Source organism: Pantherophis guttatus, chromosome 2 (genome assembly GCF_059756535.1).
Source record: "Pantherophis guttatus breed Tessera chromosome 2, ASM5975653v1, whole genome shotgun sequence".
Classification (NCBI taxonomy): domain Eukaryota; kingdom Metazoa; phylum Chordata; class Lepidosauria; order Squamata; family Colubridae; genus Pantherophis; species Pantherophis guttatus.
Genome location: NC_142064.1, coordinates 91361071 through 91469124, shown reverse-complemented (window position 1 = coordinate 91469124; position 108054 = coordinate 91361071). Strand labels below are relative to the sequence as shown.

The following is a 108054-nucleotide window of genomic DNA, read 5'->3' as shown; positions in this document are numbered from 1 at the left end:
TTCCAGCATCGATAAAATGCTGCATAGGGACTGGCTCAGCCAGCAATCAGGAGAGAATTCATCAGTCCCCGCAATAGCTCTCTGGGGACGTGACCTGTCCCCTCCAACTGTCCTTGACAAGATCTGCTTGCTTATCAGGCATGTGCTTTGAGTCAACAAGCCCCAAGACATTGCTCCTCTTCCCAGGGGGCATATCAAAATCACAGCCTGACCCCTGTAGGTTGTATGGGAGAACCAAGCCCTTTCTAGGACAGCCAGGTTCTCCTCCTGCCCCACTGCCCGTGCTGGAAAGTGCCAATCCCCAAATTCGAGACCAGCTGATTCTGTTCTCTGCCAAGAGTTCTGGCCTCTTCTTTTCAATTCACAGAATGATTCCCACGGCTGTGTTAAGTGGCACAGCTTCCTGGTGCTCTTAAAGAGACTTTTCCTTCTCTTGGACTAACTGCTCTTAAAACTCTTTATGTTCCAGTATTGGGGTGCAAATCCGCCCTTCTTTTTCAATCCCTGGCCAAAACTAGGCAGAAGGCATCTGTGTCATTTATTATGGGAGAAAAGGGGTTCCTTCCTGTACTGGCTAAATTCCACTTTTTAAGTTTAGCATGAGGCTTGAGTTCTGTGGGTGAGCAAATATAGAAGGTGGTTTTTGCCGGTCGTGTTTCTTAAGGGACTAGTCGTCAATGAGTATGTTCAACATTAGTTATAGAATATGTTTTTAGTGGAACACTAATATGACACGTTGAATACAAATATAACCAAAGTTCACCTTGTGCAAATTGACCAAATTACCTTCCATGGCAGAACCCTTAGATAAAATCTTTCTCTGTCGAGCATGAACTTTCTCCATTTTTCCCTTCAGCAATCTTCATCTACTCTCCCATCCAACCAATGGTCCAAATTGCTAACTCTCATAAGATGTTTCACCATTGTATTTTCCCCTCACTTCCAGCCAGCCAGTGAATGTTCAAATGGTTTTCTTACTGGTTAAGACAAGAACACAAGCAATGCATATTAAATCTCAGTATCCACAAATTTGGAAGCTTTGCCAAAGGCCATCTAACTCATCCCTTGCCAATGCAAAGCATTAATGGGTAGCAGTATAGCTCATTTCTGTTGATTTTTGAAGGAATTTATATTGTTCATGCCCTGTATATCATGACTGGGAGTCACCAGAGAATTAGATACCTGCTCACCAGTGTTAGAAATTGGTACTATGAGACTTTTACAGTTTACAGCTCCCCCATAAACAGAAAGGTCCAGTAGAAAAATCCCGTAGCACCCTCTACTGGTTATGTAATCAGAGAGTAGCAAAACAATTCTATAGGCCTCCAACTAATATTGTGCTCTATCTCTCCTAATGCTGGGAAAGATTGCGGGCAAAAAGAGGGGGAAAACAGAGAACGAGGTGGCTGGATGGAGTCACTGAAGCAGTAGGCGTGAGCTTAAATGGACTCCAGAGGATGGTAGAGGACAGGAAAGCCTGGAGGAACGTTGTCCATGAGGTCGCGATGGGTCAGACACGACTTTGCAACTAACAACAACAACAAAATCTCATATATATCTACAATATGGTTGTAAAGTACCCACACTATTTACAATAAACAAGTTATGAATTTAGCTAGCTAACCATTCCCCATGGCAGACTTTGGGAAAAGAAATTCACCTGGAAATTCTAGTTATATAGCTCTGTACCATAGCAGGCAATTGATCGTTTAACTGGGGATCAAACAGGGTTTGAACTTGGGTTGTTAATTATCCCAAATAAGAACAGACTTGGTCCTTTTTATTTATTTATTTTTACTTCTGAAGATGCTACTAGTGGCATCTATAGGGTGTGGGGGAATTAAAATCCACAAGATGGCAGCATAGAGTCAAAATTAAAAGCCCAGGGTTTTCTCCGTAAGAAAACACCCCCCCCCACACTCCCCGTGGTGAGATCCTGCAAGCAGACACCATTTTCCAAGTGGCCAAAATTCATTGCTGGAAGAAAGTAAGAAAGCATTCTCTCTAATTCTTCAAGTTTCTCTCCTACAAAGGAGCCTGGAGCATGGAAAAATTAACGTCAGGAGCAGGAAACCAAGATGACATAAGAAATTGCTCAAGCAGTTTCTTTATTGCAGTTCACCCATAGACAGGAATCTTGCCAGACTAAAGCACACTTTGCATAACTAATCTGATAAATGCTGTGAAGAATTAGGGAAGATTCTTTCTTAGCCTCTTCCTGCATGCAAATCATTAATCCATCTCACAGGGTATAGGTATGACTCCTATAAGTCAATGCCAGATTCCATCACAGTATCAATATTTAGAACAAGAAAAAAGAAACTTAACAGAGGAAGATGCAGCACCTCTACTAAAAATAACAGAATATGGTATATAAAATGTGTTATCTATTAATTAAATTTGTATCCTGACTGCCTGTTTATACAATGCTCCAGGTGTCTTAATAATATAAGAACAAGAACAATATCATTAAAATCAAGATATAATCTTTAAGCAATCATTTCTAATTAGCTCTGAGAAAATGAAATTTACAATGTCCTGATTCAGCTAATTCCCTCAAGAAGCCTCAATGTGGCTAACCATGATTTTTCTCTGTTGGCCACACTTGGCTAGATTCACACAAATATATGAGGCCGTGAAGCAGGAGAGCAAGTGAATTTGTGGAGAGTTACCCTTGCTTCTTTCTGTCTCAATATAAGTGGCCTTCATGAAGCTACAGCAGTGCATCAGGCCATGCATGAGAGGCAAGCACGAGGGTTCTCCTCCGAAGGTGTTGCAATGGCCGCAGTCCCTGCCAGAACCCAACTCACTCCTTAATCCTGACAAGCAGGCCTGGTTCAAGATGACCTTGCCTAGTGCTATTTTCCTCCTCTTCAAGCGCTTCTTCATTGGGAGCATCACCCTTCTGCAGGATGCAGAAGAGAAGCAGCAGCCTTTCAGCTGCTGAGAGTAACGATGTCGACTCAGCACTGGAATCCAGGAAGAAACCTAGGAAAGTAAGACTGGGCACTTCTACCCCTGGCAGGAAGGTGATACCTTGTGAGAAGGAAGCTGCTGCAGCCAGTGAAGGAGCACCCTTTACTGGGGTAGCTACCAATCTGCTAGAGAGCTAAATTCAGGGTATTTATTGCAAAATAAAAGCCATATGGTTCTGGAACCTGAATATTAATTAGTACATCTAAAAATCAACCAACTCTGATGGAGACGTGCTTCTGTCAAATCTCTATTTGGATTTACCCTGTTGATGATGTTCTTCCCTGTTCTGACAGCAATCCACCTTTGAATGTTTTGTTTTTATTTTTATTTATACACACACACAGAGAGACACATACACACTTATATGGCACCTATCTCACAGTCAAGTGACTCTGGGCAGCTTGCAAATGCTATAAAAACGACGATACAAACATGAAAACTGTAAATATTAAATAAACAGAAATTTAATTAATAACCAGGATATGCAAATCTGTCTGCTACATTATTGCTGCCAAACTAACAATGTTGTCCAAACATTGCCTGATTTTTTTTATTGGTGACTGGGGAAGGGTGGGAGGGGTTGTTACACAAATGCATTCATCCATCGCCTCTGGATACCACACAGTTTGAGTAACCTGCCATAAACCATTTCTGGTTAACTGCAGTAGCTAAGCTTGAAATAAGCAAGCCACATTATAATTTAATGTCATGTACTAAATCAACCACTGACTGTAATTAGCCAAGAAGTAAGCTACCGCTTGCCAATATAGACACAACCCTTCCCCCTGCTCTTTGAGGTCTGTTACTTTGAAATACTGGGAGGGCTAAGCAGCTTTATCTTACCAATGTTGAAGGATAAGTCTCTTAGCAATAAGTTCAGTGTAGAGAATCAATTTCCATTGTCCAAGTATCAATTTCATGAAACAGATATCAGGAGGAGTCTGGTAGTACCTTTTCCCATTACAGGAACACATTTTACCTGAAGGCAAAAGCTTTCATCAGATACAATTCACTACAATATCAGATCCTTCTGGCTTTTTACCACCCATACACTAACATCATTCTCCTTCTACCATGTAATAAATATATAGTTCAAAAGAACACAGACATTGAAAAGAGAAAGTCCTTCCGTTTCTTATTAAGTTACAAAGTAGCAGAATAAATGCTCCTGGCTACATTTGAAGGGATATGAGCTGGACCTGTGACCCTGAATTGCAAATATCTCATTTATTTTATAACAATTATTGAAGAAGGAAAAGGAAAAGGAAAAAAGAATCTTTAAAAAGGGCGATTGCCGAGGCTTGAGAAGGGGCTGAAAGGGAGAGTCCTTCCGTTTCCTATTGAGATACAAAGTAACTGAATAAATATTTTTGGCTACACTTGAAAATAAAGCTCTACTTTTGTGTTTTTTCTCTTCCTGGAGATTTGATATTGATCTTGGTTGGAAAGAAGTTTTTTTTTTCTCTGCTGCCTCTCTTTTCTTTTTTTTTAAAAAAATAGTTTGTCTGTGTTGAAATATGGCATTAAAGCCAGGCAAACAAGCAATGGGGGGGGGGATTCCCCCATTAACAAATTACGTGACCAAGTTTTAAAGCTCCAGTCTCAGAAAACTGATTTTAATATAATTGAATTTCTTTTGGAGGAGATTGTAAGAAGGGATGAGATTGTGAATCAGAACTTTGAAAAATTTAAGCAGGAAATTAAAGAATTAGTGCAATTAAAGTTTGATATTCTGGATCGAAAGATTATAAAAATGGCTAATGGCTTTGCAGAATTTATGATTAAGTTGGATGAAAATACTAACTTATTAGAGTCTAAAGTGGAAGAAATTGAGGACAATTTGGATAATAAAATACAAAAAATTGAAAATGATTTGACAAACATTCAAGACAATAGCTCAGAAGAAAAACCTAAAATGGAGGTTGAACAAAAGTCTTATAATGCAGAAAATTTACAACAACGGATTGAAAGAGAGGTCCTAATGGTGCATTACAATTTTACAGAATATGCGATCAGACTCAGAGGTTTGCAGGAAAATAACAGAGATGATTTAAGGAAAATATCTTCTGAAATTCTGGCTGGGATTTTAAAGGTTCAACCTGAGGAAGTGTTTTGTAGGATTGACAGAGTGTACAGAATAAACTCCTGGATTGCAAAGCAAAGGCAATTGCCTAGAGATGTGGTGATTTATTTTACAGATAAAGAAATTAGGGGGCTTCCTGTCTGGTTTCCGGTGCCGCCAGACGGTCCTCTGCGACCGCCGCCCCGTTGCCTGTAAAAGAGCCGCCTTTACATCTGAAAGGCGGCTCGAAAAACTCCATTTCCTGATGGAAATGTGAGTCTGAGCGGGTGGGGGTGGGTAGAGCCCTCTGCGAAGTCCGCAGAGTCTTTTTAAACTCTTGGGGACGAGCAGGTTGGCGCTCCCCCTTTTTCCCTCGCCGCCGCTCCAGGCATCGGGTGCACTATGCACTTTTGCATAGCCAGGTGCTGGAACCGGACTAATCAATGAACTTAACAGATGGATCTACTAAAAAAAAATATGAGATTTGGATTTGGATTTGGGACCCTAAACCGCAAGTATTCTTAATGAATTTACAAGCATTTTAAAGTGAAGAGAAGGAAAAAAAAAAAGTTTTAAAATGGCCGTGGAGGCTTGGGAAGTAGAAGAAAGAAGAGTCTTTTTATAACAGATACAAAGTTGCGGAATATACAGCGCTGGCTACAATTTGAAACAACAATAGTTATTTTAGGTTCCTCTCTTCCTGGTGATTACTTGATCTTGTTTGGGGGGTAAAAGAGAAAAGTCTGCTGGAAGGATGGCGTTAATAAAAGCTGACAGACAAGAAAGGGGGGGGTGCTCCCCCACTCTCTGAGCCTACAGACTCTGCAGAATGGTTGTAATTTAAAAGAATTTATTCAGGAGGAAATGGCAAAATATTATGAAACTGTGAATCAGAAATTTGAAAATTTAAGGCAGGAAATTAAAGAAATGATACAACTAAAGTATGATAATTTGCAACAAAAGATTGTAACAGTGACTAATAGTTTTTCAGAAATTGCGATAAAGTTGGATACAAATATTAAATTGCTAGAGTCTAAAATGGAGAAAATTGATAACTTGGACAATAAAATATTAAGAATTGAAAAGGACTTAGCAAATATTCGAGATAATAGCTTAGAAGTAAAGTCTAAAGAAGAAGCTGGTCACGAGACTTATAATCTAGAAGATATAAAGCAAGGAATTGAAAGAGAGGCTGTAATGTTGCAATACAGGATCACAGAATTTGCGATCAGAATTAGAGGCTTACAGGAAAATAATAGTGATGACTTAAGAAAAACATCTGCTCAAGTTTTGGCTGGGATCTTAAAGGTTCATCACGGGGACGTAATCAGTAAAATTGATAAGGCTTACAGAGTGGATTCCTGGATTGCCAAGCAAAGGCAATTGCCTAGAGACGTGGTAATTTACTTTACAGAAAAAGAGATAAGAAATGATATTCTGCAAAAATCCTTTAACTCTACTTTACAACTGAATGGGAGAAAAATTTGGATATATAAGGAATTGCCGCCTAAGATCTTAAGAGATAGAAAGAAATTTGGGCCCTTGGTGACTGAGTTAAGAAGACAGAATATCTTATACAGGTGGGATGTCCCAGTGGGTATAATATTGAGATATCAAGGAGTAAGATATCAGTTAAATACTCTTGAAAAAGCGGAAGAATTCTATTATAAGGTACTTAAAAAGCAAAATCAACAAGAGATAGAAACCCAAGAAAAGCAGAAGGAGATGGAAATAACGAAGAAACAACAAATTAAAGAGGTCTCCATAGATGAGCCGCTTTTGGATCCTCTTTCAGAGGCCTCAGCTGGATTATCTAATATAAGAGAGGCGGTTCCGGACCCTAATGCAATGATTTGTCAAGCCACAAACAAGCATGTAAGTCAATCAGCTGATATACAATTTACAGAACCAGAAAGATCTCAGCCACAGATGCAAACCCAACAGGATCAAGCTACTCTTCAGCAAAACCAAATAGTTGATACACAATCTACAGAAAGGAGTTTAGGATGGAGATCCAACCCACAAGAAGTTAAGAAAAGAAGAAGTAGGTCTCACAAACATAAAAACTTTTAAATTAAACAACAGTGTAATGCCAGTTACTTATGAGAGGACTGAATATATAAAAAGATAATGGGCAAAATATTGGCTTATTTTATCCTGAGGAGAGTGGCAGATCTCTGCAGTGCTGAATTATTGGGTGTGAAAAAGGCCTTAAACCAAATGGTTGGAAATATCTTGTTTGTTTTTTGGAGTTCCGGATAAATACGTGTATGCTGAGCTATATGGCAAGAGACTTATTGGATTGGGGCACGCAGAAGATCTGGTTGTTACCCTATTATGATGGTTGGAACCAATTATCTGGATCAAAGACACCTCCATAAACATTATATGGAATATAATTATAAAGTCACTCGGGTGGTTGTCGGGGTTTTTTCTTTTCCAATATGAAGATATTTGTTGCTGATGGGGGCAGATGGTAACTGAAGATATCGAAAATACTGTTGGAATAAGGATGCGATGTTACCCTAACATGGGTGGAGTTCATCATCCAGTTGAAAGATATTCCAGAAGATGCTATATGGATCATAAGTTTAAAGTTTTTTTTTTTTTTTAGGATCTTATTTACATAAGGGAATATTTTTCTAGGGGATTGGGTAGAAGAATAAAGATATTAAGAATAATTATGGTAATTCTGTAGGAAAGTGGGTGGAGAAAGGTTAGGTTATGGATTGTCTATTTTAAAGAAATGTTTAGATGTGAATATTTGTAATGAAGGGGGGAAACGAAATGGCTACTGGAACTGAATAAGTGTTAAATTAGGACTTTTTGAATACTTAGAATAGAAGTATGTTTTGAAATGTTATATTGTCTGAGGGGTAGTAAAAGGGTAGACTACGAGTAGAAATTGTTAAATTGGGAGATATAATAATATTATTATTTTAAATCAGGAGTTATTAGATAATGTTATAATAGAATGTCACTTTGAAATGCTTATTATAGCATAGTATACGGGGGGTATGATAATTTTATTAAAATGAAAGGGTCAGTATATGGAGATTGAGTATGTGGATAGTAAAGTATGATATAATCTGTTATGAATTTGGGTTTTACTATGAGGAAGTCAAGGGGAGGGGGGGAGGGGGGAAGGAGGGGGGGAAAAGGGGGAAAAATCTGTATTTGAAAAACTTTTTCAATTAAAAAAAAAAAAAGAAATTAGGAATAATGTTGTGCAAAATTCCTTCAATTCTACTTTGCAATTGTATGGAAGAAAGATATGGATCTACAAAGAGCTCCCCCCCAAGATGTTAACGGAAAGGAAGAAATTTGGTTTTCTGGTGACTGAATTAAAATACAGAAATATTCCATTTAGATGGGATGCCCCAGTTGGCATAATATTGAGATATCAAGGAGAAAGATACCAATTAGATACTGTTGAAAAAGCGGAAGAATTTTATCAAAAAATTTTGAAAATGAACTTAACATCTATAGGCACAATACAGGATAAGCAGAAGGAGTTGGAAATAAAGGGAAAACATCGAATTACAGAGGTTGCGGTAGACAAATTGCCTTTGGATTCTCTCGATACCCCAGCTGGATTATCTACAAATATGAGAGAAGCGGCATCTGATTTCAACGTGATGATTCACCAAGTTAAAGACAAGTATGGAAATCAATTAGCTGATATACAATTGGCAAAAAAGAAATATGAGATACAAAAACAAAACCAACAAGATCAACTTATAAAGCAGAATGAAAACCGATCAGTTGATATACAACTTGTAGAAAGGAAAACAGGATGGAAATTAAACCCACAAAAAGAAAAGAAAAAAAGAAATAGGTCTCATAAAAACAGAAATTTCTAAATTAAGCAACGGTGAAGCCAGTGATTTTAAAAAAATGAATGAATATGTGAAAAGATAGTGGAGGCGAAGTATTGGTTAATATCATCCTGAGGACAGTGACAGACCTCTGCAATGCCGTAATTTTGGGATGTGAAAAGAGCCTTAAACTGTTGGATTTGAATTATCTATTTTGGATTTCTTTCTTGTATTGATAAATATATTATAACTATTCTGAGCTACAAGGCAAGAGAGCTACGTTGGGGCATGCAGAAGATCTGGTTGTTACCCATTAGGATGACGGGAATTAATAATCCTGATGAAAGCCACAATTACAACTATATGGAATATAATCATAATGTCACTCGGGTGGTTGTTTTTACTTTTATATATATATGAGGATATTCATTACTGATGGGGGCAGATGATGACCGAAGACTTTGAACAAACTGTTGCACCAGGATGCTACGTTACCCAATTATGGATGAGGGACTCAACAATCCAGTGGAAAGACATCAAAGAAGATATTATATGGATTATAAATTTAAAGTTATTGTCTTTTCTTTTTTTTAAATAACGGAATATATACATACATACATATATATATATATATATATATATATATATATATATATATATATATATTAGCAGAGTGGGCAGTGGATTAAAGATATTAAGAATTGTTGTGCATGGTAATTTTGTAGGAAAGTGGGTGGAAATATGTTAGTCTACTGATGGATTAGTTTAAGAAAAGGGATGTTTAAGTGATATATTTAGGGCAGTGGAGGAAATGGATAGAGTTGAATAAATGTTAAATTAGGATTTATGGGGAAGGCTGCTTTGAAATGTTATATTAATATACACAAAGAATAAATGTTAAAGTAGGATCTATTATACAGTCTTAAAGTGGAAGGTTGCTTTGAAATGTTGTAATAATATATAGATATAAGTTTTGAGGAGGACAAAAAGGGCAGATTATTGCTAAATTGGGAGTTATAATAATATTATGCTAAACTAGAAGTTATCATATGTTATAGCAGACTGCTTTTTTTTTTTTTGAAATGTATGATAAAAGGGGAAAGTAACAATATTAATAATATTTTTAGTAAGTAAGGGTCAGTATATAGAGGAGGGAGTAAGGCGATGTTAAAATATTATGTAATCTGTTATGAATTAGGTTTTTGGTGTGAAGAAGTCACGGGGGGATGGGTGGCGAGGGGGGGTTAGGGAGGAGGGGGGGAAGGAAAAAAGGGGGAAAAATTTGTATTTGAAAACTTTTTCAATAAAAAAAAAAAAAAGAACACAGATACCTTGAATAATAAACCCTAGTTCAAAATCAAATTAATAGGTCTAAGAACTTTTCCCCAGAACATTAACAATTTAGAATAGTGTGAAAACCTATGCTTCAATGAAGCACTATTGCATCTCCAACAGCCTGATGACAATTCCTTTTCTATACAAGTACCATGGCACCAATAAGACTGAAATAATATTTTTGCATTGAACAAACTTTACTCAGAAATGTTTGATGGAAATATCAAGAGTTTAAATGAAATGAGAATCTCTTGTTCCTTATTCCAGTCTTAAAATTGATTAGATTATATTCTTTTTATATTATACATTTATAGCATTTTTAAATACCTTTCATAATACATTTATTAAAGTCTAATCAATGGCTTCTTTGTCTCATCAGATTTAGCAATCACTTCTAATAACCTTCTGTCAAGCAAAGTCAATGGGGAACCTGATTCACTTAACAACCACATTACTAACTTAACAAATGCAATGATTCACTTAACAGCTGTGGCAAGAAAAGTAAAATGGGGGAAAACTCATTTAACAAAAGTTTCACTTAGCAACATAAATTTTGGGCACAATTGTAGTCGTAATTTGAGGATTACCTGTATTTATTATTTAGCTCACGGTGATATTATGAAATGATAAGAACTAATTGTTATCACTGAAGAATTGATTTCAAGTGAACATTACCTACGTGGACATAGCTTAACATTTAGACAAGTTGGATATTGAGGGATGAGATTTCCAGGCCAAATGGCTCTGGGGAAAAGCATCACCAGGAGATGAGATAATCAAACTAAAACTGCAATAAAATCTAATCATTGGTAGCACCAAGACTGACAATATTTACAAGGACATTAAGAACATAAAGCACAAGAAGTAGAAGCTGAGAAAAATTTGAAACTGTCAAAAAACAGAAATGCCCACCAAAGTGAACGCTTTAATAAGTGAGCATAAGTAGGCCAGAATGGTCTCCTGTGATTCAGAGTTATGTGATATATTATTACTACAATATTTCACATATACTATGAGACCATTGGAAGAATAAAGTAGCAATGAGGTAAGAGTCGCTGACCAGTATATGTTCTGCTATAACCCAACACATTTATTTGGAAGGTACTGGGGAGGCTGGTTGTTTGTTACTGAACTAAATTCTGAGTATTTGATTGTAATATAAAAGCTTACAGATAGTCATCAATTTATGACAATTCATTTGACAACTGTTTGAAATTACAGTGGCCTTAGAAAAACTAAATTACAACCTATTCTTGGAACTGCAACTATCACACCACCCTCACAATCGCACGATTGTAATTCAGGCACTTGGCAACCAGCTCCCATTTATGATGGCTGCAGTGTCTTGTGGTCACGTGATTGTGACTTGTGACCTTCTCAGACAGCTTCTGACAAGTCAGTTGGGGAAACTGGATTTGCTTAACCACCATATGGTTCTCTTAATGACCGTGTGATAAACATTTAATGGTGATAAAGCTCTAGTCATGTGATAACTTAGTTAATGATTGCATCACTCAGCAATCAACATTCTAGTCCCAATAATGGTTGTAGAACAAGGATTACCTATATATGGTTCTAGAACCTGGATATTTCTTAGTACCCCTGCCCATCAACTCAGAGCTATGGTGATGTGCACCTATCAGAGATTGGACGTTGGTCTTACCTGATACGTCCGTTCTCAACATGAGGAAAAATGTCAGTCATACTGGGGATACGTCCTGTCCAGCCAATGACCGAGACCTTTGAAAGCCAAGGCACCGCCCCTTTGAGGCCGCCCCAGTTCTTCGTTGAGGCGAAGCAAAGGACTCGAAGGACGTGTCCTCCTGAAACGACAAAAAATTAATAACACCCCCCCCTACCACCGCCGGAACGTACCCAGGGTGGGGATGACTGACGTTTTTCCTCATGTCGAGAACGGACGTATCAGGTAAGACCAACGTCCATTCTCCAACGAGAGGGAAAAACGTCAGTCATACTGGGGACATACCAAAGCTCGATGTCGCCCCGGGGGGAAGGTACGGGTCCGGAATCCGTCAAGCGAGGTGCACCAACTGGAGAACCCGTCTGCCGAATGCAGCATCCGAGGAGGCGAAGGAATCAACCTTGTAATGCCTTATGAAGGGGCTGATAGTCGTCCATGTGGCCGCTCGACACACTTCCTCGAGGGAAGCCTGAGTTGCCCAGGCGGCTGAGGTAGAGGCGCTCCGCGTTGAGTGCGCAGTGATGGAAGGAGGAATCGGAGAATCAGATTGACAGTAGGCTAGGGCTATCACTGCCCGTATCCAGCGCCCTAAAGTCGTACTTGAGACGCGGGTCCCAAGTGAGGAAGGATGGAAAGCCACAAAAAGAGCTTCTGTCTTACGATGACCAGCAGTCCGTGCTATATAAATCTTCAGTGCCCGGCGGACATCCAGTGTGTGCCAAGACCTCTCTAGCCGATGAGAAGGGCGAGGACAAAAATCCGGAAGGACGAGTTCCTGCGCTCTGTGAAAGGGCGAGTTTACTTTGGGCACAAACGAGGGGTCCAACCGGAGCACCACCCTATTGGTATGGAAGATACATAAATCCGACCGCACGGAAAGGGCTGCCAGCTCTGAAATCCTACGGGAGGACGTGATTGCTACTAAAAAGATAACTTTCAAGGAGAAAAAACGCAAGGAAATAGAACGGAGAGGCTCGAAAGGAGGGGACATGAGAGCCGAAAGAACTTTATTTAGGTTCCATGTAGGAAAACGATGTACTGTCGGAGGTCGCAAATTAGTAGCTCCGCGAAGGAAGGCAGTGATAACAGGATGATGGGAGATGGAATCCTTCGAGCCGCAAGGCAAAATTGAGGCAATGGCTGCAACTTGACGACGTAAGGTATTGGGTCGCAGTCCCTTACGAAAACCAGCCTGAAGAAATCTCAAAACATGGAGGATTGAGGCTGACGTGGGCAACACCGGAACGGTCGAACACCAAGAAGCAAAGGACCTCCACGTAGCTTCATAAATTCGGAGCGTAGAAGGACGGTGAGCTGCCTGCATAGTAGAAACAATGTCCAACGGAACTTTAGCCCCCGTTAGGAGGAGCCGCTCAACCGCCAGACGGTCAAGCGAAGCCAGCCCGGGTCCGGATGGAAGAGAGGACCCTGGGATAGGACGACCTTGGAGGCAGGGATCTTCCAGGGAGGGGCCACAGAGAGGTTCATCAAGTCCGCAAACCAAGGTCTCATTGGCCAGAAGGGAGCCACCAGAAGAAGTTGGGCTCTTTCCTCCAGTAACTTCCTTATAACCTTGGGAATCACAGGAAGCGGAGGAAAGGTATATAGCAGGCCGGCCGGCCAAGGGCTGCGGAGGGCATCTGTAGCTTCCGCCTGAAGGTCCAGGAACCTGGAAAAATAACGGGGCAGACGATGATTTGCATGAGAAGCGAATAAGTCTAGGACCGGGCAACCAAATTTAGAGACGATGTCCTGGAAAAGGTCCTGGGAAATCGACCACTCGCCCTGATCCACTTGCGACCTGCTGAGAGAATCGGCCTGGGTGTTTGCAGAGCCAGAGATGAAATCAGCTCTGATGGACGCCAGGTGCTCCTCAGCCCACATGCCTAGCCTACGAGCCTCCTCCATTAAGGAGCGAGACCTAGTACCCCCCAGTTTGTTAACGTGGGCTTTGGCCGTTGTATTATCAGTAAGAACTAAGATATGGTTACCTTCCACAAGATCCTGGAAATGCAACAGGGCGAGACGAATGGCCCGCAATTCCAACAAATTGATATTGAGTAGGGCCTCCGAAGGAGTCCACCGACCTTGAGCCATACGATGAAGAATATGAGCCCCCCAGCCAGACAGGCTAGCATCAGTAGTAAGCCGGAGCCTCAGAGGCTTCCTGAAGAGTGAACCCTTGGACAAGGACGGAGAAATCCACCAGCGAAGGGAACGGAGCACCGAATCTGGCAGCCGAATAAGTCGGGAAGACGCCTCCAGGTTGGCCCGCTGATAAGGTAGCAAGAGCCATTGAAGCTCTCTACTATGCAGGCGAGACCAGGGAGTGATGCCGAAGGAGGAGACCATCATGCCCAACAGACGGGAAAGAGCCAAAACCGTCGCTGTGCCCGTAGATAAACATTTAAGAACCAGAGCACGCAGATTGGATTGACGGTCAGGAGACAAACAAACTGTGGAAGAAACTGTGTTGATCAAAGCCCCTAAATGAAGGATTCTAGAAGAGGGGGACAACTGGCTCTTGGACCAATTTATCGAAAAACCATGGTCTTGAAGAGAAGCGAGAACCAGAGACAAGTCCGCTAAAGCTGCTTGATGGGAAGAGGACATAATTAAAATGTCATCCAAATAAAACTGGAGTCGGACCGGGTGAGAACGAATATGTCCTATCAAGGAGGCCATAATCTTGGTAAATACCCTAGGGGCCGAAGACAGCCCAAAGGGCAAGGCCCTATATTGGTAGTGTGTTCCTTTAAAGGCAAACCGGAGGAATTGACGATGAGAGGGCAAAATAGGGACATGGAGATAAGCTTCCTGCAAATCAATAGAAGAAAGAAAATCGGAGGGACAGATAGATTCAAGGATAGATGTGAGGGATTGCATTTTGAACCGGCGGTATTTAATGTGCCGGTTCAGGGACTTCAAATCCAAAATGGGCCGCCATCCACCTGAGGCCTTCTGGACCAGGAAGAGACGGGAGTAAAAACCATGGCCTTGTTGGGAAGGAGGAACCCGTTCGATGGCAGCAATCTGTAAAAGATGGTTAATAGCTTCTGAAAGTAGACCCGATTTCACAGGGTCCCGAGACACGGGACAAGGAAGAAAATGAGAGGGAGGGGAAGAAGAAAACTCTAAGGCTAAACCGAGGGAAATGGTGTCAAGAACCCAAGTGTCAGAAATGGAGGCCACCCAACGCTCCCGAAACAAGGAGAGACGGCCTCCAATTGGTGATTGAAAAACCTGTTCATCAAGCTCTACGAGCCCAACGACCTCCCCTACCTCCCCGATACGCCCTCCGAGAGGGGGGCCTAGCTCCCTGTCTAACCTGGAAATCCGGAGGGGATCTGGAAGGAAAGGATCGCTGGGTCCGAGGTTGGAAGGAAGAGGAACCAAAGGCACGAAAGGATTGAAATCTGGAGGACAGAAACCGAGAATCAGCTCGACGAGAGGCAGGAGGGAGAATCTTGCGCCGATCTTTGGTCTCAACAAGCAAGGGCTCCAAGGCAGAACCAAAGAGAGGACCACTAGAATATGGGGCAGAGGCGAGTTGCCATTTACTGCGCATATCGGCCTGCCAATTCCTGAGCCACAAAAGACGGCGGGAGGTAACATTGGAACCTAAGGCCCTGGCCGAGAAACGAGTAGAGTTCAGGGTGGCATCAGCTGAATATTCAAGTGCAGCTGCGATCTTATTTAGGTCCTGGTGTGATCTTGCGTCGGAAAGAGGAAGTCTGGCCTGTAATTGTTTAAGCCACAGCAAGGCCGCCCTGTTAAAGAAAGATGCTGATGTGGAAGCTCGAATGGACCAAGCCGTGGCTTGGTGTCCTTTCAGGAGTGTCTTTTCTGCTCTCTTGTCTTCGGGTCGAAGAGAATCCTCAGGAGGGCCTGCGGGATGAGAAGAATCTGTTAAGGCCACAATGGGGGGATCCACCGCCGGAGCTTGCAGAATATCTGACAGAGGAGGAGCCGAATTATAGAGGCGTTTATCCAAACCATTAGGGCTAGGACCAGCCCCTGGCAAAGCCCACTGATGCTGGAGCACGTCGAGAAACAATTTAGGAGCCGGAATGGTCTCGGGCTCACTGATAGGTTCGGCAAACATGGCAGCGGCTGGATCCGTAGAAGATGAAGGAGCAACAGCTGTAGAAGAAGATCCCAAACGAGTGACCGCAATAGCTTTAAACAGCAGAGAACGAAAAAGATGTGGTTTGAAAAGTCCAATAAAGGCAGGCTGGTCAGGCCCCAACCCTTCATCATCCGACCAGGCTTGGTCTTGAAAATCCTCCCCTTTGGAAACCGAGGCCTGATCAGGAAAAACCTGTATGTCAGAGCACTCCTGATCTAGAAGGGTACTCTGTTGAGCCTCTGACAAAGGTTGAGAAGGGGTAGGAACTGTAGGAGCAACTGGGGCCTGGTTAAGGCACTCAGATATAGTCTTGCGGATGGCTCTAGAAATCATAGCCTCCAATGAATCCGCCATAGGAGTGGGAGGCGGAGGAGGAGGTGGAGGAGGAGGAGGGGCCGCTGGAAGACCTGGATCAGGTATAGTCTGAAAAAGCCTCTGAGGTTCAGAGGGAGAAACAGTTTGGGGATCTCCTAGAATATCTGGAGATAAATCTCTGACAGAGCGAGGAGAGTGTGATCCAGCAGGAGGGAGGGAGGAGGGTCGCTCAGAATGCCCGGCCTGAGATTGGGCCTTCAAAAATGCCTTCTCCATAGCTCTGTGTCTGCGCTGTTCCTCACGAGAAGCCCCGGATGTTGCCTTTTGAGAGTTATTTTTCTTAGATCGTGCTTTCTTGCTTGGGGGGGGGCATTGAGGAAGAAGATCCCTCGAGGGGATCGCTGGGGTGGCGCCTGCGAGCTGATGATGAATGTCCCTCCGAACTTCGCACTGCGGCCGCCATCTTGAATTAATTAGGGCGAGCGAATTTGGCGCCAACACAAATGGAGGCCAGGAACTCCTTTAACGGCCAAGGAACTCGCTCTGCAGGCGATTTACCAGGTCGCAAGCCCTCCGGCTAAAAAGCGACAATGGGGAAGCGGCTGGCCTCCGCTCCAGCCGAAACGCCGAAAAAACGCCCCCGCTGCGCCGTCTGAGAGAGAAAGGGAGGCAGAAATCCGTCGCTAACCTTCCGGCTACAAGCGCGACTTAGGCACAGGCGGGAAGCCTCCGACGGCGGGAAAAAAGGCTGCTTGGCAATTGCCGTTTAAACGCAGCCGCAACAGAAGCGAAAGGAGAGTCCAGCTGACAGGCGCTAAGCCTGCAGCTCAATTTACTTGCCGGTAGAAGGAGATCGCTGAAATTGCTAAATTGAGGGAAAAAACGTTCTTCAGAGGAGGATCACGTCCTGTCAGGCGAAGACCGAGACGAAGAACTGGGGCGGCCTCAAAGGGGCGGTGCCTTGGCTTTCAAAGGTCTCGGTCATTGGCTGGACGGGACGTATCCCCAGTATGACTGACGTTTTTCCCTCTCGTTGGAGAAGTGGAGAGCTTTTTGATTCAAGTATTCTGACTCCCTGTTCAGTTACAGTGCTAAATTGTGTTAAGTCTTAGAAGCTTTAGTGCCAGCTTAAAATGTATTCCTCCCCCCACTCTTCTGGTCTTCCAGAAAGGAATTACAAAATAACTCTGTGGCCTCATATGGGGAGTCCAGAGTGGGACTGGTTGGTGCCTTCAGAAGTTTCCCCTCTGCCTTTTAATCCATTTTTAATATCCCTTACTTCTTTAAAATTGTACATATTGTTTTTTATGCTTTTAATATTTTATTGTATACCACCCAGAGTCTTTCTGTGAGAGTGATGGGTGGTTCTTAAAAATGACAAATAAAATAAATAAAGAAGTAATTAGTTTTTGCCTACATGTCCAGACAAGTCATTCTACTTTTCATCTGTCAGTATACTAAATTTACCCACCTATGTCACCAGTCTACAATTTTAAGGAAGGAAAAGAAGAAGACAGAAGAGAACTTGGAAAAAAATGGGAGCTTTGTAATGAACTTGGAAAAAAAGTTGGAACTTTTTTGTTATACGTGTAAGGTAGCAAGAATGTTTTATGTGCAAAAATGGAAAGATAGAAGAATGGTTGAAGAAACTAATGGAACTAGCGGAGATGACCAAATTAACTGCTTAAATTGAAGAGAAGAACTTTGATTAAATTTTGATTATCTAGCCTGAACCTAACCTGAAAATTCAGGTTCGTGGATTTTGTGCTTGAGATAGAAACATAATGAAATTGACTTTGGGATTTACTGATTAGGCAAGGATATATATTTTTTGTTATAGAAATGGCTAATATATATTGAGTATGCAAAGTAAAAAGTTGAGGCTGTAATGTTATGTTTATTCTACTGCACTGAAGAGTTGAAAATTAATGCTTTTTTTCTTTTTTCCCTTTATCCTTCACTTCTCTTTCCCCCACTTTCCCACTATTTCAGTTTCATTTGTATTTTATACTCTAATAAGTTTAATAAAATTATCTTATAAAAAGATAGAGAGATGGATAGAGAGATAGACAGGCAGGCATGCAGGTAGATCACTCATTTTTTTAACCTATTGAGGAACTAGCCTATAGAACAAAATTAAAGTGGCTTAAGCTGGTTAATAGAACAAGGCAATAATCCATATTGGATAAGAGCTTTAGAAAATCCAGGATTTTAATTGGTTTAAACAGTTGAGTCTATAGCATGACAATGCAGCATTAACAGGAGCCTGTTTATTTATTGAGACAAGCTGCAAATAATAGAAATGACCTTCCAGTAATGCTGGGATTTGGGCATGTGTAATGTCTGTGATGACGCTTGGTGCTTTGCCCTGAAGTAGAATGGCAATGGATGTGAAGAAATGCAATTATATTTGATGTTAGCAAGTCTTCATTACTGTAACCCACACAAGTGACAACACAACTACTTTCATCTCCACTCTTCTGAAGAGGAAAGCAACATCTCCCATATGCTTCACATTACCTCTCTCTCAAATTCTTTTCTTTTTCCTAGCAGGATTGCTGTGCATGTATTCAAGCAATTCCACTCACAGTTAGGCGTGCATTCACAAGCCACCTACTTCATAGTGTTATTGTGAAGATTACTGAATTCACACATTGCAGCAAGCCAGGATTTGTTGCATAAATCTCACCTGGCTGGGCTTATACAACATGCTACACTGTAAACACAATGGCTGGATTCACATGATGCACTAACTAAAAGTAAATCATGTACAGTATGGCTTTGAGCAACATCCAAACTCAGCCTATGTGGATGGAGCACTTTGCATTATTAGGAAAAAGGCATATCAGCTTTCTTCAATATGATGCTCCCCATTCCGACAATGTTGTGTATTGAGGGAGGATACTAGATTTTGTAAAAATGGAGTAAGTCTCCAGTCCTTTTTTAAACAATAAACGTAGAATTACTTTTCCTAGAAATTCTTCATACAACAAACAAGCTTTGTTTGGACCTTGGTTATCTTTTGAGTGTTCTGGGTTGTTACATGAACTTGTTATATTTAATTTATGATTCAATATATTATGCAAACCCAGAAAATATTTGCAGTGTTTCATCTTTTCCTAACTATTAATGACACTCCCTCTTTCCTGATATAACCCGTGATAAATTTAGCCATACTTTTGCCTTTACAGGGCTTTTCGCTTCAGATTTAGGCTCCCCCCAAAAAATGTTATTTGTAAGTTGGAACTCAGCATCCTTTAAATTTAAATGTATGGACACTAGAATGGTATAAAATGTGTGGTGTATATGTTCATATGCTGCATACGCACCATCCATACAAGAAATCCTTGGTTAACCATAGTAACTGGGACCAGGATTTCCCTCATAAAACAATGTCATGTAAAAGGTGAAATCACATGATCACATAACTTAATAATGGGAATCCACGTTGCCCTCATTAACTGAATACGAGCAGTTGTTAGGAGAGCCAGTTTGGTATAGTAGTCAAGGTGCCAGCCTACAAACCAGGAGACTGTGATTTCTAGTCCCACCTTAGGTATGAAAACCAGCTGGGTGACTTTGGGCCGGTCAGTCTCTCCCAGCCCAACTCACCTGAGAGATTTATTGTGGGGAAAATAGGAGGAGGAAGGGGTATTAGGTATGTTTGCCACCTTGAATTACATATAAAATAATAAAGGGGGGAACATAACATAAAACATAATATTACAATAGGACTTACCCTGATCCAAGTGACTTCCAGCCTCAAGCCTTTGTAAAGAACTGTCTCTTCAGCACTCCCCACACTAAATTATCTCCCCACATCTCTGCTCTTTTGGCTGCCCTGCCTAGTGGTATTACTTAAAGGCCCTTCAGGAGTCTCAGCCAGCTGCCATAATATCTCTATTTCAGTTCCAGCACCACTGGGACCACCCACTGCCAAGGAGTGCTGTCTCATACCCCACATTGTAGCCAGCCATTCCAGTGTCCCAGAAAAAAGTCCCAGTTGCCTGTATTCTGCCGGCCTTGTCACACTCAGCTGACCTTTTGCCATCTTCTTCTTCCTCTCACACTCGGCCTGGCTTGCTTATTTATTTATTTATTTATTTATTTATTTATTTATTTGTTTGTTTATTTATTTATTTATTTATTTAATTTGTATACCGCCCTACTCCCGAAGGACAGCCAGATAAAATACATATAATACAAAAGTTAAAAAAGCATTAAAATACAATTAAATAATTGGCTCGGAAAACGAAATTTAAAACACCCCAAATTCTTAAAACAAATTTAAAATTAAAGAATTTTAAAAGTTTAAAAATTTAAAAGATAGGTTAGGCCAGGCCGGCCTGCTGGAAAAGAAATGTTTTGATGGCACGGCGAAAAGCGTACAGGTCCGGGATCCTCCGTATCTCTGGGGGGAGCTCGTTCCAGATGGCTCTCCCCCTGGGGGCCGCCAGTCGACAATTGTTTGGCTGACAGCACCCTGAGGAGCCCCTCTCTATGGGAGCGTACTGGTCGGTGAGAGGCTACTGGTGGCAGAAGGCGGTCTCGTAAATACCCCGGTCATAAGCCATGGAGCGCTCTAAAGGTGGTTACCAAAACCTTGAAGCGCACCCGGAAGACCACCGGGAGCCAGTGCAGTTCGTGCAGGAGGGGGGGTCACATGGGAGCGCCCCGTCGCTCCCATAACCACCCGCGCGGCCGCATTCTGGACCAGCTGGAGCCTCCGGGTGCTCCTCAAGGGGAGCCCCATGTAGAGAGCATTGCACGGCTAGCATGCAAAGCAGATGCTAGCCATGCCGGGTCTTTTTCCAATACTCTGCATGCCGTTCTCCAAATTGCACACATCCTTCTTGTGATGCTTCAGAAAGCTTCTGAGGCCTTCTGAAACTCTGCAAGAAGGCTGCACACGATTTCTGGAATGGCACATATGACCTCAGGAAGAAAACCTGGTACAGCTAGCAGCTGCCTCATAAAGGTACCAGGCCCAGAATGCCTAGTCAGCAGTGGGAGAAAGAAGACAGCAAAGATCATTTTGAGTGCAGCAGGACTGGTGGATTGCAGGACAGTGGGAGCTTTGCACCGAGGTGGCTGACTATGATACTCAAGGTAGTACTCCTCGGAAGCAGTGGCTGTATGGAGCTGAAGAAAGAGTGTCAGGGGCAGCCAGTTCTGAGATTGCTGAAGGCAGTTCCAGTGCCACCACTACTGTACCGTGCAGAGCAGCCAAAAGGGCACAGATGGAGGGGGGGGAGATAGACAGGTGTGAGGATTGAAGTGCCCCCCTGGGTTGTAAATATGGGCAGACTGCCAGTTAACCAAATTTTGATCATGTGACCAACAGGCATGCAACAGTTGTAATTTTAGGGACTGAGCATAAGCACTACCTGTTCAATGCCTCTGTAACTTCAAACAATTGCTGAAGGAATAGTCACTAAGATACAATTACTTGTATTAGGAATTCAATCTCCTAATAGGTCAACATTCTTCAAGTACAATACTGCGAACCCCAGGTGTGCAAATATTTTACACTACACTTTGTTTCCTTGAAGTAAAATCCCATGCTAATATTGGTTTTTGGGAGCTCCTTTATTACACATAACGTGCATAAAAAGCTGGGTTGGACTATGAGAAAAAAACTGTCTACAGTATTATTGGGCAACACCATTATAAAAAAGTTAAAGGTTGAAATTTAACTCCTGGTCACTATAGCAACATGGAAGTGATTTCCCATTGTGTTCTTCTGAAATATCTTTGTCAGGATCAACAGAAAGGGCCCCTGAGAGTGGGGTTCAGTTTTTCCAGAACTGCAAGTACTCCTTAACTTACGACCACAATTGAGCCCAAAATTTTTGTTGTTAAGTGAGACATTTGTAAATGAGTTTTGCTCCATTTTATGACCTTTCTCGCTACATTTGTTAAGGGAATACTGCAGTTGATAAATTAGTAACATGGTTGTTAAGTGAATCTTACTTCCCTATTGATTTTGCTTGTTAAGTTTGCAAAAAGCGATCACATAACTTTGGGACACAGCAATAGTCGTAAGTATGAATCAACTGCCAAGCATCTGAATTTTGATCATATGATCATAGGGATGCTACGAAGGTCTTAAGTGTGAAAAATGGTCATGTCACTTTTTTCAGTGCCCTTGTAACTTTGAACGGTCTAAATCAGTGGTTCTCAACCTGTGGGTCGGGACCCCTTTGGGGGTCGAACGACCCTTTCACAGGGGTCGCCTAAGATCATCGGAAAACACCTATTTTTGATGGTCTTAAGAATAATTTTATGGTTGGGGGTCACCACAACATGAGGAACTGTATTAAAGGGTCACGGCATTAGGAAGGTTGAGAACTACTGGTCTAAATGAACTGTTATAAGTCGAGGACTACCTGTATTTATCAGGAAAGATTTTTTTAAAAGTATATTTAAGAAGCATAGAGACCCACATTATTCTTCTCTGCTGCCATTTACTTATTAAAGAAATGTTAGCAGCAGTTGCATTCTGCAGGTTCATCTGCAGGCTAAAACATATGAAGAACGGTTGCAAGAACTGGGCATGGCTAGTCTAGTGAAGAGAAGGACCAAGGGAGACATGATAGCAGTTCTCCAATATCTGAGGGGCTACCATAGAGAGGAGGGGGGTCAAGCTATTTTCCAAGGCACCCAAAGGCCAGACAAGGAATAATGGATGGAAACTGATCAAGGAGAGATTCAACCTAGAAATAAGGATAAATTTTCTGACAGTGAGAACAATCAACCAATGGAACACAAGTTGCCTTCAGAAGCTGTGGGTGCTTCATCACTCTTCAAGTAGAGCCCGGACTGCCATCTGTCAGAAATGGTGCAGTCTCCTGCTTGGGTGGGGGGTTGGACTAGATGACCTACAAGGTCCCTTTCAACTCTGTTATTCTATTCTAAGATCCTGCAAGTCCCGTTCAATAATAGGGGAAAATGGGTCCCATATCCCGTTCAGCCTTGGGCAAGCAGGACCAATGCCTAGCTTGGCTCTGAAAACATTTCCACGCAAGGCTGCAAACAACCGCCTTGCAATTTTTTTCTGCAAGCACCCTGGTACTACAGGCCCTTTGGCCAGAGGCAAAGAGACACGCCTGCGAGCGCGCATCGGGTGTGTCCCCCTTTTGCACCGCCACTCAGGTGAAGCCGACCCCATCTCTCTTCGCCTGTCTGGAGCCCGCCCTCGCAGCAAAAAAAAAGGAGGCGAAGTCCACGGGCGGCGCTCGACCGACTCAATCACGCAGGCTCACTAGAGCCCCCGGGGGGAAAATCAGCCAGACTCAGCGCGCATGCTCACACCAGAACCAGGCAAAGCGGGGTGGGGTGGGGGGTGGAAGGAGGCGGGGCTTGCCTGGTACTGCTGCTGCTGCGGCTGCTGCTGCTGCTGCTGCTTCGGTGAGAACGGCGGCCGTTTGATTGGTGGGAGGGTCTGCGCGGCGACGTTTCTCCCTCAGCCGTCGCTCCTTCCCTTTCTCCTCCCTCCCTCCCTCATTCACCTGTCTGGAACCGGCCTCGCCATGGAGGTGCAGAAAGTAAGTGAGGGGGAGGCGAGGAGGGGAATAGGGGGGGGGGGGCTGAGGGAGCGCTCAGGGTCCGGCTTCAGCCTCCCGGAGGAGGAAAAAGAGCGGGGCCCGAGAAGAGGAGGAGGAGGAGGCCGAGAGGTGGCTCGCGAGTCGGGTGGGCCTCTCCTCTGCGAAAGAAAGTCGTTACCTTCCGAGCGTCTCGAGCCGTCTCGCGGCTGCTCCCTCCCAGCCCCCCCCCCCGCGTTATTCGTTGGCTGGCGCGAGGCGACTCGTCGTGGGTGGTCCCTACCTGGCGAGCCAAGTGATGCCTTGTAGCGGACGAGGCCTGTTCACGGGCACACACACACACACACACACCCCTCTCAGGCGCCTTAATGGAGGGCTTAATGCAATAAGACCTCGCCCTCTGAATGTCTTTTTTTTGGGGGGGGGGTGAATTAGGAACCCCGAACCAGCCGCTTTTCTTGAGGGGGCTTAGACCTGCAACTCCTATTATCCGAAAAGCAGCGAGCATGACACTGCTTTCTCTGGTCTGGGATTGCAAGGCTGCTTTCTGGGCGTGGGCCGCTCCAGTTTCCCTGGTGACAAGGGCTGATGGTGGACGTTGGATCCAACTGCTTAATAGGAAGGGGTCCTGTTGGAAAAGGGAGCCTGGGAGCTGCTGGTTCTTGTTTTTATTTAAAAAATAAGTTCCTCCAAACAGTGTGATTACTATGTCAACTGCCAATCTTTTTCCTCGCCTTTCTTTGTTTCCCAAATAGGTCAGTGGGAGTTGAGTAAGATGAAAAGAGCTTTTGTTAAGTACAGTTTGGGGGGACGGGACACAAATAATTATTTATATTTGAGATATTCCAATAAAAGCTGAATGTGATTACTATGTGAACTGCCAATCTTTTTCTCGCCTTTCTTCATTTTCCAAATAGGCTTAGTGGGAGATGGGAAAGATGAAAAGAGCTTTCCTTAAGTACAGTTGAGGGGGGGAAATAAAAATTATTTATATTCGAGATATTCCTATAAAAGCTGGGTGTGATCACTATGTGAACTGCCAATCTTTTTCTCGCCTTTCTTTGTTTTCCAAATAGGTCAGTGGGAGATGGGTAAGATGAAAAGAGCTTTCCTTAAGAACACAGGCGGGCGGGGGTGGGGAAGCAAATAAAAATTATATTTGAGATATTCCAATAAAACCTGAATGGATTTCTCCAATTCTACATTGCCTGGTGGCAGCACTGCTAATAGGATGTACAAGAGGTTTATAAAGCTTACTAGCATACAGTTAAGTCCTAAAGGCATTTATTTACACATAAATCACAATACAATTAAAAGAACTTTATTTATTGCACTTGTATTCTCCCTGTAGGAATTCCATTTGCATCCTTCAATTTCATAAAAGGTGATGAGGTAATTTAGGTTGGGAATGGTCCTAATTAATATTAACCATCTTGAATACTTAAAATATTGCCTAGTCATAATTCGACACTGTGAAACTGGAGACACATGGACTAAAACAGAAGAAAACATTTTGCATTCAAATTCTGTCAAGTGCATTTTTAATATAAGCATATTGCTGGGGAATATTCTAGTTTGCAGTTTCAAACAAGACTAAGGTGAAACCGAAATGGAACTTTAATGTTTTAAAAGTTGTGAACTTTTAGATAAATTTTTAAAACACTTAGTGAAATGTTGTTTTAATTTTGAAGAAAGGAAAATAAACAACTATTTTTCTATTTGTTCTTCTTTTACAATACAACATTTTTTGTGTGTATTAAATTCATTAGAATGGATGGGGCCTTCCATGAATAAGAGAAGGGAACCCTTGAAAATCCAGGTGCTTAGCTATGAATTTGTCATTCTGCATTCATTTTTAGTGCATGAGTGTCTTAGAACTTATTAATAGTATTAAATATAAATTACTTTGCTAATCTTGTCTCTCACTACTTGAAATGAGTTAAGAATAGGAATAGATTTCATTATGTTAGACACTACCTATATTGAGGCTATTCATTTGAAGTATCAAGTTGTAGATGCTTTGTATCGAAATAGCATAATGTAAGAAAATAGCATACCATTTTTTTCTTGATGACTAGATTCCTACAGTATAAACGTGTGTGTAAAAAAAGATTAAAAATTGTAAATCACCTTTTGTGACTACAGGGGTCATTGACTTAACAATTATTCATTTGACTATTCAAAGTTATAATGGCATTGAAAAAAGTGAAAAAATATTTTTCACACTTATGACCATTGCAACATCCCCATGGTCACCTGATCAAAATTTGGATGCTTGGCAACTGGTTCATATTTATGATGGTTGTAGTGTTGTCCCAGGGTCATGTGATCAATCACCTTTTATGATCTTCTGACAAGCAAAATCAATGGGGAAGCCAGATACACCTAACAACTGTTACTAATTTAACAACTCAACAAGTATGGCAAGAAACGTCATAAAATGGGTCAAAACTCACTTAACAATTGTCTCACTTAGCAACAGAAATTTTGGGCATGATTATGGTTGTAAATTGAGGACTACCTGGATTATCTTCAGTGGCAGCAGAGAATATAATTCCTATAACATTATGCATTTGATGGCATTTATTTGCTTTTAACAATTAAAAAAAATGCCATTTGCATACCTGTTAATTTAAAGAAAGTCTTAACAGCTACTATATACAGAAATCATTTCCTTTAGTTCATAACAATATGCAAATTTTGCTTTTAAAAGTAATATTTTTGTTAATTAGCTTGAAATTTTTCCAAGTAGGTTTTTTTTTAAAAGTCTTGATTAAGATTTTTGTCGTAATGTATGCCTGGAAATTTTTCAGGGTTTTCATTAATGGAACTATACATAATTATCGCTCATCATGACTAGGAATCTGGGCAGAATGATAATTTTGATTTGTCCATTAATTGCAGAGCTTTTTTTTTTAATACCTCCAACTATTCAAACTTTTGTGGGTTTCACCTTAATATCTTTTAAATTAATTAAAACAATACTGATCCAATTAGCAAAATACTGCTGGATTAACTGGATAACTGAGGTCATTGCGAGGTATCTGAGTTTAGGTTCACACTATGGATTTTGCTTTGTAACCAATATAATGGATAATTTGGGAGTTACATCTGTGACTCTGTCTTCATTTGATAACCTCCACTTTCTAGTCTAAAGAATAGTTTTTAAACTTACATAGTGAGATAATTGATAAATGAAAATAGCACAACATGCTCATAATTTAAGAAAGACAATGGATATTTTTGGCATCTTTCAATAGAAACTTTTATTTTCAAATTAGATTCTGCCTTTCTACCAGGAGAGTGTGAGTTCTTAGCCATGCACCTTAGCCATGCAAGCAGCTGGGTGACCTTGGGCCAGTCACTCTCTCAACCCAACTGACTTCACAGGGTTGTTGTGGGGGAAAAAAAGGAGGCAGAAGGTATGTTAGATATGTTTGGCACCTTGAGTTATTTGTAAAGTAATAAAAGTGGGATATAAATAAATATGAAATTATTTCTATGTTGTAAGGACTGCAATCAAAATGAAAATCTGTAAATGTTTATTGGATCTAAAGTATAACCAAAGATGATTAGCTGTACTATTCACCTGGAATCTGATTGGTAATAAAAGCAGCATGTCAGCCCAAATTGCGACAACGTGATCTCTAGGACATAAGCAGTATACGTTATATAACGTTTGGAACTGAACAGAATGTAAAAGTGTAGTACACTCTAAATCCAGGGTTAATTAAATGTAGCAAAGAATAAAAGTATGGCACTTTAAAGAACGTACCATTACTCTGTATATTAGAATGCTATGCCTATAGTTAATTTTTAAACAATAGTGTTTCAAATAGGGATGCTATAGCAAACTCACAGGGTTACCATAGGATATTTGGTTACTTTATAAGCAGAACTGTTACTGAATTTGCTGCAGTTCCCCAGAGCACTACCATGCACGGTAGGGAACTGCTAGTGGTGCCATAACCCTAGAAAATTTTGGAATCTCTGCAAACTGTAAAAATCTCTTCATCCTTTGCAAACTATTTTAAGTTATGATAGCAGTACAGCAAACATAATGATTTGGCAGAATCCTTCTCCTGCCAGAGATGATAATGTACTGTATATACCTTAATATGAATAAGTGGAGTGCTAGCATGTAGTGCTGATGTATCGCTGTCTCCTCCTGAGTCCATATTAGAGAAATCTCCTTCTAGACTATGGGCTTCAAGGAGATCATTTTAAGAGGTGGACATGGACATTTTTGCATGTTTTTTTTCTGCCCTTAACTAAGCCATCATCATAGTTTTCAAATGCATTTATTAGTATAATTTACTAATTAAAGAAAGAAAACTTACTGGGATGATAATATAGTGACTATCTTACAATTTTTATATCAGAACAGTTTGGTCTGAGTTAATAATATCTGCCTCCATTCAGTGTTAATTCCACTAGTACCCATCATGGTTCCATATATAATACCATAGAGCAGAAAGTCATATTATCTTTTCTTTGTGACATTTCTGTCAATTGGGATCAAAGGACCTTCTCCATTTCAGTTTCTCTCTCATAAGGCTGGTATTATCATCTTGCATTTCCTTTGTTGAAGATAAACCTTACTGACAGTTCTCAACTTACAACCAGTTGCTTAGTGACTGTTCAGAGTTACAGTGAACACATACACACCCAAATGGTACTTAAAACCCAATTTCGAAGTTACAATGGCTACAAACACACACACACACACATGAGATATTTTGGCTGTTTGGCAACTGGCTCACTTTATGGCCCTTTGCAGTGTCCTGCAGTTTGTGACCATAATTTTTGACATTTTTTGTTGGTTTCTAGGATTTATTTCCAGTTTCCAGCAAAAAAAAAAAAACCAGGGCATGGGATAAAATTTATGTGCTTAATCACCACAGCATTCACTTAATGACTCTTGCAAAAACAACTGCAATGATTTACGACTGTAATTCTGGGCTCAGTTATGGTTGAACAAGGACTACTTCTTTTTCTTTAACACTTTCCCCATTATACAAGTAATTCCATTCTTCATGTTCAGATATCCTATGTCTACTGAGAGGCAGTCTTTTAGTATCATAACCAGTTTGTCAAAGGAGGCAAATAAATCACTGTGGACCATTTACTAGATTTGCCTTTAGGGGTTTCTGCTCTGAAATGTTCAACATCCTAATTGTAGCACCTTTTAAGATCTCCAGTCCACTTTAATTAAATTGTTTGTGTCTAATGTCAAATTAGTTTGGACCAACTGAGCATTATTTGAAGTTTTAATAATGCAAATTGTCTTAAATGAAAATGTTAAAGTAATATTCTAGATTTGGTATAATGTGCCAAAGCCGCTTTCATGTTTTTGCTTAACAGGCATTCTTGCAGCTGAGTAAGATAAAATTCTTTGTCATATAATAAAGCTGGCTTGTAGATGTGTTTTAGGACATAATCTGCATCTGAATAAGATCGGCACAGGGCATGAACAAATCAGTATTACAGTTGCTGATAATTATCATAGTATCCTGTAGAGCAGCTTTCCCCAATGTAACACCTCCATTTCTATTAGGATAGGAGTTCTAAGTGCCATGGCCAAAGGCAGTTCTAACATTGGAAAAGAAAACTACTGTATAACTGTCAGAATTAATACATGTTTAGAGTCTGCTTGAACTTGCAGGTCTCATACATAATGCAGTAATGAGAAAAAGAGCAGAATTTTTCTGACTGTTTAATTTTTCAGTAATGAAGAATTTATAGGACATATTTACAAAGATAATTTGAAAAAAAACATTGAATTAGATTGGAGGCGCAGGCAGCCTGAAAACCCAAAAATTGCATATAGTTGCTATAAATTGAATAGAATTTGAGATTCACTCCATTTTGCTTCTTTCAAGTGTCTCTTGGAGGTTTTTTCCCCCCACCTTTGACAACAAAGTAAATATTATTTTAGTGAATAAATATTGAGAAATAACTTTCTAAAGTTGACCTGAATTTATAAATAAATTTGTCTTTAGTAAATTTGAGTGGAGTGAAATTTTAGATTGTTGCCATATTTCGCAAAAGAAAATGTTATTAATGTGGACTACATTTCATAATGATGAATGCATAATAAAGAACACATTGTATACCTATTGGGTGTTATGTAGATTATAAAAAAAAAACATTTCTTCCCTGTTGCCTTGTACTGACAATTTGAGAACTTGCCTGTTTTATATGGATTACTTGGACTCTGCCAATTATATTTGTTATTATTGTGTGCTTCTTTTTACATACAGAGATACTTTTATCATTTTCTTCATGCCTCACACTCACACTGAGCACAATTCGATGCCCTGCTCTCCTTATCACTAGTGTAGAAACCACAATATTTCTTATCAGGATCATCTTTGCATATGCTCAGACCACAAAGTTAAGTTGGTAGTACATTATTGCTAGACTGCCTCTTATCTCTTACTTGACATTGCGGACTTATTGAACCACTGATTTGCGAGTATCATGATCAGCAGCTGCAAGATCACTGGACTGAAATATCCCAAAAAGTCACACAATTCCTAATTATAGCTATGACAATTAGACACTAGTGGGTATTGTCCCAGGCTATATATCTTTTCATATCTGTCTTCAGAAGTCTGTGGGCTGCCTTTTTGCAAGCCTTCCCATGTATCTGTATACAGAATCTTGTTATATTTTACAACATTTTATCCCTTGTCAGGTTTGACTTATGTAGACTTCTGTTGTGCTACAAATGTTACTGCTTGTGTGTTTTTAAATCTTTTTTAATTAATTGTACACCTCATCTTTGTTTTCTTCCTTCCTTTGATCTATGTCCCCTTACATAAATATGAAATTATTGTCGACTGCTGAATTTGTTCTTCTGATTCTAAGAAAATGAATGTACATGTTTTGATGAATGAATTCTGTTTTTAGGAAGCGTTACAAAGAATTATCTCCACATTGGCACATAAAAATGATGAAATTCAGAACTTTATTGAAACTTTAAATCACATTTTGGAAGGAGTACAGGTATGTTGGATCCTTGTAAACTGATTGATGTTTCTTTAACAGTAATCTGAAATAATATAAGTGAATGTCTAATCTTTCTGACCATTCCAGCAAGGAAAAAGCAGTGGGAGTTCTAATTAGAAAATATAGGTGATACTAAATCACCCCTTCTTCTTCTAGGCAAGGCTAGACTAAGATGGAAGAAAGTTGTTTGGAAAACTTAGAGTTAAAGAGTGGAGGCATTAATTCCTAACACCCATGTGTCTTTAAAAAAATATGTACATTTATACATTTTATGTAAATAACACTTATACAAGAAAAATACTTTGTCCATGGATGTTTATGAAATCAAGAAGCAATATCCCCAAGAGCATGTTCAAATGCTTTATAAAACATTATTACTTGGTTTTTTGCCACTTTCCTCATTCCCAAAGGGATTATGGTGAAATTGAAATTGCTAGTATAAGTGAAGTGATATTCAGCCTTGTCCTTCAGCAACTGTTACTTTGCTACTCTGGACATTGAAAGAATGCAATACCATTAAGCAAAGGAAGTTTCTAGTACAAAGAATGTGTTATTTTTTTTCCTACTAATTTAATTTAATTTAATTCACCACATTTTCATATTGGACATGAGATATAAGGTTCCTCTTTAAATATATGGCATAGCAGGTTAATAGGGATAATGAAGTTTCATCTTTGTAAGGCTAGCCAGCTTATTTCTGTGGTTGATAAAGTGCAAGCAAATATATACCTCATACATCTTGCAAAAGAACAATGGTCTTGTGGAGACAAGGTTGAGGCCGGTACCTTTGCTGCTAGTCCACTGATTTATCTGCTGGGAATGTAACTAAATCTAGTTGTATGTGTTTAGCATAGAAAGCCAGTAGCCTTAACAGAGAGGCCAGAGAACATTCTGTTAATTCTTTAGTGTATGTTATAAATAAAAACTAAAGTTAATTGCAGGAGTTGATTTATGAATCTGATATGACTAACTGACCTCTGTGTCATGAAGCCAAAATTTCCACTGTTCCATAGCTATTAACTACTGTTTGATCTCTGATGCTGAAATAATGATTTTAGATGGAAAGAGTGTAGAATAACCACCTCCACACATACACACCTGTATTATCTGACAGAACCTCTGCTGCTGAATTGATGGTTCTCCCTCCTTCCACAGTTTTCAACATATTGGTAGCAGTTATCTTGGCTAGCACTCCAGTGCCAAGTCATAACAAGTCTATACAGATATCAATTGTTCATATACTGAGACTTAGTTATGTAGGGAGAGCAAATCTTGTGATACTTTGCCACAGGCATAGCAAAACCTTGCAAAAGTTGGGATACTTTATTGCTCAAGTTGAGTAGTAGCTGCCTGGTAATGCAAATAATAGTAGCAGCAAAACTAGTCCTCTGCTTGAAGCACGGATTTTAGTGAAGATGAATTTAGTGAAGATGAATTTAGTGAATTGCATTAGAACCATATTACCTGAGTAATTTTTGCAAATATTGTTGGGGAATCTTACTTGATACACATTTTTCCTATTTGATATAAAAATGATGAGATCTGTTCAATACTACAGTTCTGTGTATTAACACAAAGTTTGTAAACTGGGATGAAGTGACTTTTTGTGGCCTATCCTAATACTTGAAGATCAAGATTTATAAATTAGATTTGTAAATGATGTATTTAAAATATTCTTAACTTAATTAGGTTCTTAAATTTGTTAGATACTTATAACACTTGAACTATGCCTGTATTTTCTGTAGTTATAACCTCATAATAAGTAAATACAAGTACAAAATGTAGCAGTAGCATTTACTAATGTCTTTTAAAGTGGGTGCTAAACAATTAATTTGCTAAATTGAATGTTGGCTTGTATAGGAAATTCATGTCTTACATTTGATAAAGATTATTAAAGTAGTAGGTCAAGTCTTATATGTATGGCTAGACATGTGAATGTTAATATATAATAACTTTACTATTATGTTTAGTAAATGCAGTGTATTATTAAACTATATTACTTTTATTTACAATTTCTGTTGAAGTATTTAAAATACCAGAGATGTTTATAAAGCACTAAAATCATTTTACAGACTAATTCTTCTAGTGTTATTTCTGAGTTGGAAGAGGAATTTGATGGCTTATACTCAATACTTGATGAAATGAAGGATATCATGACAACTAATATCAAGCAAGAACAAGCACATAAAATCCAGGAACTTCAGGTAATTATATAATAAGTTCATAGAACATTTTCTTAAATTCCTCTAGGAGAATTTTACCGATTAAAGAAAATAGTTCATTACTTAAATATTTTTATGTATGGGTACATCCCTAATTCTTTGCCACCTAATCTCTGAGGGTTAAATTATATTGCTTGGGAAAATAAAATTTTAATTAGGCTTTGCGTACAAAAAGCATAACGATGGATTGGATAGTTTCTCTTTTAGAAATGTTTAATGATATAATAGACTAATATTGTGTAATATTTAGGTCTCTATTTTTGGATATCTTAAGTTTTTTTTAAATGTTTAATAGTTTTGATTTTTGTTGTAATATTTAAGAAAGGGATGAGAGGGATTTATATTAAATGGAAAGGGAAATTATAATAATATGCTGCTAGGTATATATATGTGTGTGTGTGTGTGTGTTAATTTTTATTGAGCTTGTTGATTAATAAGGGGAGTTGAAGACCTTGAGATGGATTTATAGAAAATGGGGTGAGGTATGGAATGAAAAGGTAGGTTGTACTTTAAGAGACTGATAATTGTTAATGTTGACTATGCTTGCTGGGGATGAAGGGAAAGTTTCTTTTTCTTAATATTTGGAGGGGATTTTTTTTTCTTTTTTTCACATTTAATTGTGTATGTTTGTATATGTGGTATAGGTGAGAGAGTGTATTAGCTTTCTTTCATAGTTTTATCTGTTCAGTATAGTTCTTAATAAAATGATTGAAAATAAAAGATGAAGCATTTGTCTTGGGTAAATCTTCAGTGAATCTATTGTTCCTTTTAAAGATATCTTTGTCAATCCACAAAATAATTTGAGTATTACTAAAAATGTTTGCTCTTTGTGTGTTCTGACACTATATGCAAGTCAGTTTGTGAGACCTTTCAACCAAATTGTAAGAGTTTCTAAGTAAATGTTTCTAAAGGCAACATGTACAGGTTATCCTTGCTTAACGACTGTAATTGAGGCTAGAATTTCCATTGCTAAGTGATATGGTTGTAAAGCACGGTATTATGTGACCACATTGCTTAGCAGTGCCAGTCCCTGCAGTCCTCATTGCTATCCTTAAGAGTAAGGACCATCTTGCAACTTCTTGCTGGCTTCCAAAAAGCAAAGCCAATTGGGAAGCCAGCCAGAAGTCACAAGTTCTGGGCTACTTACAAGCAGACTGGCAGGCAGGTAAGTGGCTGCTGCAGGTAGGGATTGGCTGCTGTCGGGTGAAAGGCAGTGTACTGGTGCTACTTGTTCAGCATAATCATAATTTTGAATGGTTGCTGAATTTGTGTTCATTAATTGAGAACCACCTATTTCTACAATATTTCCACTTATTGTTGAACTCACAATGAAAATTGAAAACAGCTGATATTCTGGATTTGCCTTCCTGCAAGTAATACCATAGCAAAATCAATTGTTTTGTAAGCCACCTCCATCATTTGTCACACGTCAAACTTTTAGTATGTTCAATTATATAAGGCAGTAAAAAGATTGAAATAATAGATTTATAACACAACAGAAGTCTTAAGGATACAGTATTGGAAACATGTTTTATTGAAGCTATATTGAGCACTGAACTCTTTAATATTGCATGGCTAAAGTGTCATTTAGCAGATGATATCCTCCAAAGCTTAACAGTAGTATACAGCCAATGCATGCAGGACAAAATAAGGGAGTGGAAACATCAACACAATAAAACTCAAGAAACTTAAGAAGATATGTTATAAACATTGCAAAGGTATATCTAGTTTATATTTGGAATGATTTTATTAATTAGTCAGTTAAAGCCAATGAATAGTTGTCTGCGACTTAATGTCTTAAATGCTAGAAGGGATGATAATGCTCATCAGCATTTCTAGGCTAGACTAAATTGTTTATTCAAAAATGGAAAATATTCCCTCCCCCCTGTCCCTCCAAAGAACCCCCATCAATTCTATATGCTGCCTTGCTAAGTGATTTATCAATAATGCTTTCATACATATCATTCTGTTGTGAGGTTTGGAGAGTAGGTTGTATAGAATATCAACAATAGAAAAGTTTGAGATTGTTCCCTTAGGATAGGGGAAATTATTATAAAAAATTATCATTTTGCAAGACAGTTCAAGTATCAAACTGTCTTGGAAAAAGATGACAAATATAATTTCCCCCGTTTTCAGGCTGCAGACTGAACTATAAACAGGAGAATTCCTGTCAATGGTTGAATAAACTTGTTACTTTATATTTATGTATTTATTTGTTAAATTTATCTGCTGCCTATCTCACCGTAGGGCTGTTCTAGGCAGCTTACAATAATAAAAAGGTACAAAAATGAAAGGAGTGTAAACAACAGAAATAGAATAATAGAACAATAAAATAAACAATGACGAACACAATGAGAATAATATATCAATATGATAAACAAAAAGATGGAGGGGGGGCGAGCTGGAGTCCGCAATCAATCTAGCAGCCACCTCCAATGTGGAACTTCCCCATTTGGTCCCCAAGCCAACCAGCACAGCCAGGTGTTCATGTTATATATCTGTCATAAAGCTTTCTTATAGTCCTTAGAAATCACTGTTTTAAATAGTTAATTATTTGATCACATTTATTTAACATAAGGAAACAAAAATCAGTGATTAAATTTAAGATTAGGCAAGTACAGTTTCCATATTAAGAAAGTTGTCTGCTGGGTGCAGTTACAGTTACAGTTGGATTACCTATAAATACAAGAAAGGCGGCTTTGGATTCTAATGTGATGACTTATCAAGCTATAGACCAGCATGGAAACCAAACAGTTGATACACAACTCATAGAAAAGAAACCAGAATGGAGATTTAAGTCACAAAAAGTTAAGAAAAGAAGAAGCAGGTCCTACAAAAATAAATTTTTTTAGACCAAACAACAGTGTAATGCCAGTTACTTAAGAGCTGATTGAATATATAGAAATATAATTGAGGCAAAGTATTGGTTTATATTATCTTGAGGAGAGTGACAGATCTCTGCAGTGCTGTACTCCTGGGATGTGGAAGATGCCCTTAAATTGAGTGGATTGGAACTTTCTATTTTGGATTCTTTGACAAATGGATTACGTTTATGCTGAGCTATAAGGCAAGAGAACTATGGGATTGGGGCATGCAGAAGATCTGGCTATTACCCTAACATGGTGGTTGGAATTAATAATCTTGATAGAAGACATTATAGAAGACACTATATGGAATATAAATATAAAGTCACTCAGGTGGTTTTTTATATATGAAAACACTTATTATTGATGGGGGCAGATGGTAATTGAAGATACCGAATATACTGTTGGAATTAGGATGTGATGTTACCCTAACATGGGTAATGGAATTCACAATCCAGTTGAGAGACATTACAGAAGATATCATATGGATTACAAATTTAAAGCCAATTGAGGATTTTATATATATATGTAAATAATTTTTTTTTTAGTGGAATGGGCAGAAGAATAAAGATATTGAAAATATTATGTATGTAGACCTGTAGGAAAGTGGGTCGAGATAGGTTAGCTTACTGATTGTTTAGTTTAGGAAAAGGGATGTTATGTTATATCAATATACGTAAAAGATTTGAATTAAGAGATATATGTATGGGGGAAGAGGAAATGGATAGATTATGAGTTGAAGTTGCTAAATTAGGATTTATTATATAGTTTTACAGCTGAATGTTGTTTTGAATGTTGCTTTGAAATGTATAGTATAAGGGGGATATAATGATATTGTTAGAAGGGTGGAAATAGGTAAATTTAAGAGATATATGCAGGGGGGAGGTGGAAATGGATAGATTATGAGTTGAATAGATGAAATTGCTAAATTAGAATTTATTATATAATTTTACAGTTGAATGTTGTTTTGAAATGTATAGTATAAGGGAGATATAATAATATTGTTAGAAAGAAAGGGTCAGTATATGGGGGGTGGAATAAAAGGATGGTAAAGTATTATATAATCTGTTATTAACTTGGGTTTTATTTTGGAGAAGCCACGGGGAGGGGAGGGTGAGGGGGGGTTAGGGAGGAGGGGGGAAAAAAGGGGGAAAAATTTGTATTTGAAAAACTTTTTCAATAATAAAAAAAATAATAAAAAAAAGGTTGTCTGCTGGGAATTTGGAATAGCCATATGGAATCAAATCAAAAGCTGCTAGCTTTGTCGTAATCTTCTGAATGATTTTTATGTTAGAGCAGAAGATAAATCTTTACCTAAGTTCTGGACTAAATTGTTATTTGGTAAGTTAAATTAAATTTACAAGGGCAGTCCCATAGGATTGAGTGATAGTAAACAGTATTTTCTATATGTTGCCTTGATTATTTGAATTTCAAATATTTGATTATTTGAAATAAATTGCTAACATAAAATAATATAAATAAGGCTGGTATATTACAGGAGGGTTTATTTTTAGTATTTTTTTAGTGTTTGGACAAATACAGTGAAAAAAGAGATGGTAAATGTGATAAAGGAAATTTACCTATACAGTATTTGATATTTGCAAATATATGCTTTTCCATCTGGGCTAGTTTTGTTTTTTGTTGATAACAAGTCCCCATAAACTTGTTACATGACAAAGCTGCTTAAACTTTTACATCAACTACTAAGATTTTACAACTCCCTGAGCTTTTTTTTATATAAAATAATCAACCTTGGAACATTTTAAATAAAAAAAACCCCTATGCTTTTATCACTGGACTGAAGAACCCTTTATTCTTCTGAATAAACAAATTTGGAAAAAGGAGTGAAATAGATATGAATAGGCTGGCATATTAAACTCATTCATATTCTTTCCCTAGAATCAGCTTAGTCAATGTAGTAATGCCCTGGAAAACTCTGAAGAATTGCTGGAGTTTGCTGCACGATCGTTGGATATAAAAGAGTCCGAAGAATTTTCTAAGGTATAAAACTTGCCAGACATGAACAAAAAATAGATAAAAACTATATAATATCATTTGTCTGCAGTTAATTCAGTAGTGTATAATAAAACTTTGTGGACAAACTAGCATCTCTTAAAACATTTCATTCTTATGTATTTCAAGGGAACATATTTAAACTTACTCATGAGAACAGAATTCATAAAATGACGAGATTTGAAACCCAAAATATATTTCATATATGTAATAAAATAATATGATTTTAAATCTTAAAAAGGTGAATTAGTTTGTTTTGCTTTAGTCAAAATGCCTTACAGTTTAGAAAGTTTAGAATACATATATCTGCATAATTGTATACATTTTTTAACCCAAAGGAATAAGGTTAGCAGTATTATTCATTTATGAAATCATATATTTATAGCTCAATGGGCAAATCTGCAAACTAGGAGTAAAATGCAAAGAATAATTTATTTTTGGAGAATCAATTTATCTTAGCAATATAGGAGGCTGCCACATTTAATTTTTTTAATTTCTCTTATTAGCTTTTCAGTGCTTTTGTGTTTTCATCTTATTTATATTTAACAATGCTGAATCGGCTCTGAATCCTGTTAGTTGTACTTTTTTTATCATTTCTTTGTATATATTGAATGTTCTCAACTAAGGCAAACAAGAATGTATTAAAATGAATAATTGAAATAATTCTGAATCAATCAAAATACCAACCTTGGTATCTGACTTTCTTTTGTTATGTGAAAAGAGAGCTATAAGTCTGAGTTGCTTTCCTGTAAATTAATGAAAAGCAAAGACGTAAATAGTAAAACTTACTCTTTGCTTTCTCAAGTTTCATTTGTTATCTTTCTGCTCTCCATAATAACTCATCCTTTCTTTATTTAAAATTCCACATAACTCATATTTTTTTTCCCATATTGTAACATGTTTCTGGCTGCCTGATTACAGTATTTCCCCATTCCTACTCATGCTTGTCAACAAAACATGGTTTTTACATTCCGTTATCCCATCCTTTTATAATTGCTAAACAGCTTTAGATCCAAAGAATATAGACTGAATTTATGAATGTGTGTTGAAATGTTGCTACTTCAGCAATTTCTTTATTGATGAACCTTTTGCTGAGCTTAACCCAGTGATGCCTGTCTGTTAATAGGCACTTTGTTTGGCTTCCAAAATACGTGAAATCTTTTTGGAGAAGCAGGATCTTTATCCTTGTTGCTTTTGTAGTTAATATCTGGCAAGAAACTTAGTTTCATAGTTCTATTGTGTTTACTTTATTGCTAGTCTTTAGCTTTGACTACCAGAAATGATTGATCTTTATGACATTACCATGAAATACATGGCCATTGTACATAGTTACCTGCTGAAGTAGTAGTATATGTATTGCATATCATTTTTCTTCTAGCTAAAGACATTAAGTCAACCACTTTTTAGATCTATCTTCCATTAAATATTTATTCAATAAGGAAGCTTAAATTGGGGGGTAATGGTGTAGTCATAACAAATAAAAACTTCATAAAATAATTATTTTAGCTGGAAACATAAGAAGAAAATAGTTCACAAGCATTTACAAATCAGGCAATGGTGCCACTGACAGCACTGACTCTAACAGAGAAAGTATTTACATTGCTAAGAAGTGGAGTTCATTGAAATATATCGCATTTCTTAGTGCACTTGTGGGTGGCAGGTACAGGTAGTCCTTGACTTACAACAGTTCATTTAGAGACCATTGAAACTTACAACAGTCTGAAAAAAGTGACTTACAACCGTTTTCACATTTGTACCTAGCATCTTCATGGTCACGTAATCAGAATTCAGATGTTTGACAATTGACTCATATTTATGACAGTTGCAGCGTCCCGGGGTCATGTAATCACCTTTTGCAAGCTTCAGACAAGCAAAGTCAATGGGGAAGGCAGATTCACTTAACAACCTTGTTACTAAATTAACAACTACAGTGATTCACTTAACAACTGTGGCAAGAAAGGTTATAAAATGGGGCAAAATTCAGTTAACAACTCCTTTACTTAGCAATAGACATTTGAGGGTAAATTGTGGTTTTAAGTCAAGAGCTACCTGTGCAGGAAAATTAAGATGTGCGTATGAGATCCATAGTAACTAGCATTTTTAAATCCAAACTATTTCAGATTACCAGCTTTTGAGTATGTGCAAGTTCTCCATATTTGTTTTCCATATTAATTGTCCAGTGAACTCCATATTAATTGTTCAGTGAATGTTCTATCAAATATTCAGAGAGGAAATTACTAATTGTAGCAATTTCTTTTTTTCCCTTATATTAAATGGTTCTATAAAAATATGCATTTGTGCAAAATCTATATTGAATTATAATCTGAGAATTTTTCCACATGCTTCTAAGGAGAATTACAGGTTAACAAAAAAAGAATCAGTAATTCTTTACATGTTAAATTCAACTTCAAATTTTATCGGGCTGAGTTTTAACATTTTTACTCCAATTTTTTGTTCCACTTTCTGTTCCACTATTTCAAAAGATAATAATTACTTCACAACCAGAATATGTTAATATATTATTTTCTGTCCAAAACTAAGTAATAATATTTTTTGAATTGCAGAATATATTTTGATTGTACAGATAAAAAAATAAAGTTTATATGTAACTATATAAGTGGTATTCACTCAATTCTCTAGCAAGATAATTTGCATTCATTTGGAATGCACAGATTCTGCAAAAGATACTTTAGCATGTAAGAGGTACCTCTTTCCAAATAGCTGAAGCAGCCCCATTGTTTTTCAAGCTTACACAGGTGCTTCAGAAACTGCTGCAGTATATCTTTTGCTGTGATGCACAGACCCATGGAGTTGGTTGGGGCAGTTTCCAAAAAGCTACACAAGCCTGAAAAGAATATGGAGTTGTTTTATTCAAAATGGAGTGCTTAATACATGTTCCTGCATGTTACCTCTTTTGAAATATTTGCATTGCTCTAACATCAGTTGATAACTATTGTGCCCAAGAAATCAGCAAGAATCTCTTGGATGTTCCTGAGTTGGGTGATTCCTTAATATCCCAGACATTTGATGGCATATTATGTACAATTGTTTTTGCCTACTGGCTTTGTTGCTTATTACTGAATGTCTAATTTGAATTAACAATGGCTTATGATACAAAATCTTCAATTATAACCTTCTGATTGACCTTGTGAATCATTCACTAACTCTTTCTTGCATGTTACTGCAGATGAAACTTGCATGAAACCATTAACTACCTTTTCTCTCTTCTTCCTGATGCACCTCAAGGCTGCCAGACAGATCAAGGATAGGTACAGTACAAACTCATTTGATTCTGTTTGCAATTATTCTTAATTAGAGTTGAGAATTCTAGAATCAGATCATTTTTCTGATGTGATTTAAGCAACCAAAAGTTTATGCTTTGCATGGTGACACAATGCACTGTTCTGTTTGGCCTTATGTTTCCCTATGCCTGTAGTGTGTGTTAACTTTCCCTTGTAAAAAGGACCATTTAAACAGAAATGTGATTAGGATAATAATCATTTTTTTTCTATGTTAGCCTGTTATCTAGAGGAGAAATTTAAAATTTATTTGGAGGTTCTATAGATGATCTCAAGATGTTTGTTTCCATGATGCTAGATATAAATATTGCAATTTGTTTGGGTTCTTTGGTGTGATCTGGAAAGCTGAAATTTGATATAAAACAATTAGATTGCTAGAAAAGGTTTCAGGTAGGACTTTTCTACATCTGCTCTTTATATTTGTACTTCATATAGGTGATGAGATTATTTTTTATATATATAATATTTGGAATTTTAAATTGATTCAGGTCATGGAATACTGAGGATAAAAATGAACAATGTCTACATCTACACAAACCAAGATGTGTTTACTTCTTAATAAGTTAGCATAGAGCAAATCTAATGGCCCATAAAATGGATGTTGGTCTATTTTATGTTTTCCTGTTAGATAGCAAAAATCTGGATAACTAGAAGTACCATCTTCCCATTATTTTTTATATTTGTGTGTTTAAACTTTGTTCACATACAGCTTTCTTTTTAAAATGTCTTATGGAACATCCTTAAAAAAAGGAACAAGACTTTAAAATTAAGAATATTACGCAAAAAGGAAATGTAACGAACCTAAAGAAACATAAGATAAATATCTGTTAAGTGCCTAGTCTGTCAACCTGTCTTAGTCCAATTGGAATCAATCATGAAGATGCTTGCTCGTGCAATAAATTTCCCTTCTGAGACATTTTTGCATATTTGTGTGCAGACATATGTATGAATATATATTAATGATATATACAGTTGCATAGCACTTCTGCAGTACTAATTAAAACATTCATGTTCCCTTTCATGTGTCTATACACAAGCCTTAGGAAAGAACTTTAAGGAATTATTAAAGGGATTCAGATAATAGTGGCATTCTTTTCTCAATTATGTGCAGAATAGTACACAATTGCTATAATTGTGCAAGTTCCAAATCCTTTTTCTATCCAGAAAAAAATATTCTAGCTTTTAATTCATCTACAATCAAAGTACAGTATAATAATTTGCCCTTTCTTAAAGCTCCTTTCTTTATAGCTTTATAGTTTCAATACTCATCATACTTTCCTGTTCTATATTTTTAAACCTGTGATCTAATTTTCTAAAATAGATTTAGCATGCCCTGAATAAGACTTAAGTAGTAACTGAGGTCTCATACCATAATTGCCCAGCCATGTATTAGTCCAAAATAGATTCTACAAACCTAATGTCATTTAGATATTCCACAGTGCCTGTATTACATCTTTAAAAGTCACACTGTAATGTTTGTTAATTATTTTGATCTACTGTGTTTTTTTTTATAATAAAAACTCAATGGAGCTTGCAAAGCTCTCACCCAGAATGAGAGAGGATGATTTTAATATTTTTATTTTGATTGGTTTCTCAGCCCCTTGCATCACATCCTAGACTTTCCCTGATGGTTAAGGATTGGCAGTAAAAACTCCCCTTCGACTGATTAACTTTATGTGAACGGAACCATGCCTATATGTTTTAAGGCTTTCTTGTTACTACATTTGTAAAGACAAGGGATATATATATATATACACCAACCAATTGATCCTTAATATACAACACAGATATTGTAGTTAAATGTAATGTACTTAAGTCACTGTTCATTACAAATAAACTATTTAGAATGAGAATGATTTGGCTATAAGCCTTAAACATTTCCCAAGTGACCAAATCATTAATACCACTTTTGCCATCTAGACAAGTTTGTTGATAATACATTAGGCAGTTTGTGGATTATTTATTTATTTATTAAAGAAATTGATATAGTTGGCCAACTCACGCATAGCTGACTAAGGGCTGTTCACAACATTAAAAAAATTTAAACGAACCACCATATAATAAAACTATTAACACATACACACCCAGCCCCCATAGCAGCAACAATACAATTAAATCAGCCACTTGATCGGCTACATTTCCATTTGTGGTCTCCAGGCCCGCTGACAAATCCACGTTATTAGGGCCTTTTAGTAGGGTGGGAGACAACTTTTCCTCAGAGGGAATGATGTTCCACAAAGAATCCTTAAATAGGATATGCAATTAACATTGAAAAACCTGAATTTTATACTTTTAGTAAATCATTTATGAAACAACTGCTCTTATTCCAATTACTCAGTATACAGTATATGGAAAAGCAATTTACTTGTCAATTAAGTTTTATTTATTGCTTGCACTAGGTACAGGATTGCTAAGGTTGCCAAAACAATTCTACTAACTTGTTACTGTCTCTTGTCTGCCTTTAAAACTGTTCAGTAAGAGTGACTCATAGAGAATGTGCTACTACATGTAGTTTAGCACGTTTCTAGATTTCAGTATGTTATTTAAAATACTTTCCAAGTAGTTTGCATATTATACTGTAGAACATTAAGTATTATCAGAAGTTTAAAGACCTGTCTTTATAATTCCTAACTTTAGAGTCACAATGGCTCCAGCATTCCGCTTGTCTTTGAAACCTAAAGTGAGCGACAACATGACACACTTGATGGTGGATTTTTCTCAGGAGAGACAAATGCTTCAGGCACTGAAATTCTTGCCAGGTAAAAAACAGAATGTGGCTTTCAGGAATGAGTTAAAATATAATACACCTGTAAATAAATAAATTTCCTTTTTCCATAGTTTGTTTTGGAATTATCTTTGAAGTGAGGGGAATAGAGAAGTAATGAGGTTCATAACTGTGTATATTGCAGTGTAGGTTGTGTTTTATATTTTTAAAAATGCCTATTGATACAATATCAGAATTTAGCTGCAGTAGCTAGCAAAGAGTAAATGGCAGTGGAGACTAAATAGTCTATTATCCATTCTAGGAGATGGAAGTATTACCAAATAGACACATGAAGAATCACAACTTTATCTTATTACCTTATGCCGGCTATTCCTAATTATTACTCTTCAGTAAGCTTTGCTTTAAAAGTTTTTTTTTTCCAGTTTTGCAAAGCCAGTTTTCCAAGTAACATTTTTGTGGCATCTGTTTGTTCACAAAAAGTTGGTTGAAAATTATCAGGATATTAAACCTGATACTATTTTGTGGGTGAAACTTTTAGCCTGGTAGTATAAAGCACCCAAATACTTAGTCAATTCTAAATATTCAGAAAACTGTAATTTTAATTCAGCATGGTAAACAGTGGAATGTAAATGAACTGAGAGACAGGTGACTGCAATTTTGAAAGTTATACTGTGTGACTCACTGGTATTTCAGTACAGAATTGTCCAAAGGTTACTGGCATGTACATTTAATTGCCATTAATTGCTGCTGCTTCTCATATTTCTTTCCACTCTATCATACACAAATAATGCCAGAACTAGATGACTACTTTCTATTTGTGACACAAAAGTACAAAACTTCAGCCACTATTAATGCTGCCTATTTTTCTAAAAGCATTCACGGTATTCACTTTGCTTGGAATGTCTTTCATCTTTCTCAAGCAATCAGAGATGATGCTTGGCACTGGCATTCAAAAACATCTACAGTTGAGAGAATCTACAAGTACTTGCTCTTGTTTCTCCAACAAAATGTAGAAGCACTTGAATCAAATTGAAGTTCCTTTCTGATTCAAGTGAGAAGAGAGCATTGCAGTCTGAGGACTGGTTCATATTCAAATTTGCTAAGTAAACATGAGTGGTTTATGGCTGGATTCACCTGCAGAAGCCATAATTTATAAACCAAACCATAAACCATGATTTACAGTCTGTGGTTCATAAAACATAATAAACCAGAAGTAGGAAATCTACTTCGTAGCTTTGTTTCATGTTGGAAGGCAGTCACATTGTCTAAATATCACTAGCTGTGTTAATGATCAAGTCTATATTCCTCCAGCTGAATTTTCCTATAGCATAGTTTAGAACTCTACTTTATCAATGTTTTCTTTGCTTATATTATTTAACAGTTCCCAGAGCTCCAGAGATTATTTTAACAGACTGTCTGGTAGCTGACAATGCTGTAACAGTAGTATGGCAAATGGCCGAAGAAGACAACAAAATTGATCACTATATACTTGAATTTAGAAAAACCAATTTTGATGGGCTTCCTCGCATAAAAGATGAGAGATGTTGGGAAACTATAGACTACATTAAGGGTACTGAATATACATTGTCAGGTAATTATCTTTTTGTTTTCAAATTATCTTGAGTTTTAGTAGTGCTCGACTTATGAGTACAATCTAACCAAAAATTTCTGTTGCTAAGTGAGACATTTGTTAAGTAAATTTTGCCCCATTTTACAACCTTTCTTGCTAGAGTTGTTAAGTGAATTACTGCAGTTGTTAAGATAGTAATATGGTTGTTAAGTGAATCTAGCTTTCCCATTGACTTTGTCAGAAAGCCCCAAAAGGTGATTATATGGCCCTGGGATACGGCAACTCACAATCATAAATGTGAGTCACTTGCCAAACATCTGAATTTTGATCAGATGAACATGGGGAAGCTGCAACAGTCTTAAATGTGAAAAATGTTTGTAAGTCACTTTTTTCAGTATCATCGCAATTTTGAGCAGTCACTAAACGAACTGTTGTAAGTCAAGGACTACCTGTAGTTTCTAATTATAAAATACATTTCTGGTGGAATCTAGTACAGTATAATGATTTGATTTGATTGATTTTTATAACTGTACTAGAACAGTAATAGTGTAGCTCACTACTGACAAATTGCCAATTTAGAGCTAAGTAGAACTATTACAATATCACGTCGCCAAACACCTTTTCTTAACATTTACTGACAGTCTTAATAATGTTAAGTTTTTATAAAATTTGTTTAACAAAACCTGACCATTTATATTCTCCAAGTCTTTCTGGATTATGTAATCAGTTGAAAAGGTGCTGCAATTTCTATATGCTTTTCAGTTTTTATCTTGTTTTTAACTAAGTTAACAGTAGTCTAATTGAAATGAATAGAGAAATGAAAGTCAGAAATACCCATCTCAACTGAGTCTAGGACAACACACCACAGAACAATGAGTGGTGGCCAACATGCTGCTGAACAATTCAGTGCTTTATTAATCATTTCATTCAGGTACTTTTATTATTGGGCCACATGTTCATTGAAATTATTGTAACACTTATATTTCTGGGCTGAATTTATTTTATTATTATTGGCCACAGTTCCATCAAAATTAATTAAACTTTTGTATTTGTTGAATTGCCTTGCAGCAAGTTGGCCACAGTGAGTTGTCCCGTGGCAAGTTGGCCATGGCATGTTGTTCCATTCCATCCCAAACTTGCCCCCATTTTGTCCCTAACAACTTTAGAGAGTTAAAGAGAATAAGTATTGCAGGAAATCTCTTAGGTTTCAGGAATAAAACTTGAAGTAAAGAAAAGGGAGTGGGATTGGTTAAGCACACTTTATTTTATATAGGAAATAACTCTGTTCTGCAAACTTGCAATTAAAAAATAAAAATAAAATAAAATTATGTGGCATTGTTCCGATAAAAGTTTTTCCAATTTATGCATTATCATTTATCTCATAATTAAGCCTGATTCTTTGCTTTTTAGTATCTAAAAGATCCATTCTTAATTTTATGTTATGTATCTTAATATGTTTAATTCATTCCCCATATTTTACTATTAGTAGAAATTTATTTATTTATTTATTTATTTATTTATTTATTTATTTATTTATTTATTTATTTATTTATTATATTTCTATACCGCCTTTCTCCCGTAGGACTCAAGGCGGTGTACAGTCAAGAAAAATATAGACACACAAACATCATAAAATTGCTAATTAAAATTATTACTTAGTTTGGTCAATTAAATAAAACCCAGAATTAGATAACATTTAAAAAATCATTCACATGTTCGTATGTTTAGCCCCGCCTTTTGGAACATCAGGGTCTTGAGGGCACAGCGGAAAGCACGGAGATCAGGGATATTCCGTATCTCCGGGGGCAGTTCATTCCAAAGGGTTGGAGCCCCCACAGAGAAGGCCCTCCCCCTGGGAGTCGCCAGTCGACATAATTTGACTGACGGTACCCTGAGAAGTCCCTCCCTGTGAGAACGAACTGGTCGGTGGGAGGCTATTGGTGGCAAAAGACAGTCTCGTAGGTACCCAGGTCCTAAGCCATGGAGCGCTTTAAAGGTGATAACTAACACCTTGAATCGCACCCGGAAGACCACCGGGAGCCAGTGCAGCTCGCGTAGGAGAGGTGTTACATGGGCGTAACGAGCTGCGCCCATAATCACCTGCGCGGCTACGTTCTGGACCAGTTGGAGCCTCCAGGTGCTTTTCAAGGGGAGCCCCATGTAGAGAGCATTACAGTAGTCCATATGGGAGATAACTAGGGCATGAGTGACCGTGCGCAAGGCGTCCCGATCCAGAAAGGGATGCAACTGGCGGATCAGGCGAACCTGATAAAAGGCACCCCTGGCCACGGCCGTCAAATGATCTTCCAAAGATAACCGTGAATCCAGGAGGACACCCAAGTTGCGGGCCCTCTCTGTGGGGAGCAAGATCTCATCCCCTATTGTCAGTGATGGTACCAGCTGACTATAACGGGACTCTGGAAGCCACAGCCACTCGGTCTTGGAGGGGTTGAGTCTGAGCTTGTTTCTCCCCATCCAGATCCGCACGGCCTCCAGGCAACGGGACATCACAGCAAGGGCATCATTGGGGTGGTCTGGGGTGGAGATGTATAGCTGTGTGTCATCAGCATACTGATGAACACTCACCCCAAAACCACGGATGATCTCGCCTAGCGGTTTTACATAAATGTTGAACAGAAGGGGTGAGAGGACTGACCCTTGCGGCACCCCACAAATAAGGTGCCTCGAGGTCGACTTCTGCCCCCCTGCCAACACAAACTGCGAACGGTCAGAGAGGAAGAAGGAGAACCACCGAAGCACGGTGCCCCCTATTCCTAACCCCTCCAGCCGGTGCAGTAAGATACCATGGTCGATGGTATCAAAAGCCGCTGAGAGATCAACTAGGACCAGGATAGAGGAGCAACCTCTGTCCCGAGCCCTCCAGAGATCATCCACCAATGCGACCAATGCCGTTTCCGTGCTGTATCGTGACCTGAAGCCCGACTGGAACAGATCCAGATAGACAACTTCATCCAGGTATCGGGGTAGTTGTCGCGCCACCACACTCTCAACAACCTTCGCAACAAAGCGAAGATTGGAGACTGGACGATAATTGATAATATAGCCGGGTCCAGGGAAGGCTTCTTGAGGAGGGGCTTCACAACCACCTCTTTCAAGGCGGCGGAAAAGACACCCTCACTCAGAGAAGCATTTATAATCCCCTGGCGCCAGGCTCGTGTAACCTCCCGGGAGGCCAGTACCAACCAGGAGGGACACGGGTCCAATAAACATGTGGCAGCGTTAAGCTTGCCCAGAATCCTGTCCACGTCCTCAGGAGCCACAGAGTCAAACTCTTCCCAGATAACGCTCTCAAGACCTGCCCCCGTCTCCTCCCCTGGATCTACCCAATCGGAGTCCAGGCCTTCCCGAATCTGAGCGACTTTATCATGCAGGAATTGTACAAAATCCTCAGCTCGACCCTTTAAGGGATCTTCCCGTACCCCCACCTGAAGTAGGGAGCGGGTCACCCTAAACAGCGCAGCTGGGCGGTTCTCTGCAGATGCAATAAGAGCGGAGAAGTAGCTAGACTTCGCTGCTCTTATCGCCACTAGGTAGGTCTTAATATAAGATCTCACCTGTGTTCGGTCAGATTCAGATCGGCTTGTCCTCCAATCGCTCTCCAGGCGTCTTTTCCGACGCTTCATCTCTCTCAGCTCCTCGGAAAACCAAGGAGCTAGACGAGATCGGCATCGGGTCAGAGGCCGCAAAGGCATGACGCGATCCAAGGCTGCAGTAGCCGCCCTGTCCCAGGCGATCACCAGGTCCTCAGTCGAGTCGTGAGCCAGAGTCTCAGGAAATGGCCCAAGCTCCATCAGGAACATTTCGGGGTCCATCAGGCGCCTGGGACGGAACCATTTGGTTGGTTCCGTCCCCCTGCGGTGGGTGGAAGTGACTTGAAAGTCCATGTGAAGGAGAGAATGATCAGACCATGACAAGGGCTTGATGTCTATATCCCCTATTCTTAGATCATTCAGCCACTGATCAGAGACAAAAATCAAGTCCAGAGTGTGATTCCCCAAGTGGGTGGGGCCTTGAACTACCTGGGTCAGGTCCATGGCCGTCATGGAAGCCATGAACTCCTGAGCCGTCTCCGACATCTCACCAGCGGATGGCAGGTTAAAATCCCCCATAACAATAAGAAATGAATACTTAAATTGAATTTTGGGTGTGTTTGTGTACAATCTTTTTTATGCTGCTAACTCTTTTTTGTTTATCGTAAAATCTTTGTGTCTCTAAAGGTTTTTTCCCTACTTCTTCTTCCAGGACTAAGGTTTGATTCAAAATATATGAATTTTCGTGTCCGAGCTTGCAACAAGGCAGTGGCTGGGGAGTATTCAGATCCTGTAACTTTAGAGACGAAAGGTAAAATTGCCCACCTAAAATTAGCTTCATGTATTCTCTTAAATATGGGTAGGCTTATCAGATATGAACTTAACTATAAAGGAAATATCTTTGGGCAGTACCTATATCTCCATTTGATGTAACTTAGTGTTTGAGTTATATTCTTGATGCTGGACAATATGCTTCATCAAAATTTGCAGTTTCCATATACACAAAAAGATCTACACATAGGAGCAAATCTGTATCAGCTAGCTTTGACATTTATTTTAGTTTAAGGCAAAGCTTGCAAATATGGCGAAAGTGAAAATACTAAGAATGTCATTTGAACCCTTTTGCTAATATCAGTTTACTGTAAGATATTATCAATTAACTAATACAGTATTGGCCAAAATTGTGGAAACCTTTTAGGAAAAGTTTATTTTCTAAAACTAGCTAATAACCACTTTTTTTTTTTGAATAGTACCATAAAATTATATATCAATGGAAAGATAATTTAATCAATGTAAAAGAAAGAAATAGGTGGCATAAAAATAGAAATTTCTAAATCAGGCAACAGTGAAGCCAGTGACTTTAAAATATGAATTATTATGTGTAAACACAGAAGAGGCGACATATTGGTTAATATCATCCTGAAGATTGTGGCAGATCTCTGCATGGCCGTAATTTGGGGACGTGAAATGAGCCTTAAACTGATGGATTTGAATTATCCATTTTGGAATTTTTTTTTTGTGTTGATAAATATATTATATTATCTCGAATTACAAGGCAAGAGAATTATGCTGGGGCATGTAGAAGATCGGGTTGTTACCCACTACGATGACGGGAATTAATAATCCTGATGAAACCCATAATTATTACTATATGGAATATAATTATAATGTCACTCGGGTGGTTGTTTTTACTTTTATATATATAAGAAGATATTTACTACTGATGGGGGCAGATATGATTGAAGATTTTGAATAAACTGTTGCACCAGCAAGTTATGTTACCCGATTATGGATGTTGGTTCTACCAATCCAGTGGAAAGATTTTAAAGAAGATACTATATGGATTATAAATTTAAAGTTATTGTCTTTTCTTTTTTTTTTTTTATTTTATTTAGATATAATGGAAAATATAGACATAGATTTTTAAGAAGGGTGGGCAGTGAATCAATGATATTAAGAAATGTTGTGTATGGTAATTTTGCTTGATAGTGGGTGAATAAGCTAGTCAGTAGATTGATTAGTCTAAGAAAAGGGATTTTTAAGTGATATATTTAGGGGAGTGGAGGAAATGGATACAGTGGAATAAATGTTAAACTAGATTTGATGGGGAAGGCTGCTTTGAAATGTCATAGTAATATACATAGAAGATTAAATGTTAAAGTAGGACTTATTGTATAGTTTTAAAGTGGAGAAGTTATAATGTCATAGTATAATGTCTTTTTTTTTCTTTTTCCTTTTTTTCCCTTTCTTTTCTCTTTTCTCTTTTCTGAAATGTATGGATAAAGGGGGATGTTATAATATTAATAATATTTTTAGTAAGTAAAGGTCAATATCTAGAGGAGGGAGTAAGTAATCTGTTATGAATTAGTTTTTTTTTTTGTTATGAAGAAGTCACGGGGGGGATGGGTGGGGTGGGGAGGGGGGGTTAGGGAGGGGGAGGGAGAGGGGGGGAAAAAAAAGGGGGAAAAATCTGTATTTGAAAACTTTTTCAATAAAAAAAAAAAGAATGTAATGCAATAACTTTTATGAAGGATTTACTATTAGAATAGCAGTTACAGTATAAAGAAGAAAAGTGAAACATGTAGAAAAAACGAGATATACAAAAATCACCATAGAAAAAATGAGATGTACAAAAATTATTACGTCAGTTAATACTTAGTTGGGTAACCTTTAGCATGAATTACGGCCTTACAATGGCTTCCCATGGAGTGAACCAAGTCTTTTAGTTCTGCAGTAGTTATAATATGAAACCAAGATTGAATGATTGCTTCTATTAACTGGGTTTTATTGCTGGGTCGCTTCTGACTAAGATTCTTTAGTTGGCTCCATAGATTTTCAGTTGGGTTAAGATCTGGGCTATTCCAAGGCCATTCCAGCAGTGGAATATGATTATCTTGAAAACTCCAAAAAAAAAAGGTAGTGTTATTAGCCATCAAACTTCAAAAATACACTTTTCCCAAAAGGTTTCTGCAATTTTGGTCACTGCTGTATATAAGAGCCTTGGTGGTGCAGTGGTTAGAATGCAGTATTGCAGGCTAATTCTGCTGACTGCCGACTGCCAGCAGTTTGGCAGTTCGAGTCTCACTGGTTCAAGGTTGACTCAGCTTTCAGTCCTTCCAAGGTTGGTAAAATGAGGACCCAGATTGTTGGGGGCAATATGCTGATTCTGTAAATCGCTTAAAGAGGTCTGTGAAGTGGTATATAAGTTTAAGTGCTATTGCTATATATACTTTGTATAAGAAAAAATATGTGAAGCTTTTAATAGCAATTATCACTGCCACAGCATGTGCAAAAATGTTCTGAATATTATTTCTGGGATTGAAAGCCCAAGATTATTTAAGGATAACTGATCTTAAGTATTGCTTTAAAAAGAATTTGGCTGGGGTATGTGCATGTGTTCATACACACATACAGTATAATTCATTGCAGTTAGATTAGAATTGCTACAAAGTGCTTTGGAGTGCTGTGTTTTTCAGCTACATCTGTTAACTTTGAGTTATGGAAGATGCATTATAATATTTTATTTATGCTACTTTTAATGGAGTAAATTGTCACTTAGACTACTTTTCAAGTTTAGCATTATACAAATGGCTCAGTTTTCTAGAGAATGTTCAAAGTTTTATATTAAAATAAGATATACCTGCATAATGCATTCTAATGTAATATTATATTACATAGTTTCTAACAATGGAGACAAGTGCAACAACATAGACACATTTAAGTGATAAAAATGAACTTTAAATTTCCATAAAGCATTTTCCATGAGAAATGTGATTCAGTTCTGATAGCTAGGTTATTTTAACACTTCTGGCCTCTGGGAATACTAGCCATCATTTCATGGACACTGTTTTTGTTGCAGTAAAAATTGGAAATATGTTTCTGAGTTTTATCATTTAAATACTAAGCTTTCTCCATTTAATACATTTATTTAACCACTGAAAGATCAAATGATAATAACCTAGTGCTCTATCAATTAGATTAGCATGTTTGTTGTCCTTATATCAGTTAACATTGAAAAGAAGTACACTGTTTTATTTATAACTGTTACCAGAACTCCCTTAATATCAAATTGGCATGGTTGTCTTCCATTGTGTATATATCTTATTCCTTAATTAAAATTGAGAAATGTGATCGTTTATTCTTTCACATTTTAAAACTGAGGACTAAACTGTACATGTAATTGACATTTTAAAACTGTGATCAAATGTCCAGGCTTTGAGGGTGAAAATTAAGGATATTCTCATGTTTTGCTTGTTGCCGAAAAATAACTCATTTTATGCTTATTTATTTTTGAAGGTACTGGTAGTATGATTTTTTTTTATCAAAAAACACTTTAAGGGGCTAAGAGTTAAAAGATTGAGGCAATTTTTGGGAAAAAAACCAATGATTCTGAGAAGGGACTTGGCATTAAATAAAGATATTTATTTTAATATCTATTTAAATAAAATTCTATTTTAATCTTTGTTTAGCTCTTATATTCAATCTTGATGGCTCATCATCTCATCTTAACTTAAAAGTTGAAGATACCTATGTTGAGTGGGACTCTACTGGAGGGAAAAGCCAAGAAAGCAAAACAAAAGGAAAAGAAAACAAAGGCAGGTGAGAAAACAGAACCACTCTAAGTAATATTGCAGAGGGGAAGTTGGATATGCATAAGGGATTAAAATTATATTTATTTTCTTCAGTTTTAGAAACCCTGCCATGCTATTGATTCTTATTGTTCATATTACTAGCAATCTGAGATAGTCTTGAAATGTTCCATCTCTGGAAGAAATGAGAATTCTCATTTTCTGCAAAAAGTGGTAATGCAATAACCTTACAAGATAATACATTTCACATTCTCTGCTTAGGTGTATGGCTATAAATCTTACTGTGCTAAATATACTGGACTATATTACTTACTTATTTAGGATCAATAATTTATTGCGTTTTGTGTCCACTCATGGATTTTACATGTAAATGATCCTTTATTAAAAACAGATTTTTGCATAAACTAAAAATATGAAAAATAATATGAAGGTTATGTCACAATAATGGGGAATTTTTCTTTAAATGTACAATAGAAAATCTTAACTTAGTGAACAATTTTGTAAACTAAAGATTAAGATTTTCTTACCAAAGAAAAATGTGGAACTTTGGGTTTTTTTAAGATCTTCCTTATTAAAACAAAAGAAAGTCACTTTGTATCTTTTTTTAACCATTTAAAAAAAACATCCTAAAAATGGAGCCCAGGGTGCTAGAATGAATTCAAACCAAAGGTACTTGAATACATTTTTAAATGACAATTAGCAAACAACATAACACCCATTACAGATATATGAGGCATATATTATCCTTTGTCAAAGGAATGACATTGCCTTTGATATCATCAGAAATCTTAGTGCTCATCCAAATAACTGGAAGAAATAATACTTCATGGATTTTCAGAAAACTCACAAGAGGAGGGAAAGGCAGTTATGCAAATAATCTGTAGACATTTGTTCCTGGAATTGCAATTGCAGCCATAATTTAAGAACATTTTAAGAAAACAAACCATGGCTAATATTACTATATGGTTTGTATTACATCATAAGCCATATGCAATTCCAGAATACAGAATTGTGGTTGCATACTTACGCCACTATTTATATTCAGCTTGTAGAAGTTTTTCTTTCCTTAATCATGGCTCCATGTGTTGTTCAAATACAAAGAGATGTTTGTTTCTTAATCTGTGATTACCTCCCCTTTCTGTAGCTTGATTGTAAAGACAGGGACAGGAGCAGCCATAAGGCAGAATTGATGTGGTTTCAGCCTTTTCATTGTTTTGTTTCAGTGCCATTGAGTGTGGGAGTATTGAAACAGTATGTGTGCATATTATGTATGTATGTATGTATGTATGTATGGATGGATGGATAGATAGATAGATAGATAGATAGATAGATAGATAGATAAAAAGATAGAAAGATAGAAAGATAGATAGATTTCGTTCATTTATTCTATTGTTCAGGCTTTTGAAGGAACCCAAAACAGTGTAGAAAAAGAATAATAAATAGGAATAAATTAAAAATAATAATGAATAATCAGCTTCCCTAAGGGGAATAATAAAAACCAAACAAACTGATGTCTGTGAAGATTCTCGGTCATCCAAGTCATGGTTGTCCCAAAGGTACTTTTTCAAAAGGCAACTGGACTTTGTTTTTCCTTGAAGATGTTTTACTTTTCATCCAAGAAGCTTCTTCAGTTCTGAACTAAAGAAATTTCTCAGATGAGAAGCAAAATGTCTTCAAGGAAAAACAAAGTCCAGTTGCTTTTTGAAAAAGTACCTTTGGGACAAACAAATGGATCTTAAAAGGCTGGCACTTGAACAAAGGCCTCAGCCATCATTTAAAACAAAATTAGGAGCATGGGGAACTCTATCAAGAAAGAATTCTATAATGGGGAAGGATTAGCGTCAATAATACTTTTTAGTTTTTAAATAATAATAATTGTTATTTTTGTATTATTGTTTTTAACCCTATTGTATGCCGCCCAGAGTCATTCATTTTGTGAGAATAGCAGCTACATAAATTCTATAAGATAAATAAATAATAAACAGACAAACCCCTACTTCTCTTAACCGTGCTGGGTACCAGCCCTGCTAATGGAACCATAAGATTTAGGGCTTTATCAATACTTTAAATTGGGCAGAGTAAATCATAATGCAGGTCATTAAGAATCATGGTTTTGATGGTGTCACTTAGCTATACATGTAATAGACCTTAAAGCTGTGTCCTACAGTAACCAGATATTATGTGTTGCTGTGGGAAAATTATGAAAATAATTAAGCCATGAAGCAGTAAAACTCTGCTTTCTTGGTTCAAGTAGAGTCATGATAAGCATATCAGCCATGGTAAGAACAGTAAGAGAAGTAGGGGAAGCTTAATGTCATTCAGAAGATCACCAGTTTTTATAGGATGTTTATAGAACCTTCTTTAACTGAGATATTTGCTTATATGGAGAGCTAACAGCAAACTCTGTCTGCCCATAATTCGCCATATTGTCTGGCAAATTATAGTATACCTATGGGTAAGTATACAAACTGTAGTTAGTGCCAATTCTGGATTAACATGTTGTGACAGTGACAGTGTTACATATCAAACAAGTAGATGACTTTTTAAAATAATCCTCCTCCCATAGTAATAATTTAGAAATTGTTTTTTAACTACTGCTTTTTAAATACAAAACCTTGTGTAGCAGAAAATAGCCTTTAACAAACTATTTTTATCTGACAGTGGCCAGATTACCCTTCTGAAGAACAGTACAAGGTGATATTGTGTCTCCTCTTAGCCATAGGGTTTAGCTCCAGCTTTACTCTTCATTTTTTCCCTTTCAATTCTGTCTCTCTGTAGACTTGGCATGAATCCCACAGCCTTTACCAGTACACAAGCCACTGTATTCCAGTAGAACCTTCAGTGTGCTTTAATTTGTCACCTTTTGCATAGCCCCTCTAATTTCCTTTGTGCAAAGCATCCAAAGCATTATGTTACTTGTAATAATTCGAAAAATAGAGGTAATTAAGTTTAAATGAGGAAAATCTGAAACCTGCCTAGCTTGTTTTAATTTTATTTCATTAATAAACAACCACATCCTAGTAAAAATAAGCATACAAGCACTTTCTCTTTAAAAATCTTTCCTGTGTACATATGCTCTCTTATATTTATTCACTCATGCACATGTGTACCTGCATGTGGAAGAGAGGTTGAGGTAATGTAAACAGCATTGGAGTGCCACAATGCAAGTTCCACCCTTTTTTATGTGTTAGATTTGTATGTTTTCATATGGAAGAGGCAAAGATTATAACACAATGCAGCTTCTTTTGATGAAAGCCTCAAATCTTGCAATTGTCCCTACATATGTATACCAATATGGGAAGCCCTTTGTCCACAGGGTTTCTCAATGAGCAGTCCTATTTACTGTAGTATCATGCTTTCCAACCCCTGAGCCAGTCTGAGCAGCTGTGTGCTGCACTTAAAAATCTAAGCATTCTTGTTTTCTGCATATTTCAGATTCAGCCAGTTAATGTATCACATTTACACTATCCTGTTTTCCCCAAAATAAGATATCCCCTGATAATAAGCCCAAATGGGCTTTTGGACGCATGGCAATAAGGCCAAGCGCTTATTTCAGGGTTCAAAAAAAATAAATAAATGACAGGGTCTTATTTTCGGGGAAACACGGTATATATAGACAGAATCTGTTTTCTGGGCAGATTATGGTCTTCTTCCTGTTCCTCTTACATTGAAGTGTGTGTAATATTCACAGGAGCTGGTGGACTATTTACTCCATAATAATGATGGAGCCCATTTACTTCCCAATTTGAAGTAAATTGAAGTCTCTGTCACTGCAAGCATTAAACTGAGGTATCTGCTCATTAAAACTATCCAGTAGAGTCCTTTTTAGGCAGACTCTGCTCTTTATTACATTGTTCCTTGGTCTGAGTCTCTTGATATAAATCTCTTTGCTGAAGGAACACTTAGGTTTTGAGCTGCCTACTATGTTAAACATGAAGCTGACATCAAAATAGACACCCTCTTTCCAAAAATTGCAGTCAGATAGTGAAATGGATAGATAAATATGGAGCACTGTATTAACAGTTTTGGATCAATCATTATTAGAGGAGATTGATTGGCAAAATTCTGTGTTGGCTATGTGTCTGCTGCAGTATGAATTAAAACATTGGTTTCTTCTGCCCTCTGTAGACAGACTAGATAGAATTCTACATCAAAAGAATAAAGCAGACTTTCTTAATCAGATAAGTTTTAATAATTACCCTGCATGTCTTTTCATACAGAGAGAGTGTTCTAGTTAAAACACTTTTTTTGCTTTGAATAAACAAAATATCCTGGAAATGGTACAACTCAACTACAGTGGCTTATCAAATCATTTGATTGTATGCATTATGGTACTATCCTAATACAGTCACATAATTTGGCTTGTATTATTCATATATTGATTCGTGATTTCAAGTATGACAAATATTTAAAATTATAAATGCAGTTGAGAATACTAGTAAAGGCTGTTAATATAAAAATATTTTCTGGGTGAAGGGAACTTGGAGCACACTGGAAAAATAGCATGTAAAGTTTTAGAGGGGCAGGGGAGTATTAATTTTAGTCTATGTTTGTCTTAATACCAAACATGGCAGTGCTTTAGTAAACTTGCTCTTTTTCTGCATAACCTGACAGCAAACCTAAGATTGCTTTTTTGGTGGTAATTAGAATAGACTTTGCAGTAATGACTGACTTGGAATATGAAAAGAGATGTGTGTATTAATCCTTTTGCTTGAATAAATGCTTAATTTCTTGGCTTTGCTGTCTTTCATGCTTCACTTCTTTCTTTCTTTTTTCTTTTGGTAAGTACTTTTTTCTGAAATGTTTACTTGGTGAAACACTTTTTCAGTGATATATGGTTAATGTTTTCAGCACCCACAGTAAGGTTTTATTTTGGAAAAATAATTTCTGCTTTATGGTCTACAGGAGGGATAGGCAACTCTAGAGTTCCCTCCAACTGTCCTTCTGAATTTCAATTTTTGGCCAGTTTGAGGCAGGAAGCACATCAAAACTGTAATGTAAGCCTCAAAATAACATATTTTATTTTTAAAAATACATATCCAACCCCTCCCAAAAAACCTAATGGGAAAATAAACTTCCAAGGGTAGGAATAATATGGCCCTAATCACTTTGCATCATTATCATTACACCAAAAATGGATCTATATTCCCTAAGAAGTAATTAAGCATGATCTTTGATCACCAATATGTTGTCCATAGTAGTTTATTATATTACAGTCTAAATTATAGTAAGTAAATTAGTCTAACTTAGTACATCTCCAGTATTTATATAAAGAGAAGGTGCAGGTAGTCCTTGCTTACAGTATGGTTATAAAATGTGATGTTACATGACTGCATTGCTTAGCAACAACAATTCCAATTGCTTGTTGAGTTGGGGCTGTTAAGCGAGGACATCCAATCAATGTCCTATCTGCTTCCAACAAACAAAGTGAAGAGGAAGCCCTGGGCAAGCTTGCAAGAAGGCTGGTTGATTGGGCTAGGTGTCTGATGCAACATGGCATGAATGTGGCCAGGCTGGGGGTGACTGCTGCCACTGTGGGAGGATGTTCAGTTGCCCACTGCATATTTTCCCACTGTGCAAATATGCCCAGGGTAGGGGTGGCTGCTGGTGGTTCGGGAAGATGCACAGGTGGCCACTACAGTGCCACACAAGCATGCACTACAGAGTGTGGGTGAAAGGGTGCTGTGGACTCCAATCTCACACTCCGTAGCTGGGCTCCTTAGGTGAAAAAGCAGAAGGAGTAGTAGGAATGATTTACAGGAGTGACTTGCAACCTTCCCTGCTGTTTTCCCTACATACTTTGCTAGTGGGAAGACAGCAGGGAAGGTTGCAAATGGCAATGCTGCAACTGTCATACATGCAACCTGGTTGCCCAGCACATAGATCGTGATCATGTGATGGCTGCAACTTTGAGAACTGGTCATTACTGCCACTTGTTCAGCGCCATTGTAAATTAAAACAGTTGCTGAGTGAGTGTTCATTAACTGAGGACTACCTGTACTACCAGTGCAATGCTTTAAATCTGGAAGATACACTAAGGGAGAAAGGGTGATGCAATACTGAAATTGGGCATTTTCTTGGTTTTATGATACTAACACTTAAGGTATTAATACGGTCAGATTGAGCACCTTCATAAGCAGACTTTTTTGGTGTTATAAAATAACCACCTAGTAATTTGTCAGTAACTTTTCTGTGGTTGCAATATGCTTTATGTTCTACTATCCTATTATCTGCATGGCTTTTTGTTTTGAATATATAGAAATGTGTAAAGCATGCCTGCTTAGACAGTTTTTTGTCTTAAATGTTTCTGCCAAATTTATTTCTCTTTTCAAAGTGTTCAGACTAATTTGGTGTCTTACTCACTTGTAGACATTTTTATTTATATACCATCACAGTCAATACAAATTAATTTCTTGCACCTTATAGAAGTGGCACTCCATCTCCAAAGCGGTCATCAGTTAGCTCACGCTCACCTTTGATAAGGGGCAGCAGAGATCGATTTACTGGAGAATCGTATACAGTCTTGGGTAAGGTTTTTAATAAAACTTTTTAATTATAAATATTATACAGTTATGCATGCCTTTATTTCTTTAAGGCTTTCTTATCCCAGTCAGAAACCCAAAAAAGTTCCAAGAGCTACTTATAAACTTCACAAATTAGATTATTAGCACCTGAGAAGCATTTCAACACAAGAAAAGGGATTGATTGAAAGAAAGGGAAAAGAGCCAAACAAATTTGTTCATTGCCTAGATAAATAATTGGTTAGGTGTTATTAAGTAAGGCTGAACTCTTGTTGACTGTATGGACAAATGTTTATTATTTGTTATTTTGTTACATTTTAGTTAATGTAGTTAATTGTAGCTATTCCAAGGACATTACAATTTTTTAAAATCTCATTTGTGCATATTATCTTTTCTTTCCTTGTCTCCTTCTCTGAAAATTGCCAGGAACAATATAGTTCATCTTTTGTTCACATCACACCCCCAAAATTTATGATTGCTTGTTGGTCAAGCTTGCAGCGATTTTATATTTAATTTAGGCTGGGAAATTGTTTCTTCTTGCAGTCTATAATGGTCTTAGTAACAGTGTCCAAATTGGTAATTTTAAAGCATTTTTCTCATTCTTGCTCTACTTTTTGTTGGTTGTATTTTAGCTTGCACTACATATGTTCTCTTTTGTGATGATCTTTTCTGCATTTCTTCTCTTTGGTTCTTTTCATGAGTTCAAGGTTCTGAGGAACAAGAACAATCTGTAGAAGCCCATCCAGTGGCCATTGATGGGGGGAGTCCAACTGGGAGTTGTATAAAAATAGGAAGATATTAACAATATGTACAAGCTCTAGTTTACACCTGTATACTTTGTGTCTGATATTTAACATGTATGTGTTTTTAATCTCTAAGGAATCTCACTTTTGACATAAAGTGTTAATTGATACTGGAACTGTGTTTCCTTCCAGGAGATACTACAATTGAAAATGGACAGCATTATTGGGAAGTGAAAGCCCAGAAGGACTGCAAAACATACAGTGTAGGAGTAGCATATAAAAACTTGGGAAAATTTGATCAGCTGGGAAAAACCAGTACAAGCTGGTGTGTTCATATCAATAACTGGCTCCAGACTACGTTTGCAGCCAAACACAATAATAAAGCAAAAACACTAGATGTCGTGGTGCCAGACAGGATAGGAGTCTATTGTGACTTTGATGGAGGTAATTTTAAGACTTCAATGCTATTACTTAAAAAACCTGAAATTTTCCAATCCAGTATCAATTATAGCGGACAGTGGACTGAAAAAAACGTGGTCTGAATTTATCTTTAACTGTTTTCTATAAAACAAAACAAAATACTTTTTAGTATAGTTTCTAAATGTATTAACAGGGTAAGAACAAGAGCATTAATTGAAATGGGTATTATATCAAACTTACATAAACTTTGAGTTTCCAATTTATTTCCATTCATAATCCCAAAATGGAAAGGGCTTTACACTATCTGAAGGAATAGGTATGGGCATTTTCAGTGATAGTATACTTCTCCCCAATTCCCCAGGAGATACATTTGAATCTGATTTTTAAAAATTCTTCCAGGCATTTTAATCATTTGGTCTGTTGAGTTTAGCTTATTTGCTGCTTAGTAAATTTTTAATTACTGGCACTGCTGCTTTTATCATTTTAATATTTGGAATTTTAATTACTGTGTTTTACTATGCATTTTATTTGTTCAGAATGTCTGTGTTAAGCTACTCTGGATAAATCTGGTTTTCAAAAGCAGCATATATAACAAACAAATGGTTTGCTGAGTATTTATTTAGGTTAAAGTGCTGCTGCAATGTGTTGATACTGGATCGGAAAATCCTATACCATACAGAATTTTATGTCAATTAGTAATGCAGAATCTTGCAGCTTTTCTAACAATTGTTCTTACCATTTGTCAGGCATGATTTGAAATAGCTGCAGTGGCCCTATATCTTTTCACTATGAAACAGTGTCAAAAGTAAATAGAGAATAACCCTTCCAATTTAAAACAGAGGAGCAGGGAATTAGAGAAATAAGATTTTTTGAGAAAAGTAGTCTTGTGTGCATTATTAAATCAATTTTTAACTTCATTATCTTAAATCAAAAATGTCAATCAAACAAAACTTTATTGTGGTCATAAACCAAAATGAAATACAATTACAAAAAAAAGACCATTAGCTATTAGATGTGAAATAGAATCTCTCTATTCACAAGTGCAACATCTGTGATTTTCTGGGTGTAAATGGTGGTATGCTTTATGAGACCTCTCTAAGCTTTCAGAGGTTTCCATAAAGTAACCAGTGCTGAAAGTAGTGTTGGGCTAGACTGATTGTTTGAACAGGCAAAATAAATGCTATCGTATGTGCTTTAAATATGTGCATAGATTACCTTTTTGGCCATTGGGAACGCTGTGTGTAGATGTATACCTGTGCTCTCATTCCATACGTTCTGCTTCCTAGTTCATGTGGTAGCTGGCATAGAAAACAAGTATTGAACAACTTGCTATCCCATAATCCATCTATTCTAAGTCAAGAGCTACTTCTTAGTTACCCACTCTTGCTATAAGATACGCTTTTTAGTCCTGCATGCTGACACTGGCAGCAAGAGTTGTGGGTGATGGCTAATGGCATGTTAGGAGGTAACAATATTTGCTTCAAAGATTTTGAGCATTTCCTGATTGAAAAGATTTTTGAGGTTTATTTTTGAATGGAAATATTAATCTGCATTTCTCTCTTTAGGTCAACTCTCTTTCTATAATGCAACCTCAAAGCAGTTGTTATATACTTTCAAAACAAAATTTACCCAACCTCTATTACCAGGCTTTATGGTTAGTATTTGTTATCTAATCAAATTACTGTCGCAATGTTTCAGTTTTACCATTTCAATTACTCTTGTAAATAAAATCAAAATTAAAAAATGTTATGAGGAAAGCTGTAATATAATATATTTTAGACTACTTGCAGGTTTTGATGGGTATGACAAGCCTACAATAATCTATACTGCTTAGTTCATTATTTCTTTTTTAAGTGACAGTCTGACTCGTTTAACTCCTACATTCTTTAAAGATTCAGAGAAACATCTAATAAATTAAAGAAGTTAAAACTGATAATTTAGACTTTTAAAAAAATTATTTAACACATACTCTTATAGCTGTAAAATTCAGGTGCATAATTTTTATAGATAGCAGAACAAATGTTCTGAGTATATACATTCTTGTTTTTCTTTCCGTAGAGAATCTGAATGGCTATTAGAATAAAGAATACTGACTTGCTTATTTATCAAATTTATATGTTATTCAACTCCCAATGTTTATTAGTTCTATTGAAGTGAGGCTATATCCTCTCTATTTAAAAAAAATAAAAATACTTAATGCAGACTTTCCCAGCTTTGTGCCTACCAAATTTGTTGAGCTACAACTCCCAGAATTTTTGGTAGACATACCCTGACCTACAGTGCTAAAAAAGGATAAGGAATCAATGTTTCTAAAAGCTATAAGTAATTAAACAAATTAGAAGAAAGCCAATTCTGTGTTTTTTATTAATTTGAATATCATTGCATTTTTCAGTTCTCAATTTGTTTCTGTTCTAGCTGCTGTTTAAGATTATTTTCCTATGGCAGTTCAGAGTTTATTAAAATTATATAATTAAAGCCTATATAAATAGTAGGAATAAAGGGAATTTATATGTGAAATATATGTAAAGGAAAAACAAGAATTATATATAATTAATAGAATTAAGCTAATAGTAATTAAATCCCAAATTCTGGGGGAAAGGCATTGAAATCTTTTAAATTTCATAGCAGACTACATTTTTTGTAGTCTTTAGGGAAGACATTGCGAGGCATTGGGTTTTCAATAAAACATTATGTTTTATTCTATCAAATTATACTTCAGATGCTAGTATTAGCTAAGCAAACTTTTATAGATGCAACTGGCCCTTTGAATAGTTGGCATCAATATTTTAATATTAACTATCAGTATTTCAAATTGATCCTGGAAATAAATGGATAAAGAATGAACATAAGACAAAAATAGTTTCAAATTGTCCACCACAATCAACTATGCACCTGAATTTTGAGAATCATTTTTATTAGCATCTCAGTTACAGTGTTTTACTATGGAAATAAACATGGATCACAAGGCAGCTTTTTGAAATGAAATCAATCAATCTACATTGTAGATTGTAAATTGTAAATCCCAAAATTTGGGATTTAATTACTACTATTTCAATTAATTCTATTAATTATATAGAACATTCTCCACCCTGGACAATCTCTAAAATTTGAGAAATTCTGAAGAAATTAATAACAGAGAGTTGATGGACTTCAATGAGAGAGAAACTAGCAAAAATTGGGCAAATATGGACAAGAAGTTCATGTTGCTTATTCTTCATGCAATCAAATCTAGTTCTGGTGTTAAGTTGTGTCTTGCCATTTTCTGTTTCCATTCTTTCAAAAACTTCATTAGAACATTTTTTGATATGATACAAGTTGCTTGTCTAACAAATGAAGTATCTTATCTTGTGTAAAAGGTATACTCAATTTTAAAATAATACTGTGTTTTTCCTGATGTGTCTTGCATACCAATCATTAACAATTCTTAATAAAAAGATAAATGTGAGGTAAAGTATGGTTTGTCATGATAGGAACAACTTATACTGAGTTATAAGGTGAGGACTGAAAATTTTTGTGTATTATTCTTTAGCACAGTGTCTTGATTTATTAAAACAATCCATATTCAAAGTGTAGTTTGAAGTTGGTTGGTTCAGCATACCAGAATTAATATTGTAAGTAAAGCTTAGGGTTAGAGCATAGTGTTGAGTCTGGTTAGTAATTAAAAAAGAAAGAAAATGCTTGATTTTGAAACAGCCACAATAAGGCAGTGAGAAATACGTGATTCCAGTGATAATTTGTTTTCTTTTTAAGAAGAAAGCTTGGATAATTTTTCATTGTTTTTTATATCTTATTTTTTAGGTTTGGTGTGGTGGGCTCACATTGACAACAGGGTTGCAAGTGCCAACAGCTGTGAAAACACTGCAGAAAAGTGAAAATGGGTTGAGTGGTTCCACTGGTAGTCTAACCAATGTTGTCCAGTGATGTTCCTGCTTAACAGCTACAATAAGATCAAAGAACAGTTTAATGCATTCTTGCTACTTCCAATGCCTGACCACCACTAGTGCAAAATGCTTGTATTGAAACTGGCTTCTACTGAAGTATTAGCAAGAATGTATTGTGGTATAATAGGAAAACATTGGTTTTGACAAAGGAATATTTCAGATTATAGCTGTATGCTTCTCTTAGACTAAACATGACTACTTGTCTTATGGTTGCTTGACTGATAATTAATTCTGAATGATGTGTAACAAAGACAAGTATGATCTTAGTATAACTTCCCTCCAGCCCACCCCCACTGCTTTTCTCCTTTCTAGGTTTTCTAATAATTAGGTTTAAACTATAAGAAAATGAACTAAACACTGACACTTATAAAATGGGAATCTTTTAATAGTCAGAAAAAATGTCCACAAATAGAAAAGGGGAGGAACATGAATTAATGTTTTGATTATTGTCCTTTCATTCAATGTAGCTCTTTTATTGTCAGACTCCAAGACTTAACTTTGTTATTCATCCTAAGTAATTTTATGTTGGTACTTTGTGTCTGTTACTTTACAGAATGACTGATGTCATCTATATTTCACTACTGTACATATTTACAACCAATCAGTTTAACTTAATGAATTTTAGAGAAGTTTCTGTTTCTTTTTGATGTCTGTTCATTCTCATTCATGTTTGTAAATGTTTTCAATTATGAGGCCTCTTTAAATGAACTTGGTTATGAAGCACTTCTGAATCTTTAAGAATCCACTCTGTGTCAGAGGCCTATTGGAGTATATGATCAAATTTGCTTCTAGCCCTACAAAATTTTATCCTTACCCCCATACACTGTCTATATTTAACTTTCTCTAAATCTCTTGCGTCTTTTAAGAAATTTCACAAGAGTGTAAAGAAAAGTGCTTTTTATATCAAAGCACATTCATAATTGTCCTGTTTGAAAAAAAATAGATATGTGCAATCTTAGAAATTTGGGATGGATGTTCTCAGTTGAACTGTCTGTCCAGTTGCTTTTCTCAGGTTCTTCTTGACGTTTCCCCTTTTCAACCAACTTGAATCAAGTTAAAGCTGTGTAGAAAAAGTATGTATTTATCATGTAAACCAAGAAATTGTTTACAATGTAATATTCTATAGGCAAGACTCCCTGTATTTGTGATACTTTTTAGAGTATTTAATCTCAATTATATATTACTTGCATATTTGACTTATGAAATAAAATTTTTCTTATAACTGGCTTGAACATCAAATGCCAACTCCACTGGGGAATAAAAGGATTATCCAAAAAATGTTATTCACATTTGGAATGGTGAAAATTGGTCCAAATTATCCTGAATCTTGTGGAAATTTGAATGATGCAGTTGTTAAAAAGTAGAATTGATCATTTACTTCTGAGAGGTACGTATGCAGTGATATACATTGTCACTTCAATTATTCAGACATCTATTAATATTCCACAACTCAACTGCTTTCTAATTTATTTTACTCTTTCACAGTGGTAAGTGTTTGGAGGTTTTAATATGCATCTCAAAAATAATGTATTAAAAAAAACACCAAGATTCTTATCTCTTGTTTAAGGAAAATAAGCACTGTAAAATAGTTGAGGGATATTTAGTTCTGATGGTGTTCAACAATCCCTTTCAGTTTTAACAAAGTAAGACACAAGAGGAGATTCTTTAAGCACTTTAGACACTTTTTCTTTACTTATAAAGTACTTTGAAAAGATAATGATATAATTCTTCTGATCAGCTCTATTTGATGGCAAGCATGCAGATGTCGAATGAAAGTATTACGTAGTTTGTGTTTTGGGTACGGAATGCTAGATCATAACAATGGATAGTGTTTTTCCAGTATGTACATAATTTGTTTGCTTACTTACTGTAAAATGTATTTTTGTATTATAAATAGTTTTGTTTTGTAAGTTTATGAGAAAAAAACAAATCAGTTTTGCTGATTTGGTATTCAGAAAATTAGGAATTTTCATTCAGTAACTGAGTACCAAAATTTTGTAAACTAGCTTAGAAATTGAATAGTTGATTAAAATTAAATGTCAAATGATGTGAATTTATTGTCAAAAAATACTTAAGCCACATGGACAATATTATGGATGAAATTTTAATTTAGTATTATTTAAATATTACAGCATTGTGATATAAGACAAATGCTAGGAGTTCAGTTTAATATTACAGACTTAAATAACTGGCTAAGGAGAAAGTAGAAATAATCCTTTTTTTAGTGAACTGTTGTCTCTGCTCCCTGCCTTTGCTTCTGGATATGCATTCTTTATGAGAACAGGTTTGAAGCAAATCATTATGTTATGAGTACTGACATTTGAATTATGCAAATTATAATTTGATACAGTAGCATTTCTTCTGTGAGTGGTTTCACACTTGTTGACCTTACCTCTTCTAGCCATTTGGGGCGTTTGACACTAAATTGATTGAGCACACTGTATTCAAGGTCTTGCCCTATAAGGTGACTGTTCCCTTTTTCACCACTTGTAAAACAGTTCTGCACGTGCCTTTTCAAACTAGGGCCATATCTCTCTTCTTGGTTATGGTATTAGATGCTGAGATTAGAATGCATATTATTACTACTAAACAAGGATATTGTGGATTGATGGTTCTGCTTCCATTCGGTGCTTTAATCTTAATCCTTGAGAAAGTATCCAAAAACAATAATCTCATCCCAATCACACTGGGTGCCTTAGAACCCATTGAGTTTTTTATTTGCTGTGTCTAACTCAATCACACCTCGGAGGGATTTTGTATTAATAAACATTGGAAAACCACTCTTGTAGTCTCTCTTTCTTTAAAAACTATTGTTGGGCTACTGAAATCAGTATCTTTAAGGATGGAACTAATTTTTCTGGCATAAAGCGCTAGTTTGGGGTAGTGAAGAGGTTAGACTGGTACTTTGGAGATCCGTGTTTCTGTCCACTCAGCCACGGAAGCTCACTGGGCAACTAAGGGCCAGCCACACGCTCAGACAAACCTACCTGGTTGTTGAGGGCATGGGATTGCGTGAAAGGCATGCCTCTTGAGTGAAAGGCAGACTATAAACAACAAATTACATGAAAATAGTGCCCAATTTTCCTTTGTAGCTTTCTGAAGAGACAATTTTCATCAGATGCAAGTTTGTTTACCGCTTAGTTATGGTGGGAAGAAGTTAACAATGTTCTTATGATATTGTTCACAGTGCTGTACTTGTACTTTTTAGAGGAAATCATGCTAGAAGGGAGCGATGCTATAAAAAGTCAATAGAAATTTCCAAAATTAACTGGTGGCTTTCAGTGTAAATATGGTTCTCATTCATACTCTCCTCAAATTGAACAAGTCCAAGCTGCTCAATTGGGTTTTTCTAGCAAGCTCTTAATGTGGCCACCTCTGTTGTTATATTGCCTTTGATTATAATCTAACTATGGGCAAAACAGAAAATGGCCATGGATGTAATGCACTGAGGAATTAATTTTATTAAATTTATTGTTCACCTACCTTGTCACAGGGTAAATCTGGGTGGTTTACAATATTAAAAAGATAAAATATAAATATATTACAAAAATATAAATATACAAAAATAAATACAAAATACAACAGCTAAAAAATGGGGAGGGAGCGAATGGGGAGGGGAGAAGTTTAAACTATCACCTCCATCCTGAAGCCCCTCCCTTGGAGCCCCAAGCCTAGTAGAATCTGGTCTTTAAACACTTAGGGAAGATCAGAATTGGAGCTGACCTGGGGGTGGGGGGCACAAGATATTCCAAAGGGCAGGTGCAATGGCAGAGAAGGCTCTTCTGGACCCACTTAACTGGAATACCTGGCTGAGGCCTGCAGTATGCCGCCTCCTAGCATGAGTGGGGTGAGCAAATCCCAGTGGAATGAGGTACATTTTATTTTTATAATCATGAAGATGGGCAATCTTCCTAATCGTGCAACTACCAGTACTGAATTTACGACCACAATTGAACCCAAAATTTCTGTAACTAAGTGAGACATTTGTTGTGAATTTTGCCCCATTTTATGACTTTTCTTGCTAGAGTTGTTAAGTGAATCATTGCAGTTGCTAGGTCAGTAACAGTTAAGTGAATCTGGCTTAGCTATTGACTTTGCTTGTCATAAAGTCGTAAAAGGTGATCACATGACCCCAAGACATTAACTGTCATGTATGAAACAATTGCCAAGCATCTGAATTTTGATCACTTGACCATGGGGATACTGAAATGGTGGTCACTTTTTTCTGTTCCATTGTAACTTCAAACGGTCACTAAACAAACTGTTGTAAGCCGAAGACTACCTGTACTATAAACCAATAACATCAGTTTGTTAAAGATATTCCAACTGATAAATCTTAATTAAAAAACACTTCTAGATATGTTAGGGCAGGGGTTGGCAACCCGCAGCTCTGGAGCTGCATGTGGCTCTTTTAACCCTCTGCTGCAGCTCCCTCCTTTCATCCCTCTCCTGGAGCCCATTATGATGTGGAGCCACAATGCGACCCTGCCCCAATCGCCCCTGGCAATAGCTGTGCCGGCCACGGCGTGGGCCATTGTCTCAGGGCAGAGAGCAGAGTGTATCTCCCTGAGTGACCGAGGTGCGTCCAGCACCAACAAAGGCCAGAAGTAGCCATCCGCTGTTTCCTGCTCCAGTCTGTCGGGCAGCCAGAGAGAGAGAGAGAGAAAGAAAAAGGTGAACAACACACCTGAGGCCGGGTGTGGCAAGAGGTAGCTGGGAGGGAAAGGGTGAGGCAGGGCCAGGGATGGCAAATAATTTAACAGTTGGTTCTCTGTCCTAATGACCAGCTGGGTAGAAATAGGTTTGGATAACTTAGAACTGTCGCTTGCGGTCAGGCCTAGGTATTGCATACAAAATTATATGTAGTAATGTTTTACTTGTAAATGACTTTTTCTGTTTTAATCGCAATAATATGCGTTTAAACAACCGCTTTAAACTCAATGTAAATTGTTCTAAACTTAACTGTAAAAAATATGATTTCTGTAAGTCAGTCTGGAATGCCCTACTCAATTCAGTTGTCTCAGCTACAATTTTCACAGTTTCAGTCACAAATTTACTTCCGTGGACCTTACTTCATACTTAAGTGGTCAGTAGAGGGAGCATGCATAAATGCACTAACGTGCCTATTGTCCCTGTCATTGTATTTTATTCTCTTCTTTTTTTGACAAATTCCAATAAATAAATAAATAAAAATAAATAGCTGGGGGGGGTGTTCTTGTGACTGGATGGGAGTGAGTGACTTCGAGTTGGCCATGCCCACTCAGTCACACTGGTTGTTAAATTATTGGCTCCCAGTGTTTTGTTTTTTGTGGGAAACTGGTCCAAATGGCTCTGAGTGTTTAAGGTTGCAGACCCCTGTGTTACCGGATAGTTTATACAGTACTATAAGATGCCTTATAAGAAAGAATTGAGGCCTTTGAACTATGGTGCTGGAGAAGACTCTGCAAATCCCTTGAAGATCAACCCTGACTGCTCTTTAGAAGGCCAGATCCTGAAGATGAAACACAAATACTTTGGCCACTTAATGAGAAGGAAGAACTCACTGGAGAAGAGCCTAATGCTGCGAACGATTGAGGGCAAAAGAAGAAAAGGACGGCAGAGAATGAGGTGGCTGGATGGAATCACTGAAGCAGTCGGCGTGAGCTTAAATGGACTCGAGGATGGTGGAGGACAGGAAGGCCTGGAGGAACATTGTCCATGGGGTTGCGATGGGTCGCACACGCCTTCGCAACTAACAACAACATAAGATACCTTTTCACTACTTCGAGGAAATTAATGAAATAACATGCACTTGAGTGCAGTATCGCCATGTCTTCACTTTCTTTTTTAAAAATAAAATAAAATAACCCTACTTGGAGATCAACATTCTTCAAAAAAAAAATAAATAAATCTGCAAATAGCTTTTTCCTAACAGCCATGCAGTATCCCTGGAAACTTTTTCTAGCGCCACCTCTTCGCCTTCCCAGTCCAATCTATGCTTCCTGGTGGTCTCTTCTGCAAATCCTTTATTAGACCTGACAACGCTTCGGCAGATTTCCTTGTCCCGAAACCCACAGAGCAGCGCCAGTCTTTTTAAGAGTTCCATCACTTTCCTTTACCCGCAAACCAGAGCTCCCAAATTGCACTGACGTCTCCACCAGGGCGCCACTATCCGTGAAGCTGCAAAATACAAACTGAACCATCCAGCGCCAGTTGCAACGTGGGAGCGTTGCGTATTAAACTAAACCAGGGGTCTCCAATCTTGGCAACTTGAAGACTTGTGGACTTCAACTCCCAGAATTCCTCAGCCAGCAAAGCTGGCTGAGGAATTCTGGGAGTTGAAGTCCACAAGTCTTCAAGTTGCCAAGATTAGAGACCTCTGAACTAAATAAACTTAATTTTAAAGGGGGAAGAGTGGCAAGAGAGCCTCTGTTTCAGGGTGAGGCTGTTCCCCGCCTCCGCTGCGAACCGAGCAGTCCACTACAAAACACCACAACCACACCGAAATCCCGCCGCCCCCCTCTTCTTTTCTTCGCGCAACTCGCCAGGCATCGCTGCAAGGCGCAGCTGACGTAAAGAGCGGCGGCTTTGCCTTACGGCGGGTAGTGCCGCAAAAGCCCATCCTTTGCGACTTAGGATCTCCCCCTCTTCGCCTCCCGCCTTGCAGGTAAGGGCATCAACGTCGAATTATTAGCCTTCATTATATACCGCACGCAGCCTTGAACGGATAAAGCCAGAAAGAGAGATGTTAGCACAACGGGGAAATAAACGTTTTTAAGGCGCTCGCGTTAGCAGCTTTCTTCGCCCCCACGAAAGCTTCACAGTCTCAACCTGAGCCAGAAACCCGGCAGCCTTCCAGGTACTGGTGCAACATAGCCAATGGTAAGGGATGCTGGGAATTGTAGTTCATGGACATCTGGAGAAGCCTCGGGTTTCCCCACGCGTGTCTTAATTGCCAGGGTTGGAAGAGAGGTAGGGAATGCAATGCATCATAAACGTCGATTAGAGTTTACTTCGTTTAGAAAGGGCAGATAACTGGATAGCTCTGCAGACTAAGCACTGTAATTTAACACCAGCTGTCTGCAATTAAAGTAAGTTCGAATCTTGCCAGGCTCAAGGTTGACTCAGCCTTCCATCCTTTCTAAGGTAGGTGAAATGAGGACCCAGTTTGTGGGGGCAATAAGCTGACTTTGTATAAATATACAAAAGTATGAAGGCTATTGCTTAACGCACTGTAAGCCGCCCTGAGTCTCTGGAGAAGGGCGGCATATAAATCAAATTAAAAAAAAAAAAATTCACCAAAAAGACTGCAGTCTCAGTGACACCTACCGATATCAAGCTTCCTTAGTTCTTATTTAGTTTTGCCTACAACCATATTTGGAAGAGAATCAGTCATTCCCTAGGCATATGCCTGAATCTCAAATCAACCACTAGTGACTGAGTTATGCATATAAAGTTGCACTAGCAGGGATCTTCCAGGAAATTATGAATATGCAAATAAGTAGTACTCACATTTGCACATTTATATCCAGATTCTGGATATAAATAATTCAGTATACATATCCGGTATTTTGCCTCTATTTGTTGATGTGAAGGGGAAAAAAACTGAATCTAGTCTATTTTCTGAGGTTTGAGTTTTCCTTCAAAGAAACTAAAACTTGGATATGTGGGGAAAAATTGGAATATTATAAACAGCATTGGGTAATAGGCAGTAAATTAAGGAAGTTTTAAGGAACTTAAAACTTGATAGTCTATTGAAAGACTATTGGGGCATAGCATGCCTAACTCAGACTGAAACATGTCTCTTTCAGGAATGCTTCTCCACTTTCAACTTCATTCAAGGGTCAGTTCATGGGTCAAAGCCGCTTCTCACACTGCATAAGCTTGCTTACTATTATGTGTGTGACTGAGTATCTGGGCACAAGGAGTTTGGAAAATGGAATCTACCTTTGCAGTGTATTCCATTTGTTAGTTGAGTCTGTTTCTTCTTTTTGCCTTGATGCACCTGGAACCCATTTAGTTCATGTGATCCTGTTTCTGGTTAGAATGCTTCAGATCCTGATAGTAGATCTCAGCTATCTTGGGAGAAATGTTATGCTGTCCATTCAGGTGTCTCAGTAAACATTTGTTTTACTACTTCATTTTATAAATGTCTAAACTGGAATTATATTGCCATCCATTTTATAATTTCAACTCTGGGTGGTGAACAGGGAATTAAAACCAAGGAACAATACAAATTAATACCAATAAACAAAAATGACACAATAATACTGCCTTGGCACCAAGGATAATCAAACTCAAACCACACAATCACCGTCATGTTACCAAAAATCACACTGACATACTGGATGTACTGTTTTTGCAATTTGCCTGAGTGTTTCAGGAATATTAGAAAGACAAGGCCTATCTCCTTTAGGATTCGAGATGGGTATTGAAATTGGTAAGAGCAAATTGCTCCCTTTACTAGGGCACAAAGTTCATTCTTGTCGAGAATCTGCTTTTACATGCTCGCAGAAATGATTCGAGATAACTTTCTTCCCCCAAAATGGATTTAAGTGGGTAAAACGTTACTTATGGGATGTCCTTCTCAGAGAAGTCTGCCTAGTGACACCTTCAAGGCATTGTTGCTGCAGGCATGAACTTACATGAGCAATATCCAAAATAAAACGACACCGAATCAGCTGTGAATCAATAAATCAACTTTTTAATTTTGTATGATGAGTTTTTAATTGCCTCTCAAAACTTGGGTGGTAGGATAGTTATTTAAACAGAAGAACAATAGCTTTGCTTTTGAAAAAGCTATTATAGCTTTCTAACTGAATTCCATTTTTTTTTTTTATGTTTTCCCAGCTTTGAAACTCACAGTAGGCCATCTAAAAAAGATGAGAAGCACCAACTGCTGCTTTCTAATGACTACCAGGAGGGTTCAAAAGACCGATGCAGAGAATTAACAAAAACGTAGTACTAGGTCTTCTTACTTTGACCAGCTCAATCTTTCTCCTGTTCCAGCTGTACTATTATAAATACTATCTGTCTCCAAAGGTAACGTTTCATGATCATATTACTTACGAACAATCCTAAACTCAGATTTACGGATCTAAACAAATGTTTATAATGTTTTAAAATATGCTAGCAAAAACAAAATAAGCAAGCAACCCCCATCATTTATAGAAGGCAGAGATACCAAATGTTATTCTGAGACGTACTTGCTTGGTAGTAAAAAGCATCAGAGCTTTATTTTTTGTTATTATAATTTCATGGTACTGTTGAGACTGGAGTTGTAGAGCTTTTATTTCTCTTGTTTGATTTTGTTAGAATGGAGCGGTTTTCCCCAAGATTAAAGGGAGCAAAGCAGGACAAGACAATAGTCAATGGGTAAATACATCCAACTTTACTATTTTTCATAAACAACATGCTTGAGGTGGAAGAGGCAACTCAGTGAAAAGGAGGGCGGCAATGGCACGAGGCAAATACGTATAAATAATAATTACCAAAGGAATATTAAATACACAGGGTAATATTTGCATAACTTGTGTTAAATTACTGTACTTTTATTTTAACAATAGTGACTTATTTATGGGGAAGTAATGTCTACCACTTACAGTTCTTCAAGGGTCATACCTAACACCTTGAAGGAGATTAAATGCAGCCTTCCACTCTAAAAAGGCACCCAGGCTTGGTTTTGGCACCAAAGTTTATCTGAATCATTTGAGCTTTACTTTACTTTATCCTTTACTTTGGTTTTTTGCCAAATATCCTAAAATTGTTGTTACATTAACTATAATTATTTATATAAAATCCCTCGATGCTCATGATCAAAATCATGATTTTAAAATGATTGTTGTGATTATTACAAATCATTACAGGTAGTCCTCAACTTATGACAAGTTGCTTAGTGACTGAAGTCACAACTGACCCGAAAAAGAAGACTTACAACCTAGATCTGAACTTCCGGTCGTTGGGCCCCCAACTTTCGGGCACTTGGCAGCATGGCTGCATGTAAGACTATTTGCAGCATCTGGCAGTCATGTAACCGCATTTTTACGATAGTTTTGCCAAAAACTGGCACTTCTGGTTTTGGCAAAACAGTGCCCATAGTGAACCATTGGTTTGCTTAACGACTGTGTTGTTTGCTTAATGACCTCAGTGTTTGCTTAACCACCATTGAAAAAAAATTGTAAAATCTGGTTTGTCACATGCCTGATCCCTTTTACGACCATTGCAACATGCAACCATAATGGGCAGGCTCCATTATGCTTGCATGTTGAGGACTACCTGTATTATTTGGTACAGATTTCAGCAAACATTTACTCCTGATTTTTTTTTCTCTCCTTCCTCTTTTTTTTTTCTTTTAAACAGCATGTGGTGAGAAAATTTCTGAATTTGGTGGCCAGCCACAACATAGTTGTGCATCTGATTGATCCTGTCCTTTTGGAACTAATTGACCGAGACTTGGAGCAGCTTCAGACCTTTTCTGATGGCAGTCACTCAGAATGCAAATATTTCTGTACCCCACGGGATTATACCACCTTTGGACTACTGGACAAAACCTGGAAACTTGAAGTAAATGTCTTTTTCCAGCTTCCTCTAACGCTGCTAAAGCTTGCAGTCATTTAATAGGATGCAATAGAGAGTTATAGCGGATAAAGGTGCCTGTTTGGGGTTTTTTTTTGCCCACATTTGTATGCTCCCTACTATTTTTTACTCTAAGCCGCTTACAAAAACTAAACCCTTGATTAAAAACAGGATAAGAAATACTTAATAATCAATAAAACTATTACATGCTGTTTATAAAAAGATGCCATTCCTTCTTATTTAAGATCTTCCACTTAAATGCCTTTTGAAAAAGGACAGTTTGACACTCTTCTAAAGGACACGAGGGTGGGGGGGGATATCTGATCTCCAGGGTGATGCTGTTCCAGGTGGGAGGGGCTCTCCTGAGAATGTCATTGTCTGAGCCCCCTCCCCCCGCATCTCTTTAGGGAAAAGCACCCAAAACATTGTCTCCACACTAGATGAAGTAGGGTGGGTAGAGTCCGCCTGCAGAAGATACCCTAAAGCTAGCAATGGTCCAAGCTGAATAGGGTTTATAGGTAATCACCAGCATCTTGTATTGGGACCAGAAACTTATTGACAGCCAATAGCAGGTCTTGTAAGGCAAATATTTTTTCTTCTGAAATAACTAACACCAATCAGCAAGTAAGCAGCCACCTTTTCCATTAGCATGTAAGATTCCAATTCTAGGTTCTCTTTAAGGTGAGCCACATGAAGAGTGTGGAACTGGAGTTGGAACGTGGAATGAATTGTAGTCTGAGAGATGATGATATTGTAATCACTCCTTTCAACATCTTCTGATTCAGAGACATTACTGGCAGGCTCACCAACGCTGGCTGTAGATTGTAGACTCTGTTGCCGCTTCTACCTGCTGTTCCAGCAGATGCCTCTAACTCTAACTAAGAAATGGATTAGACTGTATACAGGTAGTCCTTGACTTATAATCATTTGTTTAGAGACCATTCAAAGTTACAACAGCATTGAAAAAAGTGACTTATAATCAATTTTCACACAACCCTTCCAGCATCCCCATGATGATCCAAATTAAGACGATTGGGAACTGACTCGCGTTTATGACAGTTGCAGTGACCCGGGGTCATGCAATCCATTCCCTTTGCAACCTTCCGACAAGCAAACTCAGTGGGGAAGTCAGTTAAGTGTTACTAATTTAACAACTGCAGTGATTCACTTAACAGCTGTGGCAAGAAAGGTTGTAAAATGGGGCAAAACTCACCTAAGAACTGTCTTGCTTAGCAACATAAATTTTGGAACTCAATTGTGGTTGTAAATCTGGGATTACTGTAGCAGCTTTTTCAGGAGAAACACAGCCCCATCAAAAGAAATAAGTAGAATATCAGTGGTTTGCCCCATTCGGTCCTTCATGGTTTCAAGCACCAAGTCAAACCTTCCACTGTATGTCCTTTATGGTAGAGAAGGGGTAGAAAAGGAAGAGCTAAACTGCTGGAAGATCTCTCTCATTGATTTCATGTAAATGTTAAATAAAATGGAGTGTCCACTGAAATGATCCAGGGTTTGACCTCTTCTCCTTCCAGAACACCTCTTGGAATTGCTATTTAAAAAGCAGGCAGACCAAAGGAATATTGTGATCAAAGAAAGTGAGTGTCACTGAGAAATCTAACAAAACAAGGAGGGCTCTCTCCGTCCAAGGGTGACCAAATGTGGCGTCCATTCCATGGAAATTAATTATCTGTGGTGATGTATTTCCTGAGAAACTTTTGAGAAAATTAAGCGCAGGCAGTAATTCAACACATGGTGCTGAAGTAGCAGCAAAATTCTTGATGTTAGCATTTAGAGATGACACATCTTTGCTTTCACCGTTACAGAGGTTCATTTCTGCCAGAGTGGGTTATTGACTTTATCTAGAGCAGTGTTTCTCAACCTTGGGCGCTGGACAATGTGTGGACTTCAACTCCCAGAATTCCCCAGCCAGCTCCACACATCGTCCAGCGGCCAAGGTTGAGAAACACTGCTCTAGAGAGCTTTGATTTAACGGAACAAAATAGTTTGCTCTAGAACAGCTTTTTGGAAAAGGATGTTGAAATTAAACCATGAGATGATTCTCTTCTGCCATGTTTTGTTTTCATTTCAACCTAAAAGGAACTGTTTGGTGAAACATGGCTTGATGAAGGTGATTGGAACAAAAACTTTATGTTGGTTTCAGGTGGGCTTGTTTCAGGCTGCTGAGAGAATGGGATTCCAGTGGCTGAAACTTCAGAGTAAAGATCCACGTTTAGAAGGCATGGAGGATCTCTCTGGAACAGAAGTTCCCCTGCACTTCATCTTCAAACAGGCAACTCATGCCATCCATCTAGTAGTCTTCTATGAAAGGAGTGGCAACTACCTCTGGCATGGGCCACTACGTCTGAAGCTGCACATGGACAGGACGTTTGTGCCTTTCCAGAAGCTACACTTTGGACGCTATTCTGGAGCTTATAACAAGTAAGAAACAGCAGGGTAGTATTTTTGTTGTTATTGTTGTTGGAGCCGCAGTGGTGCAGTGGTTAGAATGCAGTACTGCGAGCTACTTCTGCTGACTGCTGGCTGCCTGCAATTCGGCAGTTCAAATCTCACCAGGCTCAAGGTTGACTCAGCCTTCCATCCTTCCGAGGTCAGTAAAATGAGGACCCAGATTGTTGGGGGCAATATGCTGACTCTTTAAACCGCTTAGAGAGGGCTGTAAAACACTGTGAAGCGTATATAAGTCTAAGTGCTATTGCTATTGTTGTTGTATATGATGATAAGGCTCCTCTTGCAAAACACAGCTGTTGTACAGTACTTGCTTCCAAAAGACTCAGATATCTCAGAATGAAAATTGTGTCAAGAAAGTGAACTTATACTTTTGATTAATGCCGGTAATGAGGCCATTAGATTCCTCCTCCTCCTCTCTTCCTTATATAATGGCAGAGATGAGAATTCCCTGACAACATTATTTGGCAGCAGGTTCAGGGCAGACAAAAGAACAGCACCCTCAAAGAAATCCCATGGCTTTAAACTATGGTAACCTCTGAACAAAGGAAGCCCCATCTCTGAATTTGGACGATGTGAAGCAAGCAGGAAAAATGACACAATACTACCCCACAATATATCCTAGATGGGGGGGGGGAATGCACGATTCCCCAGTGACGAGATATGTGCTCTTGTAAGAAAGTAGGGCATCTCTCTTCTTTTACTTTTGATGAGCTGCTTCTAAAATGTGAAAGTATCTGATTCACTTAATTAAGGCAATTATATTGATTAACAGCATTGTGATTGTGGAATATGTTCACAGTTGCTTTGCAGTGTGCTAGCATTGTTGTCTCGCATTCATATTAAATGTGTCCTTTGTCAGAAGGTTCAGTTGATGAGCTGGAAAGCTTATTATTTTATATTCCTTCCAGTTACATGTGCTGCCTTCTCATCTTAACAGACCCTTCAAATAAATTGTTAAAACACCCTACCCTCCCTCCATGTTGTGGAGGTCTTTTCCTTGATTATCCTTTTCCTGCCACCACTAAAACCTTTTTAGAGTACAGAAATTCTTTTAAGTCTCAAGCAGGGAGAATACGGGGCAGATAGAGGATAGTACAGATAGCTGGTTAATATAGGAATAAGGAACACATTGACTTTTATTAAATCACCAAAAATGGGTTTTAAAGCAAGTTCATTTATTTCTAAAAATTATTTATATCCTGTACATAGCAGCCTACACTGCCCCTAAAATCATTCCCGGGCTTCTGTCAATGAGACAATGAGAGATTTCCAAACTTAAACTCCCAAGTGTCCCTCAAATCTGTCCTTCTGCCTTCACCACATGAATTTCTCTGTTCTTCCTGTTGGAATAGAACCTAGGAGGAGGCAGTACCCGATGTTGCCTTCCGTTGATTGGCAGCTCTATCACCCAATTGTTACAATTGTTTTGGTTCTGTTTTAGGTGTACATTAAATGAATTGGATGGAGTGAGAATAGCAGATTAAGATAGACAAAACATTTTGGTGAACATGCAAGTTGTGATTGTGTGTCAGAAGGAACAGCAATTGTGCATTTGTTAGCTTGCTGTCTTAATGCAAATTCAAAAGGAAATGTTTTGTTTCTGTTACATTCTTCTGGTCAGGATAACATCACTTTCCCCTTCTTGTAACAGGATGGAATTACTGACTCTTTCCATTGATGGATTAATAGTCCAGGTTCCAAAAGAGCCATCCAAGTTCCTCAAAGAAAGGTCTCACTCTCGATTTGTTGAATGTCGGTACAAAGAAGCTCGATCGTTCTTCCAGGTTAGTATCATTTCTTGTTTGAATTAATTGGTTTAATAAAAATGACATTATATCCATGTCATCACTGCCTCCAAAATGTGCAATGTTTCCACTATTATCAGCTTTCTCCTCCACACCCCGGCATTGAAATAGCAATGCTTGCTAATTCTTGTTAAGTGTTCAAAATGGAGAGATTGTTTAAAAAGTGTAAGTGGACAGATCTTTCATTTGTAGCAAATCAGTGGTACTAAGTGGACTTGATCAACCTATAAATACAGTGACCAACTACCTTTGTAAGCCTTGGCTCTTAGCTCTTAGCTCTTCACTGCAAAGTGGCAGAGATCTTGGTCTCATGACTGTTTGGAGCTCAGAGAATCATAATTTTTGTAATTAATCTCTGGTTTACCTTTGCCTCCTTCCCAGGATTCAGAGAGAGTGATGGGCCCAAAGTCACCCAGCTGGCTTTGTGCCTAAGGTGGTACTAGAGCTCATAATCTCCTAGGTTCTAGCTTGATGCCTTAATCACTACATCATTGGCTCTCTTACTACATAGCCTAGCACCTGGTGAATTACTTGTACTTTGTTTCATCTCTTTCAAAAATCAATTTTTCCCAGGCTTGGAAAGCCACTTTTCAAACCCACAGTTACTTTGGGTGCCCTGAGACACATGCATGTTTTTTTTTTAATATTGGCCATAGTTTTGTTGAAATCCTAACTCAATTAAACTTTTCCCTCTTTAGGCAACCAGTGTTTCAGTTTTTCAGCCTAACAGCCACCCACATTTCCATGCTTAATCCTATTTAGTGACTACCTACTAAGATTTGCTCTGTGGTTTTGACACTTGATGGCGCCAAAGAATGAATATAGAAGGCCTATCAATGAAAGAATCCGTTTTTTTGATTGCAAGAAATACTTCGGTACCATTTGAGCACAGCAGGAAGATAGAAAAGAACAGTTGTATTAAAAACAAAAAAAATATATGTGGGTTAAAGTTTGTGTTGTGATTTACTAAGGTATAAATAATAGTTTGTAGCTATCCCTATTACAAGTGCAGGAGGGAATGCAAATTTATTTAGTGAAGATGAAAATTGGATTGATTGCAGTGGTGGTTTTTTGATGGACTTTGGATCTGTCTGTCTGTCTGTCTATATCTCAGAGACTACCCATGTCAGTGTCCAAATGACTATTTTTCAAACTCGCCAATGCTCTTCAGCACAAGCAGAGAATCGATTTCATTCCAAAGACGTCATATTGTATCAGATTATGTTACATAGGGCTCCATAAATTTGATTTTTAAATTGTTTGTCAGCTTCCCCCCTGTGGTTATCATTACCAGTTTGAATTGGGCCCTTGCCTAACCCTGTGGCTCCTTCCTTCCACTTTCCAAGAGAACAAGTAATAAGGACCTTCATTTAAATACAAATTCATTGCAGGTAGTCCTCGCTTACCAACCACTCATTCAGCAACCGTTTGAAGTTACAGCGATGCTGAACAAATAATTTTATGGCCATGTTACCACATTTATGGCCTTTGTAGTGTCCCTCAGTCATGTGATTGCCAATATAGTCAGCATTGTTCTTTGCCTCACTAGTGTTTTTTTTTCTGTTACAAAATTGCAGATTAGAGAGATTGAGAAGGAAGGGATTTCAAGAGACTAAGCAATTTATGCAGTCCTGGGTGGTACAATCTCATTGTTTTTGATGTGTAAGCAGGCACTGCTTCCTAAGGAACAGTTTCCTAAGGAACAGTTGTGAGACAAACAAAAGGGAAGGGGTGAAATGACAAGTGTTATCTTTTTCCAGCTTGAAGACATATTGGAACTCAAGTGATTTCCCATTTAGCAACCACTTTACTTGTGACCGTTACTTATTTCTCCTGGGGGAATTCTAAATAATGGTAGGGAAAAATAAAAAATGATCATGGAAGCTAAGATACAGATTAGACAAATGCCTTTATTTGACTTACAACATGCAAAGAATTTACAGTGTCGTTCCTCCATTTTTCCCCTTCTTCCCCTACTCCTTCTTCTTTCTTTTCTAGCTGTACCCTGATGATACATCCCCCGAGGCAGTGGAATTTAGGAAAAAAGCCAAGGCATTGCTGCATCTTGCTGCTCTGACACTGAACACTTTGGGAGTACAATTCTGGCTGAGTAGCGGGACTTGTCTAGGTAAGTCACTTGCATTTGGGTTGGAAGCCAGAAGTGTTCTCTGCAATGCTGGCAGTTGAGCCTGAGGGACAAGATGACCAAACTAGGTACATAGCAGAAATACACCATGTATGAAGACCACACTGATCGAATGCATGGAACCACAACATTCATGTGAATGCAAATGAGCTTGTCTTAGATCAGGGGTGTCAAACTTGTGTTGTCACGGAGGCGGCACGTGACATATCGTGACTTTCTCCCCTTTCACTAAACGGCATGGGCGTGGCCAGCGCACAACGCATCTGGTTCACAGGCCGCGAGTTTGACAGCCCAGTCTTAGACTATGAGAGCTTTTGTCTGAACCCAATACAAAAAGAGTTTGGCATATGCATCTATGCCCAGTCTGGAGTATCTTTTCACCATCAGATATGAAGTATTGACCGGGGTGGGGGTGGGGGTGGGGGTGGCCAGCACTTGATGCATCTGGCCCGCAGGCTGCGAGTTTGACACCCCTGATCTAAGCTAAATGAAATAAATAGCCCACAGTGTAAATGCCAATTGTATCCTGATCTTCAGGAAAGTAAGATGCAAGGAGGCCCCTGTTACTCTCTGTGTACCTTTTAAAAACAAAGAATGTTTGAAAAAAATGTATTAATCCATTAATATTTCCCAGGATGTCATTCAGTTGAGGTAATTCATACAGGCATTGCTCAGTTATGGAATTCAGGACTACAGCGTCTTCAACACAATGCTGCCCAAAAATTTTAGAATACTGAAAATATGAGGAAAGAATTACTTACAAAGTTATTGTGATTTTACCATCACATGGAATGGAAGGTTTAGATGGCCAGTTGAGAGACTTTTGCTGATTGCTTGTCTGGGTTTACTCCTGAGCACCACTATATATTTTTACTCTTCATTAATATTGTTTTTCTATTACATTTACATATTGTTTGCAAATAAAGTAACCTGCAAAAATTAGGCCCCTAAGCTTAGAAAATTTTTGTCATGAAGAGAGGTTGCAGCTGGTTTACCAGAAATGGTTCTAGCTGAATTTTTCAAACCGTGTTAAAACTTACAGATTTTGGATACAATTTCTCTCACTAATTATAAAAAAAACCTAATCTCTCCAAATATATATATATCACAGGACCTCTATCTTAGAAGAAAGAAACCAGCCATTTTCATTTGTGGAAATGAAAGTTTACTCTTAAATTTAAGTATTTACCAAGCAGCCTTGAGGGATAAATAGGTTGAGCAAGTAAAATTGTCCTTCTATTTCTTTCATAGATAACAAGAGGATGAAATCTTCTGAACCATATAAATGCAGCAATTGTTAGAGGAGAAATTGAATTCTCCATCTTTGCTTAGAATGGAAAACCTTTGGGTATAATTTTTGTGTCTTAATCTAATTACACTGTCCTCTTTTTCATCAGTGTTGGGGCTGCATGATTGTGCATTAAATTTCTCATGGATCTGTTGTATATTTAGGTTGGTACAGACAGTGCAACATTATTCCTTACAGTAAAGACCTGGACCTGGGAATTTTTATTCAAGAATACAAACCGGATATTATTCCAGCATTTCAGAAGGCTGGGTTACCGCTAAAGCACAAATTTGGCAAGGTTGGTGAATACAGGAATATGTTTGACTCATAGTTTTCTTTCTTGCCAATCCTTTTTTCAGGGTGTCTGAAATATTAAAGGAATAATTAGGTTATACTAGAACTGTGTTTTGAAAACTTGGCAACTTTAAGATGTGTGGATTTTAACTCCCAGAATTCCCCAGCTGGCATGCCGACTAGGTTAATCTGGGAGTTGAAATTCACACATTTTAAAATTGCCTAGTTTGAAAAACATTATGCTAAAAGCAGGGGTGGGCTGCTGGGGGTTCGCAGGGGTTAAGGGAGAACCTCTAGCTCAGATTCTGTGCAGTTCGGAGAACCCCCAAATCCCATTCCTAGCTGGCCCCGTCCACCCCAGGTGTCCCCACACGGCCCATTTTGGATGCAGGTAAGTGCAAGGCTGTGCGGCGGCTCGGGGAGGACGAAAAACGGGCCTACTGGAACTTTGGGAAGGCCTCCAGAGGGTCTCTGGAACCTGGGAGGCCGTTTTTGCTCTCCCGGAAGCTCGAGGAAAAAGCACCCCCAGCCCGCCGTGATGCAGGAGGCCAACTAGGCCACGCCCACCATGGCCACACCCACCCAGCAACTGGGCAGAGAATCCCTTGCTAAAATTTTTGAAGCCCACCCCTGGCTAGAAGACTGCATTGGGTGGGATGCTGGGGAGTGGGGGACCTGGTTTTGGACCCTTTCTCATCTCTGAAGCTTGCTGATTAGTTAGGAGCAGCAATCAGGATTTTTACTTGACCTACATCACAGGATTATTACGAGGATAAATGAAAGAGCACAGAAAACTGTGCAAGGATTGTGTGCTGCAATTCAACATAAAAGTAGCTACAACTTCCTAAATCAAAACATGTTCCCAGTGAGACAGCGGCCCTGCATTAGTTTTCTTGCAAATTATTATTTTTTCACCAGCTGTTATTCCCCCAGAAGCAATGTTTTCTGAAAACATAGAGATTTGTTCTTTTCTTCTTTCCTCAGTGGGGCAAATGGTGCAACGCTCAGCACTTTGCAAATATTAAAATGTGTTATCTTGCAGATAGACTAGAGCTAACTTGCGCATCTTTCACTTCTATTATTATCATAATTATTGTACTCCTTGACTTTTTAGCCCTGTTAGTTTTAATAGCATCCAAGCAGTGAGAAATTTAAGACTTTCTGCTCTTTATCTTCTAGTTCAGCTTATTTAGAAAAGAACTTTAAAAAAAAAACTGCTGAAGACTTGTTACATTTCTGTGATGCTGTTATATACATTAATAGGCTGGGCATAAAATTAATAATCTTGGCACTCTTAAGTGATTCCCCTTCCTGACCAAATTTCATGGAGAGTTGAAAGAGTCATATCCGTTTTCTTTAAGAGAGGAATTTGGGAGGCAAATTAAAAAAAAAAAAAAAAGCAGCATAGCAACTAAAGTATTGAAGTGGGCAAGAGATGATGGATAGACAATTTTCTTTTTTATTGTTGTTCTGATTCACTTTTCCTTTTTCCTCTCTTTTTTAAAGCATAGCAATTAAAGTATGAAGCAGGCAAGAGATGATGGATGGATGATTCCTGGTTTTTGTTGTTGTTGTTGTTCTAAGTTGCTTCTACCCCCCCCCCTTCTCTTCTTTTTTTTTCCTTCTTTTTTTCTTTCTTTAGGCAGGTGACATGATTTGAAGTTAGACAGGAAAGAAAGAAAAAGTTTCTTAATAAAGGGTGACATGATTAAAAGTTAGAATAAGTGATAGAAATAAGGGGAATATTAATGTGTACATTTTTATTTTACAAAATGAAAGTAATAATGAGAAAATGTGAAATAATTGAATAATGATAGACTGAAATCTAACATAGAGGTGTATTGTTATTAGAAATACATAAGTTGATTGAATGTAATAATTATGTTTAATCTAATCAATTTCATTTGTATTGGAATGTATGACACCCAGGTGCCACACTGTTCACGCATTGATTTGACATTTTTAATAAAATAAGTAAGTAAATAAATAAATAACTTTTTTTTAAAAAGTCTCATATCCGTTTCCCTCAACATTTTTTTATTCATTCTTAAGACGTTTTTATCTTCAAAATACTGCTAGGAAATATTCAAATGTCAGAGTTAAGAATTACAGGGTTGGAAGGGAATCAAGCGTTAATTTTGATGCATGACCATTTTATTATCTGTGTCTTGACGTCTCCCCTCCCCCCCTTTCTTTATAGGTTGAAGATAGTTTAGAGCTCTCCTTCCAGGGAGGAGAAGACGAAGTGAAGCTTGATATTTTTTTCTTCTATGAAGAGGATGACCACATGTGGAATGGAGGAACCCAGGCCAAATCGGGCAAGAAATTTAAGTACGACTAAGAGTTGGTGTTTATGGAGGGGAAATCTTACTAAACAACTATCTGTTTTCATATCTTACTACCCAACACAAATAATTGCTTTCACTCTAATGGGTTTTAAGGTTTTTGGAGAACATTGACCTGGTTACTAAAAAAAAAACCAGGAAGTTTCTCAGAGGCAAGATCACTAATGGACAATAAAATTCTTTGAAAGATAAAGTTGAGCTGTTGGCTTGAGCTCCAAGCTTGGCAATTTGGTTGCAAACGTTTCGTCACCATCGTCAGTGTGTTTTAAGTTGTTTTGAGTCAGTTCAAAATGCATCGGCAACGTCTCCTTGAATGGTGACGAAACGTTTGCAACCAAATTGCCAAGCTTGGAACTCAAACCAATAGCCTAACTACCAACCCAATATTCAAACACATTTCGACCAGATAAAGTTGTCTCACATTTATCAGCCCGCCTTTGCAGATATTTGGCTTCTTCACAGTGTCTCCTTCTGCAGGTAGTTTGCAGAACCTCCTACAACATGTTAAACTTCCATTTCTGAATACAGTTCAAATGCTGGCATTTATTTCTTCAAGATTCTAACTGGCTTTGCATCTGGAAATTTTAAGTTATTGTCTCCCATGTTAGCTTTTTGGAATGCCCAGAGGCCCCATTAACCCACTTTCTGGAATCAAGAGGAATGGTGAATAGCAATGAGCGCTTGTTAGGAATTCTTCCCCTCTGCCTAGGAAAGTTCATCTGCTTCTGAATTGTGTTTTTTTTTTAAATAAAACTTAAAATTTTTCTGTATTACTTTGAACATTTCAGATTATTATCAGTCTTATCTAGGACTAATGTCCTTGTTTAACTATCAGCTGTGTTTGTTGCTTAGTTGTTTGTTCTTTGTTATATTTATAGGTGTTGCTGGTTCAATTTTACTGTGTTAGAATAGGGAATATTTTTTGAATGACTGTAATCCACTCTGAGTAACTAAACTGGAGGGAAATAAATTATCTGAATAAATTAAGTTGAGCAAATGGGAAAGAAAAAACCCAGTTATTTAACCAGAAAGTTGTTGGTACTAAGCTTGATTTCTTCTATAGAGATGACATTATGGGAAAAATGGATGTTCTTTGGATCAACACGAAATTTTTACAAAGAATGGATAGAATTTCTGGGGCACCATGTTAGTTCCTCTTCTTTTGGCCAAAGATGTGATTGATTGTATCTTGATTTAAATTTGATCATTAGTGAAGAATTTTGTTTCTGTGCAGTTAATCAATTCTGTCTGCAAAGCAGATACTTGGACAATTTGTAAAAATTTTAGTTTAAAAACACTTTCAGGAGCAGGTTAAAGAAATGGTGTCCTGAAATTCAAATGTTTATGTTTATTAACAACATAAATGTCTCTAATTCTCATGATTATGCACTTCAAAATGTCTGCTTAAAGGTTAAAAAGGAGAAGAATTTACTTCCTTGGGACTTGGAGAGTTTGAAGATTGCATTTCGGTGCTGTAAATAGATCTGATCTGTCATTATAATTCAGCAGAATTAAAATAAATTGTTCAACAACTTTCCATAATAATTTAGTATAATAATATATCACCTGCAGAAGCTAAGTTTGCATACTGCTTATATCCAGTCTGCCACATAATAATCTAAGAACATAACCTACTTCTCATTGGTAGCCTTTTACCTACACCATCTTATCTGTTCTTCCTTTTTGCAGGTATTTCTTCCCCAAATTTACCCTGTGCTGGACTGAGTTTCTAGAACTTAAGGTACATGTGCCATGTGAAACCCTCCACTATATTGAAGCCAATTATGGTAAAGACTGGAAGGTTCCTGTCAAAGTGTGGGATTGGAAAAATTCACCCCCCAATGTCCAACCTAATGGAATCTGGCCGATCAGTGAATGGGAAGAAGTAATTCAGCTCTACTGATTTATTTGTAAGATGCTGGCATCAGAAGAATATTTATTGATAGTTGCATCATGTCTCACCTAGAAATCATCAGCATTGGGATGCTTCATAGATTTGCCACTGTTTCGATGGTACAATGCTTGTGGAAATTGGTGCACTGCATCATGGCTGGGTCTGGATTTGAATTTGAAGGAGCTGCTGCAGCAGAACCTATGAAATGTCAGCCTCAGGAGACACAAAGCTAAGAATCACCTGAGGCTGATCAAACATAGACACTACCTGAATAGCTGAAACTATCAGATGATGCAGAAGGCCTCCAAGCCCCCATACCTGGTGAGGAGAGCAGAAAACAAAGTACAGGCTTCAATGAGACTCCCTGTCAAGCAAGGGAGTAAATCTCTTGATTAAAGGCAGCTGGCTGCAGCCTGATTACAAGGCAACCCATTATCCCTCATTGGAATCAACTGTTAGAATTTCAGGAGTAGAATTTCACACAAACATCATGCAAAAGCTGGAGATCAAACAGTTGATTCTGGATTCTGGACTTCTGGATTGACTGACAATGACCTGGCTCTTGGAACTTTGGACTGGATTTTGACTATTCTTCTGTCTTCTCCTGTTAAAGAAAACATATTCAAGCAAGCTTCTTTCAGAGGCTCTATTTCTGTTTGCATTCCTTGTCTGCTGTTTTCTCCTCAACTTTGAGCAAATTGCTAATTTCCATAACAACTGTGTGTTGGGAGTGTATAATTGAAACCAGAAACAGGACACACAGCGTCAGGAGTTTATGTAGCTGAAGATGGAAGAATTCAAAAAGCGTTTTGTATATATGTATGCTTGTATGTATATATGAAAATGAACAGTGGTGGCTATTTGGATGTTGTGTTATGGCAAACATGCTTACAGCAAGAAAGCAATATTATAAAAACTGGGCAGAGAAGATATCCTGGCAGATAATTAAAAAAGAATCTTTGTCAAAAGGGAGAAAACCATACAGGTAATCCTTACTGGCTGTCCACAGTTGGTGGTCATTAAACATGATGGTAAAAGGTAAATGACCATGCCAACTTACAACATCAGTTCTGGCTGCAATCATTAAATGAATCGTGCCTGCTTATAAGCATGACATCATGTGACTTCAATTTCCAACTTCCTGCTGGCATTCCCATTGAAGTTGCTTGTTGCAGTGTTTGTGTTGTAATAATGGGGGGTGTCTTTGGATTTTCATAATTGTATATTTTAAATTAATTATGATGACCTGCTAATTAAGGAGATTGAAATTGAAGAAAAGTATCCAGCAAATGAATTGTTAAATGAAACAGAACTAAACCTGTGAAAGAGTTTTCATAGCACATAATATTTACATGTGACATACTACTTCCTAAGGGCAGTTCTAGCTACAGATAGTCCTCGACTTATGACCATTTGTTCAACAACCTTTGGAAATTACGATGGTGGCGGGGGGCCCAAGTCCTTCTGATCGAAGCATAAATAAACAAAATAAAATAAAATGAATAAATAAAAAATTTAAAAAGCAAATTACGATGGTGCTGAACAAAGAGACTTGCAACCTGTGCCCAAAGTTATGACATTGCAACCAGTGGTGGGTTGCTACCTGTTTGCCCCAGATCGGGTGAACCGGTAGCAGCCGCCGTGGGAGGCTCCGCCCACCCGCCTGGACGTCTCTGCGCATGCGCAGAAGTGTTCTGCACGAGCGCGCCCATGAGTGAACCAGTAACGATGAGATTTGAATCCCACTACTGATTGCAACCCTCGGCAGCCCATCCACACTTACGACAGGCTGCAGAGATGCTGCAACTTCTCTCATTTGCCTATTGTACCTTCGGCTCCCCATCTACACCCTTAAACACCTAATGAACTATCAGAGTAAGGCATGAAGCAGCCAATCCCCCACAAGACGGAGCACGCAGTGGGGCCAAAAGCCCCAAACATCCAACCCCCCCCCCGACTCCAAAAGAGCAAAGCAGCCCCTCCCCTCTGCAAACTCTTCTCTGGGTGTGGCTATTTCCATTTCAGTGGAAATGGCTCCTTCCTTTGAAGTTGATCTCCTCTACGAATTGGTACTTTATGATTTTAACCCACGAAAGTCAAACTGAAACTTCTTAGAACCAACAGGCTTACTAGCCATGCCCAGAGAAGTTTGCAGAGAAGGAAAAAAAAATGCTTAACATTTGCTTTAGGAATTGGGGCTGCTCTGCACAGCCTTGGGAGGCCATACTCTTTCCAGAGCCTTGGAAAAGTGAAGGCAGCTGTTTTTTTTTTCCACCCTCTACGAAAGCCCTGCTCAGGAACATGGGAAAAGGTGCATTTTAGGATGCTGCAGCTGGATGGCTGGCTTTAGCATTTTTCTTTGACTTCCTCTTCCTAAAGGGCCAGACCGGGCATCTTTTTGGGAGGAAGAAAATGTGGAAAATCAATTGGCACAGGGCTTAGCCAGACCGGGCAGAGAGGGCCAGGTGTTTGTGGCTTCATAGGAGGGGTGGCTGCTTCACATTTTTGGAGTTTCCCCGCAAGGCAGTTGCTTTGTACCCAACTCTGAGGCTGCTTCATGCTCCACTGTGGAAGTTTCCACAGTGTTTTATGCTCCCTGAGGGAGATGCCTTTTGCTTGCTCCTAGGCCAGGCTGAGTGGTAGCTACAGCTTCTTTCCCTGGCTTCCCTGCACTCACTCCGTGCTGTTGCACCCCCATAACTTGTACATGGTCTGCACTGGGCATCCCAGGGATTCCCCCACTCACTAAGGCACCCTGTGCTCCGCTTAACGACCCATGCATTCATTTAACAGCTGCATCAAGGAGAACAGGGGATGGAGGATAAGACCATCTCAACAGCTGTCACCACTTGCGACTGTAAAGGAAGGCTCCACTTTGGTATGTCCAGGACTACTTGTATTTGCAGCTCTTTTGTAAAATTCAGTAAAGTGGGAATTGCCTTTCTGGATAGAAAATGTGAGTATATTTTCCAGTGCTCAGAAATACAGAATTTATATATAATATAAATACTACCTCTGTATTATATATAACGGATAGGAAAATCGAGTAAGAATTAATACACATCTTTGACTAAAATAGTATTTAAAATATAAAGTATTATAAGGTAACTAACTTATTACAGATAAATCTAACTTATTGACAAATGTGTTATCTGTTTTGTACTAGGTAGACTCTTCTTATATATTAGTTGAATCAAGTCTGGCCCTGATTATCATATGGGCAAATGTCCTCCATTTTGACCAATCCCTAGTGGCAATCTCAAAGTTTTGTCTGGATTTTTCAGATATATCTGATCATTTCATCCACTTTATCCGTTGTCTTTACTTTTTTCAACTTCCCTCAACCTGCCCTGAGTCGGCATTTTAGTTGTGTTTCAATCCCGGTGAAATCAGTGGGAAGATAATCTCTAGATCAAACTTGGCAATTTTAAGACTTATGGACTTCAACTCCCAGAATTCCTCAGCCAGAAATTCTGAGCGTGGAAATCAACTAGTCTTAAAGTTGCCAAGTTTGGAGACCCTCTGCTTTAGACCATGTGGTCAGGACATCACTTAAACTTTGATTGAAGCTCCAGTCAAGTGGACTTCTTCAGGTGCAGAAAGTAAAAATGCATCTTCTTGAATGAGGCTCTACCATGCTAAGCCTTGCAAGGATATTTCAGTTCAAGTGCTCTTCCAAAACTTTGTATAGCTCTACAAATTTTATCGGTCCTATCTGGATTGTGGTCAAGATTCCAAAGTCCTTGCTGTATTTGCCAGTGTACACTTTTGACTTTCTGTTCAATCGGTTTACTCATTACAAAGTTAGTTAATTTTTTTAAAAAAATCAGGGTAGCACCTACCAAATGTTTCTTTTCAATAAATTTCTGAAAACAAAATTATTGCATTTACTGAGAGTTATCAAAAAGACTGATGTTTATTAGATTAATAAATTTATAATGGATAGTTTGTGCTAAATGTTACACTTGAATTTTAAGGTTCTCTTATTGGAAAAGCTGCTATTTACCCATGCAGGGTAATAACTACTATGAATAGGCAAAATCTTGAATTAGACCTGATAGCTGGAAGTGCAATTGCAAAGTGATACAGTTTTGGTGCAAAAAGAAAAACAACCAGAAAAACAATTCATATATGCCTTAATAGAACCTGAGCCACTCTTGACTGCTCAGGAAACATATTTTGGTGTCTTGGAGGAAAACTGCTATTAAAGTAGCACTTAGCTGCCAGCTGCCTGCAATTACTGCAAGTTCAAATCTCACCAGGCTCAAGATTGACTCAGCCTTCCATCCTTCCGAGGTAGGTAAAATGAGGACCCGGTTTGTTGGGGCAATAAGCTGACTTTGTATAAAATAGAACACCGCTTAGGGGGGACCAAAAAAGCCCTACTAAGCAGGTATATACAAAAGTATGAAGGCTATTACTTAAAGCATTGTAAGCCGCCCTGAGTCTCCAGAGAAGGGCGGCATATAAATCAAACTCATAAATAAATAAATAAATAAATAACATAATGGAAATGTCCCCTGTGGTGTAGATAGATTGGCATGATAATTCATGCAGAATCATCATAAGAGAAATTAAAAATAAAATTGCCAGTATAGGTATTGGCTACAATCAAGCCCAACATTTATGTTGCTAAGTGAGAAATTTGTTAAGTAAATTTTGCCCCATTTTATGACTTTTCTTGCCACGTTTGTTAACTGAATCACTACAGCTGTTAAATTAGCAACATCATTGTTAAATTAATCTGGCTTTCCCCATTGGCTTTGCTTGACAGGAGGTCACAAAAGGGGAACACATGACCCCGGGATACTGCAACCATCATAAATATGGACCAGTTGTCAAGCATTCGAATGTAAATCACATGACTATCACATGTGATGGTCATAAGTGTGAAAAATGATCATAAATTACTTTTTTCAGCGCTGTAGTAACTTCAAACATCACTAAATGAACTGTTGTAAGTCAAGGACTATCTGTATAGTAAGTATGGCATAACATTTGGAAAACTTTTTCAAACCCTGATTGACACACCGTGTTGCAGATGTGGAAAAGGTGCCAAAATGGAATTCTCCTTTGAGGAGAACTACAGCATTCAGGATTTTACAAATTAAAACAAAAACAGATATGGAGGCACATCACTGGAGGGTTTCAAATTTTTTTACTACCGGTTCTGTGGGTGTGGCATGGTGGGCGTGGCAGGGAAAGGATACTGTAAAATCTCCATTCCATCCCCAATCCAGTGGAAGGTTACTGCAAAATCCCCATTTCCTCCCGATCAGCTGGGACTTGGGAGGCAAAGAATAAATGGGGGTGGGGCCAGTCAGAATTTTTACTACCGGTTCTCCGAACTACTCAAAATTTCCGCTACCGGTTCTCCAGAACTGGTCAGAACCTGCTGAAACCCACCTCTGAGGCACACCTATGAATATGAAAATACAAGGAGCAGAACTCAAAGTTTGGGGTTAAAGACTTTTTTTCTTACCTCTCTATACTTTGTCACCCATTGACTCTAAATGCAGGGAGATTCAGCACTGATAAAAGAAGGAACCTCTTTGTATAACATGATTAAATTGCATCATATTTTGTCAATTTAAATTATTTTAAAAGTGGATTGCAGAAATTTGTCAAGTATCTGGCTGTCAGGAACTAGTTCCAATGGTTGTATGGCACTTCTGGGGTCACATACTTTTAAGTATCTGTTGTTGGAGAGCAGAAATGGGAGAAGCTACTGTCTTCGTTTGGTTGTGAACTTCCCGTATGCATTTAGTTTGCCACTGTGCTGGGCTATTTAGGGTGATGATCTCATATATTCTTATGAGTTTAATACATCTGCAGGCAATCTCTTTGCTTATCTCTGTGTGAACAAGCTGGAAATTGCAGTTCCCCGCAGCTTCCTATAGAAATTGAATGAAATACTATTGCAAATGACCTCCAAAGAACCTAGAATACAAAATCCAACATTAAACCATAGCTTCATATTTTCACTTGATTTGAAATCATTGCTTTCCTCCTTTGAACGGGAACTAATTGTGACCAAGAAGTCCCTAAGGTGTAAAGAATGAAGCTTAGGATATCCTGGAATAGTAGTTTTTCAAAAACAACATAACATACATTCCCTAGAATGAAGCGTATTTTCTTCTTCTGTTAATATCCATAAACTGCTGGCTTTTACTCAAACTTTACAGAACGGCCTTTTAAAATTTCTGAGTTTCACAGACTTCTGATGGAAATGGAGATAACCTTTGTGTTTATTTAGTCTTTTATTTTCTTTCTGTAAGATCTGGATTATTTTCATAACTTATTTCATTTCACTAGTATGTTCAAAAAAATTAGCTCAACTACTCTCAAATGCGCATCCTCTAAATGTGTTAGGAATTCCCAGAATGCTGTAAAATCTTGTTGTCTACAAAAGACTAATCCAATAAAGTAGGAATTGTGAACCTATTGCTTTCCAGATTTTGCTTGCTGAATTACAGTTTCTAGCTTTACAGCTGACATAACCACTGGTGTGGGATGCTGGAAAGTAACATTCAGAAAGACCACAGGTACCTTAGCAATAGCAATGGCACTTCGATTTATATACCGCTTCATTGTGCTTTACAGCCCTTTCTAAGAGGCTTACAGAGTCAGCATATTGCCCCCAACAATCTGGATCCTTATTTTACTGACCTTGGAAGGATGGAAGGCTGAGTCAACCTTGAGCCAGTGAGAATCAAACTTCTGGCAGTTGGCAGAATTAGCCTGCAATACAGCATTTTAACCACAGTGCCACCACGGCTCTCTAGGCCTACAGTAGAATATTTACACTGATAGAAGCCAAGGTGATGAATCTTAGACTTCCCTCTTTACTTCTAATGTCATGTCCTGCTGAAAATCTATTCTCAATGGTTGGGGAATCCTCTGGAATTTTGAACAAGATCGTTCTGGAAACAATGTGTACAGCTTTAAAACTCTAAGCTCTCCTAATATTGGTGGTTTGCAATTTCTTTGGTGCTTCGTAATTTTATTGAGAGAAACAAGGGATTTTTCCTCCATAAATTTATCCCATTGATCTGCTTGTAACATATTGTCTTCCTCAAATACGTCTAGTCTCTTTCAGATGTGTTTGATTATAAATACCATCTTTCCAATGCTGACTGAAAATTATGGAAGTCATAGTCAAACACATGGACACCACCAGTTGGAGAAAGCTGATTTAATATTTGATACTGGTACAAAATTAATGATTAGGCAAATCAAGTAATTTGGTACACAGTAACTTTTTTACTAGTTACATCTAGTAGCCTAGATGTAACTAAGAATAGATGTTTTGATTTGATCACTGCTATATTTTCTCAAGACAGGAAAGAAAATCTAACTGATCACAACTACATTTGTGAAATCCACATGGGATTTTTTTTTCCTTCAAAAATTTATACTTTACAGCGCTGTTTCTCAACCTTGGCAGCTTGAAGATATATGGACTTCAACTCCCAGAATTCCCCAGAAAGCAATGAGGAATTCTGGGAATTGGCTGGGAAATTGGAGTTCACACATCTTCAAATTGCCGAGGTTGAGAAACACTGCCCTACAATGTATTATTTTGATTTTAAATTTTCTATCTAATCTTGGCTGATCCCGAAATGATAAAAGTCTAGTTCAAGGAGGAGGAGGAGGAGGAGGAGGAGGAGGAGGAGGAGGAGGAGGGGGAGGAGGAGGAGGAGGAGGAGGAGGAGAAACCAAGAAGAAATTGCAGGGGTGAGGAAGAGAAAGAAACATCTGGAAGAAGACATTGGCAAATAACTTTTGTATTGCTCTCATGAAAAATAATTGATCCATCCCGGTCAGTATTTCTCAACCCTGGCAACTTCAAGATGTGTGAACTTCAACTTCCAGAATTCCCCAACCAGCATATCCACATATCTTCAAGCTGTCAAGCTTGAGAAACACTGATCCAGATAGTCATCAGGAGCTGATCTCGGCTTAAGGGAATTTTTAGATTGAAGATTCAAACTATGCAAGTTTGCTATCGTCTTCTGCATCTTGATTATCTTGACCATGGGTCACGTATTATGATGAAAACTAGTACGGTATCTGAAACCATATCTTAAAGTCAGTGGACCTTTCCTCTCCCCAGCACAAACACCTCAGCAGGACACAGTTTTAATTCAGTTTGTGAGAAACAGAGCAGGTTTAGAACGTAGCTCTCAATCATTGCAAGGGATCTGAACAAGAGAAACATTCTGATTAATTCTTTCTCAGGGATTAAATAACTTGCTGAACCTTCTTCACTGACACTAAAAATCCACCGCTTGAGTAAATCATCCTACCTGACCTTACACCAGGGGTGAAATTCAGCCGGTTCTATCTGGCTCTGGCAAACTGTTGCCTTGCTTGGCAAGAAATTGGCCAGAGTGGAAAAATATGGATGCAATTGACAAGTGATTAAAACTATTTTAAGATGCTATTCTGGAAAGCTGTAGGGGATTCCACGCTATGATGACCACAGTCTTTATCTTTTTGAAACTCCTTCAGAAATAACTGGAATCGTTGTTTGGTACCCGGTTGCAGACACTATAAAATCAAAACTTTTGTCAACCATAGTAGCTCCTCTCTCTTTCTGTGGTAATTAAACTGAAGAGTCCTTTTCCTAGGCGCATTCCTCTCCACCCTCCAGCTCCCTCTTTCTGCTTCCATAATGATGCTTTAAGTGGCACTTGCCCCAGCCCTATTAACTTCTTTCCCGCTCTCATGCTTGCTTCAGAAACAGCCTTTCTCTCTTCCCTCTAAATTAGCTAATTAATGCGGTGTTTGGCCTTTCAAGCAGCCTGGGAAGTCAAGGTCGCTGAAGTGTCAGTGCCAGTGCCATCAAACTCCGTTTGACTTTTGTAGCCACTCATCTCAAACCAACATCGCACCCCATTTAGCGTGATGCTGTCCGTCAGCATCTCTTTTTCCGTTCCTGGAGCCGTATCTTGGGGATGAAAAGCTTCCTTATTTCCTCCCTGTTTCTTGAGCAGTTTCTTTGGGATGAAAAGCTTCCCTGTTTACATTTCTGATGCTTCTAATCAGCCTCAATTGTGCGCTTTGTCCGTGTGTTGGTAACGGCGTCCTCCAGCTGCCGGGTTCAGGGAGTTCTGAGCAAACATTGGAGACCCTCATAAAAGGGAGCCCTTAAAACAAAAGTCCAGTCTGCACTACTGCTTCCAAGGATTGCTGCCAGCAGGTTGGATGTCTGAGTCCAGAGCAGATCAGATCTACAATGCCAGGTTTCCTGGGGAATTCCTTTTCCTTTGCAGCCCAATTATCATTCTCTTTAGGGAATTTTTGAAAAGCATGAAAAGAACAAAAGCTTGCAGCCAGGCAGCTAACATTTGTTGTTACTGGGAAACATTCATATAACTTTCACAGGACAGGATCTAATAATGTGAAACTGGTTGGTTTCTGAGATACAGTGAGAATCTTTGGGTTTCAAGTCAGTGTCAACTACCGTATTAAACAACCACACACAGAGATCTTCTCCAGGATATTCTGTCCCCAGTGTGGTCCTTCAGCTTTCCTTGATGCACCCATCACCATGGTAGTCGAGTCCATCCACTTTACTGCTGGTCATCCTCTTCTCTTTCCTTCCACAGACATTGTTGTTGTTGTTAGCTGCGAAGTCATGCCCGACCCATTGCGATCCCATGGACAACGTTCCTCCAGGCCTTCCTGTCCTCTACCATCCTCTGGAGTCCATTTAAACTCACGCCTACTGCTTCGGTGACTCCATCCAGCCACCTCATTCTCTGTTGTCCCTTTCTTCTTTTGCCCTCAATCTTTCCCAGCGTTAGGCTCTTCTCCAGTGAGTCCTTCCTTCTCATTAAAGTGTAATAAAATGCAGGATGCCTATATTCTTCTTGTCAAACATATATTTGTTAATTCCCTAGCCTAAAAAATGCTGTATTCCGCTTATACCAAGACCTTTCTCCACTAGCACCAACAAACAGGTATTGGCAACATACCTTTTCTGGCATCTCATCCCAAGCTCATAAGTAAATTACCTTAGGTTGTCCTTCACTGAACCAATAATAAAAATATTATCCCCCCCTACTCTGATATTGTCCAGTGAATGCAAATAGACCCACATAAAGGGATAGAAACAAGCTTTGGGGATAGAAATTTAACATGTCAAAATGCAGAAGCTGTCTGTTGATCTAAGGCTAGTACAGTCTTGGGGAAGGATTTTAGGAGCTGTTTCTTCCAGGCTCAAATTCTTACTCAGCCTTCTGGAAAAGGCTCTAAAGTTGGAAAAGGTGAAAGAAAAAAAAAACCTGCAGAAAGGGAAAAATTGAACAAGATATAATAAAGGAATATAATGCACTTGAAATGGGATAAATGACAACTACAAAAAGAAAAAAAAGAGAGAGAGAAAAGAAGAAATTTGATAATTCTTTCTTATAAGAGAGCCAGTTTGATGTAGTGGTTAAGGCACCAGGCTATAAACCAAAGGATAGACATTTTAACTGAGGTAGAAAGGATGACCATCTTGTATTCTGCACTTGTGTCACTGCAGTGTGGACATTAGCAGCAGTCTTTAATATTTTGCTAGGCAACAGAAAGTTGCTAGACAGGGTCGAGAAAGGGCATAAATATCAACAATCATATTGATAGGTTGGTAGAGTGCACATCTAACAGTGTTCTTTATTCTTACAGTTTTTCCCTTTTTTGGCTGAAAGTGCATTTAATTATTTTTAAAAATACACCTTGCTCTTGTCCTTTCTTTCATCACACCCTCCTGTTTTAATTTCTTAAGGTATTTTAATGGCTACTCTAGGCCTTAAAGATACATTATTTGGGGGGAGTGACTCTTTCAAACTTCTTTCAATAGGCTTCCTTAATCTGTTAATACCTTGGCTTCTCTCTGCAAAATAAAAACAGCAGCACTGAGAAGAAATGGCTCTTTACCTCTTGTGGCATTCCAACAAATCCCCAATTTTACTTCCCTGTGGAGCCACTCACCTCCACCCTTTTCATTCTTGCTAGTAAATAAATAGAAATTATATAATTCCATACATCTATGGTGCAAGGGATGGCAACCCGATTCTTTCCAAATGTTTTAGGTTTTAACTCCCACCCATCTAGTTCACTACACCCAGCGTTAATTTATGGATTCAAAAATGTTTGAAGACTACCAGATTGGCCTTATTTTAGATATTTCTCTGCAGGATAGACGTTTGAAACAGCCTTCAGATGGTATCCGCTCCCTTGTGAAGCTTTGGGAACCGTAAACAAGAATTTGGGATTTGCTTCAAAGAAGTTACTTAAATTTGAATAACTGATTCAAACAATAGCTGTAGCTGCAGGATTCTAAGCTTGTGTCCCCCCCTCCTGTCTTGTCTCCCTCCCTCTGCTCAACAAACAGGCAGGTTAGTGCCTAAATTACCTTGTGAGGTTCAGCTACAAGCAGATGATATGTGTTTATAGCAAAATTGGTGATGGCAACCATGTGTGTGAATGGATAATGAGTTCCAGCGATAAGGCCTTTGGCTGCGTATTTTATTCCATGGAGATTCTTAACAAATAATCTTTCTGCAATGTGAGCTGCTCTTATCAAGCCTAGGCAGATTGTCTGAAATCCTTATCTCTCTGGACCAGTTAGTTGGATTGATCCCCCTTTTACAATGAATAAGGAATGAAGAGCCCAGCGCAAACCCATACTTTGCTCTCCTGAGCCCTCTTTCCTCCCACTCCATCTTCCCTTCCCGTCTCCTCTCCTCTCCATCTCTTAGCAATTGCTACCATTGACTGAGAATCAGCCAAAACCCAGGGAAGGGGGCCCTCCAATTTCTCTTCTCAGCCATAGGAAGGCAAACCAAAGGCTACTCAAACATTTGTGTGGACAAGTTGTCCAGAAGGAATAACTTCTGAAGGCAAGCAAGCAGCCCTATGAATGAGCCTAGATATGTTAAAGAGACAAAGGACTCGTTTGAATGAAAGTCTGCATCCATCAGAAATCAGAAAGTCTCCAAATTCCCTTTAAGGCCGAAAAGGATTTGCTTTTTCACTGCGCTCTTTTTGTTCACAGATGCTGTTTGCCAGATGCAGGTGTTTTTGTGAGGAAGTCACCTCAAGCAACTGCATTAGAGACACAAGAGAGGCCCCAGATTGTTTGCTTGTTTTATTTTCTTGTTTTATTTTTTATTTTTAACTCCCAGAACAAGGCATGGTTGCAATTTTCTGTTTTAGATGCCAGAAGAGTTTGAGAGACTTTGATCCTGAATTCTAGCGCTTTCCAGTACTTGGGATTCAAAGACAAAAGACAATCTGATGCACACAGAGGCAGGACATTGCCCCTGTCTGCAACTTATTTATTTGTGGAATTTATGTAGCTGCCCATCTCACACTTGTGACTCTGGATGGCACACCTAGTTAAACACAAAGCTAAACAACCAATGTCATGAAAACAAAATCATGAAAATGTAACAAAAGTAGTTACAAACTGTATCATAACCAAAAGGGGGAGAGGGTATTCTAAACTCACACTCAAAGCTTGGCTGGGGAATCCTGGGAGTTGAAGCCCGTCAAGCTTAAAGTTGGAGACCCCCTAATTTAATGGGTTCCCTGCATCCATAGATCCCCAGGCCAAATGCAACTTTTCGTAGGATCCCAAGGCAGCTGAAGCCGCAAGATTCCAGAAAAAAGTGCTGCTGCTTTAAGCAGTTGCAGACAAGTGTCAAACACTACAACATCCCACTGTACTCCTCAACTTCAGTAAGTTGCAATACCGTTTTAGGTGTAAAACTTCACAAGGAGCCCTAGAGAAAAGTCTTTAACAATTGTTTATCGGAAGAGAAACCAGATAAATTCAGATGCCAGAAGCAGTAAGACCTTTCTAAACCTGTCTTCAGGGCTCATTTAAAACTGTCTTGTAATCTAATTTAAAAGAAAAAAGAAAAAACAAATTGCCCTCCAGGATCAGCTTCTGTTTCTCAGCTTAACAATTGACATTTTGTAAGCTCTTCTATGTTGGGGCTGCAGTCTTCAGTGGATTAATTAATTAGGGTACCACTGGTGGCTTGTTAGTTTTTGCTCTGTGCTGCTGGGGTGTGCTTAACTGAATGAAAAAGTGGAACATCACCTTCCAATCTATAAGAGCTCATTGCTTCCTTCAATATTTTGTTTGTGAATTTTCTAGTTTATCATGATAGAGTACCTCCCTGTGAACCATCCTTTGCACAGTGCAGTACAAGCATCTGGATTATTGTAGAATTTATCAATTAATCATGTATTCGTGTATCAGTTCAACCAACCCTTCTGTCTCCACTGAACTGTCAGTGCTTGCTCTTTGAGCTTTCCTCGTACCAGTAACTAAGAGAGGAAACGAGAAGTTTATAGCAAACTGGAAATGGAAAAAAAAAACCCGGCCCTATTTTTGCCTGCTTACAATTGATCCTCTGAAGGAGGAATGATTGATGAGTGTATAGGTCAGGCACTGCAACTCTTCAAGCTGCTGAACCAGATGTCATAACAGATAGCTATTACGGTCACCTGGAGATTTCTTGCCAGATGAAGATTTGTTGTTTATTAGTTGCTAAGCAAACAAGCCATATGTTACCATTAGGTGCGTTAATGCTCGTATTCATTAATAACAAAAATATGGCTTGCAGGCTTTAAAGGCTGTGAACTATGATAAACAGAGGCATTCCTCAGAGTGGTGCCTAATGGATTGATGCTATTGGAATGCAACAAAGAAAGCAATTCTTCCCAAATATCCAGATAACAGTGGGAAAAGATTATCGTATTGTAAGCCACTTAGACTTGCTGTATCAGTGAGATGGATGGGATAGAAATTTTATAAATAAATAAATAGAGTTCATACTCCCACACCATTTGAAGGGTGTTCATGCCAAAGTGCATAGCTAAATGTCTATGGAGATTCTCAGTCATCGGGGTCACGGTTGTCCCAAAGGTGCTTTTTCAAAAGACAACTGGACTTTCTGTTTTTTCTTTGAAGATGTTTCGCTTCTCATCCAAGAAGCTTCTTCAGCTCTCGATAGCTCTGAAATTAGAATAGAATAGAATAGAATAGAATAGAATAGAATAGAATAGAATAGAATAGCAGAGTTGGAAGGGATCTTGGAGGTCTTCTAGTCCAACCCCTGCTTAGGCAGGAAACCCTACACCACTTCAGACAAGTGGTTATCCAATCTCTTCTTAAAAAATTCCAGTGTTGGAGCATTTACAACTTCTGGAGGCAAGTTGTTCCACTGATTAATTGTTCTGTCAGGAAATTTCTCCTTAGTTCTAAGTTGCTTCTCTCCTTGATTAGTTTCCACCCATTGCTTCCTGTCCTGCCCACAGGTGCTTTGGAGAATAGCTTGACTCCTTCTCTGTGGTAGCCCCTGAAATATTGAGACACTGCTATCATGTTTCCCCTAGTCCTTCTTTTCATTAAACTAGACATACCCAGTTCCTGCAACCGTTCTTCATATGTTTTAGCCTCCAGTCCCCTAATCATCTTTGTTGCTCTTCTTGGCACTCTTTCTAGAGTCTCAACATCTTAGAGTCTTCAACAATTTTGGCCAAGCTTTCCCTAGCAGAGTATATTAGGAGGGCAGGAGATTGAAGAATTTGAGTGGGAAGGAAAATCATCCTTAAAAAGAAATTATAGATTTGGAAACTTCAAAATCTAGTAGCTAATTCATGCTTTGGGGAAACAAATGTCTATACAATATAAGGATGTTATTTATTTGACAAATATCTCACAAAAAGTGATTCTGGGCAGCTTACAAACAGAATGCGGTAACAATACCCCCCCCCCATCACTATATAAAAACTTCAAACATCAATAACAACAAAAATAAGGAATAAAAATATAAAAGAACCCCAAGATAATGAGAGAACATCATTTAGCCTCATATAACCATGCTGCAGCATGAAATCCCCAGGATTGAAAGATGGACATTTTCAAGATTTGTTAGAGGTTAAGAGAAATGGGGCTAACATACATACATGTTACATATAAGTTTTGCTTGTTCTCCAAGGAGCAATGATTGACAAGTTACTTGCCCAGTGATCCTGTGTGACAAATTAGTCTGAGAAAGGACGGCTTGCTCTATGCAATCCATTCACTTAGCATTTCAGCTCGTACTTCTTAAACCCAAATGTGGCATCAGCAAAATAACAGGGTGGTTTATTTGTTTTTACCAAAGTACTTACTGAAGTAACTTTTCCTGCACAGATTTTTCCAAGACAGAGATAATTGCAATGGAAGAGTGAAGTAGAAACTGTCCACAAACACCCCAGTTGGGTGAGCATTTTGAAACGGTCACCCCATGGGCTGCAATAGATGTGTGCTTCTTGGCCGGGCATGTCGGTTCCTTGGGTTTTTTTTTTGGAGTGTGAGAACAGTACCTCTTGTCTGCTGACACACATAGATTGAGAATTTATGGTGAGAAAAATAGCTACTGTACAAATCAATCTTTTCTTTATCGGCAAGGGTTTTGTGTCTGCAACTGAATCGGAGGTAGGAGGGCAGGTGGCAAAAGGCCGCGTGGAGTTTTTCTGAAAAAGCAGCATACACTTTCCAACTGCATTTATTTAAGGGCAAAAAGGAAGGGTTTCTCTTTCAGGTTTTAGTTGCTGGGATTTAGCAAAAGGACAAGTGTTTTTACTGCAGGGTATTGTTCATCCGTGTCTCCTTAGTGAGTAGCATTCTAGTTTTATATATGTCTTTTTAAATAAACACCTCTTGCCAGGAAGAGATAAAAGATTTTATCAGCGCATCTGTGACTTTGGAAAGCTCACCCCCCCCCCACACACACTGGAAATTTGTCTAATACAAACTTCTCCTTCTCCTTTCCTTCTCCTTCCTTCTCCTCATTGATTAGTTTGTATTCTCAAAATACACATCCTTACAGGCATGAGTGCCAAATGTGTTTTCTCAACAATCCATCCTCTTTCCCTTGTACACATATTTTATTGGGCTTTAAAACAGCTTCTTAAGACAAAAATGAAGGCAAGTGAATCCCAATCATGGCCTAAAAATAATATGTTATATTTAATTTTTTAATTTAATTTAATTTCGAATTTATATACCGCCCTTCTCCCTGAGGACTCAGGGCGGTGTACAGCCAAGATAAAAAACATAGAATACAAATATTAAAACATTTAAAAATATATATAAAATTTGGCCCAAAAAATTAAAAATCGCAGACTAATTAAAAGGATTTAAAAATTTTAAAATTTCTTCTTAAGCCAACCCGGCTTGCTGAAAAAGATAGGTTTTCAGGGAACGACGGAAGGCATTGAGGTCCTGGATTCTTCTTATCTCCGGGGGCAACTGATTCCAGAGGGTGGGAGCCCCCACAGAGAAAGCCCTCCCCCTGGGGGCCACCAGCCTACATTGTTTGGCTGATGGCACCCTGAGGAGGCCCTCTCTGTGGGAGCGCACGGGTCGATGGGAGGTCATCGGTAGCAGCAGGCGGTCTCGGAGATAGCTAGGCCCTATGCCATGGAGCGCTTTAAAGGTGATAACCAACACCTTGAAGCGCACCCGGAAGACCACCGGGAGCCAGTGCAGCTCGCGCAGGAGTGGTGTTACATGGGAGCGCCATGTTGCTCCCATCACTACCCGCGCTGCTGCATTCTGGACCAGCTGGAGCCTCCGGGTGCTCTTCAAGGGGAGCCCCATGTAGAGAGCGTTACAGTAGTCAAGGCGAGAGGTGACGAGGGCATGAGTGACTGTGCACAGGGAATCCCGATCAAGAAAGGGCCGCAACTGGCGAATCAGGCGAACCTAATAAAAGGTCCCCCTGGTAACAGCCGTCAGATGTTTCTCCAAAGACAGCTGCCTATCCAGGAGGACTCCCAGATTGCGAGCCCTTTCAGTGGGGGCCAAAGACTCGCCCCCAATAGTCAGTGATGGAGTCAACTGACTATATCGGGATGCCGGGAGCCACAGCCACTCAGTCTTGGAAGGGTTGAGCCTGAGCCTGTTCCTCCCCATCCAGATCCGCACAGCCTCCAGGCACTGGGACATCACTTCAAGGGCATCGTTGGGGTGGCCTGGGGTGGAGATGTACAGCTGGGTGTCATCAGCGTACTGGTGGTATCTCACCCCAAAGCCACGGATGATCTCGCCCAGCGGCTTCACATAAATGTTGAACAGAAGGGGCGAGAGGACCGATCCCTGCGGCACTCCACAAATGAGAGGCCTCGAGGTCGACCTCTGCCCCCCTGCCAACACAAACTGCGACCGGTCGGAGAGAAAGGAGGAGAACCACCGTAACACGGTGCCTCCCATCCCCAACTCTTCCAGCCGGTGCAGCATGATACCATGGTCGATGGTATCAAAAGCCGCTGAGAGATCTAATAGGACCAGAACAGAGGAATAACCCCTGTCCCGAGCCCTCCAGAGATCATCAACCAGCGCGACCAATGCCGTTTCCGTGCTGTGCCCAGACCTGAAACCTGACTGGAACGGATCCAGATAGGATGTTTCCTCCAGGAATTGTGGAAACTGTTGCGCGACCACACTCTCAACAACCTTCGCAATGAAGCGAAGGTTGGAGACAGGACGATAGTTAGCCAATATTGCTGGGTCCAGGGACGGCTTCTTGAGGAGAGGCCTCACCACCGCCTCTTTCAGGGCAGCGGGGAAGTGACCCTCACTCAAGGAAGCATTAATAACGCCCTGGAGCCAGCCTCGTGTAACCTCCCGGGAAGCCAGTACCAACCAGGAGGGACACGGGTCCAGTAAACATGTGGCCGCACTAAGTCTCCCCAAAATCCTGTCCACATCATCGGGAGTCACAGCATCAAACTCCTCCCAGATAACATTCTCAAGACTGTTCCTCGTCACCCTGCCCTGATCTACCCAGTCAGAGTCCAAATCCCCCCGGATCTGAGCGATTTTGTCATACAGGTATTGTCCGAAATCCTCCGCCCTGCCTTCTAAGGGATCCTCCCGCACTCCCAGATGGAGCAGGGCGCGGGTCACCCTAAACAGGGCGGCCGGACGATTCCCTGATGACGCAATAGAGGCGGAAAAGTAGTTAGACTTTGCCGTCTTTATCGCCACTAGGTAGGCCTTAATATGCGACCTTACCAGTGTTCGATCAGATTCAGCGAGACTGGCCCTCCAACCGCTCTCCAGGCGTCTTTTCCGGCGCTTCATTTCCCTCAGCTCCTCAGTAAACCAAGGAGCCACCCGGGATCGGCATCGGGTCAGAGGCCGCAAAGGCACAACTCGGTCCAAGGCCCCACCAGCCACCCGATCCCAGGCGGCTACCAGGTCCTCGGCCGAGTCATGTGCTAGATCCTCAGGAAATGGCCCAAGCTCCGTCTGGAACCTATCAGGATCCATCAGGCGCCTGGGGCGGATCCATCTAATTGGGTCCGCCTCCCTGCGGCGAGGGGTCGCGATTCGAAGATCTAGGCGAAGGAGTGAGTGGTCAATCCATGACAAGGGTTCCATGTCTATATCCCCTATAACAAGACCACTCAACCACTGGCCAGAGACAAAAATCAGATCCAGAGTGTGACCTCCCCTGTGAGTAGGGCCATGAACTAACTGGGTCAGGTCCATGGCCGTCATGGAAGCCATGAACTCCCGAGCCACCTCAGACGTTTCACCGACAGATGGCAAGTTGAAATCACCCATGACTAAAAGCCTGGGTGTATCTACTGCCACCGTGGCTATCACGTCGAGTAGCTCAGGAAGGGCTGTTGCCACGCGGCAGGGAGCCAGGTACGTAAGCAACAAGCCCATCTGAACCCCACGGCCCCACCTCACAAGGAGGGACTCACATCCGGCTATCTGAGGCACAGTGGTCTCCCTCGGATCCAGATCCTCGTTAATAATAACCGCCACCCCCCCGCCCCTCCCCTGGGCCCTCGGCTGATGGAATGCTCTGAAGCCTGGTGGGCACATTTCAACCAGAGGGACGCCACCCTCCGGGCCCAACCAGGTCTCCGTAATACCCGCCAGGTCCGCTCCTCCCTCTTGTATAAGATCGTGAATGAGGGGGGCCTTATTAACCACGGACCTGGCATTGCATAACATCAGCCGAAGGCCCAGATCCTGAGTATCTAAGCCACCTAGTCTCCAAGAGGAGCCATGGGGACCGGGGCAAGCAATTGCTCTCAAACAGCGAGTGCGAGCCCCCAACACATGATATGGTCCCCTGCTCCCGCCATATCTGCCCCTCCCATCTACCGTGCTGATGGTACAAACCTCATAGGTATCGTCCCCCATCCCTTTCCCAGTCCCTCGACCAACACCTCCCAAATCGTTACCCTGTGCCGGGCTCGGCTCTAACCCTGGTGGATTTCCCCCCCCATCCCCCAGAGTCTTCTTCCCAATTTCTCTAGAAAGATCATTACAAACCCCCCTCCCAGAACCCCTTAAAATCTTAAAAAATTTCCCTAAAAAACCCCACAAATTCTTCCTTGCTCCATGCCATCTCTCTGGACTCCAAAGTCCGTCATCGAGATAGGCCCTCGATAATGTGGAGGGCCAAACCTGCGAGTGGGGAGAATCTCGCAGGGCGAGGAGTTCCGACACCGAATACATTTGTTACTGGGAGTAGTTATGGCTTATAACCAGGGGATCAACCATGATGATTTAAGAGTCCAACGGAAAAGTATATAAGTCTTAGGTAGTATACATTGGAAAACGCCACTGCCTTCATGGTAGTGGGAGGAGTCCAAGAATAGTCCAGAAACGATGGAAATAATAGCCGAGGCTGACTCCCTCAATACTCATACCTAAGGTAAACTTCTCCTTTCGGTTAGGGAGGACAGATAGAGCAATGCCAATCCATAGGCCCAGAAGTATAAGTCGGTTTACAGAGTTAGTGCAGTGGGCATATCAGGAGATGATCCAATGGAGAGTAGATGGAAAATGATGGTGGTATCCAGCTGAGACTGAAAATGGCCTGGA

At 38.7% G+C, this 108054-nt stretch overlaps 2 protein-coding genes and 1 long non-coding RNA gene across 11 annotated transcripts in view; 2 read left to right on the top strand and 1 right to left on the bottom strand.

Annotated features, from left to right (window-relative positions):
• LOC117661625 (uncharacterized) overlaps positions 1–3955 on the bottom strand; it is an 8116-nt gene extending 4161 nt beyond the window's left edge. The window contains exons 1-2 of the long non-coding RNA XR_004590080.3: positions 3820–3955; positions 787–977 (exon numbers count right to left, since the gene is read on the bottom strand). This is a non-coding gene — a long non-coding RNA (uncharacterized LOC117661625). The remainder of the gene's footprint in view (positions 1–786; positions 978–3819) is intronic.
• A 19673-nt stretch (positions 3956–23628) lies between these two features.
• Positions 23629–68133, top strand: FSD1L (fibronectin type III and SPRY domain containing 1 like). Of its 7 annotated transcripts, XM_087886403.1 has the most exons (15): positions 23693–23884; positions 27163–27303; positions 30797–30892; positions 32968–33099; positions 37881–37982; positions 41241–41263; positions 43931–44052; positions 45400–45609; positions 49852–49950; positions 53609–53738; positions 56390–56422; positions 60155–60255; positions 61185–61436; positions 62978–63066; positions 65211–68133. In XM_087886403.1, exons 4-15 carry the CDS (start codon positions 33037–33039, stop codon positions 65331–65333), a joined length of 1347 nt encoding a protein of 448 aa, XP_087742529.1. In that variant the 5' UTR covers positions 23693–23884; positions 27163–27303; positions 30797–30892; positions 32968–33036; the 3' UTR covers positions 65334–68133. The 7 variants fall into 7 exon arrangements, with proteins under 7 accessions (XP_087742531.1, XP_034266552.2, XP_034266550.2 ...); XM_087886404.1 differs by lacking the exon at positions 56390–56422; XM_034410658.3 differs by lacking the exon at positions 27163–27303 and having other exon boundaries at positions 23720–23884.
• A 3778-nt stretch (positions 68134–71911) lies between these two features.
• On the top strand, positions 71912–89460 carry FKTN (fukutin). 3 transcript variants are annotated; one of them, XM_034410657.3, is made up of 10 exons: positions 71912–71999; positions 74183–74374; positions 74648–74707; positions 75692–75895; positions 78069–78346; positions 80028–80160; positions 82180–82309; positions 83780–83913; positions 86110–86240; positions 87944–89460. In XM_034410657.3, the coding sequence occupies exons 2-10, from the start codon at positions 74270–74272 to the stop codon at positions 88155–88157; spliced, it is 1389 nt and encodes a 462-aa protein (XP_034266548.2). In that variant the 5' UTR covers positions 71912–71999; positions 74183–74269; the 3' UTR covers positions 88158–89460. The 3 variants fall into 3 exon arrangements, with proteins under 3 accessions (XP_034266548.2, XP_034266546.2, XP_034266547.2); XM_034410655.3 differs by having other exon boundaries at positions 71958–72214; XM_034410656.3 differs by having other exon boundaries at positions 71968–72191.
• The last annotated feature ends 18594 nt before the right edge of the window (positions 89461–108054 follow it).

Excerpts from the sequence above, each read along its gene's own strand:
- FSD1L (XM_034410658.3), top strand. Across the intron at positions 53,739-56,389 it reads GGAAAAGAAAACAAAGGCAG|TGGCCAGATTACCCTTCTGA; the intron begins GTGAGAAAACAG and ends TTTATCTGACAG. Across the intron at positions 61,437-62,977 it reads CTATTGTGACTTTGATGGAG|GTCAACTCTCTTTCTATAAT; the intron begins GTAATTTTAAGA and ends TTCTCTCTTTAG.
- FKTN (XM_034410657.3), top strand. The coding sequence starts at position 74,270 with ATGCAGAGAATTAACAAAAACGTAGTACTAGGTCTTCTTACTTTGACC. Across the intron at positions 74,708-75,691 it reads GACAAGACAATAGTCAATGG|CATGTGGTGAGAAAATTTCT; the intron begins GTAAATACATCC and ends TCTTTTAAACAG. Across the intron at positions 80,161-82,179 it reads AAGCTCGATCGTTCTTCCAG|CTGTACCCTGATGATACATC; the intron begins GTTAGTATCATT and ends TTTCTTTTCTAG.